Source organism: Onychostoma macrolepis, chromosome 23 (assembly GCF_012432095.1).
Source record: "Onychostoma macrolepis isolate SWU-2019 chromosome 23, ASM1243209v1, whole genome shotgun sequence".
Lineage (NCBI taxonomy): Eukaryota > Metazoa > Chordata > Actinopteri > Cypriniformes > Cyprinidae > Onychostoma > Onychostoma macrolepis.
Window position 1 is genome coordinate 23,733,509 of NC_081177.1, and position 135,774 is coordinate 23,869,282.

At 37.1% G+C, this 135,774-nt stretch overlaps 6 protein-coding genes across 14 annotated transcripts; 4 read left to right on the top strand and 2 right to left on the bottom strand.

The window, feature by feature from the left end:
* Positions 1-13,436: 13,436 nt before the first annotated feature.
* On the bottom strand, positions 13,437-37,347 carry si:ch211-117c9.5 (sodium- and chloride-dependent creatine transporter 1). Of its 6 annotated transcripts, none has more exons than XM_058762733.1 (15): positions 33,488-34,293; positions 33,267-33,321; positions 29,261-29,530; positions 26,073-26,204; positions 25,592-25,871; positions 24,983-25,115; positions 22,074-22,208; positions 21,541-21,644; positions 18,549-18,673; positions 18,246-18,358; positions 16,430-16,570; positions 16,235-16,337; positions 14,620-14,720; positions 14,366-14,536; positions 13,437-14,062 (listed from the first exon to the last, which is right to left on the bottom strand). In XM_058762733.1, the coding sequence occupies exons 3-15, from the start codon at positions 29,409-29,411 to the stop codon at positions 13,931-13,933; spliced, it is 1,821 nt and encodes a 606-aa protein (XP_058618716.1). In that variant the 5' UTR covers positions 29,412-29,530; positions 33,267-33,321; positions 33,488-34,293; the 3' UTR covers positions 13,437-13,930. The 6 variants fall into 6 exon arrangements, with proteins under 6 accessions (XP_058618716.1, XP_058618717.1, XP_058618714.1 ...); XM_058762734.1 differs by having other exon boundaries at positions 33,257-33,321; XM_058762731.1 differs by lacking the exons at positions 33,267-33,321; positions 33,488-34,293 and adding an exon at positions 37,195-37,347.
* Positions 37,348-38,044: 697 nt separating this feature from the next.
* p4htma (prolyl 4-hydroxylase, transmembrane a) lies at positions 38,045-60,460 on the bottom strand. Its single transcript, XM_058762737.1, has 9 exons — positions 59,692-60,460; positions 58,774-58,855; positions 46,104-46,282; positions 45,140-45,230; positions 44,149-44,314; positions 40,401-40,586; positions 40,225-40,315; positions 39,942-40,047; positions 38,045-38,683 (listed from the first exon to the last, which is right to left on the bottom strand). Exons 1-9 carry the CDS (start codon positions 60,037-60,039, stop codon positions 38,487-38,489), a joined length of 1,446 nt encoding a protein of 481 aa, XP_058618720.1. The 5' UTR covers positions 60,040-60,460; the 3' UTR covers positions 38,045-38,486.
* Positions 46,198-58,897, top strand: LOC131531728 (secreted frizzled-related protein 5). 3 transcript variants are annotated; one of them, XM_058762739.1, is made up of 6 exons: positions 46,217-46,307; positions 52,786-53,336; positions 57,763-57,941; positions 58,039-58,128; positions 58,222-58,537; positions 58,763-58,897. In XM_058762739.1, exons 2-6 carry the CDS (start codon positions 53,041-53,043, stop codon positions 58,764-58,766), a joined length of 885 nt encoding a protein of 294 aa, XP_058618722.1. In that variant the 5' UTR covers positions 46,217-46,307; positions 52,786-53,040; the 3' UTR covers positions 58,767-58,897. The 3 variants fall into 3 exon arrangements, with proteins under 3 accessions (XP_058618723.1, XP_058618721.1, XP_058618722.1); XM_058762740.1 differs by lacking the exon at positions 58,763-58,897 and having other exon boundaries at positions 46,198-46,307; positions 58,222-58,541; XM_058762738.1 differs by having other exon boundaries at positions 46,213-46,307; positions 58,039-58,537.
* Positions 60,461-61,616: 1,156 nt separating the features above from the next.
* ptges3b (prostaglandin E synthase 3b (cytosolic)) lies at positions 61,617-66,972 on the top strand. The gene is made up of 8 exons (XM_058764573.1): positions 61,617-61,766; positions 63,838-63,951; positions 64,079-64,148; positions 64,254-64,352; positions 64,927-65,016; positions 65,153-65,209; positions 65,945-65,969; positions 66,534-66,972. Coding segments are annotated over exons 1-8 (477 nt in total). The 5' UTR covers positions 61,617-61,764; the 3' UTR covers positions 66,554-66,972.
* A 3,910-nt stretch (positions 66,973-70,882) lies between these two features.
* On the top strand, positions 70,883-108,892 carry baz2a (bromodomain adjacent to zinc finger domain, 2A). Of its 2 annotated transcripts, none has more exons than XM_058762968.1 (30): positions 70,883-71,240; positions 74,003-74,132; positions 74,598-75,413; positions 77,895-79,565; positions 80,526-80,738; positions 80,897-81,283; positions 81,399-81,459; positions 81,833-81,941; positions 82,063-82,170; positions 82,274-82,496; positions 82,646-82,707; positions 82,798-82,863; positions 83,727-84,110; positions 87,488-87,742; positions 88,760-88,974; positions 89,075-89,149; positions 90,295-90,466; positions 93,555-93,617; positions 94,262-94,406; positions 95,649-96,289; positions 96,611-96,818; positions 98,986-99,141; positions 99,229-99,389; positions 99,562-99,627; positions 102,258-102,544; positions 102,907-103,042; positions 104,953-105,099; positions 105,252-105,472; positions 105,708-105,851; positions 107,069-108,892. In XM_058762968.1, the coding sequence occupies exons 2-30, from the start codon at positions 74,003-74,005 to the stop codon at positions 107,226-107,228; spliced, it is 7,482 nt and encodes a 2,493-aa protein (XP_058618951.1). In that variant the 5' UTR covers positions 70,883-71,240; the 3' UTR covers positions 107,229-108,892. The 2 variants fall into 2 exon arrangements, with proteins under 2 accessions (XP_058618951.1, XP_058618952.1); XM_058762969.1 differs by having other exon boundaries at positions 70,883-71,130.
* A 17,372-nt stretch (positions 108,893-126,264) lies between these two features.
* Positions 126,265-134,456, top strand: LOC131532503 (aquaporin-4). Its single transcript, XM_058764199.1, has 6 exons — positions 126,265-126,279; positions 127,265-127,459; positions 127,935-128,096; positions 130,534-130,698; positions 132,473-132,553; positions 134,241-134,456. The coding sequence occupies exons 1-6, from the start codon at positions 126,265-126,267 to the stop codon at positions 134,454-134,456; spliced, it is 834 nt and encodes a 277-aa protein (XP_058620182.1).
* The last annotated feature ends 1,318 nt before the right edge of the window (positions 134,457-135,774 follow it).

Sequence of the window (135,774 nt, forward strand, 5' to 3'; positions counted from 1 at the left end):
AAAAGGCCCAGCAGAGGTTGCACTTGCTTCTGCAGCTGAGGAAGTTCAACCTGCCACAGAAGCTGCTGAAACAGTTCTACTCAGCCGTCACTGAATCCGTCCTCTGCACGTCAATAACTGTCTGGTTCAGCTCAGCTGCCAAATCTGACCTCAGAAGACTACAGAGGGTAGTCCGGACTGCTGAGCGAATCATTGGTACAACCCTCCCTACTCTCCAAGAACTGTACTCATCCAGAGTGAGCAAAAGGGCAAAATCACTCTGCACCCCTCACATCCAGCGCACTCCCTCATGAACTGCTGCCGTCTGGTCAACGCTACAGAGCTCTGAGCTCCAGAACGACCAGCACAGGAACAGTTTCTTCCCTCAGGCTATCCATCTCATGAACACCTGACAATAAACATGAAACACACAACACTATTATACATTTATTTATTTAACATACATATTACATTTCAAATTTGCACCTAACATACCTGTACATACATAATTGTCTATTTTGTATATTGTGTTTGTGCTATTTTGCACTGTGTCTATTTTGTATATTTGCATATTATTCTTTTTATTATCTGTGTCTTGTCCTGTCGCTGTCATTCTGTCGCACTGTGGAGCTTCTGTCACCAAAACAAATTCCTCGTATGTGCAAACATACCTGGCAATAAAGCTCATTCTGATTCTTCTTCTGAAGATGAAAGCCCACAAGAGTGTGGTAAGTTAACTTTAATTTTCAACTTTTTTATCTCTTTATACGTTTTATTCTGTGATGATGCTTGCAAATATATAAAGCTACATTAATTTTATAAGAATATGTGAGCAAATGCTCAGTTTCCTCCCGCAGATGAGGATTCTTCTCAGGGTCCATCGCAAAAAGTCATCTATCCATGAGTCGGTCTGAGAGAGATCAGTCCAGATCTGAATTTACACTGGTGAGACTGAATATACACAGACTCTCTCAATCAGATCCTTACTGTTTCCCTCACATTCATGTGAACTGCTGCTCTTTTCCAGGAAATGCCCTGCGTTACCAGGTTGTGACCTGCAGGTGTCAGTCTGTCCTCGATCTTGACTGACAGGCCTAAGAGCTGCCTTTGTTTCCAAGAGGAATGGCATCAGGATGATAGAAGTGTTATACTGCAAATAATACTACTCTTAACAGTCTGATCTACACATTTTGCCTGTTACTCGTTCAATTACTACACGAGAGCCTTTTGGAGTATTTATTTAATCTTCTCAATAGATTAATATCAAATTTAAGATAAATTAATAACTTGTAAATGAAGCCGCCAGTAAGATATTTTATAAATTAATGTGGTACACTTAGGAAAATTATAAATGTGATATAATTGAATGCTTCGAAAATGATATTTGAGCTCCATCTGCTGTTCATGTCTGGTGTTACAACAACGAGTGAAACTAATGAAATGAAATCTACTTTGTATTGCTTTTTTCAAATACAGGTGTAAATATCAATCGACTCATATTCGTTAATGGCAATTAAAATAATAGCCTACCTGTCTTACGTCTTAATTTTACAAAAAAGTAAAAAAGTAAGCATATGGCTTAAAAATGCAAGACGTCGAGACATACTGAGATTAAAGTTTCATACCGAACCCTTATAGCCTATCAAAATGATTAAAAGTCATTGACTGACTGAAGAGAAAGATCTCGTGCATCAATCATGAAAACGTTGGACAGCGCCCGAGGTTCGATCTCCGGTCGCACGGTTTCCCGGCGGCCATGAAATGTTGATTTTTGAAGTAACCACTGAGCCACACCAACGCGGAAGTTACATGAGCAAAACCACCCTTTAGCTGATAATGGGTAACAGTATGACAAGTTTATCGCCTACAAATAAAACCGTGATGCTTTTTCATGAATTATTTTAGGATAAAAACAAACTTTCAAGTCAACAGATTCTTAAAAGCACCAAATGCGGAACAGCGCTGTTCGTTTTAAACGCACCAATAGACCAAAATAAAACTGTTTTTAAAACATCAAGTAAAACCTCATAAAAACAACAATAAAATCTGAAATGTATTTTGGCTGTCTGCGCTCCCGCTTGTGTGACCTAACCTCTCATCAGAAAAGGATTTACCGCATCACCACCTCACCTCGGGTGTGCATTAATATTTAATTCTTCTTCTTATTATTATTTTTTAATATTATTTCCATATGCTGTACATGGTTGCATATTTTACATTTTATTCTGATGTTTTTGTTGCGGCGCTGGGTTGCATGTTAAAGATAGAAAGTTTAGTTCTTGGGCTGTATTATGCCATGAGTGCAGGTTTATGTATTACTCAGACTGTCTTATTTTTCACTATCAGAGTTGCTGCAGTCATGGATGCCAGAATCCTGAAACTGAACTAAACTGTTCAGACATCATTCCACAAAAATGAAAATACATATGAGGGTCAGGATCCTTTCACCAAACTATAAACATAACAAGTGAGACTGACACCTTCATCTTGACAGCACTGAAATGGTTCTCTATTTTATTTGTATAGTAGCCTATACGTTACAGTAGGCTGCTGTAGAAAATACTGATACAGGTTTGATACTGTGTGAATACAGTAGGTGAGGACTGGAGGGGAAAAGACCACAAACTGATCCAGTCGATGTCATACCAGTTTCACCGCAGATTAGCGTCATGCAAAGGAGGGTTTTGGAAAAATGAATCGTTGAGCGAATCGTTTGGGAGTCTTTGAGCAAAGGTAAAAATAAATGCATATTATAAGACAATGAAAGTATTTTTTGACCTTGCATGCATGTCAACCTGTTGTTGGGGACTCCTAAAACCAAAATATGAACCTTTCATAACCCATAATAGGGGCACTTTAATGGAGTTCAATGGCTATTGACTATTGACACAAATTACACACTTTTGTATGCTGACAACACGAGTCGTTTGTATTGTAGGCCTACATCCCTTCAGCTTCCATAGTGAAATATCATTATAGCCTAGTATTTTAGACAACAACGTCCACATAAACAAGAATAAAATCGCACTAACTCAACAAACGATCAGATTTATATTTACTCGCAAGATGAGCACAGTGAATAAACAGTTTTTTCCCATCAGCGCACATCTCTGTTCTCATCAACCAATCAACATTGTGCTATGTTTGAATATTAATAAGGAGCGTTTTTTAAATGAGGAGATTTTGCTGCATTCTAAATTCCTCTGTGACTTCATGCGCCAAACTCCTGTATCTGTTAAACTTTCGCACTTACTGTGAGTTTCTCCTCTCTACCAAACACACACTCCACACAGAGTATTAAGAACAAATGATTAAATTAGATTATTAAGAAGAAAGACCCCCCGCTGCCAATTACAGAAAATGATCAGCCGCCCGATACAGTTGGATTCCACGCCCGAGGAGGACCGTCTACTAGAAGCCAGCAACTCAGAGATGTCGGAGGTTGGAATTCATTTGTTACTCTGTGCTATGTTTGGCCTTTTGTCTTTTCTGTTTTTCTCAAGTTTTGTTGAGGTGGCTGGGGCTCCAGATTTGTAAGTGGGAGTGTCACCAAACCTTGAGGAAAGATGCAATCTGTTTGTTCTCTCAAACTGTCTTTTCAGATCCAGAAATTATCTGGTTGCTCATAGCCATACAACCTCCACAGAAAAGGATTTAATCGCTGTTAACGCCATGAGTGACCGATGGGACTCTGGATTCAGATTGCCGCCGCTATATAATATACCGTCTTGGCGGCATAAGCTCAGAATCTTCTGACTGAACTAACAGCGCAACAGACCTGAGCCATGAACATGGCAGCCTACGCCATGTCTTGTTCCTGTCTCTCAGGGAACTGAGGTTATGACAGCAACCGGAGACGTTCCCTCTTAAGAATGGTTCACTCAACATGGCGTCAGAAGCTGACAATTAGTGACTGTATAGAACAATGCCGTGGGAACAGTGAAGAAAAAAGTTCAGCCTTGGCAGAGCTAACATGAACAGTTCTTGCAAAGACACGTAGAATAATCCCCAACCAATCATATACAACCTTACGACATGCCCCAAGGGGATTGGATGTAGATTCCCGCTTAGGGATCCAATCTGGTCACTCAGAATCCATGTCCAATAGCAGGCCTTCTTGTTAAAGGAGATCCTGCGCCCCCTCCCTAAGAAAGGCTAGGACATTATCAGTCACCTCAAGATGTATGCATATAAGTATGTAACATGACAGTACAACGCAGCATGTGAGTGGCGAAGCCAGGCACAATAATAATAGCAGTATACACCCCTGGCGAGCGGCCGCAGCCGGCGCCAGTATAAAACATGAGAAGTCATAAGTGAACCAGTGCACACAGCGAAGACGGAGGCAAATCGCCAGTTTGTGTTTGCCAATCCCAGGCTGTAACACAGCAAGACGGCACAGGCACAATAGCACTGCATATCACAAGGCTCGCATCGCTGGTACTGAGGGGGCACCATAGTCTGGATACGGCGATAGCCCCGCCCCCGGATTCCACCTATACGACCTTGACGAAACCACCCGCACAGTCAAGCGGCTTGCGGTTGCAGGCAGGACCATGGGTCATACCGTCACCGACAGGACCTGAGAGGCTAAAGACCACACGTCCAAATTGTAGAATCAGGTGAAGGTATTCTGCGAAGACCATCCAGCCGCCATAAATATGTCTTTGATAGAAACACCTTTAGTCCATGCCCACGAGGAGGCAACCGCCCTCGTTGAATGGGCTCTGACACCAATAGGACATTCCATTCCCCGGCTAGAATAGGCCAAGGCAATTGCGTCGACCACCCAATGTGATAGCCGTTGTTTGGAGACAGGCCGCCCTTTGGTGCTGCCTCCGAAGCATACAAACAGTTGCTCAGACTACCGAAACTGAGCTGTGCGGTCAATGTACACTCGCAAAGCAAACTGGACATAGCACTTGATGAGGGGAGGCACCCGATGAGGCCGCCGCCTCTGGAGTGAAAGCAGAAAGCGCTACCACCTGAGCTCTGAATGGTGTTGAGAGCGTTTTAGGCACATAGCCTAATCTTGGCTTGAGCGTGACGTTACAATCACCTTGTCCAAACTGCATGCAGTCAGCAATCACAGAGAGTGCTTGTAAATCCGCCACACGCTTAACTAAAGCAAGGGCGAGCAGTAGTGCGTTTTAACCGAGAACTCTCTCAAACCGACAGACTGAAGCGGAGGGCAATGCGTTTTCTACTCTGACGCGAACAAATCCACCTCCGCCTTCCCGATTCGTTCCCAGATCAGGCTCACTGTCCCAGGGTTCAGTCTCCATTGTCTGTGAGGAATCCCGTTCCTCAATAGCATATCCGCGCCGCTGTTCAGGCAGCCGAACATGCGCTGCCCGAATGGAGAGCAGATGGTGATCGGCCCACAGCAAAAGGCGTGCAGCCTGTTCGTAAAAGGTCCCTTGAGTGTGCCCCGCCGTGGCGGTTTATGTACGACACCACTGACATGTTGTCTGTGCGAATCAACACGTGATGCCCCGGGACTTGCGAGAGGAAACTCAGAAGAGCCAAAAATACCGCTCTCAGCTCGAGGCGATTTATGTGCCACGTTCTCTCCGACTCCGTCCAGTAGCCCGAGGCCGGTACACCGTCACAATGAGCTCCCCAGCCTGTCGTCAACGCTTCTGTCGTGACCACTTTCCGCTGAGTGACCGGGCGCCGCGTTGTTACAGGTCGGGGTTCCGCCATGGTTTCAGTGCGTTCAAACCTTCCGAGTGACCACAACGCGGGCACGGCTCATTTTCCAAGCCCTTCTTGTGTTTTCAGCCAAATCTGGAGGGGGCGCATATAGAGTAGACCGAAGTGGCACACCGTTGCGGCCGCCGCCATCTGTCCCAAGAGCCTCTGATATTCCTTCAGTGCCATGGGATGGTAAACGTGCATGGTTCGTGATGATCTGTTTCAGGGTTGTCATCTTGAATGGTTGATGGGTCTCAGGCCTAAAATCGAACAGAGCCCACCATCTTTCTTTGGAACGACAAAGTAGCGGCTGTAGAACCCGCTCTCTCTCTTGCTCAGCGGGACCACTTCTATTGCGCGTTTCGCAAGGAGATTGAGAACTTCTTGTCTCAGCTCTCTGTGAGCCGGAACTGTCAACATAACCACGCCGTTTAACCGGGGTGGTCTGCGCCGAAACTGAAGCGTGTAGCCGTTCTCTATTATGTTCTGCAACCAATCTGAAATGCCCGGAATGGACTGCCATGCACTCGCAAAATGACACAGAGGACGGCGCGACTCGCCCTCAGTATTCTGAGCAACGCTGCCGTATACCGGGGTCCTGCTTAGATGGCCGGTTGGAAGCAGCCCTGCACGGCAGGAAGTGACTCATTGCCTTGGAGTGTTTCTACGCTTTGGAGAAAGAGGCCGGAGGGAGATAAAGGAGCGTTGAGCAGTGCCTTCCTGTCCGCGTCCTTCAGCTCGGTGAGTGTCAGCCATAGATGTCGGTGGAGCACCACCGTGTAGCCCATGCTCCGTCCAATCACCTGAGCCGTTTTCTTTGTGGCTTTTAGTGCAAAATCTGTCGCCGCGCGTAGGTCTTTTAAAGCCTTGGGATCCGCTCCACCTTCGTCCAAGGCTTTCAGGAACTGAGCCTGAAAAACTTGGAGCACTGCCATTGTGTGAAGTGCCGAGATCGCTTCTCCCGAGGCAGTGTATGCCTTGTCCTCGATGTAAGCGGTCAGACGGCAGTGTCTCGATGGCAGCATAGCACCCGCCTTCAGAGAGGCAGAGGAGGGGCAGAGGTGTGCAGCGATGGATTCCTGGATGGGTGGAATGCGCGTATATCCCTGGGCTTCTGCCCTGTCGCCTGTCGGTGAAAAATCTCTGACCCACCAGCATGAGTGCGAGCCGATTGGGGCACAGCCCACGCCTTAGCGACCTCGTCGTGCAAGTCAGGGAGGAATGGGGCTTGCTTCCTTGGAGCAGCAGCTCGGTGGAAGGAACCACGAATCCAGCTTGCTCTTAGCTGGTTCGTTAGGGGATTCCCACTCCAGATAGAGATTGCTCACAGCCCTGGTGAGAATCCAGATGAGCTCGTCCTGGAACGCGACATGTCCCTCCACTTCAGAGCGCTCCTCTGGAGTGTGGGCCCAGTTCTTCCTGCTGCGCTATGCCTTTCTGTGCGGTCGCCCACGTGTGGCTGCAGTCCCACCAGCAGCTCGCTGGCGGTAGTGGGACGTTGCCGAGGGAAATCACAGAGGGCGATGACGTTTTTAAAATTTGAATAAAATGAAAACTAAAAGAATTTCAAATCACATGAGCCAATATTTATTCACAATAGAACAGATAACATAACAAATGTTTAAACTGAGATATTTGACAATTTTATGCACAAAATGAGCTCATTTCAAATTTGATGCCTACTACAGGTCTCAAAATAGTTGGGATGGGGGAATGTTTACCATGGTGTAGCATCTCCTCTTTTCAAAACAGTTTGAAGATATCTGGGCATCGAGGTTATGAGTTTCTGGAGTTTTGGTGTTGGAATTTGGTCCCATTCTTTCCTGATATTGTTTTCCAGCTGCTGAAGAGTTCGTGGTCATCTTTGACGTATTTTTCGTTTAATGATGCACCAAATGTTCTCTATAGGTGAAAGATCTGGACTGCAGGCAGGCCAATTCAGCACCTGGACTCTTCTACTACGAATCCATGCTGTTAAAATAGCTGCAGTATGTGGTTTTGTATTGTCCTGCTGAAATACACAAGTCCTTCCCTGAAATAGACGTCGTCTGGAGGGGAGCATATGTTGCTCTAAAACCTTTATATAACTTTCGGCATTCATAGTGCCTTCCAAAACATGCAAGCTGCCCATACCGTATGCACTTATGCACTTATGCACCCCCATACCATCAGAGATGCTGGCTTTTGAACTGAACACTGATAACACACTGGAAGGTCTCCCTCCTCTTTAGCCCGGAGGACACAGCATCCATGATTTCCAACAAGAATGTCAAATTTGGACTCGTCTTACCATAGAACACTTTTTCACTTTGAAACGGTCCATTTTAAATGAGCCTTGGCCCACAGGACACGATAGCACTTCTGAACCATGTTCACATATGGCTTCCTTTTTGCATGATACAGCTTTAATTGGCATCTGCAGATGGAACGGCGGATTGTGTTTACCAACAGTGGTTTCTGGAAGTATTCCTGGGCCCATTTAGTAATGTCAATGACAGAATCACACCGATGAGTGATGCAGTGTCGTCTGAGGGCCCGAAGACCACGGGCATCCAACATTGGTCTTCGGCCTGGTCTCTTACGGACAGAGATTTATCCAGTTTCTCTGAATCTTTTGATGATGTTATGCACTGTAGATGATGAAATTTGCAAAGCCTTTGCGATTTGACATTGAGGAACGTTGTTTTTAAAGTATTCCACAATCTTTTTACGCACTCTTTCACAGACTGGAGAGCCTCTGCCCATCTTTACTTCTGTAGTAGACAGCACATTCCAGGGCCCAGTTTATGGCGGGGCCCCCTCTCTGACCACAATAGTGGACAAAGGTTTGCTGCATTTTGATTGGATCTTGGTGGACTAACATAAGCAAACTGTCCAACGCCATCAGGTAAAGATGCCAGGACAACAGCCAGACACCTCTTAGAGGGCAAGAAGAAGACCTTTGGTAAAAAGCCCGGGAAGGACAGGACTTCTTATTGGTCAAATGCAGTTTCTGCCCTTCACCCACCAACTGACTGATTCCTAAGGTTTTGGACTGTGACTGCCATAAAAATTCCTTAGGACCTCTGGATGCAGCAGCAGTGGCTGAAACAAAGAGAGATCACAAAGTTCCAACCAAATCCATTCATAACTATGTTCTCAAACCTTAAACTGATGCAAACTACAACACACACATCCTACTTATTTAGAGAAATAAGTATTCTTAGTGACAGCGACGTGTAGTGCAACATCTTACACAAACTCAGCTGTTGATGGACAAATGAATGCATGCATGACAGTTCAATCTTCTTCCATCATGTCTGGACTTAATGTGTTCGTAACATTGCCAAAGGTATTCTGGTTGTGGTTTGCTAAGTGAATGATGCATTGGTAAAACTTTTGTGACACTTTTTTAACTTTGGGTTTGGACTATGCAAATAAGTTCCACAGGAGGAAAGAAGGGTGGGCCACACCGTGTCCCCCCACTCTGATGGAAACAGCCAATCACAGCATGGAAATGGAGAAGCGCCAGATTGCAATCTCCTCCTCATCGAAAAGAGATAAAGGTACCTTCCCAAAATACACTCCAAGTTCTGAGTCTTCGAGTTCTGAGTCTGAGTCCTTTTACCAGGAAGACAGCAACAGATCAACCAGTTCTGAGTCTTCGGCCTGTTACAGGGAAGGCAGCAACAGATCAACCAGATCTGAGTCTCCGCCCTGCAAGGGTGAGACACTAACAGATCAACCAAGTTCTGAGTCTCTAGCCCAAAGAGGCAGAAGACACACAGACATCTGTAACAAGGTTAAGCTCCAGCGAGCCAACCTTCACTCCAAGGTACCTTGGCTTGCGTGTTCCAGGCTAAGGACCTTCTGCACCTACTCCAGGGCCACATCTGCGTGTTCCAGATTCTAGGACCCTTTGGTGCTCCAGGAGATCAGCATCCTCCAGCGCTTCGTGTTCAAGGCTGTCGAAACGGATTCCTGCTCCTTTCCTCACTGCATTGTTACCAGCACAACCAGTGGATGAAGTCACCGCCACCGGACTGCTAACTCGACCACAGAGAACGTAACTATCACTTATCCAAACCTCTTCCAGAGACCTTGGCATTGTTGTATATTATCAGTATATGATTTTTCTAATTTACATTAGATATTATATAGCCGATTGCAGTTTATAGCAAATCTTTCATGTATTTGTTTGATGCATAATAAGGTTCTTCACCTTATTTCTTTCAGAGTAGCAACAGTTTATCTTTCCAGATAACGTAGCTCTGACATTGCAACACCCAACATAATCACTTGCATTTTATGCATCTTATGCACTTTATTCCTATTTCATTTATGGTATTCGTTTAGTAGTTGTTGATTACTCTTGTCTATTTTTTGTTAATAAATTCTATTTTATTACACTTGTGTCTTCCTTGTGTTGATGATACAGAAAGACGTTCTATAAGTTAGAGATCCCACCAATCTTTCTTATGTGATGTACTAATAACCACACCTTAAGTGACACGTGATCCAAATATCATAACGTCATTGGTGATGCGAGTACCCATCACTACACCATTTCGCCTCCCTAGGTTGGCGAAAGCAAAAATCACTACACTTCTGAGAGACTCTGCCTCTCTAAGACATCCCTCTTATAGCTAATCATGTTACAGACCTGATGTCAATTAACTTAAATAGTTGCTAGATGTTCTCCCAACTAAATCTTTTGAAAATTTCAAAATTGTAGCAGGCATCAAATTTGAAATGAGCTCATTTAGTGGATAAAAGTGTAAAATTTCTCTGTTTAAACATTTGTTATCTTATCTATGTTCTATTGTGAATAAAATATTGGCTCATGTGATTTGCAAGTCTTTTAGTTTTCATTTCATTCAAATTTAAAAAACGTCCCAACATTTCTGGAATTCGGGTTGTAGAATGGGGAAAAGGGACAAGAAATAGAAAATCTGAAGAAATTAAACACAGGGCATAAATTTAATAAACCCAGTGCTTGCATCTGGCAAACTGAGAGGCTCAGGAGTGACATTTGGCTGCACCTAATGATTATTAAGATATATATTGATTAATATGTCATGTCTTATTATCCCTTGTTAATCAGATAAAAATTAAAAAAAAATTTTTTACAAAAAGTTATGAAATCCTGCCCATCCACACAAACACATTAATTTATCTGGATTTAATAATGATAACATTTTATACCACATTTCAACAGATGATTTACATTGAATGCTTTCATAAAAATATAACTGCTTGTGTTACATTTTAAATGTGTAGAATTTAAAACCTACAATTAATGTCCAATATAATGCATAATAAACATAGCAAAATGTATATTTCAATCAGAATTATTGCACTCTGTAGTGCACCGTTTGTTTGAGGCACATGCCAGTGCTCCTTCAGTGAAGCCTGTGAAATTTAACGGAGCCTCGCTTGCTGTCAGGATGAGCCTTTATTATGCAAAATGGAGGTACTTGCAGAATATAGAACAATTACAGCTAAGCATATAACTGTAAGATGAAATGTTTCAAACACTTTAAACAGCCCATCTGTCACAACACCTGGCAGCCTCATGAAAGTATTTATAGTTTTCATGTGACATCACACTCTTATAGAAAAGCCCATCTGGAGCACATAATGTACTAAGACAGTGATACTACAAGACCAAACTCAGTATAGACAGTTTGAGGATGCATACGATATACAGGCAAACAAATGAGCCCAGAATTAAGTGCTATAAGAGGACCAAATTCAGTGAAATCACATAAAACAAGCACTACAAAGTAATAAAACAACACAAAGTATAGATATAATTAATATTTAATAATGTTTACATGTAATAGATTAAACCTTTTTCAGTTTGTTTGTAAAAGGAGTCTGAGGTTGTGCTGTGCTCTCGTTGCATTTACACTGTTCTGACCAGCAGATGTCGCCAGCTTGTTGTTTTATAAATTATTTGAAATTAAATAATATAAATAAATATCATTTAAATTATAAATTTAATGTAAATATATTTGTGTTAAGTCAATGCATTTACAGACCATTGCATTAGTGGTATAATGTGTTTGGAGAGACATTAACAGTGGGTTAGTGTGTGTATGTGTTTGTTATATTACACTTTTAAGTGATGCATTCTGCTACAACAGGAACAAAGTGAAATATGATAATACTGTATATTGGATTTTAGTGCGAATTAATATGCAGTACAAATGAATAAACAGCAGGTTTGAAATGTCTGACATTGTTTGCTCATTCAGCAGTTAAACTGTGTAACTCTTAAACTGTTAAAGTTCATTTCGAAACAGTACAATTAATAAACATAACAACACTGACCTCACAAAGAAGATCAGAAAGGTTTTGTGGCGACTCTGTTGACTGACTTGTTAAACCCTCATTAAACCCACTTGTTAAAAAAGTTTACTGCACTAATCACATTCCAGACCTCATGAAATTCCAGCATTGCAACCCAGCAATAAACTCTCTGAATTTTTTCTCAGAATTGCGAGAGTTTATTTATCATACTTCTGTTTTTGTTGGATGGCACAGTGTTGTGAGGACAAATCACCATAAAGAGTTTATGGAGAGAATGCTATCAATGTGTCTCTTTTCACTGACACGGTCACTCTGAAAACCATAAGAAAGGGACAGGAAGAGTTAAGAAAGGACAGAAGGAGAGTGAGAGAATGAAACTGCAGCTGCTGGAAGGGGAAGTACAGATGAGAAGCTTCAATGAAACTGACCTTGAAACAATATCACACTGATATGTTACTATGACACACGCTCAGACCTTGTTACTGTGTTTCCCTCTCATTCATGTGAACTGTTGCTCTGTTACAGGACCTGCGTTACCAGGTTGTGTGACCAGCAGGTCTCATTCTGTCCTTCACGGGCCGTCCTTTCTGCTGCTGTGCCCAATAATGACCCTGATTCCACCACAAAATCACTGCCGTTAGTAGGTACTTACTGTATATATATATATAGCTAAGAAAATGTCTAGTCATTTTGAAAAATGTGTGTGAACTGGTTTAGCAAGTGAGAACTCAAGTGTCAAAGAATTTTACTGAAATTATTAAAACATGAATCAAGAACACTAATCCCAACATAAATAATTAAAAATGAATTAGGAAGATCCTGATTACAGCTAATTTTCATTGACTATTGTCTTTTTTTACTTTTACTTTTATTTAGCACGGATGCATTAAATTGATCAGAAGTAACTATAAAGATATGTAAAATGTTACAAAATATTTCTATTTTAAATAAATGCTGAACTTTTGAACTATTTAAAAAATATATCACGGTTTCCACAAAAATATTAAGCAGCACAGCTGTTCTCTACATTGATAATTAGAAATGTTTCTTGAGCATCATATTAGAATGATTTCTGAAGGATCATGTGACACTGAAGACTGCTGAAAATTCAGCTTTACATCACAGGAAGAAAAAAAATATTTTTTTTTAACATATATTCAAATAGAAAGCAGTTATTTTTCAATTGTAATAATGATTCACAATATTACTGTTTTTACTGTATTTGTATATCAAATAAACACAGCCTTGCTGAGCTTGACTTCTTTACGAAACATTAAAAAATCTCAACACCCCCAAACCTGGAACAGTAGTGTATATAACTCTTTTCATGTTTACACTGCAAATATATCACTACATTTCTTCATATATTTTAAATATTTAAAATTTTGTATCTAAAAACATTCTAAGAACATTTTTTTTTTTAAATTATTTGATAATTTGCATAATGGTTTTACCAAACCAAATAAATGCACACAATATGATTTTGGTCTAAATTTTTTTCATTTATTTTTTATTAATTAGCCCACTCTCTGCTCCAAAACACTGCTGTATGATCTCAGTGCAACGTAACAAACACAAACACAAACACAAACACAAACACATAATACTGAACAACATCAGCACACTGGCAGATAACGGTCAGTCAAGCACAAGCTCGCATGATTATCTTGTGCGCCTGAGGCCTTCTTCTGAAATATAATTACACTGAGAGAAGATCAGCATTATTACTGCATGACAGTTGATATGTGCAGGCTCTAGTGTGGCTGAAGTGGGATGACACTGTGTATGTTAATGGCATATGGGTGCTCTGCAGTGTAGTATGGACTTGACTTGAATGATTCTCTAGCATCATGACAGAGCGAACACTACTGTGTGTGTGTGTGTGTGTGTGTGCGTGTGCGTGAGTGTGTGTAGGGCAGTGCTGTCTGTATCCGATCATTTGCTAGTGCTGGCCAGGATATTAAATGACACTTTCATATAACAGTGTGTTTTTATTCTCTTCTGCCTTTGGTAGAAGTCTGGCTTCATTCTCAGGTGGAAGGAACTCGAGGTGATGTCGACCCCAGATAGGTGTCGTCAGATGCTGCCAACGCTGAACAGAGAAACACAGAGTCACACAAACTGAACACCGCTGCATCAGACAACAGATTCATACAACTACTGCTGAGTAACTAGAAGTCATTTGGCATCAAATAAGTTATCAGTAAATAAAACAAATTATACTAAAAAAAAGAGTTTTGTTACTTAAAACTAAATAAACATTAACTGAAATAAAAGTATACTACTTTACGTACTAAAACTACTTCAGATCATGAGTAGCTTTTAGTCTGATATGCTCCAGAGTAGTTTTTTGCATGATAAGCAAAGTAGCAACACACACACACGACAGTCGTACCTCCATGAGAGAGCCTTTGCAGTGCAGCAGTTTGTAGAGGACGGTGACAGGAATGCAAAGCATTGATGAGAGAGCGAGAAACCAGCCCAGCACCTCACCCCACCACGGGTACACATACACCGCATTATACACTAATCGCTTGTAGTTGACCACATGAAAAAAGAAAACACCCTGCCAAACACACAAACACCCTTTTAATACCCTCTCAAGAACATGAAACCCCATGCTGATCCATTACTGCATGAAAAACCCACCATACACACTACCGGAGTGACATAAGACCAGCACCACTTCATATACGGCAGAGGACGATAGCCAATCATACAGGCCACATTGTCCATGAAGCGATCAGCACCTTCAGAGAGAGTCAGAGACTGAGAGTGAGGTGTTTTTATGGGTTAACACAAAGACTCTGTATGTGTATCTGCATGTTCGCCATGATTTTCCCAGGTACGAGACGTTCCTGAATCAATACACTTGTTGGAATGGGAGAACATTCATATAAAACAGGGCTTCTCAAACTTTGTAGCAGCCGAACCCCTTCAATGCAAATATTTACTTCAAATATGCGTGAAATTTTAAGTTAGTATTTCAGTAATTTAACATACATTTGCATATTCCCAGCAAGGTTGTTATAGTCAACTTAAAATAAAACCATAAAAAATGTTACTTGAATTAAAATAAATGTTAATTGAAATAAAATAATTTTTTTAATGTAGTTGCCAAAGCAGCATCTATCATTTTCATTTAGTTTCATTTGATGTACTAAATTAACTAAAACATAAAGAAATGTAATAAAAAATTATGTAGACATATAATATATATATATATATATTATAATAATATAAATATTTATGGAATGGGGTCGTGGCATATGGGTAAACATGAATTATTTTAGGGTTTGGTATGTTTTTTAGTAAAAGTTTTATTTTGGTTGATTGTTTTGATTTTAAAATGGTACATATATATATATATATATATATATATATATATGGAGAGAGCGAGAGAGAGCTGCACAATTTGTCCAAATTTTTTTTATTGTGATTATGTTGTCATATATTGTAATTGCAATTTGAACTGTGATATGACAATTCATTTCATATGAAAATGTCTCATATTGCTACTGCTGAAACACCAGACACAAAGAACAAAGACTCTACAGCTAATGGAAATAATTAATTTTAAGGGTGTTAATACCTGGGTTCAGTCTTTACAAGAAACAACTATATACAAATATTTATGTCTTAAATTATTAACTTTCAAACATTCAAACCAGGACAAATGCAGTAAATTTAATCTTTTAAATTTTTAATTGAAATTTAAATAAAAAAAAGTTAATCTTGCACACATTGCATTCCTAAATGTTAAGCTCTGAAACTGGACATGTGTAAATGAACACAGTGCCGCATTTCACTCTGAAACACTGAGCACAACTGATTATATAATTCTTTAATGAAATCGCAGCCTGTGATTTAATAGGAGACAGCACCATTTCAGTTCTATTTATCGAATGATTGTGCAGCCCCATTAGCTTCAATCAAATGTTACATTTGCAGTTCCCTCATAAACCCCCGTTTTGGAAACACTGCTAATTTTAGGGTCGGGTTTGGGGTTTCCTGGCTAGTTTAACCAAGCAAGACTTCTTCAGTTAACCAGCATCTTCAGCTTCACTGTTCCAAAGCTAAACCACCATAAACCAGTCTGGACCATCAAGGAAATTCCAACTGGTCTTTAAAGCAGGATTGAATTTTTGTTAGAATTACGTTTGCTAGGAATGTTGTTGCAGGACCAACAAAATATGTTGATTCAGGAACAGGTCCTACTTGGCAAAATCACAGTCCCGGTGTTTGCATGGCAACAGATTTTTACCATACACCCAGGCAACCACCACACACTCCCAGAAGGCTTGCCAGAGCAGAGTAATCCCACTCGCGGAGTAATAATCAAACAGCTGAAACACATACATCCCTCCCTGTACAGAGAGAGAACGTAACCAAAAACACAATCAGGAAACTGATATGAACTCTATTGTATGATATACCTCACCGTCAGCCTCAGACGTACCTGTGTTACCATGGAAAGATCAATAGTAAAACAGGTAAAGCAGCATATTGCCACAATAACTTCACGACGCTGAGAGCCGAGGAATGACTTTGGGGGCAGCATGTCCATTATTCCAGTAATAAAGCCTTCAACACCAACAAACTGAGAGAGAAAAAGGAATCTATCTGAGAAATATGTGGGCAACAAGGACATCTGAATGTGTCTGACCTTGTCAAACATTGTTGCTAATCTAAGAGTGCTACGGCTAATCCAAGGCATTGTGTGAACATTAAGGCGCCGTTCACACAGGATGTGTTCTTGCATTCCTGTGCTATTTTTTAATTTGCTTTACGTACACATGCGTCACACTGACAGAGATTACATAGCCGGACGTTGGTGGGCTGCTGTACTGTTGCTGGCTAATATATCTTCCTACTTGACTTTAACATGCAAAATTTCTGCATTTCATCACTGCATGTAAGGTTACACTTGAGAAAAAGAAGTGTGCTTAATTGTACTGAATGTGCACTTGTAATGTATTTCAAATCTTAAAGGTACATTAAAAAAAATGACTTGCAGATAATATAAGATTAATGAATTAAAAGGCTACTTAAGTGTCCTTAAACAGAGTTCACTTTCATGACTATCTATGTTTCCATCCACCCATTTTTATGCGCATTTTGGAATAGCACATTTAAAAAAAATGCTGGATGGACACGCCAAGATGCGCATAAATTCTAAAAATACACATAAAAAAAATACACATAAAAAAACTAAACTTTTTATCCGATAAGAAAAAATAAACTACGATGAAAACAAATTTATTTACTGAATTAATTCAATTAATTAAATAGGCATCAAAAAAGACATCATATATGAAAATTACTATATGTAATTGTTAGTGCTGTCAAACTATCCAAAATAAAAGTTTTTGTTTACATAATATATGTGTGTGTACTGTGTATATTATTATGTATACATAAATACACACACATACAGTATATACTTTGAAAATATTTACATGTTTACACATTCATATTCTTATATTTTATATTATATATAAATATATTTAATATATAAACGACATATACAAGTGTTTGTATTTATATATTTACACTCAAGTGTACTACAAGTTATTCTTTAAACAGAAAGAAGTTATTTTAAAAAAAAAAAATCTAAATACACACATACACATTTAAATAGTAATTTAGACAGCAAATTTTATAGTATATATAGTTTATATTTTATTTATAAGTATATTTATATTTTATTTATAAATACTTGTCAGTACATTCAGCAAAACCATATTTCAAACAGAATTAATTATGAAATTAGATATAAAGATGTACTTAAGTCCTACTTAAGTGGGTCAAAAAAGCAATCTAATTGCATTTAATATAAATTTACACTATAATATATTTTCATTTAATTGCAATTAACATGCAAGTAAGTGTCTGAAAACACTCCTTATATTATTTTAAAATATTTTTTAAAGTCTATTATTTACATAAGTACTCTATTTAAATGTAATGCTAAAGTGTACTTAAGTTGTAAGTTAAAGCTGCTTTGCTGAAGTTCAAATTAAAAATAGATTAAAAAAAAGAAACCTTTTGTTTGATTTCTATGTGCTCCACCTTGCTGTTTTTGAGCCCAAGAACGCACCCTGTGTGAAGTAGTTTAAGATACAGTTCAGACAATGAGTTTTTCAGATAACTTTCTATCAGACCATTCCATATAAAATGGATTGTAACAATTTAATCAGTTTGATCACTCGCTTACTGAAAATAGCAGTAGGACTTTTCAAATCTTTGTCATAATTGAGTGGGTGGAGCCTCACCTGACTGTCCAATCCCAACACCAGAAGCATGAGAAAGAACAGCACCGCCCACAGCGGCGCTAAAGGCATGAGCGACACTGCTTTAGGATAGGCAATAAATGCTAAACCAGGACCTGAGAAAAACAAGACCCACATGTTTATGTACCACGGCATGGTATGGTATTCCAAGGTGTTTAAAGAATACAATGGCACTATTATAGTACCATGTCCAAAAATCTACTGTAGTAGTATGGTATGTTTTGTTCAGGCAGTCAAGGAGAATGAAGGAACGGAGAGTGTGATGAGGACAGAGGTATATCTCACCACTTTCTGCCACATTGCTGATGTCGACGCCTTGTTCGGACGCCATGAATCCCAAAACTGAGAAAACCACAAATCCTGCAAAGAAGCTTGTGCCGCTGTTTATGAGAGCCAGAACGAATGCATCCCTGCAGTGGGAGAGAGAGAAATCATCGTGGGATTAGCATGTAGCAGAACACACAGTGCACAGGGTTAAACTGGGTGAATGTTGAACTCATGCGACCTCTGATCTCTGATCTGATCACATGCATGCAAACACACACGCACTACACTGGCCCACAGGGATGCTGAGGATTATGAAGCCATACAGAAAAAACACTGAAAAAACATTTTGGCCGGGAGGCCTTTGTTTCGTTACTGTGTTTATTTACAGACAAAACAACAACACAATAACACACATGCAGTGAGGTCCAAAAGTCTGAAACGTTGTTAGACTGATCATATAATTTGCAGTGAAAAATTCATATCATTTATAGTGAAAATTACTATGTTATATACTACATTATTTTTTATTTAAAACAGTTTTTCTTTGATGAACAGAAAGTTCAATGAAAAACATTTATTTTTTGTAACATTATAAATGACTTTACATCACTTTTGATCAGTTTAATGTATACCTGCTGAATAAAAGTATTAATTTATTACTGTTTTCAACACTAATAATAATAATAAATGTTTCTTGAGCAGCAAATCAGCATATTAGACTGATTTCTGAAGGATCATGTGACACTAAAGACTGGAGTAATGATGCTGAAAATTCAGCTTTGATTACAATAAATTACATTTTAAAATATATTCAAATAGAAAACAGCTATTTTAAACTGTTATAATATATTTATAGATATTTTGCTGAGTGTGTTATTGTGCTGGTATCTTAAGGACTACCGTGGACAGCTGACTCCTAATGTTTTTTATATTCTTCATATTCTGTGTGGTGGTCAGTTCACACTGATAGAAATTAATATTTTCCAATAAGTTTAAACAGATTTTTACATTTTATGGGCATTTTTTACCTTTATAAAGCTATTTTTCTAAAAGTGTGCATTATCTTTTGAGTCAAAGTCTTACATTTAATCAGTGATTGAGAATAATAAGACATTTGGGCTGTTACCAAGCACATGAAAATTCATCTTTGCAATGCAGGGGAAACGCAGAAGCAGCATCTGAAGAGGCATTCAGATGTATTTACACACTACTGTTTAGTGCAGAACATGAAAGAATTTTACCTGCAATTACAAATGCATAAATAATGTTTTGATATAATAAACATAAAACGTTGAATACTGTTATTTTAAATTATTTAAATAATAAAAATAAACTTTAAAGGGGACCTATTACGCCCCCTTCATACAAGATGTAAAATAAGTCTCTGATGTCGTATATGTGAAGTTTTAGCTCAAAATACCCCACAAAAATTGTTTTATAGCTTGTAAAAATTGCCACTTTTAGAGTATGAGTCAAAACTACCACATTACTATTTAAGATAATTCTGATAGCACTTGAAGGCAGCATCAGTGAAAATAGGCAGAGACAATGGTAGCTTTAGCAATTAAAAGTGCCAAGTGGCAATTTGGAAAACAAACGCATGATACTTACTTTGTCTGGAGCTGATGTTTACGCACAAAGCGTTGGTATTGATTCCTAAACATTTTGGGGACGTTACCGATTTTTTCCGGGATATTTCCTTCGAAAATGAAATTTAACCACAGTGTCCTCGGCTCAGATGAGGGGAGATTATGGCGACTCCTATGTTCATTAGTGCATCCCAAAACACAACACTTGTAAAGCCTCGTTGGCGCTGACATTGTATATATCTCCAGTAATGGCGGACTGCAGCTTCTCATTCAGGGCTGTGTTTATGCTAATAGGGCAGAGAGTGTCACAAATGGGCGGGACTTTTTCCCCTCGGTGACGTGAACAGAGGGAGAATCTGAAACAGCTCATTTTGGTTTTATAAAAAAATTAGTTGGTGGATTTTTAACATTATAGGCTGGTTGTTTTCACACACTGCAGCCACACAACTGTGTTCAAACATCTTATAAAAGTGATTTTTGCGTAATAGGTCCCCTTTAAATATGAAATTAAAACCGCCAGCAGGTGGCAGCAAGTCACTGCTAATAAGTGAGTCATTGTGATTGAACCGAATCATTTAAACGGGTGATTCATTCAGGAACGAAACACTGTCATGTTCCTCAGAGATGCAAAACAGCGTTGTGGCTGTGTTTGGAATTATTTTTGTTGTCGAAATAGAGCAAAAACAGGCAATATGGTGTCTAAAATGTAAGTTTCTTAATTAACTTCTTGTTTTTTGAAAATCAATATTACGTTTGTATTCATGGTAATTTTTGGAGAAAGAAACGGCACTCTTTGTAAATGATATAAATATTTACATTTTCTGTCCCCATATCTTGAATTTTGTGATCATTGTAAATGTATTTTAATAGACTGAATCATGCAGTGAAAGAACACACTCTAAAAATGAGCAAACGCACTAGTCTAGACCTAGACTAGACGTAGGGGTGTTTTGAATGGTTTTTGCAAAATACTCGATAATGTCAAATTGCACATCGTTAAAACAACAATTACGATAATTATATTATCACAGACGATATATATCGCACACCCCTACCTGTACCTACTATATACACAAAAAAATTATAATTAATTAAATAATAGTAATAATATAATAATAATAATAATAATAATAATAATAATTAAATAATTATTGCTTTACTAATTTAAAAAAAATCATATTATATAATGGAATAAATATTATGTTACATTAAATATTAGAAATGTTTAAATAAAGTACTTTTGTTAAAAATGTTGACATAAACATGTCTCAGATTCATTTACAGTCCTCACGTCCATCTATACATTATGCAAATCAATTGAAATTCACACTAATCTACTCTTACACAGTATAATGATCACAAATTTGAAATATAACATTATGCAATTATCCCTGTGTGTGTGTGTGTGATATTTTGCTCACTGGTAACAGTTGTTGTTGAATCGGTTGTAGCTCCCAAGAGCTGTCAGGGCCCCCAGACCGATAGCATAAGAAAAGAAGATCTGTGTGGCAGCATCAATCCATACCTGCCATCATAATCATCATGACAACAAGAATTATAAAACCATGTCACTTGTCTCTAGTTTTTGCTTTAAAAATACAGTGCACGAGTCAATCTTTGTTTACTGTTGGATCTTAGTGCTGTTTACTCTTGAAAGCACTTGCATATTTTACTTGACCAGCCAGAAATATAAAGTCTGTAGCATGTTTTGAGATAAATTATGAAATAAATAAATAATTAAATAAGTACAAATTTTTGTTGTCCCATTGTTTTCGTCAGATTTGATTCACAATTTATTTGGGCCAAAATAATTCTTAAAAAAAAAACATTATTACTGTTTTGATAATACTTAACATTATATTTTTATTTATGAAATGTTTAATTGCTGAGACATGGTTTGCAACATAGAATCTCGTACCCACATATATCTAAACACGTGCAGCCATGCTCTCACCTGTGCCTCTGAGAGTTTGCTCCAGTTTGGTTTCAGGTAGTAAATAATGCCATTAATAGCTCCTGGCAGTGAGACGCCATGAACAAACAAGACCACCAGGACCAGATATGGGAACACAGCTGTGAAATATACAACCTGCACACACACATATAGACACAATACTGTACTGCTCATATTTTTCCACCTAAATGTAAAACCACTGTAGCTCCTGAAATGAGTATTACAGTCTGAATCATCATAGATTTATATTTATTATCACAGTTCGAAATCGTTTCTCTGACAGTCAAGCACTAGAACTAAACCCAGCGCACACACACATCCGCGGGGAGAGCTAATAATCAGCTTACATGGCCAGTGCTCTGGCTTTTGATCTATTTTCTCAACAAACATTCATAATGGTTCGGCTGATGTGTGCACAGTAAGTGTATGTAAGGGATAATGTAGAGCCAGCCATCATTACCGTAAAATAAACCCTAGCAGGATGATCAGGAGGACACTGACGTGAAGCAGATAATGAGCATCTGACTGTACATTATCCCACTTATTACACAGCTACTTATCAAATATACAGTGGGTACGGAAAGTATTCAGACCCCCTTAAATTTTTCACTCTTTGTTATATTGCAGCCATTTGCTAAAATCATTTAAGTTCATTTTTTTCCCTCATTAATGTACACACAGCACCCCATATTGACAGAAAAACACAGAATTGTTGACATTTTTGCAGATTTATTAAAAAAGAAAAACTGAAATATCACATGGTCCTAAGTATTCAGACCCTTTGCTCAGTATTTAGTAGAAGCACCCTTTTGATCTAATACAGCCATGAGTCTTTTTGGGAAAGATGCAACAAGTTTTTCACACCTGGATTTGGGGATCCTCTGCCATTCCTCCTTGCAGATCCTCTCCAGTTCTGTCAGGTTGGATGGTAAACGTTGGTGGACAGCCATTTTTAGGTCTCTCGAGAGATGCTCAATTGGGTTTAAGTCAGGGCTTTGGCTGGGCCATTCAAGAACAGTCACAGAGTTGTTGTGAAGCCACTCCTTCGTTATTTTAGCTGTGTGCTTAGGGTCATTGTCTTGTTGGAAGGTAAACCTTCGGCCCAGTCTGAGGTCCTGAGCACTCTGGAGAAGGTTTTCGTCCAGGATATCCCTGTACTTGGCCACATTCATCTTTCCCCTCGATTGCAACCAGTCGTCCTGTCCCTGCAGCTGAAAAACACCCCTACAGCATGATGCTGCCAACACCATGCTTCACTGTTGGGACTGTATTGGACAGGTGATGAGCAGCGCCTGGTTTTCTCCACACATGCCGCTTAGAATTAAGGCCAAAAAGTTCTATCTTGGTCTCATCAGACCAGAGAATCTTATTTCTCACCATCTTGGAGTCCTTCAGGTGTTTTTTAGCAAACTCCATGCGGGCTTTCATGTGTCTTGCACTGAGGAGAGGCTTCCGTCGGGCCACTCTGCCATAAAGCCCCGACTGGTGGAGGGCTGCAGTGATGGTTGACTTTCTACAACTTTCTCCCATCTCCCGACTGCATCTCTGGAGCTCAGCCACAGTGATCTTTGGGTTCTTCTTTACCTCTCTCACCAAGGCTCTTCTCCCCGATAGCTCAGTTTGGCCGGACGGCCAGCTCTAGGAAGGGTTCTGGTCGTCCCAAACGTCTTCCATTTAAGGATTATGGAGGCCACTGTGCTCTTAGGAACCTTAAGAGCAGCATAAATGTTTTTGTAGCCTTGGCCAGATCTGTGCCTTGCCACAATTCTGTCTCTGAGCTCTTCAGGCAGTTCGTTTGACCTCATGATTCTCATTTGCTCTGACATGCACTGTGAGCTGTAAGGTCTTATATAGACAGGTGTGTGGCTTTCCTAATCAAGTCCAATCAGTATAATCAAACACAGCTGGACTCAAATGAAGGTGTAGAACCATCTCAAGGATGATCAGAAGAAATGGACAGCACCGGAGTTAAATATATGAGTGTCACAGCAAAGGGTCTGAATACTTAGGACCATGTGATATTTCAGTTTTTCCTTTTTAATAAATCTGCAAAAATGTCAACAATTCTGTGTTTTTCTGTCAATATGGGTGCTGTGTGTACATTAATGAGGAAAAAAATGAACTTAAATGATTTTAGCAAATGGCTGCAATATAACAAAGAGTGAAAAATTGAAGGGGGTCTGAATAATTTCCATACCCACTGTATATGTAAAATATTGATTTGAGTACTTGTTGATTAGCTTAAAACTTCCAATAGCAACAGCCCATTACAGAGTTATAACGTCCATTACAACATACAAAGCAATCAACAAACGAAACGCTGCAATAATGTTACAATATTTATTTATATTATTAAATTATATATATATATATATATATATATATATATATATATATACACTGTATATACTATACTATGATATATATATAATATATATACTGTCCAACCTAAAATTTTGGGGTCAGTACAAGTTTTTGTTTTTGAAAGAAGTCTCTTATGCTCAACAAAGCTGCATTTATTTGATCAAAAATGCAGTAAAAACAGTAATATTATTACAATTGAAAATAACTGTTTTCTATGTTAATATATTGCAAAATGTAATATATTCCAGTGATGCCAAGCTGAATTTTCAGCATCATTACTCCAGTCTTCAGTGTCACATGATCCTTCAGAAATCATTCTGATTTGCTGCTCAAGAAACATTTCTTCATATTTTTGTGGAAACCGCAAGTCATTTGTTCAAGTTTCTTTGATAAAGTTCAAAAGAACAGCACTGATTTCAAATGCAAATTGATCGCAACATTATGAACTGTAATTTTTGATCACTTTAATGCATCCTTGCTGAATAAAAGTATTCATTTCTTTTAAAAATTTTCAGCCACCATCTTTCACAAACATATATTTGTACCTTTCCAGCGGACTTAACACCCTTCCAGATGCAGAAGTAGACAATGACCCACGTAGCAAGCAGACACAAGACCATGTAACCGTTGATGTCACCCACTTCATCCAAACCACCAGACAGACGTAGGACTTTACGCCTGATCAAGAAAGAAACATTTCGTCAAAACTTAGCCATTCCCAAAATAAAGCGAAAAGGTCTGAACGACCATGCTATAATACAAATGTAATCACAGCTAAAGTACACTGATAGACACAAAACAGCAACTGACAATGTAGCAAGGCCTTCTTGCTTTCTACAAACAGTTAATACATAAACAGATAATACATACAAATGGTTAATACACAAACGGTTGACGGTAGCCATTGACTTCTATAGTATTTTTTTCTATACTATTGAAGTCAATGGCTACCGTCAACTGAGGTACTCTTTAAAATATCTTATTTTGTGCTCAACAGAAGAAGCTCTTTCAGGTTTGGAGCAAGTAAATGACAGAATTTAAATTTTTGGATGAAGTATCCTTTTAAGAGCTTCAATAGCTCATCTGATGCCACAACATTTTCTCATTAAAATAAATACAAATCTGGGATTGGAAAACATTTCAAAGACACTTACTCCCAGAATTCCATAACAGATGATCGCAAACCCGTGTGCTCCAGACAGCTGGCGCTGGTGTTGGGGGAGGAGACGTTGGGAAGGGAAGGGGACAGTGACTGATTGAAACACGCACGGCTGAAGTTAGTGGTACAGTTGACCGTGTTCCACTCGTGTCCACACGTGGCCCACGGCAGAGGGGAAGTGAAGGAGTGAGCCAGAAAATACAGGCCCCAAACCAGAACCATGATGTAGTAGGTGTTGCAGAAGAACACGATCACCATTGATGCCAATCCAAGCCCTGGAGGAAAGAAAGATACTGCCCTTCTTCACATGCTATGCATCATGCTGGATATTAAAAGCCAGACAGATCAATATTCTGTTTTGCCATTAAAAATGAAAGATAATTGCTGGCAGGATGAGATATGGATCTGTTTAGCTAGAGGTTGGCAAGGGTTGGGATGTAAAATACAAAATTTTTAGGCTGTTAATAATACTCCACCTTTAAAAAGAGGCGCGATGTTCCATGTGGCGACCCCACCCTGTTTCATGAATTGACCCAATGCGATCTCCAGGAAGAACACTGGAACACCTCCAACAAACACCATCAGGATATAGGGGATCAGAAACACACCTGCAACACACAGGAAATGACAAGACTTAGGCAGACTTTTAAAATGCTCATTACAAAAATAGTATACTTAAGCTTGAACTGAATGTAATGCTTTCGGATACTTAATTGCATGTTAATTGCAATTAAATGAAATGTATTATAGGTTATTTTTTTCAATACGCTTCAAGGGATAGTTCACCCAAATAAAATTACCCTATAAGTTACTCACCCTCAAGCCATCCTAGGTGTATATGACTTTCAGACAAATATAACTAGAGTTATATTAAAAAATGTCCTGGCTCTTCCAAGCTTTTATAATGGCAGTGAATGGGGGTCCAGATTTTGAAGCCCAAAAATGTGCATCCATCCATCATAAAAAAGTGCTCCACATGGCTTTGGGGGTTAATAGAGGCCTTCTGAAGGAAATCAATATGTTTGTGTAAGAAAAATATCCATATTTAAAGCTTTATAAATCATAATCACCAGCAGCCATATCACCCTGTAGCCCAAGACTGGTTGCCCACTGAAGCTAAGCAGGGTTGAGCCTGGTCAGTACCTGGATGGGAGACTCCTGAGAAAACTACGCTGCTACTGGAAGAGGTGTTAGTGATAGAAGTGATGGAAGAGGTGCTAGCAGGGGGTGCTCACCCTGTGGTCTATGTGGGTCCTAACACCCCAGTATAGTGATGGGGACACTATATTGTCAACAAGCACCATCCTTCTGGATGAGACGTTAAACCGAGGTCCTGACTCTCTGTGGTCATTAAAAATCCCAGGATGTCTTTCGAAAAAAGTAGAGGTGTTACCCTGGCATTCTGGCCAAATTTGCCCATTGGCCTCTGACCCTCATGGCCTCCTAATCATCCCCATACACTGATTGGCTTCATCACTTGTCTCCTCGCCACCAATAAGCTGGTGTGTGGTGGGCGTTCTGGCGCACTATGGCTGCCGTCGTATCATCCAGGTATATGCTGCACACTGGTGGTGGTTGAGGAGATTCCCCCCCTTCTATGTTAAGTGCTTTGAGTGCCCAGAAAAGCGCTATATAAATGTAACAAATTATTATTATTATTATCATTATAATCTCTAGCTTCCGCTAACTGTCATACCGCATTCACGAGAGAGTGGGGTCCAGTGGATGACGTAGGATGTAGGTGTAGCGTAAGCTCCGGTCTCGAGAACCAAGTTTTGTTTACAGCAACAGAAAACCAGTCTCCTCTCGGCTTATATCGAAATCCTCCGATATTTTTCTTTACAAATCCTCGTTTTGTACTTCTAATTCCTGGTGTTTTGTTTTGCTTATGCTACGCCTATGTCCTACGTCATCCGCTGGACGCCACTCTCTCGTGAACGTGTGTACGACAGTTAGTGGAAGCTAGAAATTACGGTTTATAAAGTTTTAAACATGGATATTTTTCTTACACAAGCACATCGCTTCGCTTCAGAAGGCCTTTATTAACCCCCTGAAGCCATGTGGAGCACTTTTTATGATGGATGGATGCGCTTTATTTTGCTTCAAAATCTCAACCCCCATTCACTGCCATTATAAAGCTTGGAAGAGCCAGGACATTTTTTAATATTACTTCGATTGTATTCGTCTGAAAGAAGAAAGTCATATACACCTAGGGTGATTTGAAGGTGAGTAAATCATGGGGTAATTTTCATTTTTGGGGCATACTATCCCTTTAAGTAAACTCTTAAAATGTAGTCTTTGTGCATGTAAAAGAGAGAGCAAGATAGATTAGATCTCCATTGCAAATCATGTTGTTTACAGACAGATAACAAATCCAATGTTTAGTATCAGCTCTATAGACACAACTGACCCTGTTCTTGAGATCAGGCATCTGATGACACTGATGCTGAATTATTGACAGGCTTCAGCTGGCAGTAAAGGGGAAACAAAAAAAGCTTATAACTCTGAGCAACATACATCACCACCTACATGCATCAGAAGAGCTGCGCAGATGGTTAATGTTACGAGAGAAGGAGAGGAGAACAAAGAACAGAGTGTCACTTCTTCAACCTTTGATAAACTCAGGCCATGAACAGTAGACAGCCATTGTCCTTCCTCTTTCTTCCTGTCTGTCGGGCCCACTTTTATTTTTCTCAGCGCTTTGACCTTCTAGTTTATCTCTACTGGCAGATACCTCATTACACTTCAGATGATTTAGTATATTAGTGTTAAAGGAACAGTTCAGCCAAAAAGGGAAACCTGCTGAAAATTCACTCACCCTCAGGCCATTCAAGATGTAGATGAATTTGTTTCTTCGTCAGGACAGATTTTGAGAAATGTAGCATTGCATCATTTGCTCAACAGTGGATCCTCTGCAGTGAATGGGTGCCGTCAGAATGAGAGTCCAAATAGCTGATAACAACATCACAATAATCCACAAGTAATCCACACCACTCCAATCCATCAGTTAACAAAACTTAAAATGCATTATTAAGATGTTTGTAACATTCTGTCCATAATATTGCTTTCTCCAGTGAAAAAGTTTTTTCTGAATCAGAAATATGCATAGAGAAATATATAGATCAAGCAAAAACAGTCCAAAACAGATCTAAACAAATACATTGGTGGATTTTGATGTGAGAGGACAAGGGATGGACTTTTTCACTGGAGGAAGCTATCATGAAGTTATTTTGGATTATGGACTATTTTGGACAAAAGCAATGGTTTGAAGTTAAAATGTCTTGATGGATTACAAATAAGACAAACACTTAACAAGACAGTAATTAATGGACTGGGATCGTGTGTATTATTGTGATGTTGTTATCAGCTGTTTGGACTCTCATTCTGACGGCACCCATTCACTGCAGAGGATCCACTGGTGAGCAAATGATGCTATGCTGCATTTCTCAAAATCTGTCCTGACGAAGAAACAAACTCATCTACATCTTGAATGGCTTGAGGGTCAGCAACATATTATTTTTTAAATTGAGGGTCACTAATTGGTCAATAATTGAGTATAGAAAGGAAAATCTCACATTTTCAATTTGGTCTCAAGACATTTAGACCCACTATGTATCTGTTTGGTTAAATATAATATATTTGTGCCTGACTGTATATATCTCACCTCCTCCATTCTTATAACAGAGGTAAGGAAATCTCCAGACGTTTCCAAGGCCAACAGCAAATCCAACACAGGACATGATAAAGTCCATCTGTCTGCTCCATGTTTGTCGCTCTGAATGCCCCAGGTCTGTGTTGGGGTCACCGGTCTCCATCAAACCCGTGCAAACACTGGGCTCAGCAACCTCCGTACTGGACCCCTCAGTCTCTGACACCAAAGGACGGGCGACTTCTGCTTCCTCCTGAGATTCATCCTCACACGTGCCGCCATCATCTGAGAGAGAGAGACGAACACGACTTTGTGAATGCTTGACCCTTCTTTTGCTTTAATAACAGCAGAATTTTAACTGATATGAACTCCAGTAGTCTGTAGAAAAGTGTAAAAATCTAATATCAAAAATGTGCATATTTGATTTAAATAGTTCATGTGTGTGTGTGTGTATATATATATATATATATATATATATATATACAGAGCTGGGTAGTAACTGATTACATGTAATCTGGATTACGTAATCAGATTCCAAAAAGTAAGTACTTGTAATCAGAGTAAGTTACATTTTAAAATACCCGTAATCAGACTACAGTTACTTTTTTAACCATGTATTATTAATTATAACTAATTAAAATGCACATATTCACGTCATTTCTTAGTTACATGTAATGCAGGCATTACAAAACTTTTTGTCATCTAAACCTTATTCACCAAATATATTTGCTTTAAGTACCCCTTAGATTTTAAAATAAATATTTCAATAATTAAGTAACACATTTGCATGCTCATGGTTTCTTTGATGTTGATTAATGATCACATGGCATGCAGGTAAATAAAAATATTTCACCTTTTTTTAGTAAGTGTTTTATTTAAAACAAAGACTATAGAAATACAAAGACGGTTCTCTCCTATGAATGGGAGAAACTGCAACGCGCAATATAGAAACCTGACTAGACCAGCCAATGCATATGCACAGTCAAAAGCACGTCATGACTCCGAATGCGCATTGCCTGGTCTAGCCTGAAAAATAAGCTTTTTAAACGCTATTTGAGCATAAGAAACAACATTCATGGGGCAATAAATATTCATGGGACAAAAGATTTTTGTTGCTGATTTGACATACGGTGCCCTCCAAAAGTATTGGAACAGTGAAGACAAAATTGCTCTGCTGGCTGTGGAGTCAAGACATTTACAAATATGATTAAAAGATGAATATGAGACAAAACTACAGAATGTCACATTTTATTATTGGGTGATTCAACACATAGATGTTTTACCAGCTAAGAAGTTCAGCACTTTTAGAGTTTCATCCCTCGATCTGATGTGAGCATAAGTATTGGAACAGTTGCCTCACAGGTCTTTCTGAGTGACCAGCTGTGTCCTGTTGCATTAATTCTTCAGATATTAAAAACAGGGAATGTGTCGTATCAGTTATATCTGTTACTTCTGCATTCTGAATCTTGCATTCGATGATGACACACACAAACCAGGATGAAGATGAGGGAGCTGACTTTGAGAGAAAAGCAGGCAATTTGGATGCTAAAAGAAAAGAGGAAATCAATTAGAGCTCTAGCAAAAACAAAGAGCATGGAGAAATCAAGAGTTTGGAAACCACCAGCGACACCAGCAACCAACAATGACCTGATCGGCTGAGAAAACAACAGTAGTTGATGACAGAGAAATCATAAAAGCTGTGAAAATGAACCCTAATAGATGTGTCTGTAAAATCACCAACAACTTCCAGAAAGCTGGGATGATGCTCTGACAATCTACTGTCCTCAGGAGACTTTGACACAGAATTACAGAGGCTACACAGCAAGAAACAAACCTCTGACCAGCTCCAAAAATAGAAAGGCAAGATTAGAGTTTGCAAAAAAGCACAAAGGTGAGCCAGAAGAGTTTTGGAACTGTGTTTATGGACCGATGAGACAAGGATGAACCTTGTGAAGTGACGGGAAAGCAAAAATGTGGAGAAAAAAAGGGAACTGCAATGATCCCAAGCATACAGCCTCATCTGTAAAGCATTGTGGAGGTGGTGTCATGGCATGGGCATGCATGGCTGTCTCTGGAACAGGCCCTCTCAACTTTACTGATGACTTAATGTATGATGACAGTAGCAGAATGAATTTGGAAGAGTACAAAACCATCTTGCCTACCAATATTCAAGAAAATGCCACCAGACTCATTGGGAAGTGCTTCATGTTGCATCAGGACAATGACCCAAAACACCCTGCCAGTTCAGTCAAGGAGTTCATCAGGGCAAAGAAATGGAAAGTCTTAGATTGCCCAAATCAATCTCCAGATTTAAATCCGATTGAACATGAATTTCAGCAGCTGGAGAGGAGACTAAAGGCAGAAACTCCCCAAAACAAGCAACAGTTGGAATTGGCTGCATTAAAGGCTGGGAAAAGTATTTCAAAGGATGAGAGCAAGAGTCTGGAGATGTTTATGGGTCACAGACTCACTGCTGTGATTGTGCGCAAGGGATCTGCAACAAAATAATAGCTTTTAATCTTTTATACCTGCCTTATGTTCAACTGTCCCAATACTTATGCTCACATCAATGAGTGGGATGAACTCTAAAAGTGCTGTTCTTTTTATTTGGTAAAACATGTATGTGTTGAAACAGCTAATAATAAAATGTGACATTCTGTAGTTTTGTCTCATATTCATCTTTTAATCATATTTGCAAATGTCTTGACTCCACAGCCAACAGAACAATTTTGTCTTCACTGTTCCAATACTTTTGGAGGGCACTGTATGTAATTTAATTGTGAGTTCAGCGAGCAGTTTTTGAGATTTCAGAATTCCCCCATTCATTAAACATTGTACGAGCTGCCGGAGGTGTTGCAAATATGGCCGACAAGTGAAGAGACTTTCCTCGAAAGGGAGTTCAAATTAAAAAAAAAAAATTTAAAAAGAAAAAAAAAAGAAAAGAAAGGGAGTTTGTTTTAAAATGATTTATTTTCATTTAAATTTTTTTATGATTTAATTAATAGTCAGCTTTTCATTAAACTCACAACCCCCCTGCAGTTCCTTTACGAACCCTAGTTTGGGAAACCTTGATGTAATATAATGTTTAATGCACTTCATGTTGTTAATTACAATGAATGGAACAAGTTTTCTTACTCTTTGCATTTTTTACATCATTATGGTACAAGATAATGCTATTTAAATCAATGTGATAAACGAGTTAAATCAAAAGTAATCTAAAAGTAATCTGATTATATTACCTAAATGTGTAATGTAACGGATTACATTACTGACTACAATTTGTGTCATGTAATCTGGAATCAGAAACGGATTACAATTTGTAAGTAATCTGCCCAGCTCTGTATATATATATATATATATGTGTGTGTGTGTGTGTGTGTGTGTGTGTGTGCGTGTGTGTGACCCTGGACCACAAAACCAGTCATAAGTCGCTGGGGTATATTTGTAGCAATAGCGAACAACACACTGTATGGGCCAAAATTATCAATTTTTCTTTTATACAAAAAATCATTAGGATATAAAGATCATGTTTGTAAATATCCTACTGTAAATTTATAAGAACTTAATTTGGACAACTTTAAACCCGATTTTCTCAATATTTAGATTCACCCCCAGATTCCAGATTTTCAAATAGTTGTATCTCAGCCAAATATTGTCCGATCCCAACAAACCATACATCAATGGGAAGCGTATTTATTCAGCTTTCAGATGATGTAAATCAAAATGGACCCTTTTGACTGGTTTTGTATTTCAGGGTCACACACACACACACACACACACACACACACACACATATATATATATATATATATATATATATATATTGCACCCATCCAGCATGATGATTTGATTGATTGTTGTGTTCCTATAACATCATTGGCAGTTTTATGTATGTCAGAGATGCAGCTGGATCCAGATTGGAGCGGATTGAGGGACTGTGTGTGTGTGTGTGTGTGTGTGTGTGTGTGTGTGTGTGTGTAAGGAAGAAAGTGAAGGAGAGACATTTGATACAGGTAAATACATGGAGAGACCAGATCTGGATCCTGTTCAGATAACTCGACAGTTTTTAGAGCAGTCTGTGTAATGGAAAGATACATTACGCAAACACCAATCTGATTCAATCAATTTATAGATTACATTTTATATCAGGTCTATGTAAATACACAGTAATTAAGGTGTTATTCATGTTATCATCAATAGGAATGTAAACAAACAAGCATATAGTTATAAACTCATTCTTACTGGAGAAATGCTCTTCTGGCGACATGCCGCGCGCTGGCCAGCAGGAGCGCCGCGCGCCCGAGAATTTACAAATAACGGTTCTTCACGTTTTATTATTTTTTAATTCGCGTTGTTCAGTACTTTTCCGTGGGGTTGCTGTCTGATTGTTTGTGTGAAATTGATCCTCAGCAGAACGTTGACAAGATTGATCTCCAAATTATAATAATTGACGTGCGTCGCTGGCAGACAATGAATAAAAGGGTCTCAAAAGCAGTCGACAAAGCACTTGAAGGTAAGCCTGAAGAATCGCATGGATGTTGGTTAAACGCGAATGATAGTAAGTCTTAAAGAATCCGTCGGTTTGGTGAAGTAATATAACGGAAAAGCAGGTGTGAGGTTGCGCCTGTCTCGTTGGATATTACACTGATCTAAGCATCAGCGCTCAGCTGCAGCGTCCCGGTTGTGACGCTCGGCGCTGCGCTGTGATTGGCTGACCAATGTACGGCCGTCTGTGATTGGCTGATGTCCGAGGTTGTCACACACAAACGCGTACCTGACCAAAGCCGCGTACTGAAACAAACTATGCATGCATCTGCACTCCCTAAACGTACATAGCGATGCACTATTCATGTGTTAACACGTCGAGTTCACACTGCATGATTTTCAGAGTCATCGGATCACCGTTGTTTTCACACTGCACGACTATCTGGGGTAGCGTTCAGTCGCTGCGGTGTTCACACATTGCATGATGGATCGGCGACAGGAGGTTACACACAGCATGACTTTACAACAGGAAGAATCGCCGACAGCTCTGTCTGCTCCGCAAACTACGTTTCTCAACCTAACGCACGCGAGAAGTGATAAAGAAATAACGCAAGATCACGCTGCTATTGCGGTGTCTCCTCCCCGATGAAACAGTAACAAAGATGACTTCCTTGTTAACAACATAAAGTGCCTATAGAAAGTCTTCATACCCCTTTTTGTTATGTTGCGTTATTATGTCGTCCCCCTCCCCCACCCCACCCCACTCACCATAATGGCAAAGCAAAAAACGGATATATCACAACTTTGCAAATGTATTAAAAATAAAACACTGAAAAAAATACCCTTAACTCAAAACTTAGTTAAAGCACTTTGGTAACAATTACAGCCTCATGTGTTTTTGAGTATGATGCAACAAGCGTTGCAGATCTGCATTCTTCTCTTTAGATAATCTCAAGCTCTGTCAGGTTGGCTGGAGACCATCGGTGGACAGCCATTTATAGGTTTCTCCAAAGCTGTCTGATTGCCTCCAAGTCCCTGTTCTGGCTGAGCCACTCGAGGACATTCACAGAGTCGTCCCTAAGCCTCTCCTGCATTGTCTTGGCTGTGTGCGTAGGGTGATTGTCAAGTTAGAAGGTGAACTTTCAGCCCAGTCTGAGGTTCTGAGCGCTCTGAACCAGGTTTTCATTAAGGATTTCTCTGTATTTGGCTGCATTCAGCTTTCTGTCTTCTCTGATCACTTCCCCAGTCCCTGCTGCTGAAAAACACCCCCACTGCGTGATTCTGCCTCCACCACGCTTCACCGCTGGGATGGTATTATGCAGGTGATAAGCGGTGTTTTCCCTCAGATATGAGGAATTCAGGTTCATCAGGCCAGATAATCTTTTTTTTTTTTCATAGTCTGAGAGTTATTTGGGTGTATTTTTGTAAATTCCAATCAGAGTTTCATGTATCTTTACTGAGGAGAAGCTTGAGATTGGTCACTTTGTCATCAAGCCTAGATTGGTGGAGTGTCGCAGTGATTTCTCCCATCTCCATATAAGATCATGGAGCTCAACCAGAGTGACCATCAGTGTCTTGATCACCTCTCTAACCAGGACCCTCCTCCTTCGATTGCTTAGTTTGGCCAGGAGGCTAGATCTAGGAAGAGTCCTGATTGTTTCAAACCTCATCCATTAAGGATTATGGAGGCCAAATGCTCCTGTGAACCTTCAACACAGCAGAATTTGTTTGTAGTCTTCCCCAGATCTGTCTCATCACAATCCTGTTTCTCAGCTCTGCAGGCCATTTCTTTGACCTCATGGCTTGCTCTGACATCCATTTCAGCTGTTAAACTTTATATAGACAGGTGTGTGCCTTTCCAAATCATGTCCAATCAAATGAATTTGTCACAGGTTAACTCCAGTCAGAGTACAGAAACATCTCAAAGAAGATCCAGTGAAACTGGAATGCTCCTGATCTAAATTTCAAGTGTCAAAGCAAAGGGTATGAAGACTTGTGCAATGTCATTTTTTCAGTGTTTTCAGGAAAAAAGTAATTTAAAGCATAATAACAAAATGTGAAAAAAATTAAGGGGTATGAAGACTTTCTATAGACACTGTACTTCTGCTGGGAAACATGTATATACACAAATCTAACTTCTTGAAAGTGAAACCAACGTTTTGTGCATTTTATGATGAGTTTATTTCTTATACAAAAGCTCTCAAAGTGATGAAAAAGAAAAATGCAATAAATCTTTTTCCCTTTATAGAAGAATATGATTTAACCATAGCCCCCTTTTATGTTTAATTACATTTTTTATTATTATATCTCTCTATCAAATATTTCTTGGGCGTCAGCGATTTCGTAAAATCTGTCGTGAGTGAAAATCAGGGCGAATATCGTGCAGTGTGAACTCAGCATAAGAAGATGTGTTTGAGAGTTTCAGAGATAATTGCTAATCAGAGTAAAATCTAAACAGAAATGCGTCGAGTGAGCCACTCATGATCAGTGCTGGGTTAATTTGAGTGCACTGGGTTGATTATTAGCTTGAGGACCTGGTGAAAAGGAAGAATAAATGTGGTTTGGCAAAAGGAACCTGACTTGAACTGATGTTCCCTGGATCTAAGTTTTCTGTTGAACTTATGGGCGATTACCTTTAGACTTTCAGCATGTTGTGCAACTTTATTTATTTGAATCTGTTTGTAAAATTTGACTCTATATTTTAAGTGGGTGCATATGAGTGGATCCACACAATTTGAAGTTTGTGAAAATTATGTAATATTTAAAATTATTAAAAAAATTCAAATATTTTAAGTAATTTGAAAGTACGTTTTAGTAATTAAGTAAAGTATTGAAGTAACTTTTTTATTTTAAAGTATTTTTTAAAGTTATTTTTAATTGCTTTAGTTTTTTATTTTTTAATTATAAATTACAATTTTAATTAAGTATTTTTTATTTTGAAGTCATTTTTAATATTTAAAGTAATTTTACTCAATAATCATTTATTAATGTTTTTTTTTTTCCGTTTTTTTTTTTAAACCTTTTTTGCCATAATACACTCAGGGTTCAGTTTGATACCAAAACACATTTTAAGAGGTCTCCATTCTAACTTCTCCAGTAGTTACAATGGACCTAAATAACCTCTTTAGACTTATTGTACCCTACTATACTATTAAAGTAGTTTGCATCATACTTCAGGGGATAGAAAAGGTCTTTTGCCTTTGCCAAGCCCAAAGGTACTCACAAACCAGTATCAAATTTATACAGTACATAATAGATACAAGCAGCTGTGAGAAACTATTCGTGTTTAGTGAGTCACCAAAAGCCCCAAAATTCCAGACTCTGTATTAAGCCTCAAGATCCAGAGGGTATTAAAGGATCTTTTGCAATAACAGCTTACATGCTGTTCTATTGAGTGCAAATCAGCAGCTACAGCACAGAAGAGTGTGAGTGTGAGTGTGAGTGTGTGTGTGTGTGTACAGTACCTTCAGGTAGCACATTTGAACGTTTTTTTCTTTTGAAAATGGCATGTGTCATCTAAAGTGGCAACATTCTGAGAATATAGTTCTCTGTAATGAAAACAAATGGAAGGTTACTATGAAAGGTTTATCAAATTGTTAGAACAGAAATTGTTGGAATCTCTCGTGGATACTTAAGTAATTTTCTATAATTGCGCCTCATGAGTTTGAAATTCTCTCAATTATCACTGCCAGTTCTAAACCATTAAAGTTTAAAATTCGAAACTTAGTTTCAAAGCTGTTTTATGGAGTTTTATGTACTAAAAGTGTTTTTGGAAAGATGTTTTTTCAGCTGAACAATCGGTTTGTTGTTAAACAACAGTACAGCCCATTGAACACACTGTATTTTGAATCCCTCACAGCCTGGATTTCATATCTGTTAAAAATTAAACATGGTGCTAGCTAGATTTATTGACTCGTTAGTTAGGCAGTGATTTTCAATCCTGTTCCTCTGGACCCACTGTCTCCCTTATCTGACACACTCATTTGAGTTCATGGAGCTCTTTCCTAATGAGCTGATGATCTGAATCAGGTGTTTAAATTAGGGAGACATGAAAAATGTGCAGAGCTGTGGGTCCCCAGGAACAAGTTTGAAAACCACTGAGTTAGAGACCTTAAGTGAAAACAATGCCCTCTTGTGGGGAACACCTGCACTTATATATCGGTGAAATCTGTAATGTGTGATTGCTGAGGTTTAATTCCTACAGAAAGTTGACCAGTGAAATCAAAAACACCACCCATTCACTCTTCTATAAGTATGAACTTATTTAATAATTAATTTAACTTACATATCTGACAATTTCTTTGCTTGAAATAGCGCATTAAAATGGAAAAAGACAACCTGTGTGTAACCAAACCTGAGATAAGACACACATTATGTGACATATATATATATATATATATATGTGTGTACACACCACACATTTGAGAAATATGAATAAATAATTAAATAAATAGCAATATGACAAATAAATAATAATTTCAATAAATATGCCACATTGAATAAAACTCTTTCATAAATAGGGAATAAATAATTTGTGCAACACCAGCAAACTATATATAAGTGAACGTTTAGCTATTATTGAAAGCAATTTCCCTGTTGAACTCATGAATATTAAATGATATGTCACCGGAGCAGGGGCTGACAGCTATATAAAGGTAAAAGCTCATGTATCTCTTACTGCACCAGCTTTTACTTTCCTAAACAAGGCTTCACATTAGCAGAAACTGATTCTAGATCAGCTGTCTGATCGTCTGGTTCAGAGGTCTTGGTGAAGGTCTCCATGCTCGGGCTTTTTGCTTTGCCCGTCTGGATGCCATGAGACCAGGCGCTGGAAGCGCTCCTGCCGCTGCTGGTCAGGGTCGATGTTCACCCACACACTTCCTGTCCATTTGAAGCCCCGAGTGACTAAGCAGTCACCGTGCAGAGAGAATTCATCCAGCTCTCCAACCCAACCTGACGGAAATACGCGAAGAACAACAATGGTGAGTTCATTAATATTCATTATGCATACACTACAATCAGAACTGGGAAGTAACTGATTACATGTAATCTGGATTACGTAATCAGATTCCAAAAATTAAGTACTTTGCATATTATTTTCACAATAGCAATAAATTATTCATAATTTATTGAATCTCCCCAATTACTCTTTTTCATATTTTAAATGCTCTCTAAAATAGCCTACTGCTCATATACACAAAGTCTTCCAGTTTGGTGGACATTTACACAGAGATCAGTCATTAGTCAGGTGGCTACACAGCATTTGACCAATGGATTTACAAAAATCATTTCAGGTTTAAGAAGTGTTTCAACATTGCATCAACTACTGATGGACACATTCATTTTTATTTGAATTATCACACAACTGGTTATTTTACTATGTATTACCGGTACTTTAGAAGGCGTTTGTCTTTCAAACACATTCAAATGCACAAAAATTCACCAACTTTTTTTGTTAACTGATCCTCTTTCACCCCCTAAGTACCCTGATATTTTCAAATACATGTTTTAATAATTAATTATCACATTTGCATGTTCCTGTTTCTCTGACATTGATTATGATCACATGAGATGCAGGGAAAAAAAAAATTTTTTAGTAAGTGTTTTATTTTGATTGATTTTAAAATGATTTATTTTAATTTAACATTTTTTATGATTTTCATTAAACTCATAAACCCCCTGCAGTTTCTTCTAGGCTTGCTGCGATACCTCATTTGCCCACCGCGGCACCATCCCCCATCGTCGTTTTGATTTTTAGTAATAAAAATAATTTCGTTCAAGCAATTGACACCAAATTGCCGCTAATTTGAAAATGCGCAAGGTGCTTTTAAAAGATATTTAAAAGCGAAGGAAATTGAGGAAAAGAGGGACGTAATGTAATGTTTATCGCACTCCGTGTTGCTAATAACAACGAATAGAATATATTTTCTTACTCGTTTATATTTTTAGATTAATATGGTGCAAGATTATCCTATTTAAATCAATGTGATAAACGAGTTAGGTCAAAAGTAATCTAAAAGTAGTCGGATTATACTACCTAAAATGTGTAATGTAATGGATTACATTACTAACTACAATTTGTGTCATGTGATCTGGAATCAGTAACGGATTACAATTTGTAAGTAGTCTACCAAGCTCTGATAAAAATAATAATAAAAAATATATAGTCACAAATACAGGAAATGGAGGCATATGAAAAAGAGAAACTCACCATTGCCATCTGAGAGGTGGTTATACCACAGCAGAGCGGTTCCAGCTACAGGTTTGACCTTCAGATTACCTTTATCACAGTACTGCTGAGAGAGATCACCTAAGACCTTAAACACACACACACACACACACACACACACACACACACACACAAGTGAAGCTGCAATAACGTCAAGTGCCTAAGATAGCTATCACAATTCAAAACCTTCTTCCTGTTGCTGCCTGGTTACCATGGCAACAGAGTTCACCTCCCCCTGTTACCATAGAAACAGGAAATGGCTCACCTCCTCCTCGTATGTCCTGTTGTCAGCCACAGGAAAGCTGGTCTCTCCACCTCCATCCACAGAGTTCAGAAGCAGCAAGACCGTCAGATACCTGTGTATCAGGTCAGATACCGCCTTTTTATTACGGCGTAACATTCAACCAAACAGATTTCAAATGTCTTATACGGTAGATGTACCTGCATGCGACCTGCTTGGAGGCGGAGTTATTAGCTGCCAGGTGTGTGTGGGCGCAGCTGCTGTCGTGATTGGTGAGGCTGCTGTCGTGGTGGGCGTGGCTGTAGCCACCCTGCTCATAACGGACGACTTCCATTGGCTCGCTGAGATCGACCAATGAGGACGGCAGTCGCGTTAAACGGGTCACTCTGGAGAAAAAATAAATAAATAGTTTGTCTATGCTTTTATCTGCATGTCTTAAACTAGCTCTACTTCGTACAATGTCTAGTACACAAATAAGTAGCAGATTTTTACCCCAAAGCAATGTTATTTCAAGAAAAATCTTCCTGCGGTGACCACAGATTAAAGAGACAGTTCACCCAAAAATGAAAATACTGTCATCAATTACGCACCCTCCAATCCTGTATGGGTGTCTTTCTGCTACAGAACACAAAACTCCTTTTACTTCTCCCTCTCTTTTCGGTTTTGTTTCAACTGGTTTTGTCAGTGAAAGTCAATAAGGAAGGCAAAAACAACCAAAAAAAAATTTTTCAATTGTTTTTGTCTGTGCATGCCAAAACAAAATAAAACAAACTGAAATAAATAAATAAATAAATGAACACAAACAAAGCAAAATGTTCCAACTTCTTTGTCCATACAAAGAAAGTCAATGTGGAGTCCAAAACAAAACAAATGTTTCAACTGTTTTTGTCTGTGCAGTCCAAAACAAAACAAAATGGGGAAAAAAAATTAACACAAACAAAACAAAATGTTCCAACTTCTGTCCATACAATGAATGTCAATGAGAAGTCCAAAACAAAGAACAAAAGAAAATGGTTCAACTGTTTTGCTTATAAAAACAAAGTCAATAAGGAAGGCAACCCAAAGTTATCATCTATACAGCAATGATTATTAATGAAAACTATAACAGTAATATGTATTTATATATAGTATATATATATATATATATATATATATATATATACACACACACATATACAGAGCTGGGTAGATTACTTACAAATTTTAATCCGTTACTGATTCCAGATTACATGACAAAATTGTAGTCAGTAATGTAATCCGTTACATTACACATTTTAGGTAATATAATCAGATTACTTTTAGATTACTTTTGATTTAACTCGTTTATCACATTGATTTAAATAGCATTATCTTGTACCATAATGATGTAAAAAATGCAAAGAGTAAGAAAACTTTCATTGTAATTAACAACGTGAGTGCACTGAACATATTACATCAAGGTTTCCCAAACTAGGGTTCGTAAAGGAACTGCAGGGGGGTTGTGAGTTTAATGAAAAGCTGACAATTAATTAAATCATAAAAAATGAAAATGAAAATAAATCATTTTAAAACAAACTCCCTTTCGAGGAAAGTCTCTTCACTTGGCGGCCATATTTGCAACGTCCCGGGAAGCTCGTACAAGACCGATCTTAATGAATGGGGGAATCCTGAAATCTCAAAAACTGCTCGCTGAACTCACAATTAAATTACATATGTCAAATCAGCAACAGAAATATGAAATTAATTGCCCCATGAAAGTTGTTTCTTATGCTCAAATAGCGTTTAAAATGCTTAATCTTCAGGCTAGACCAGGCAATGCGCATGCGGAGTCATGACGTGCTTACTGTGCATGTGCATTGGCTGGTCTAGTCAGGGCTACGTTCAGCCCCGTCAAAACATTGCAAAACGTTTTTTAAACGGAAATGTTGGTGCGTTGAACACCTTGTTCTGATGACGCAAGAGTTGCAACTATCTCAGCTGAGAAGGCCATTCTTTGTGTTCTTTCATCAGGCTCTTTTCGGAGCCTGATGAAATCGGTATAAATACGTGTTTAATACTGCAAAATACACTCGATGTTACAGTCACTGCCCTTGCCGTCTATTCTTATGTAAAGCACTTAATTACCATTGTGTATGAAATTTGGTATGTAAATAAACTTGCCTTGCAATGAAGCTAAAAATATAAACAACTACATCATCATGTTGCTATGCTATATTGTTACTATAAAACTCTTACAACAAACATGTCTTCTAATATCTTCAACTGTTGCTGCAGCGGACACATTTGTAAATGACTTTACTTGGACCCATTGTGCGAGCTGTCTCTTTAATACGGCGTGGTTTATATACATGTTGCTGCTGATGAGAAAACATATCTCAAACCCCCGTTGCACACTGTTTCCAGGAAACATGTCGTTCATCCCAGAAACCATAGCAAAACGTTGCGCATGTTTGAGCTTGAACGTGCCCCAGGTTTCTATGGAAAATTTGGCTCTTTCATTTAGAAGGTGGGACTATTTCTCCATATTGCGCGTTGCAGTTTCTCTCATTCATGAGTATAGGAGAGAACCGTCTTTGTATTTCTATAGTCTTTGTTTTAAATAAAACACTTACTAAAAAACATGAAATATGTTTGTTTACCTGCATGCCATGTGATCATTAATCAACATCAAAGAAACCATGAGCATGCAAATGTGTTACTTAATTATTGAAATATTTATTTTAAAATCTAAGGGGTACTTAAAGCAAATATATTTGGTGAATAAGGTTTAGATGAAAAAATAGTTTTGTAATGCCTGCATTACATGTAACTAAGAAATAACGTGAATATGTGCATTTTAATTAGTTATAATTAATAATACATGGTTAAAAAAACCTACAGAGTAATAATTCAAATAAAAATGAATGTGTTCATCAGTAGTTGATGCAATGTTGAAACCCTTCTTGAACCTGAAATTATTTTTGTAAATCCAGAGGTCCAATGCTGTCGCCACCTGACTAATGACTGATCTTTGAGTGAATGTCCACAAAACTGGACTATATATACATATAAAATATGTATATAATCAGTAGGCTATTTTAGAAAGGAAAATTTAAAAAATGAAAAAGAGAAATTATGGAGAATCAATGAATTATGAATAATGTATTGCTATAGTGTGGATAATATGTAATCATGTAATCTATAAAAAAGTAACTGTAGTCTGATTACGAGTATTTTAAAATGTAACTTACTCTAATTTGAAGTACTTAATTTTTGTAATCCGATTATGTAATCCAGATTACATGTAATCAGTTACTACCCAGCTCTCTCTCTCTCTCTCTCTCTATATAATATGTATATGTATTGCATGAACAATAAGCAACTGATAAATTTATCCACCCCAAAGTAAAGTATTAACAAATTTTGATGCAATAAATATAGGGTATGATTTAAAAATGAGCATCCCTCTAAAACAGAGAAAATATCTTTCACAAATCACAAACATCTACATGCTTTTCTCTTTTAAAGTGTTTATAGTGTATATAATGTGTTGTATTTGTAGGGGTTATTACAGCACAATTCTTTAACACCCAGTCTACAATCCTCTACGCCTATTCACACAGAGCGTTCTGATGAGGGGGGTTAAAAACAGGACAGAAAAAAGCCTATTACTTCTAAATTATGTTTTTTGATGTAAAAATCTTGATAACATTATAAGTGGACCTCAGGTAACAATACCAACTAAAAAACAAAGGCAGTTCATGACCCCTTTAAAGTCAATAAGGAGTCCAACACAAAACAAATTGTTCCACAGCTGTACAGGATTAGAATGATATGAAGGTGAGTAAACAATGTCAGTATTTTAATTTCAGTGTAAACTATCTCTTTAAGTGCCTTGCTGAAGTGCATGATTGTGCCGGATCGAACCAGGAACCTTTTGATTAGCAGCCCTGAGCTTTAAGCACTACTCCGCCCATCAGAAAGCCTTACCTATTTCTGATGCTCTTCAGCAGGTGGTGTGTGCCCTCTCCGAGGTAAAGTCGAGTGTGTGTGCTTCTCTGCCTGACCTTGGCATGTCCGTCCAAACCTTGGTCAGCGGCGCTGTACTGCAACACTCCACAACCGACACGCTTAAACTCCTGCAGAGACAAAACTCCTGCAAACACACACCTCTCGAAATCAGCTATAGCTTCCATGCATCATTAAGAAAGTTAATCTATTTGACCATTTAAAGCAGAAAGTCATGAAGAAAATGTGAGTGGTGCAATGCCAGTATATTGTGAGAGATATATGGTTGCTGAATATTTTTAACACATTTCTATGTGGTTGCTAGCATGTTCTAATAAGTGGTTTCCTTCAGGTCCAGGTCAACTGAGCCCATTTGCAAGTCTCTATGATATTCTGGTCTCTATATGTGGCTTGGATTCCTCCTTCATTGTAAGTCTTTGGGATTTGTCAACAAGTCGCGTGATTTGAGGAATCATTCACATATGTAGCACAAATCACAAATGAAGTTACATCCAAAGGTTTACTATTTAGGTTCAGGGATGCGCTTAAATCCTCTACCTTAGGTATGTGCAACAGTAATAGAGATGCTCACCTCAAAAACACCACAAGTAAAACATAACTGTTGATGGCAGTGTTACAATGAGCAAGGCGAGAAAAACAAGAATAGCATTTCTCTATTTTTCTGCTTTATTCACGGGTCAGTGAGTCTTCACTCTTTCCCCTCCGGAACCGAACCACAGCGGGACGCTCTCCAGACAATAGAGCAGGGGGACCGGAAGAGGGGACACTACCTCAGCAAGACTGTATGCGACCGGATGTGTGTGTGTGTAACCCCATATTAATGAGACTTTAATGAGTGACGATAGGATCCATCCGGAAGCTGCTAGAAAACACTGCATGTTGTGTCATTGTGTCAGACACACCACTCTCTCTCTTTCTCTCTCACACACACACACACACACACTTCACTTACCAGAAGGGTTGGTCTCAAGCCCGGTGTGGATTTTCCGTAAATTGTATGAGCTCAGCCAAGATCCATCAGTTGAATGGGACAGACTCAAAATCTGCAACAGAACAGATGCTTTTAATTCTGAGAATATTCATTTTATTACTGTTTTACTCAGTATTCCCAAGAACAGAATTCTGTCAACATTTCCTCACTCTCTTATTGTTCTGTATTGTAAATGTATTATTTTCTTTCGTGGAACAAAAATGAGTGATTAAGCTTTCAAAGAAGCACTGAAGAAGATATACAATGTATTTATATACACCGAATGTAGGGGTGTGCTATAGTGACAAAAAATAATATCTCTGTATTTTTAGAGATTTTGTCGATAACTATAGTTAAACAATATTTTGCTGAGTGTGTTTATGTGCTGGCAATTTGGCTGGTTTAGGCCTGTTACAGATAAAGTAATAGGACACAAAAAACCGCCAGTAGGTGGCGGCAAGTCCCTCTTTATGAATGATTCATTGAATCATTCATAAATAGGATTAAGTAGGATAGGATTTTTGTTCAGACCAATGCGAAAATCGTATTGTTGTAAATCTTAACCGGTCGATGGAAAATAGGCTACCTTGTTATCAGAAGTGTTGAGATTTTTAGAATGCACATTAGCTTATGTAGAACTGTTTATGGAGCAGATAAAAATTAATTTTCCATTCTGACTTAATCCTATTTATTAAAAAAATAAATAAATAAAGGCTGAAATGTTATCATTTTATTTGAAAAAATGGTCAAAACTTGATTTGAACATGTAGTACGTTTTATTTCACTGTTTATGCAAACAAAAAGTGCATAGTGCTGCTAATTTTATTTGTTGGCTTTTGTCATAAAACTTGGTAAAATGATTTCATTGTGTATATCAGTTCTTAATATTTCCAGCACATTTTAACAATGCAGTGTATAACAGTGTATGTCAGTTGCTCTGACACACCTCCTCTCTCTGCAGAAGGCCATCTTGGTTGAGGTCGAGCAGGCTGAAGAGCTCGTCTTGAGTGAGCTGCTCCTCCTGGCTGTCCGGTGACATGAGGAGAGAGCTGTGGGTCAGGCCCTTCAGCTGGGCCAGCTGCATCACCACGCTGCTCTCCTCCACACTCAGGAATCCTGGGATCTCTGAAACACACGTCAACACGCCAATGTCAGTCTGCATACTGCATATACACCTTCAGTAGTGGTCAGAATTGTCGGCACCCTTGGTAAATATGATCGAAGAAGGCTGTGAAAATTAATCTGCATTGTTAATCTTTTTGATCTTTTATTTAAAAAATTCACAAAAATCTAACCTTTCATTGGATAATAAGAATTTAAAATGGGGGGAAATATCATTATGAAATAAATGTTTTTCTCAAATACACGTTGGACACAATTATTGGCACCCCTAGAAATTATTTTCTTATGAGTAAAATATCTCTGAAGTATATTCCCATTCATATTCACAATTTTGAGAACTCCGGGGTGATTATGAACATGAAATTATCCAGCCATGGCTTCATGAAAAATTCTCCTCGCTCATCCAAAAACAAACTCCAGCATATTCAAGATGGGTTTGGTGAAGACAGGGATAAAAAGTACCCCATGTGTTCAATGAAATATACTGCTGTATTTTTGAAGTTGTGGGCCTATATTTCTGCTGGAGGTCCTGGACATCTTGTTTAGACACATGGCATCATGGATTCTATCAAATACCAACAGATAAAAAAATCAATAAGTGACTGACTCTGTTAGAAATCTTATATTGGGCCATGTTTGGATCTTCCAACCGTACAATAATCCAAACACAAACCTCAAAAACAACACAGAAATGGGTCACTGAGCACAAAACCAAGCTTCTGCTGGCCATTCCAGTCCTCTGACCTGAACCCTGTAGAAAATGAGTGGTGAACTGAAGAGAAGAAGCACCAACATGGAGCTGGGAATCTAAAGGGTCTGGAGTGATTCTGGATGAAGGAATGGTCTCTGATCTCTTGTCAGGTGTCTCTAACCTCATCAGGCATTATAGGAGAACATTTAGAGCTGTTAAACTGGCAAATGGAGGTTTCAAAAAGTATTGAATAAAAGGGTGCCGTTAATTGTGGCCAATGTGTATTAGAGAAAAACATTTATTTCATAATGATATTTCCCCCCAATTAAAATTCTTATTATCCAATGAAAGGTTAGATCTTTCATTTTTTTTAAATAAAAGATCAAAAGGATTAACAATGCAGATTAATTTCCACATCCTTCTTTGATCATATTTACCAAGGGTGCCAATATTTTTGGCCATGACTGTATATATCCTATACTGCATAATACAATGGCATGCGAAAGTTTGTGAACCCCTTGCAGAATCTGTGAAAATGTGAATACTTTCAACAAAATAAGAGATCATACAAAATGCATATTTTTTTTTTTTTTTTTTTAGTACTGTCCTGAGTAAGATATTTGACATAAAAGATGTTTACATATAGTCCACAAGACAAAAACAAATTGCTGAAATTAATAAAATAACACCCTTCAAAAGTGGGAACCCTTGGTTCTTAATACTGTGTGTGGTTCCTTGGATGATCCACGACTGTTTTTTTGTTTTGTGATGGTTGTTCATGAGTCCCTTGTTTGTTCTGAACAGTCAAACTGAGCACAAATCCTCCATGTCCTGCAGATTCTTCAGTTTTCCAGCATCTTTTGCACATTTGAACCCTTTCCAGCAGTGACTGTTTGATTTTGAGATCCATATTTTCACACTCAAACACAACCATTAAAAAAGGTTCAAACATTCACTGATGCTCCTGAAGGAAACACGATGCATTAAGGGGTGAAAACCTTTTGAATTTGAAGATCAAGGTAAATTGTACTTAATTTGTCTTCCCGGGAAACATGCAAGTATCTTCTGTTGCTTCCGAAGGGCAGTGCTAAATGGAAGAAATTATATTTCAACAAAATAAGAAAAATTTGGACCTCTTCATTGTGTTCAAAAGTTTTCACCCCCCAGCTCTTAATGCATCGTGTTTCCTTCTGGAGCATCAGTGAATGTTTGAACCTTTTTTAATAGTTGTGTTTGAGTCCCTCAATTGCCCTCAGTGTGAAATACACACTACTGTTCCATAACTTGAGATCAGAAAGATTTTTTTTTTAATTAATACTTTTAAGGCAAACTAACATGGCAAATGTTCCTCCATGATGCTAGTATGGTAAGGTGAATGCCAGAGCATTGCTATGTGATTGCTAGGGTGTTGCTTACAGTCTTCTCTGTTCTGGGTATCAGCTGAAGATCCCAGCACACGTCCTAACAATGTGTTAAGAGAGTCTTAAAGGCTGGCATGATTTCAGACTATCTGTGTTTGATCTATTGTAGCAGTAAGTGTCTGTGGGAGGCAGACAGAGAGAACGTCAATGAGGGGAGAACATTATGAGATTAGACTCCAGGATTAAAGGATCACACTCACACTATGCAGGCTAATCAACAGACACTGCAAATAGGTGTTAATGTAATCAATTCTCATTTGGTGAGAACCATCATTCCCAGGTGAACGTGAAGATACAGAAGTTGGTAGTAAAAAACAGTCTAGTTGCATAAACACACCTACTATCTTAAGACGGTTTACCTTAAGAACTAGTTTGACCAGCTAGTGGTTAGCCAAGGGCAATCGTCTTACTTTTCGGATTCAAATTAGACTAATTTTCTCTTTTATGTAACTGACTTGAGTAATGACTAGCCTTACAGAAAAACAATTAGATGACTAAATTCTATGACTAGTTTAATCAGTTTATGCAACAGGCCACAGACATTTGGGCTAAATCTCACTATCTTAAAGATTTGAAAGTTGTATGCTTAAATGTTTGAATTTGTTTTGTAGAGAAATGTAAATGTAAGCATATGAATATATTTACAAAGCAAGTATATTAATACAGGAAAATGTTTTTGGTGATAATAAGCAAATAAATAAAAAATAACATATTTATTTGTAAATACTCTTTGTAAATAAATAAATGATTTTCCCCATAAATATCATTTGCAAATAAGTGTTTTTATAAATATTATTTTATAAAACATAAATACACAAATATTTTTTTATAAATATTAATATGCAATTAAAAGGGTTTATATAAATATTGTTTGCAATAAATAGTTTTAATATAGTTTGCAAATAAATAACTAAATATTTTTACAACTATTATTTGTAAAAATAAATATTTTATAAATATTAATATGGAATTAAATAAATATTTCTATTAGATATTTGCAAATAAACTGATGATTTTATAAATATTATTTGAAGATAAATACATATTTTATATATATTATTTACAAACAAACGAACATATACAGTGGTGTGAAAAAGTGTTGGCCACCCTTTGCAGCAGCAACTGCAAGCGTTTGCGATAACTGGCAATGAGTCTTTCACATCGCTGTGGAGGAATTTTGGCCCACTCTTCTTTGCAGAATTGTTTTAATTCAGCCACATTGGAGGGTTTTCGAGCATGAATGGACTGTTTAAGGTCATGCCACAGCATTTCAAAAGGATTCAGGTCAGGACTTTGATTTGGCCACTCCAAAACCTTAATTTTGTTTTTCTTGAGACATTCAGAGGTGGACTTGCTGGTGTGTTTGGAATCATTGTCCTGCTGCTTAACTCAAGTGCTCTTGAGCTTGAGGTCACAAACTGATGGCCGGACATTCTCCTTCAGGATTTTCTGATAGAGAGCAGAATTCATGGTTTCATCAATTATGGCAAGTCATCCAGGTCCTGAAGCTGCAAAGCAGCCCCAGACCATCACACCACCACCACCATGTTTGACTGCTGGTATGATGTTCTTTTTATGAAATGCTGTGTTGGTTTTACGCCAGATGTAACGGGACAACACCTTCCAAAAAGTTTTGTCGCATCAGTCCACAGAATATTTGCCCAAAAGTCTTGGGGATAATCAAGATATTTTTTGGCAAATGTGAGACAAGCCTTTGTGTTCTTTTTGGTCAGCAATGGCTTTTGCCTTGGAACTCTCCCATGGATGCTGTTTTTGCCCAGTCTCTTTCTTATTGTTGAATCATGAACACTGACCTGAATTGAGGCAAGTGAGGCCTGCAGTTCTTTAGATGTTGTTCTGGGTTCTTTTGTGACGTCCTGGATGAGTTGTCTTTGTGCTCTTGGAGTAATTTTGGTAGGCCGGTCACTCCTGGGAAGGTTCACCACTGTTCCAAGTTTTCTACATTTGTGGATAATGGCTCTGACCGTGGTTCGCTGGAGTCCCAAAGCCTTAGAAATGGCTTTATAACCCTTTCCAGACTGATACATGTAAACTATTTTGTTTCTCATCTGTTCTTGAATTTCTTTAGATTGCGGCATGATGTGTTGCTCTTTAAACATGCTTCACTTCGTCAGACAGGTTCTGTTTAAGTGATTTCTTGATTCAACAGGTCTGGCAGTAATCAGGCCTGGGTTTGGCTAGTGAAATTTAACCCAGCTTTCTAAAATAATGTGGTTAATCACAGTTCTTTCATGATTTAATTGGAGGGGGCAATTCATTTTTCACGTAGGGCCAGGTAGGTTTGGACAGCTTTTTTCCCTTAATAAATGAAATGATCATTTAAAAACTGCATTTTGTATTTACTTGCATTATCTTTGTGTAATATTAAAATTTGTTTGATGATCTGAATCTTTTAAGTGTGACAAATATGAAAAAAATGTAAAAATCAGGAAGGGGTCCAACACTTTTTCACACCACTGTATGTTCTTCGTTTTGGTTTACTATACAATACTTCAAAAATAATTTTGAAAATAATAATAATAATAATAAAGAATGAGTGGGTGTATCCAAATGTTTGACTAGTACTGTATATATTAAGACTGGTTTAATCTGGGTAATGGACACATTTTTAAATGGCTAAGATTAGAGCAGAGGCCATTAAGTTGGCAAATATAATAAATTGCGCCCATCCCCCTCTTTGAGACTCATGGTATTGCCTGACCCATTGAGAGTGTTAATGAGACTGTGCCATTAATGTGTTCCGGAGGGGGCCATTGTTTCTCTGGGATGGGTGAGAGTGCTCAGTGATTTAGATCGCTGTATATAGGTTTCAGCATTAACTACCACTGTTATTGTTCAGCATCATTCAAATGCAGACAACGCATAAACATATACACGCACAGATACATGCGCTCTTCATAAAGCTCTTCCGCATGGTTTGTCGGCGAGAGATGCGGTCTCTCTAATTCATTAGATGGGATGAGGGGAAAGAAAGGGTCCTGGGAATGAAGTGGACAGGAAGTGAGGGCCATTTTTGGGGTAGACATTGTGTAGTGCTCCCAGCAGGGGAAGAAAAACTCCTGAGCATCACACACGCACAGACGCCGCTCCAGCCCTCTCACACTTACACACTTCCTTTCACACACCTCTGTCACAGCCAGGCCTTCTTAGAGCTTTACACTTTCACTGGCTGACCGTTCCCAAAAACAACTTCTCATACAGTGAACACAAAAAACATATCCAAATACATTTACCTACACACAGAAAAATAAGGGTTTAAAATGGTACCTTTTTGGGTACAACAGCTTGTCCCTGGAGCAGTACCCTTAAAAGGACATATTTGTACCTTTTTTACCCTAATAGGTACATATTAGTACCTTAGAGTAGTAATACATACCCTTAAGGTACTAATATGGACCTATTAGGGATAAAAAAAAAAAGGTACAAATATGTCCTTTTAAGGGTACTGGCTCCAGGGACAAGCTGTTGTACCCAAAAAGGTGCAATTTTAAACCCTTATTTTTCTGTGTATCCATCTAATCATCTACTTATTTATCCAACCATTTATCTATGCAACATTTATCTATCCAACATCCATCCGTCAGTCTGTATATCTATCCATTTACCTACACAACCATCTTTCGCAATCTATCTATCTGTTAGTTTATCTATCCATTAATTTACCTAACATCTATGAATCCATCTATTTAGAAATGTATCTATCAATTTATATAGCTACCATTTATCTAGAAATGTATCTATAATTTTTTCTCTCACAATTTATCTGCCCATTTATCTATCATCTATCTAGAAATGTATCTATCCATTTATATATCTACCATCTATTTGTCTAACCACCCCTCTTGCAATTTATCTATCTCACAATCAATCTATCTTGCAATTTATCTATCCATTTATCATCTATATCTATCTATATTGAAAAGTATCTATCAGTTTATATATCTACTATCTATCAAACATCTATCTTGTTTTGAAATTGATCTATCCATTTATATATCTAACCATCTATCTATCAATCTATATCTATCTATCTTGCAATTTATATCTATCTGTCTGTCTGTCTGCGTGTTTGTCTGTGTGTGCGCGCGTTTTTGTGACAAATGAGGACATAAATTTCAAAACGCTTATAAATCACACAGAATGGAGTGTATTGAAAATCTGAAAAGCACAAAGTCTCCTGTAAGGGGTAGGTTAGGTGTAGGGTTGGTGTAGGACAACAGCACATACAGTTTGTACAGTATAAAAACCATTACACCTATGGGATGTCCCCACTTTTCACAAAAACAAACGTGTGTGTGTGTGTGTGTGTGAGAACACCTCCTCTGGCTCGTGGGTAATCTGTTGTGCTATATTATCATAATCACACTCCTCAGGAAAGAAGAGAGGAAAAGGAAGTGTGTGGTAAAGTGGAGCTCACTGTTCATCATCTCCAGCTGAGAAACGGAAGAATCAGCACCCCACACACAGTCACACATACACACCCTCCCTAACCAATCCACTCCCACGTCCTACAAAGTCCCGCCCTCTCCCAGATGGGCCTCAGGCAGTGGTGTATAAATACACCTATTACTGATTTACCCTGACACTACCTTACGCTGATCTTCCAGCTCTCTGACGCTCTCTGGACTATGATGCTGACAGTGTCTGCTCTACTGCTGCTCCTGCTTGGCCCTGGCATCGGTGCCGTGCCCAGCGGACTCTGGGAACACCAGGGATCCTCTCGTTGCGTGCCCATCCCAAGCAACATGGCCCTGTGCCAGGGTCTGGGCTACAACAACATGCGGATGCCCAACTTGCTGGGACACGAATCTCCAGCTGAAGCGGTGCAGCAGAGCACCAGCTGGCTGCCGCTCCTCGCCCGAGAGTGCCACCCGCATGCCCGCATCTTCCTGTGCTCGCTCTTCGCTCCTGTGTGCCTTGAGAGGTAAGACTTCCTTATAATAGACTGACTCTCAGGGATCAGTTGTGGCTTGTGTTTAGCATTACATAGCATTTAAATCAGTTAAATGATGTCTTTATCATGCAAATGTGTACTAATGTGTATGTTAAGTGGAAGTGGAATCATCTCCAATGAAATGACAATATAGCAAGACAATACCCTTGCTTAAGCAAGAATGTGTTTTAAAATGATTAATCCTCTTGTTGTGTTTTGGTCATTGTGATACATGGATAAATTTATTTTTCTAGTTGGTAATTAATGTTATCGCATTGGACTAAAACTTACTGACTTGGCTCACACATGGTCTAACAACATCAAAACAAAAACCAAGATTAATAAAATAAAAATAAATATCCAATAAAAATAATAATTTATAATTACAATTAAATATAATAATTTATTTATTTATTTTTTAAGAGTTTTTACCTGCTTTACCACACTTGTGTTTCTGGTCAGAAATGACTGTCCTACAAAACAATTGCTTATAAATCTCTCTATTATGCTTTATCTTTTTTTGTCAACTTGTTTTCTTTCAATAATTTTTCATGTTTTGTATTTATTTTTTGAAATCGATTGATCAGAGGCCTCACTAATCTGAGTTTACGCACCTCAGTATTTGACTGAATATTGCCGGAATAATGCACAAATACAGCTTTTTTCCTGTTTTTCACTCAATCTGAGGTGCATAAGCTCAGATCAGTGAGTGTTATAACCAATAATTTTCAAAAATAATTACAAAACCTGTGTTGACTAAAAGAAAACAAGTTGACAAAAAAAAAAAATGAATCCAACATTTAGTCACAATATAGCAAAATGTGAGATTTACATCCTATTTTTAAAAGGCCATTTTTGATCAGAAAAAAAAAAAAAAAAAAGATTTTCCGCAACTAACAAGGGTAAAATCAGTTCAATTTAATTTCAAAATATAAAATATATGTCTTTTAAAACGTGATCTACTGGCAAACAAACAAACATATACATATAGACACACACGGCCAAAAATATCGGCACCCTTGGTAAATATGATCAAAGGAGGCTGTGAAAATTAATCCGCATTGTTAATCCTTTTGATCTTTCATTTTAAAAATTCACAAAAATCTAACCTTTCATTGGAGAATAAGAATTTAAAATGGGGGGAAATATTATGAAATAAATGTTTTTCTCTAATACACATTGGTCACAATTAACGGCATCCTTTTATTCAATACTTTTTGAAACCTCCATTTGCCAGTTTAACAGCTCTAAATGTTCTCCTATAATGCCTGATGAGGTTAGAGGACACCTGACAAGGGATCAGAGACCATTCCTTCATCCAGAATCACTCCAGACCCTTTAGATTCCCAGCTCCATGTTGGTGCTTCTTCTCTTCAGTTCACCACTCATTTTCTACAGGGTTCAGGTCAGAGGACTGGAATGGCCAGCAGAAGCTTGGTTTTGTGCTCAGTGACCCATTTTTGTGTTGTTTTTGAGGTTTGTGTTTGGATTATTGTACGGTTGGAAGATCCAAACATGGCCCATTATTGATTTTTTATCTGTTGATATTTGATAGAATCCATGATGCCATGTGTCTAAACAAGATGTCCAGGACCTCCAGCAGAAATATAGGCCCACAACATCAAAAATACAGCAGTATATTTCATTGAACACATGGGGTACTTTTTATCCCTGTCTTCACCAAACCCATCTTGAATATGCTGGAGTTTGTTTTTGGATGAGCGAGGAGAATTTTTCTTGAAATGTGGAGATGTTGGAGCTGTTTGATATTTTTTTTAACCCCGAGACTCAACTATTTTCTGCAATTCTCCAGCTGTGGTCCTTGGCCTTGAGTCTTTGGCCACTCAAACTCTCCTTCTCACCGTGCATTAGGACGATATAGACACAAGTCCTCTTCCAGGCAGTTTTGTAACATTTTATGTTGATTGGAAATTCTTAATTATTGCCCTGATGGTGGAAATGGGAATTTTCACTGCTCTATCTCTTTTCTTAAAGCCACTTCACTAATTTGTGAAGCTCAATTATCTTTTGCTGCACATCAGAAATATATTCTTTGGTTTTTCCCATTGTGATGGATGATTAAGGGAATTTGGGCTTTGTTTTCCCTCCTATTTATATTTCTGTGAAACAGGAAGCCATGGCTGGATAATTTCATGTTCATAATCACCCTGCACTGCTCCAAATTGTGAATATGAATTTGAATATACTTCAGAGATATTTTACTCATAAGAATTTCTAGGGGTGCCAATAATTGTGTCCAACGTGTATTTGAGAAAAACATTTATTTCATAATGATATTTCCCCCCATTTTAAAATTTCTTATCATCCAATGAAAGGTTAGATTTTTGTGAATTTTTTAAATAAAAGATCAAAAGGATTAACAATGCAGATTAATTTTCACAGCCTTCTTTGATCATATTTACCAAGGGTGCCGATATTTTTGGCCATGACTGTATACTGATATATATATATATATAGGAGGGAAAACAAAGCCCAAATTCCTTAATCATCCATCACAATGTTATATAACATTGTGGTGGATGATTAAGAATTTGGGCTTTGTTTTCCTCCTATTTATATTTCTGTGAAACAGGAAGCCATGGCTGGATAATTTCATGTTCATAATCTCCTGCAGTGCTCCAAATTGTGAATATGAATGGGAATATATTTCAGAGATATTTTACTCATAAGAATTTCTAGGGGTGCCAATAAGACATTATATATATATATATATATATATATATATATTAGTGCTGTCAATCGTTTAAAAAATGTAATCGCGTTAATTATAGTCACGGACTGTGATTAATCATGATTAATCACAAATTTAAAATACTAGGATTAACCTGTAAATGTGTTGAAATAAAGAAATGCATGACAAACTAGTTTAAGGAAAAATAACCTTTCACACCTCCAGGTATGAGACATAATCCTTTATTATTCTTTTATCATTATTCTTTTGTTTTTATTCAGCCATTATCAGCCTTTATACTGATTTACCAAGCCACATTGCTTCAATCCCAGTATACATTTACCCAGCTATTATCAAAAGTATTTCTAAATAAATACAACAAAACATTTTCTTGTGGCCTTATGTGAAGTAACGTTATTATGACAAAATGCATTATGAAGAAGAATTGGACCTGTTCTGCAGCTGCATTAGAGCTAACATTAGCATCATGCTACATAAGACAATTTATGAGATTAATAGTACACTTTTACTCAGAACTTCCTTTTACGATCACGTGTGGAATTCGGTTGTTTACGGTCATTAAAATATGCTATTTATAGCCTTTTATATCGCTGCACAAATTACCATTCCAAATGTACACATTCTCTCAAGAAAATCACATTCAAATATCCTATCGTAATCGTGTGTTTATTATCTTATATAATCTATATTGGCTGTTGTCATGTTTATTTCTGCTGTGTAAAAGCCTTAACATGTGCTCTGCTGAAACTCACGTTGTTTGATGTTACAACCGCCTCTCCGTTCTTAAGTTGCCAGAGATACATTCCAAGAATAATACACATTAGTAAAAGGATATATTTTAATTTTTATGTGTCTATATACACTTTGGGCGGCCGCAGTACATTATAAAAGTAGCCCAAAAAAAATGCAACCCACGGCTCTGTAATTTTTCCCGCGACTGTATTTTCAAAATAGCCCACTTGTGTCGTTACCCTGGCAACACTGGTGCTGTCCCCTCATCACACAATGATAGATAACCTCCCGCGCTGCGATGACGGCAAGAAGTTGCGGTCAAACCTTATCAAATGATTAATTCGCGTAAAAAAAAAATATTAACGCGTTAAAATTTTCTGATTAATCGCATTCGTTAACGTTGACACCCCTAATATATATATATATATATATATATATACATATGCATACCTGCTAAAACAAAATAAAACAATAGAAGCCCAATAGAAACCATCACAGAAATTCCAATGGTTTCCATTAAAATACCATTATAAACCATTAGCTTTTTCCAGTAAAATATTATTATTTTTTACAAAATTATTTTTTGTAGTGTTTTTTGGGCAGTTTTCCAGTAGGATTTAACATCCCACCAATAGAAGCCATCACATACCAGTAGACACCATTATAGTTTCCATTAAAACCAATACAATTCCCATTATAACCATTAAAATCATTACATTTTCTATTGTGTTTTGGGCAGGGTTCTATTGTTTTTTTCAGCAGGGTATATACATACATATATATATATATATATATATTATACACACATACATACAATTTTACTGCAATTGGCCAACAGTGAATATATTTGTCAGGCTGTGGGCTAAGAAACCTCTCATCTTTATGCTACTTTTCTGCATCAAATCATAACAAAGCTCTTAACAGTGAGTGAATTGTAATGTTTCTCTCATGGCTTCGCCTCTGGCCTTTCAGGATCATTTCACCATGCAGGAGTCTGTGTGTGTCGGTGCGGGACAGCTGCGCCCCCATCATGAACTGCTACGGTTACCCCTGGCCTAGAATACTACAGTGCGACCAGTTTCCCAAAGATCACCTAATGTGCATTTCCTCAGTTGCGCATATGCAAAACGGCACCAGCAATGACGGTCGAGGTGAACAGAGATCTTTCTTTTTTTAACATACATATTTTTTCAAAGCAATGCAGACAGAAACAATGCTGGTGAAACTGATTTTTGTGATTGGTTTCAGTGGTGCCGCGTGCGAGCTGCACAGACTGTGAGCTGGAGGAGGCCACGTCAACCAAAGACCTGCTCGACCTCTTCTGTAAAAGTGACTTTGGTAAGAAACTCTACTTTTTGCTAATTCGCAACAACCATAAATTGTTAATGCTGAAACTCCATGCTCATGTCTTTCTTTCTCTCTCTCCGCTAGCGGTTAAAGTGCGTCTATCCAAGCTGAACTCCAGTAGTTCTGTCCTGACGATGTTCTCCTTGGGCCCTCGGCTGGAGGTCCTAAAGCACGGCCCACTGCTGGGAGGGGAAATGAGAAGCCGTCTGACACTGTGGCTGGAGCGGGACGCCACCTGTGTGGGCAACCTGACCCGCAACCATCCTGACGGGGGGACGTTCCTGCTGACAGGCACTGTGACGGGCAAGAGACTGCTGGTCACGAAAGCGTTTAGCTGGGGAAAACGCCAGCGGCACCTCAACCAAGCAGCGCGCAAGTGGAAAAGCCATCGGTGTAGAGGGTAGAGTTTCAGAAAACGTACCTCAGAGTGTTCATAATGGTGTAAATAATAGAAGAGCCTTGTACTATATTTTTAAATCTTAAGATATTAAACTTTTTCAAAAGTTTTTTCTTAAACGAGAGTCTATGTGTCCATTTTCTGTCATAAATTTCAGGGTCACTTTTACATCTGTAATTAATGACTTGAACCCAAAACACAGAGTTATATAAAAATGTATCTCTACAGATGAAACTCACCAAACAGCAGTGGCTTCAAGCTGAGGGTGCGCATGTTATGGGTCCGGTCAGGAACCAGAGAAACTCTTTGCACATGTCCAACCTGAGCAGAAAAGATATAACATCCCCTGGATTACACACACAGACACAGAGCAGCATTACTCCATGAAAAGAGTGCCTTAAGTGATGGAATAAAGCTAGCATCAACTTTAATGTCATTAAATGCATTTTTTAAACTTATCAACACATTTTTAACACAATTTATAAACGTGATTATTTCAATTCTAGGTAGTAATACATTGCCTTTGTTATTTAGACTTGTGTTGTAATGGAATTAAATGTTGCCTTAGGCTTATTTCAGTTCACTTAGTAGCTGTGTTGTAGTACTAAAATTTATAAAACAAAATCTGAAATAAAGTCAAAGCTACATTGATATAGCTTTAGAGTTTTAGCAATAATAGACTGTAAACCTGATATTGTTTGACCATAAAAGTTTCTCGCCTATTAAATAGCCACAGAAGCTAGAATTGTCAAAAGCAAACTAAGATGAAAACTGAAAATATAATATAAAATATAAATGCTAATTCAAAATCTTAATAAATACTAAAACAGCAATGCCCCCAGTGGGACGCATATAATAAAAATGCGAACATTTTCTGTCTGAAAAAAAAAAAAAAAAGCTTAAAATTGCAAAAAATTTAATTTAATGTTTTATTGAATTCTTTGTCTCCAGCCTTATTGTTTTAAAGTTTTGAATAAAACCTTTTTCTACATTTAAAATGAAATGAGAGCGGAAGCAAAAATAAACATAATTTTTAAAAATGAAAAAAAAATAATAATAACACCCTACTTTCTCATATATTTTTTTTAATGAAAAGGAAAATCAGAATAAGACAGAAACATATGATATCAGATAACAGTGAATAACAGAGCATGTACCCTGATGCCCTCCAGGCGCGGCAGATGGAAGGAGAGCTCGGGGCTCAGGTTTGCTGAGGATGGGGTTTGGTGGTGCTCAGTAGGCATGGGTCGAGGGGCACTAGCACTCTTCTCCAGGGGTACATCCTGCTCCCCAGACCCCGTGTTATAGTGCACATAAAGCAGCAAAGCTATGATGTTTATTATATAGAGGTGGAAGAAGGCCATGACCACCACGAAGTAAGCCCTGGAGCAGACGCTGCTCTTCTGGATGTGGATTCGCTCGCGGCCGCCTCGGTGTCGCAGTGGAGGGAGGAAATGATGGGACTCCCCCTCGAGCCCAGACAGACAGTCCTCATACTCATCCATCTCCTAAATCACTGCCCCGCCAAGCATTGCCCTGATCTAACCTCTCATTCACAGCCAGCGGAGGTTACCTGCTTTGACAGCTGCTCACAGACATCACAGCCCCGAGCTAACACACGCCTACATAGCGGTTCAGATGCAGGTATTGGCCACTCGTTTATTAAAACGGTCACCGTGTGCGGAGATAAGGATCTGTGCAGGAATGTCTTCAGATTTAGGAAGATGTCAGCTGCTTCACAGCGCTCGTATAATCCAGTGGGCGATCAAATCTGACCAGTCATACACATAACAGATTAATTATACCAATAAAAGCGGGGAAAACGCACGATTCCTTTATAAACGAAGAAGGAAAATAAGAACAGCGTTTATATTCGTCTGTCATTTGCCCTACAAGCGACGCGAAGCAACCGACGCTAAGCTACAAATACCGAGTCTTAGGGTCATTTCAAAATAAAAGCTGGGCGGTTTGTCTTAGTTTTTTTTTTTGTTGTTGTTGACAAAATAGCTAGATTTTGCGTCATTTTTATTATATATAAATACTGATAATTACCTACTGTAACTGTTTGTTAAAATACTGATGAGAGTATTATATATATATATATATATATATATATATATATATATATATAAATGTGATGACCCTATATATATATAAATATAAGTGCTGTCAAACGATTAATCGCATTCAAAATAAAAGTTTTTGTTTGCATAATGTGTGTGTTCTGTGTATATTTATGATGTATATATAAACACACACACATACAATATATATTTTGAAAATATTTGCACGTATATATTCATATTAATTTAATTTATATTATAAATAAATATATTTAATATATAAAAATAACACATTTTTCTGAAATATATACATGCATGTGTGTGTATTTATATATACATTAAAACTATACACTGTACGCATACATATATTATGCAAACAAAAACCCTTATTTTGGATGATTAATCGCATCCAAAATAAGGATTTTTATTTACATAATATATGTATGTGTACTGTATTGTAAACTTTTATTTTGAATGCGATTAATCGTTTGACAGCACTAATATATATATATTTAATTTTATGTAATAAAATTACATAGTTATATGTAATTTTTTCAAGAAAATACTATTTTAAACCATTTTAATTCAGTGTGTTACTTCCCATTTATTTGTAAATATTTGTGGAATTCTTTATCTATTTCTGAGTGAAAATGATTTTATAGTAAATCCAACACCATTTTCTTTTTTCAGTGTAAGAAACAAGTGCATGCATACATAATGCATGTTTGTATGCTGCATACAAGTGCAAAAACATAAATAAGCAAAAGGTAAATATTAGAAAAATAAACAAACGAATAAATAAGCTAAATTAAATTAAATTAAATCATAAATGTGATTTTTGTGAATGTGAAAAATAATGAAAGCCAATACATTTATAAATAAACAAATCACTGACAAGCCGAAGAAAGCAAGCACATACAAAATGAGATTATATTACTTTATTAATAGACAAACATGTTGAGGAAGCGTGAAGCAAAGTGAAGTAGTCATTATTTGCATTATTTTGCATTAAGGGTTCAAACGGAAGATCTAGAAAAGTCCAGCGACTAGAGGGGCGTGGTTTGAGGCTCCGCCCACCGCGCGCGACAGTCTCTCCAGAACACAGTCAAACCCCGGGAGAACATACCAGAAACCCTGATCAGACACACACAAACAGCCGCCAAAGTCATGTAAGTCTGCGCTTTCTGTGGAAAATATCTGTTCTGATGTATGCGAAATAGAGATTGTTAGTGAAACAACACTGAATCATTGTGTAGCCTGTGAAGCTTATCGCTAGCCAGCATTAGCTACTTCTGCACGACTCATCCACTCCTAGTCGTTAAATTATCCGGTAACGTAGTGGAAATATCGGCAGATTTATTAAACACTTGATCTAAGAGCATTACGTTCAGAAATCTGTATTATTTGTTGAAATGTGTGTAATGTAAAAGTAAGTTAGCTCGTTACAGCTAGCCTGTATCAGCTCACCGGTGTTAGCATGTTAACTTACCTCCTTTGCCACTCAGGTCTGTTCACAAACGCGCAAATCTTTGTACAATTGTGTTTTTTAGGATCGACAAACTCGCTCAAAGCGTTGTTAATGTGAGGGAGTTTATAGGTTTCTTTTTTATGGTTGAATGAATCTCGAGAATGAGCGCGCCTCCTGCACGTGCTTCAGGGCCAGAATGAATGAATGAATAAGTTACTATAACACACACATCCCTTTAAGAAGACGGAGATTGTCTAATCCTCTCATTAAAAGTCTGTGTTTTAAAAAAAAAAAAAAGGGTGTTGTTTTTTATTTTTATGGCAGACGTTCCTAGGTCTCAGATTGTTATATCAAGAAGTCATGTGATCATTGATTAAAAAAAGAAGGCTGTGCCCTGATGGTATTTCACATGTTAATTAATTTGGACAGTGTGAGGATTAAATTTATTACGAGGATGGGATTTAATAAATGTATTCATTAAAATTCCCCTGTTGTTAAGTGTTTGCTGGTTTCAGAGTGAAATGGTGAGTCACTCAGTACAGCATGGGGAATTTGATACACCATCTTTTAGTAAAGGAGCAGGAACAGAGGCAGCAGGTTGAAGTTGTGGCCCATGCCACCTGCTCTTTACACACTTTCTTATTTGTTGAGTAAATTGAGTTTTCTTTGCCTCACCTACTTACTAGTAGTGTTTGTGGGGAACGTGTTTGACACCTAATATTTAAATTAGCGGTTGACATAGGGATTTTATTGGACAATGCTGATACTACAGAGCAAGGTGAACAGTGCAGTTTTTAATGATAAATATTTTGCCAAGAATATTAATGGTAACTGCGTGTAACAGATTAATGGAAAGATTAGGCCTAAATATTTGTAATCTGTAATGGTTTTAAAGTCTCTTATGCTCACCAAAGACATTTATTAGATCAAAAATGCAATTAAAACGCTATTCTGCAAGACAAAATGTCTACCAAATTATTTTCTGATAACTTTATAGAAAGAAATATTTATACAAAAATGTCAGTTTATGTCAGTGCCGTTCAAATTTTGCAAGTCAGTCAGTCTCTCACCAAGCATGCATTTATTTGATGATAAAATATGGGGAAAAAACAGTAAAATTGTGAAATTATTATAATTTGAAATAACTATTTTCTATTTTAAAATATTTAAAAATTTAATTTATTGCTGTGATTACACATGATCCTTCAGAAATCAGTCTAATATTCTGATTTGCTGCTCAAGAAACATTTATTATCAATGATGAAAACAGCGGAGCCGCTTTTTTTTTGTGGAAATCATGATAGATTTTATTCTTCAGGATTCTTTGGTGAATTGAAAGTTCAAAAGCACAGCATTTGTTTGAAATATATATATTTTTAACATTTATATATGTCTTTGCTGTCACTTTCGATCAATTTAATGTGTTATTGCTGAATAAAATGATTAATTCTTATAAAAAAAAAAGCTTACCCCAAATGTTTGAATATATCATTCAGCAAATAAGAGATGCTCAAAATTGCAACTTAAATTAGCACAATATTTGCTTAGATATATGGGAAAACGGTGTCTTTGACAATAAATGGGGAAAGGCATGTTTGTCTGTTGACATTATATATTTTATAACCTTAAACGATCAAATATCAGCTGATTGGTCAACATAATATTCTATCCAGTATTTCAATGGTCCTATTTCAATTATTATATCCAAATATAAAACTGTAAATTATCCTATGCTTTTTAGCTTTAATTCAAATACAAATTTCCCTTATCAGGCATCCAGCAGCTGCTAAGTGGTACGACAGACGGGACTTTGTCTTCATTGAGTTTTTGGTGGAGGACAGCAAGGATGTGAATGTAAATTTTGAAAAGTCCAAATTTGGTTTCAGGTATGTTACTGTAACTTTAATCATCTTTGTAAAACACAAAAGGCTTTTTATTGTCGTTGCCTTAGATTGTATGCTGTAGTATGAGTGTTTTGTGGCTTAGCTAATGCTGTCTTCTGCTCTCTTTCAGCTGTCTCAGTGGAGCTGATAACATGAAGTACTCAAATGAAATTGACCTTTTTGAATCCATCGATCAAGATGTGAGTTTAGCACACGGTTGAGAGATCTCGTTTCAGATTACCCCCAGTGGGATGCATATCTCAGGATGAGCACACTTTGTGTAATGTTTTACTTTCTATTCTCAGGGATCCAAACACAGGCGTACAGACCGGTCGATCTTGTGCTGTTTACGGAAAGTGATGTCAGGGAAATCCTGGCCCAGGTTAACGAAAGACAAAGCAAAGGCAAGTTTTGTTCCTTATTTATTGTCACTGCACTATTTACAACTATCACTGTCCTTATTTGATTTAAGGACTATGTCAGATATCTTGACAATTCTTCTACTTTGTATTTTGTTTACCCCAAAACTGAAAATATGCCTCTAGATAAGTACATTAATCCAAATGCGTCTAAATATGCAAGTGCAATTTTGTGCATTGTTGTTGCAAAATGTGTTCGTAATGAAATTCAAGTACACACTGCATTCTCAGTGCTGCCACAAGAGGCGCTATATATTGTAAATTGTGTCTTCCATGGCCGGCTTTCTGAAGAGAATCTTGTTGAGCAAGTCTAATAGTAGCACACGTGTGTTTGCATATTTTTCTGGTTTTTAAAATGAAATGGTTAACGTAGCAGTAGTTCGTTGCATCGTAAGTTGTTTGGCAATGTATCTAGTTAGCTGTTAGTTTTTCCGTATAACCAGTTGTATAAAATAATTCTCAGCTTGTCGTATCAGCCAGTGCGTCTGTACTTGCATTGTTGACTGATCGAACTTGATATACGTGTATTTTGTTTGTCTCACTTGAATTTTGTTTACAGCTCAACTGGCTTAGCGTTGACTTCAACAACTGGAAAGACTGGGAGGATGATTCGGATGAAGATTTGTCCAACTATGATCGCTTTTCAGAGGTTAGTACTTTTTAGTTTAAAAAACAACTATAATTCACCCTAGGCAGTATTGGCAGTATTGCCTATTATTATGGGAATTTTGTGAAGAATAAGTCTGTAATTAATGTGGTGCACTGACTTGCTTTGTTGGTTTTAGATGATGGGCAACATGGGAGGAGAAGATGATTTACCTGACCTAGATGGAGCAGATGATGTAAGATTTAAGTTTCTTCATATGTATAATAAAGTTTAGTTTAACGGGATAGTTCATCCAAATCTTTCACTCAGCCTCATGTCATTTCCAAGGTGGTCCAATGTTTTTTTTTGACTTTCATATTATGTTATTTTGAAAAATGAATTTGTCCATACTATGAAAGTCAGTGTGGTCCAAAACAACATTGTATGGACAAAAACATTCTTTAGAATATCATCTTTTCTGTTCCACCGAGAAAAAGAAAAAAAAAAAATCTTACAGGTTTGGAATGACATGACGGTGAGAGAACTTCACTTTTTTAAGTTTCAGCTGAAACTAATGACGTGTAAAGCCACTTATTTTTAATTAACTAGTTGTTTATTAGTCATCACTTTGAGGAATCCCAGTATAATTAGGTTCATTTAGGGTGGGTCACGTCAATCAGATTCGTTTCTTATAAGGGGTGTAGTGTAACAGAATGGAACAGAACACAGAGGTCTCAACATGCTTTTGACAGGAGATGTTTTTAACTTGAAAGGGGAAACAAGTATTTACTGTGCTGACATCAGGCTAAAACAGCTGCATCTCTAAATTGATCCTCTTCAAAGCACAGTAAATAGTAAAACTAAAACAAAAAGTATTTAGATAAACAAAACCGTATCACTAATTGACTATAGTCACCCATTCCTGCCTTAAAACATGTAATGTCATTTTCCTGCTATTTAATGACTCGCTGTTGATTTTAATTTTTTTCAGGAATCAGCTGATAGCGATGATGAAAGTAAGTTTTTTTCCTCTTTTTTTTTTTTTTTTCTCTACCTTGTATGTTCAGAGCCATATGTTTTTTTTTTTTTGTTATATTTTTTGGCTTTTATGCCTTTATTAGATAGGACAGTAGTACAGAGCAGACAGGAAAGCAGTGGGAGGGGAGAGGGGCGGGATCGGCAAAGGACCTCAAGACGGGAATCGAACTCGGGTCGCCGTGAGCACAGTTGTGCTATATGTCGGCGCGCTAACCACGAGGCTATTGGCGCCGACAGAGGATAGTTCAACCCAAAAATGTCTTTACATCCTTTACTTACTTTTAATATAAATGATGACAGAATTTCCATTTTTGGGTGAACTGTCCCTTTAAGTGTTTTTGTATTATCTTGACTCGTTATGCTGGAAAAATATTGAAAATGATTTACTGACCTTGATTTTCAAGTTATAATGTCCTGGAAAGCTCCAAAAAGAAACAAAGCACTATTGAAAGCTTAAACTCTGGTCCTCATTCATTTTAAAAAAAGAGAGTAAAATTATGACAGATTATTATACTTGTTAACATGTTGGTGTTTTTCTCCAGAAATGCCAGATCTGGAATGAGTGACTGGCATGTTGCGGACAGACAGAGGAGGAGAGGGAGATGACATAATGAAAAGAGGAAGCTGTCACGTAAATGCTACTTGATCTGAAAGAGAGCAAAGCTGGATTCAGTGAAACCTGTTGAGTTCATAAGCATCACCTCTGTCTCAGTGGCTGCACTCCAGAAGATCGTCATAAACCTCTGTTGGGAGTTATTATGCATATTGTTGTACAGAGCTTTGTTGTCCCTCTCCTTATGACCAGTCCTGGCTTTTGTTTTTTTCTGTTTTGTTTTAATCTGTACTAAAAACATGTATACTTAAACTGTTTGGAAAAACTGCACTGTATTCGTATTTTTTCAACCGAAAAGCAATAGATGTAATGGAAAGTTTCTTTTTTTATTGTAAGGCGTTGAAATTAAAATGAAAAGTGAAACTTTGCAGAGGTGGAGAGAGTTTGTGTCTTGCAAATCTTGCGATTAAAGCCTAAGAATGATTATGGATTTTGGAAACTGTAAGTTCCAGTTATTAGACATAAGACCCACTGCCCTAATATACACTTCTTTTCATATGTCTCTTGAGGTGGTACCAGATTTGTTGGATGTTGATATTTTCTGACTCTCTCCAAAATCCGTTTCCCCAAAGTCTATATTAGCACTGTATTTGGTATTGGACCATTAATGTCTTTCATATTGTGACTGCAGTATGATATATGATGTCTTAAAATGTAAAAGATGGGAAAACAGAAAGGTATTGTATGTTTCCAATCAAATCTAAAACAAAAAGACCAAATAAGTTTGCACTATCAAAATTAGGTGCTAGACAGGGCTATGTTTGTGCATGTTGCTGGTTAACTCCTATCAATGTTTTCAAAAGAAAAAAGCTTTCGATTTTGTCTACATATTTCTAATAAACTACTCAATGCTTACCTTTTCATTTTCTCTGCTGAACAGTTAAATTGACAGTTCACCCAATAATGAAAATGGCCAGCATTTACCATAGTTTCAATCCAAACTTGAGGAACACACACACACACACACACAAAAAAGGTAAAAAATTTGGGGGTTTTTATACCATGGAAGTCAAGGGGGTCCACTGTTGTTTTTCAAAATATATTTAGCGTTTCATAGAAAAAAAGTACATTATACAGGTTTGAAATGATTTGAGGGTGATAGATGATGAAGTTCAATTTTAAGTGAACTGTCAAAGATGTAAATGAGTTTGTTTCTTCATTGGAACAGATTTGGAGAAATGTAGCATTACATCACTTGCTCACCAACGGATCCACTGCAGTGAATGGGTGCCGTCAGAATGAGAGTCATAAAAACATCACAGTAATCCACAACAGGACTCCAGTGCAGTGGAAAGCTGTCTTTGCAATAAACAAATCCATCACTGATGGACTGGAGTCCTGTTGTGGATTATCGTGATGTTTTATGACTCCCATTCTGACGGCACCCATTCACTGCAGAGGATCGATGTAATGACACATTTCCCCAAATCTGTTCACATGGACAAACAAATTCATCTTGGATGGCCTGAGAGTGAGTAAATTTTCAGGTTTTTCATTTTGAGGTGAAATATTCCTTTAACAGATACAACTTTAGCAGTAACTGAGCAGTAACTAAGATTAATAAATACTTCAGGAGTATTTTTCATGTTAACAAATGGAACCTCATTCTAAAGGCTCCTCCCTCAGGCAACCTGGCTTCAGTAACTTGTTCAAGGGAATAATGGTGATGGGATATCTGCGCAAGCATGAGGTACAATTGTTGTTTTTGCCTGCCAAATCCGTATCTCCAGAGGCGTATTTAATAAGCATCCACAACTCGCGCTTTCATACATCATTTCGCCTCGAGGTCAAGAAGGAGGTGCTAAAATAATAATGGGTTCATAACGACGCGCGCCATGCGGATACCGCTCACTTCACACCAACCCTTAGCAGGGTGTAGTCTATCTCTCATTTTCTGCCATGTTAATTAAGTATAAATGCGGTAAATGCCTATGTGCCACTTAAAAAGGGGATATTTTGGATAAATGCAGTCGTGTACATATCATGTACCTATTGTTGGATGAATGGCATGGCCTCTACCTATCAGAGGCGGACCATCACTTCCTACAGCCGCATTGTGGCTGCGCATCCATTCCTCTCCAGTGACTTCAGACTGAGCATCGCCGCGCTGGGCCCTAAAGCCTGACTACTTTCTGTTCCGCTCCATACGCACGTGAAGTCTTCCCCTCAGCAGCAACAAATCTGGGTATTGAAAAGGGAATCAATAATGACAACTTGTTCATAATTTTATGTTACTAAAGGAGTTTGTTTGTTGCAACCGGCCCTGCTTTTTCATTCACCGGACCACAAATGTGACCCTGGACCACAAAACCAGTCATGAGGGTCATTTTTATGATTTATGAAAGCTGAATAAATTAGCTTTCCATTGATGTATGGTTTGTTAGGATAGGGCAATATGTGGCCGAGATATTTGAAAATCTGGAATCTGAGTGTGCAAAAAATAAAAATGGAGAAAATCGCCTTTAAGGTTGTCCAAATGAAGTCCTTAGCAATGCATATTACTAATCAAAAATGAAGTTTTTATATATTTTATAATATTTTCATGGAACATGATTTTATTCTAATGATTTTTGGCATAAAAGAAAAATCCAGAATTTTGACCCATACAATGTATTTTTGGCTATTTCTACAAATATACCCCAGCGACTTAAGACTGGTTTGTGGTCCAGGGTCACATATTTACATGATGGAGCAATTAGCTGCAGACAAATGGTTCCTTTTTAAGTTTTTGGTTTTTACCACTGTTAGAGCTGCTGTATAAGTGATTTTTTTGGAGTGCCACATGTGTAAAATGTGCATAAAACTGACCACACACTTGTGTCTTGTGTGACAGCCTTAGGACATGTGAGCAGCAGAAATGACGCCCTGTCCCAAATGAAACCTAAAATGTTACATGGGACACCCGTCTTACGGAGTTGTACAGTCATGATGCTCATCAGAATTTCCTTCAGAATATGATTTGAGACAGGGCCAGAATCTGACTTGGCCCCTGTGTATTGGCCAATCAGAGGCAATATAATATATTATATAAATTTACTAGCAATTTCATAGTGAAAATTCTTACTATTATTATTTGTTTTTTAGCATGTTGAATTTTTAGCATCATTACTCCAGTCTTCAGTGTCACATGATCCTTTAGAAATCTTTCTAATATGCTAATTTGCTGCTGAAGAAACATTTCTTATTTTAGGAAAGGAAAGTGACGTGTGGACAAATACACTCAAAAACCCATACTCGGAATTTGTGCTCTGCATTTAACCCATCCAAGTGCACACACACAGCAGTGAGTAGTTGCAATTAAGGTTCATTAAGCAATTAAGAGTAACTTGCAATTAATTGAACTTAAGAGTGTTTTTTGACCCATTTAGGATATCTTTATAATTTTTATAAATCTTTGCAATTTCATAATTAAATTTAAGTACGTCTTTGTAATTTCATAATTACTTTTATTGTGTGTGGAAATATGGTTAAAGTGTATGGCTGAATGTACTGACAAACATTTATAATAAAATATACTTTAATATAATTTCTATTGAAACTTCTATGTCATGTAGGCCTGTTTAAATATATTTATAATTACACATTTGTAGCAGAAGTTTCAATTTGGTATTTAAAACATCCATCCATCCATCCATTCTCCAAACTGCTTACGTTCTGTAGGGTCGCTGGTCTTTTAAAATACATTAACATTAAATGTAAATTCAAATAACACTACAGTTAAAATAAAAATCAAGTAGCCTGCTTCTCTGAAGCATGACAAAAGTTATCTAAAACAATGATCTGAAATGTAAACCTTTCAATTTGGCATTATTACAAATGACACTTTTTAAAAGTGTATTTAAGTCATGAAAATTAACTCTCTTTATGTTCACTTAAGTGGCGTAACCCTGGACCACAAAACCAGTCTTAAGTAGTAGCAAAAGCCAAAAATACATTGTACGGGTAAAAATGATAAATTTTTCTTTTATGCCAAAAATTAAGTAAAGATCATGTTTTGTAAATGTCTTACCATAAATATATCAAAACCTAATTTTTGATTGGTAATATGCATTGCTAAAAACTTGATTTGGACAACTTTAAAGGCGAGTTTCTCAATATTTTTGCACCCTCAGATTCCAAATATTTAAATAGTTGTATCTCATCCAAATATCGTCCTATCCTAACAAACCATACATCAATGGAAAGCTTATTGAACCTTATTTATTTATGCCTGGTTTTGTGCCTTCGGTAATATTACATGATCTGATTTAAGTACACTACAAGTGCACATTGATGACAGTCGTATTCACAGGGGTGTTGTGGTCTACGCACAGCTGTTTTCTGTGAGAGACTGGTTCGTGTCAGAGGGCACCGGTCTCCTCTTCTCTGCCGCGGTCTGCAGCGCATCCAGCCGGCGTTAAGACCCAGAGGCGCGCGGTCCTTCAGCCGTCATTCACTTCCTCTTTCGGCTCGCTCTCTTTCTCTCCTCTGTGATCATGGCTGCGCTCAAACATTACCAGCCATGTTTGCAAATCTGAAACCCAAAGGTTAGCGATTTACCCGTTTATTATTTACATCGCTTACACCCTCTTCATCCACATTGGTCCTTTGCCGGGGGGCACACTCTCTGTCTCCTGTGCGGTCGGCAGATATCAAGGTTGGGCAGTTTTATTATCATTATACGGGGAAACTTTTGAGAGTGTGTTGTGTGGGTGATGATGCTGCCTCATTTTCTCTTAGCGTATATCTGGAAAATAACCCGAATTAATCAACGAAAGATGACCTTCTGAGACGAGTCGATAAACGTCTGTTTTTAACATCGCATTTGTAGAGGCGAGCTTTAAAAACATAATAAGCTAACCCCCAGAGTGTCTTACAGCTCACAAACCCTCTAGTATTTATATAATCAGCCCGTTTTATCTGTACGTTTAGCGTCTTTAATTATTTAAATAACGCACAAACCCGTGGTTATGTAAATAAGACCTGGTGTTTACGTTTACACCACTTTCGTCGATGATTAAACCCTGTTAATTTAATTTCGAGCCCAATTTCATTCATTCTCCAAAATATTGAATTAACATTAATGCTAATCTGCGAATATTGTCTCAAAGCTCATAAACGGTCGCGATGCGGGAACGCAGGCCTCATTTTGTCACGGCTTCGCCGCTGATATATCAACCGAGCACTTTAATCAAACTTCATATCAAAATATCATTTTATAAGGGTCTGTATATCCCTATGTTTTCATTATGTACATCTCTAAAACGTCTTCCTATTATCTTTATATGTGGCCATATGTGTTAATACACATTTAGTCTTTTATCTTAAAGCGGTGTTTTTTTGTTTTCGTTTTTGTGTCGGTTGTTTGGCCGTATCTCGTTTCTTTTTCTTGGTTTTATGGGTTAATTTATGATCGCACAAGAGTGAAATAATATCAGAGAGAACGAAGAAACCGAGTTAGAGAAGATATGAGCTGGTTTACCCTGAGTTGTGGTCTTTTAGTGTTGGAGAAGTTTTATCAAATGTGGATATATATATATATATATTTATGTATGTGTGTGATGATCCAGAAGCAGCGCATGGTCATGTGCAGCGGCTAGCCTCCATGCTAACCGATTCCCACAGCTCCCTCTTTTCTTTATTCACATTTCCCGTATAATATGTTATTAAACATCACTCTGTCTTCGCATGTGTTGATTTTTAGTGGCGTTATGTCGGCCGCACGGCCTTTCTGAATGAAATCGTACAGTTTTGAGTTTGATGTTTACTGTTAGCCGTGTGGCTAATGATGGACACGCATAAAATAATTAGCGCCGCCGGATTTGATCTAAATGCATAAATCTACATTAGGTCCTTTTAATTAATTTTATAAAAAATATCCAGGACTGGCTTGTTATTGTGTTTCGGGTGTAATTGTTGAGTTTGAGGCTGGCGTTCAGCATGAGATCTGAGTGTGAGATGTGTGTTATTTAACGCGATTGCTCGGGCATCTCATCGGCTTTATCTGCGACATTTTATGTTGATGTGAAGAGCAATATTTGTGATGTCCGCCACAGCAGTGTTCACTGGCTGCGTCTCGAAACCTCGCACACCGGCTACCTGCACAGCATTTTTGGCCGTCATTGCTGCGTTCCGAACGTTCGGTGTGTCCACAAAGATGCAGAAAATCCAATTAGAACGTTATGTACGCGCCAGTAATGCTGATAAATGCCGTATAGTGAGGCAGATCGCTAGGTTTTGAAACGCAGCCACTGTCTTTAGCACTGTTGTTCATAAACGTTAAACGCTCTGTACTTGGGTTGGGTGAGAGTTTGAGTCTGCAGGTTTTAGTACAGAAAGATGAGAAGGATCTGCCTATTGTTGAAAATAGTAATTGTGGAATTAGTTGAAATGTGAGTCAGGTTATTTGGAATAATTTATATTTTTTTTTCCATGACTCTGTGGGTTTAACTTTTTTTATTTTACACTAATATTTACGCCACAAAAATGGCTTGTCCACTGATCCACTTTTTTTTTCTTTCTTTTTCTTTTTTGTGTGTGGTAAAGCTGTGTTTTTAATGGTTTGACAGCTTAATGCCAGACACCAAGGTAAACAAAAGCACAACCTATTGAGTTGTTCAAACTGTAAAAGCGTGGACCTAGCAACACCAAGGTTATAGGTTCGATTCCCAGGGAATAACTGAACTGATGCGAGTTGTTTCGTAATATTGTCTGCCAAATATATATATATATATATATATATATATATATATATATATATATATATATATAGCGACATTCTGTTCCTCAAAGCCTCATTTTCATCCGTGTCAAAATTACATGTACTGTTTGTTGTGACTAATGTTTATAATGACATTAAAGTTTTAAAGTGGGTTTCTTGAATATATCCCACACCCTGTCTGTCACTGTTGGATAAATGTAAAGTCCTGCCCTAAACTTACTGGAAGAGTTGAGCCAGTATTGCTGTATCAGATTGTTAGAGAATCACAGAATTTGCCAGAAATCACATACTCTAGTAGGCACTACAGTTGACGAGGAATGTTGCAACTGATTAAAAAAAGTATGTTGTAGTATGAATGTAATCCAGGCGTACTCCTTTTGTCATGTGACCTACGGCATCAGTTGCATTGCTTCACTGCAATTCATAATCCTCTCCTATGGCCTTTGTGGGATAGTAAAGTGTGCTTCGGATGCGTATCATTTGGGTCACAACAATACTGCTTTTACATACTGTTTAGTAGGCATATTTAGATGCAAGGATAGTGTTTATACTTTTCAGGGAAGTCAGATGACAGTTGTCATATTTACAGTTGTCTGTTCATGAGAACGTGGCATAAGTGAAAGTATCTTAATACTAAAAATATGCCTCATATCATTCAATTGTGTTTTTTTTTTTGTTTTGTTTTTTTCTTCCGCCAGATGGAAGCAAATAACCATTTCAACTACGGGCCTCACTCTTCTGTGTCAGCTAACTCAGGACTGAAGCATTCCTCAGGAGATTCTCTCTATACTAACGGGTCCTCCATGAGCTTCCCCCAGCAAGGGAAAAGTGAGTCTCTGTCTTGTATTTGCATTTTATGTTATTTTTTATCCATACATGTAGTCTATAAATCCATAAACGTGGTGGATTTTAAGCCCTTAAAGGGATAGTTCACCCACAAATGAAAATTCTCACCCTCATGTCGTTCCAAACCTGTAAGACCTCCGTTCATCTTCGGAACACAAATTATAATTTATAATATTTGTAATAGTTTTATAAAGGTATTTTTGATGACATCCGAGAGCTCTCTGACCCTCCATAGACAGTAATGCAACTGACACGTTCAAGGCCCAGAAAGGTAGTAAGGACATCATTAAAATTATTAGTTAAAGTGTTGCTTTGTTTTCTGAAGATGAACGAAGGTCTAACGGGTTTGGAACGACATGAGGGTGAGTAATTAATGACAGAATTTTCATTTGTGGGTGAGCTATCCCTTTAATGCTCTGTTTTTAACTGATGCTGTTCGTCACACAGATCTGAATGGCGAAATGAATGTGAACGGCATCACTACTGCAGGTGGGAGCAGCCAGTCAGGCACCCACCCTCCCTCTTCCTCTTATCCTCATATGACCAACCATCACCTCCCAGGTGGCATGGGGTTCGAGTATCTGTGGGGCCAGTCTCAGTACAACCCGGCGATGGGGCCTGTCCCGCCCCACGGGTTGCACCAGAAACCGGGCTCCCAGGGTGGGATACAACCACAGCAGCCTCAGCACCACTTCCAGGGCCATGGACCGTACCAAGTCAACGGCAGTATGGGACCGTCCCGGCAACCTCCAGGCGCTGGGCTGCAGTTTTGGGGAAGTGGAAATCCTGGGCAGCAGCAGCCGCAGGGGGGATCTTCGATACCCATGGGATATAACTCTCACGGCATGTTTGGAACGTATCCCAGCCAGGGGATCCCAGCGTCCCAGCTTCACCAGCAGCCTCCGGCCTTGCAGCGCCAGTCTGCAACAGCGCATCATCTCCAACACCATTCACACCACCACCCACCTCAACACCAGCAACAACAACAACAGCAGCAGCAGCATTATGGTGTGATGCCTAATGGAATGCCGTATTACCAGCATCCATCGCACCAGTCCCAACCGCAGGCCCAAACTCAGTCTCAAGTGCAGACTCAGATGATACCACCTGCTGCGCAGAGCTTTACGCCTCCGCGAGGAAGCCCTCAGCACCATCACGTGGCCAGTGGAGGAGGCAGAAGCAGTCCACATCACGTTCCGGTCCCAATGAGGTCCCCTTCTGCTGTGCCTGATAGCGGTTCGCCTAAGAGCAGAGAGATGCAAGGTGAGCTACTGCCACAAACAGGCCTCAGAGTGTTGGAAACAGGGTTGTTATGGTTTAGAATTTTTATGTAGTTTTTAATTTGTAATTTCAGTTTTATTTTTAATTAGTGCTGTCAAACGATTAATCGCATTCAAAATAAAAGTTTTTGTTTACATAATATATGTATGTGTACTGTTTATTTATTATGTGTATATATAAATAAACACACATTATGTGTTTTGAAAATATTTACATGTGTATATACATTTGTTTATATTGTTATAGTTTATATTATATATAAATATTTAATATACAAACATAACATATTTTTCTTAAATATATTCATGCATGTTTGTATTTATATATGCATAATAAATATACACCGTACACACTCATATATTATGTAAACAAAAACTTTTTTGGATGCGATTAATCGTTTGACAGCACTATTTTTAATACTCTAATTTGTAAGTTTTAATTTATTATTATTATTTATATATTTAATTATTTTGCATTAGTTAGTATTGTAGGGCTGCCAAAGTTAAAGTGTTAAATATTTGACAACATCAGATTTCTCATTTTCTCAATCTAGTGTTATTATTGTTAGGGCCGCACAATTAATCGAAATTCTAATCGTGATTACAATTATGGTTTCCACAATTACGTAATCATTCAAAGGTGCAATTAAAAAATGATAAAGTCCACTTACATTATTTGGTGTGCTTAAGATGTGTTTTGTTGACATTTAAGGCTTAATGCTATAGAAAAGCGATTAAAAGTTTTTCAGTAAGAGTGTTTTTAGCTTGTTTATTTTCATATAAAGAAATGGCATGCAGTTGCTTCAAACAATGGTATAAAGCTACTCAAAAATCATTGTGTAAATTGTAATAATCGTAATTAATAATTGCAATTATCATTTAAAGGGAATAATCGACAATTGTGTTTTATGTCACAATCGTGCAGCCCTAATTGCTATTGAGTAGCATTTTCATGCTTAATAGAATTGGGTTGTAAAGTTGTAAAAAAACGAATGAATTTGATATTATTTTAGCTAGTTTTAGAATCTCGAAACTGTGTTTTAATTTGAAATTTTCCCATTAAAAAGGTATGTACACTATGTTCAAAGGATTCAATTCAAAGGATTCAAAACATTTATTGTCATATGCACAGTGAGGAAAAGCAAGTTTCCCTGTACAATAAAATTCTTTCTTTGCAGTCCACACTGAATGCCAAGACAAGTGCAAATTATGTAAAAAAAAAAACAGACATGTAACTTCCCTCTAGCGGTTAATGAATAAAACACTGTTTTGGTTGTGCTTTGGCTTCTACTGTAGTGTTTAAGGCTAAGGCAAAAACACAGTTTGAATGGTGGATTTATCATGTACTCACTTATTTAATTTTTGTTAATTAAACAAAAAAAAAATTACATTGTTTATCAGTTTTTTTTTTTTGTTAACTATAAAACAGTGGTTTTAAATGGTGGCATTCCTGCCCAGTTCTGACTTTTTTCCCCCTCTTAAATTAAGCCTTAGTAAAGATCTATGCATACTAGTACATTGTCTTAAATTAATAAACCATTTTGGTATGTTGCACACATGACCAGCTGCATAGTTAGTTTGTTTTATGAGATCTATAGCATTTCAAAACAAGATTGTCTCACTTGTTTGCAGATAGCTTTGTGGAAACAATATATAATCTTTGGCATTCATACTGCAAGTAATACGATTACAAGAATGGCAGCGTGTTTTATCATGCATGTTCTGATTTCCTGTATTTAGGTGGTGCTGTGCACTTCCTGAATGACTTTTAATATCACCAACGATAGTATTCTGTCCTCTGACAAAAGTAACTTTAGCCCAGTCAGACGTGTTTTCTCCAATGGTAGTTGACTTTTTGGATTAGGAAGTGATTCAAATAGTCTGTAAACAGGTGATATCTTGCCCCAGTTCTCTGTTCCACCCACATTCTCCCTCATTCATCAGACAGTGGAAAACTGCACGCAGTCTAGATGCAATAAAACAATCAACAATACTGTGCTTTTCATTGAAGATCAAAATGCATTGTCTGTGTCTTAATTTTTTTGCTCTGCTTTGACCTTATTCACACTGTATTTAAATTGCTCAGAGGAGCAGGAGACAACAACCATCAGAGGCTTGATTGTAGATTCCACATTGATGCATATGTTGATTTTTGGCCTGTACACTCATTCATTATACACAGCTTATATTTCATTACATAGTGAGTGTAAAGGAGTGAATTCAGTGCACATGCTATTGCACAACCCAAGTCGAGTTTGAACTCTAGTTGCATGCACATTAACAGTATAGTGCACTATATTCCAAGCCACATTTCTGACCTAAAAATCCAATTTTAGTTGCATTTCAAACCATGTACAAATGAAAGTGGATTTTTGCTACCAGTCTGAACAGTTTTATGTTCTTACATGTCTTACTAACAGCTGTTGTGTGTTTTTTTTTTTTTTTTTTTTTCCGTGGTCTGTAGTTCCTATGAATGAGTCCTTCAAAGAAACGGATAAAGGCTTCAATGGAGTGGAGAGAAGCTCTGTACCCCAACGTTTGCCCAAAACTGAGAGTTTTCCTGGCAAGCCCCCTGGCCCCGTTTCCACCATCGACTATAACCAGGGTGCGCAGCATCCAGTCGTGGACCTGGAGAAACCTGTAAAACAATGTCAGGAGATGGGAGCTGTCACAAGAGAGCTTAGTTCTTCCCCCATTTCTGGACCTCCTCCACTACTAGCTAGTCCGCCTCGGAAAATGGTCTCTGGGCAGGATTCACATTCTCCTTCATCTTCATCTTCAGGGTTTGCTTTATCTCCAGCTTCAGGTGTCGGCGCAAATGCGTCCATTTCTCCACCCTCTCCTCTCACGCCACCTCTTCAGACGGTCCAAGGCCAAAGACCTGGATTCTCTGGACCTTCATCAGCTGAAGGAACACCTGCAGGATTTGGTACACCTCCTTCAATGTCTTCTCCTAAGAGCTCCAGAGCTCTACCTGTTGTTTCTCACAACCAGCCTGTGGTGTTTTCTTCAAAGACCTTGATGCATCCTCCAACGGTGCCTGCTGCGCAGCCTCTGGCGGAGGCCCAGGGGTCAAAAAGTCCACAGGTCTCTCCAACACCTCTATCTTTAGCTGCATCTCCATCTGTTGTCTCCGCTCCTCCTGCGTTGGCACCACTTAAAGGACCCCAAGAGGCATCACCTCTAACAGGCCAGAGTCCTAAACATCCTGCTGCTTCCTCAACTCCAACATCTGTTGCCGATAACGTCTCTCTCCCCACAGTCTCTGCACTTCTGCCCGTGGTCGCTGGTTCTCCTCAAGTTGCCGCTTTGGCTTCATCTGCACCACCTCCTGTTGTTAGCTATACTTCTCAGGCATCTTCAGCAAGTTTAAATGTTTCTGCTGCTCCAAATTTATCTCGTTCCCTCATTGGTTCTGCAGCTCAACATTCAGATATGATGGCAAATGTAGATGTTCCTTCTCACGGTCCAGGGCAGATGAGTTCTCATGGTGTATTACGGCACAACTTTGGGGAATCGCACTCTAGTCTGATTCATGGTAAATATGAGGCCTGTGGTTCCCAGAGTAAAGTTGGAGTCATAATGGGCACATCCAACAATGAGGCTCAAGCTGAGGCGCATAAGGTGCAAATTCACGGTCGAAACCTTGAACCAGCTTTCATTGTTCCAAAGGAACCTGAAAGAGACACTATGGCCCTTGGCAGAAAGGACTCTAATAGTAGCAGAGATCAGGCTGCCCCGAGGAAAGGAGAAAGTGAGACTTTAAATGATTCTTTTAGCACTGACACGTCACTGGACTATCCGTCCTTGGCTGAGTCAAACTACCTTGAAAGCTCAAGAGCTGAGGATGGGAGTTCAATGATGGACACTTTTGATAATTCTTATAGTCTTTCCCAGACTGGAGACCAATCAAAGTTTACAGAAGGATCCATGATTGATGACTCCAGGGTCTTGCAGGACACTTCTTGTGAAGAAGAAAACTTGAACAGCTCCATGACCTCTACCAGTTCCACCGAGGAGGCATCGCTCAAAGATAACACGTCTCTACTGGACGACTCCTCTTTAAACGACACCTCACAAAACAGCTCCTCCCTGCTTTCTGCGTCGATTAATGCCTCTGCACACTCTATCAAAGGTGAGGTTTTCAATGCACTAATAATGGATTAATAAACAAATGAATCGATGTTCATTTGCTGAAGACTACATTTAACAGTGATATTAAATTATTAGTGTTTATTGATTAATTTTAACCCTTCAAGCCCCTTCGTTTTTGGGTCACTCTTGGTATCTTGCTGGTCTAAATTGACCAAAGCCTTGTTTTTTTTTTTTTTAGGAAAATCGATGTGATATTTTGGTTCAATAAGATTTTTTCTTTTTGTATTTTATAATACCAATTAATATTTATGCAATAATTATGATCCATTTTTACCAACTAAAAATATATAAATGTTTTTCAAATTAAAAAAAATAAATAAATTAATGCAGTATTTTAGGTTAAAATAGAGACTAGCTGTGCACTTTTTCTGCATCATGGTTGCAAATCTTTTTCTGTATTTTTCCCATTTCCCAATCATTTCCTATGGTGGTCATTTTTTTACTGTGAAGACCACAAGCTTGACACTTTACATTTTTTTTTAACGTCCATTTAGCCTTTTCGAATCATGCCCTCAAATTTTGTGTCCACATACCAAATGCCATTTAAAGTTACCAAGTTTCGTACCGTTCCGATGAAGCTATGATTTTTAACATTTCAAAATGTAAAACTTATTCGGTCAAAAGTGACCTGAAGAGGCCCAGAGAGAGCCTTCGATGACAGTAATGGTGATGTACCAAATGCATATCCAATATCGACCGATTAGATTTAAATAAATAAATCACAGATATTGGCCGGTAACCAATATGGTCCCGAAGGTATTATACATCCCTATATTTGTCTTGGGCTGTTTAATATATTGGTATAATAAATATAATATGTGTAATTTTAGCGCTTATTCAGTTGTATTTGAACACTAAAGTTTCAGATGGTGATCTGAATGCTTGGCAGATGTACTGTTGACATCTTTTGTTTAAACAAAACGCATTTTATTCCCCACAGGTGATCATATTCTTGGCAAAGAGAGTGGACCTGATACTTCAGGAGGTGACCGAAGATCTGCGCTCTCTGTAATGACGGTTAAAGCGCTGCAAGCGGTTGTAAGCGGTTCTGTTGAAGGCACGACCACGCATATGTCTGAAACTCTTATCGCCATGCCAACAAAAAAGCCACGGAAGCCTAAAACCCCAAAGACGACAGTTGCTACCGCTGAAAGTAAATTCATTGCTTCATTTTACTGTCATGCTTACATAGCTAATTGTTTACAGATTTTTATTTTTTTAATTTTTTTTTTTAAAGATAGTCATTGTCTTTAATGAATCGGATGGACAAAATTAAGTTAATGCTGTCTTAAATTTCTTAATTGTTTCCAGTTGGCTCTCCTGATTCCAAGATCAAGAAGCGAAAGTTAACACCTGACGGCCCAAAACAAGAAAAGGTTAGGAGGAGAAAGAAAACAGACGATAATTCACCGACTGCAGTGAAGAAGAGGAAAATCTCTAAAGAGGCAAAAGAACAGGAGGGCGTCCCAACTGATACCTCAACTCCTTCAAATGCTCAGCCTCACCTGTTAATTGATCCAATGACCTTCGTCCGTGACTTAAGCCTGACCAATAGCGACAGCTCCACAGTCCGGCCCAAGAAGATCTGGAAGCGCAAGATGAAAGAAGGCGTGAACGAGGCAAAGCCTCCCAAACCAGCCAAAGAGTTCTCCGAAGGAAAACCTGAAGAAGATGACGATGATAACAGCTCCGCAGCAGGTACCTACATGTTTGAAATTTGCTCTTTGTTCTTAAATAGTGTTCAGTCTCTTATATATGCATACTTCTGGCACTTAAGGTTAAAGTAGATTAAACTGTTGTTTGTGTGTCACAGGTGATACCCCAAGGCGTCGGATTGCAACTGAAGAGCAAGTCCAATTTCCTTTGCAGCATGGGTGAGCAGGCCTTTATCTAAAGTATCCATAGCCAGGTCTTGATGCTTCACTTGTCCCAAGGAGCCCATGTGCTCCTAATTTGAAAAAAGAACTTTAGTGGTGCAATGAAGATTGATTACTTAATGAAGTAAAACATTTATAATTTAGTTAATATTTAATTATTATTCAATTTATTTGAATACAAAAAGTGCACTAGATTGTAAGCTTTTCAGCTTCAAACTGTGTTTATTAAATAATTATGGAATAATTTACATTGTAAACATTGAATGTGAACATTTACATTGTAATCCAGCATTTTCAAACAGCTTGAAATGTCATGGATATTCACTGGTATGGCAGTCCTGTTTCACGTGCTGTGTTTCCCATGTGCTAGCTGGAGGCGAGAGATTCGAGTCCGGAGGCTCGAGGACCGCCTGAAAGGAGAGACGTGGTACTATAGCCCCTGCGGCCGGAGGATGAAGCAGTTCCCCGAGGTCATCAAGGTGAGATCTGTTATACCTGCACACCAAATGATTACCCACAATACCACTGTAACCTAATCTGCATGCGTGATAAAAAAGGCTTGTCTTCATCCAGTTGCTTTTGTCTCCCTTCATTCTCTAGTATCTGAAGAGGCATCAGGATGCTCTCCAGGGTGTTTCGAGAGAGCACTTCAGCTTCAGTCCACGTATGCCAGTGGGTGATTTCTACGAGGAGCGGGAGACCCCTGAGGTGTGTATGAACTAGATTGGTGCTACAGACAAACATGTGGCTTGTGGATTCAGGACAGCTACACTTTTTGCAAGGCATGTCATTGCTTTTTAATTTGTTACAGGGTATGAAATGGTTCCTCCTCGCCAATGAGGAAGTGCCCTCCATGATTATGGCTATAACAGGCAGACGCGGTCGACCACCAAATCCAGACAAAGAGCCTCGTTCCCGTGGCCGCCGAGCCAGAGGAGCCCAAGGTAGACGGCCAGGCCGACCTCCCAAGCCCAAGATGGAGGATCTGCTCAGCAAAGTGGACGCCAGGCTGCTGAAGAGACTGGAGGCAAAGGGTGAGTCTGAATATTCAGATCAGGTGGTTTATTAAAAATGTACTTGTTGCAGAAGTACCACCTTTTTATTTTTCGTCATTTTGTAGTTCTAGCTTTTTATGTGACATATAATGAGCATCTTAACTCAGTTCGTGTTCATTGTTTTACAGAGGATCTCACAGAGGAAGAAAAAGAAAAACTGATTAAGATCAAGAAGAAAATGAAGAGAAAGGTGAGCTGACTTTATTACAAAATAGGTGAGTTATTTATTACAAAAAGTGTGTTTTGGGGACCAGCTGATCATCTGATTTTTGTCATGCAGGCAAGAATGAAAAGAAAGGAGGATGCAAAGATTAAAAAGATCCGGCAGGAGAAACGGAAAGCCAAAGTAAGAAACTCCATGTATTCAAATATGTTTAGAACTTAATAACAGGGTTCATGATGATGAAAAATCAGAAAAATTATGCATTTTTATTCAATCTTGAAGTTAGAAAAAAGTTGAATAATGATAATATATCTATGTAGCACCTGTTAAATATTTCCTACGTACTGTTTGTAATCATTTATACATTTTAGTAATGTTTTTTTAATTAAAGTTACTTTGTTTATTAGTTTAAAGTTTTCTTTAATGCTTTTTTTAATTAAAAATGTTTTTTTTTTTTAATATGACAAAAGGTGTAAAAAAAAACAAAAAACTAAAACAGCTAAAAGATGCAAGCTGCAATCCTATTTCTTATTTTAATGTTCTTTTGACAACTGTCTTTTTTATTTAACAACCAGAGTTCTAATGATACATTTTAACTGTATATCTTACATATAGACTTGGAAAGGTCATGGCATTTAATAAATATTAGAAACAAATGTTATATTTTACTGGCTAGAAAAGGCTATTTGTAAGTAAAAATTAATTTTAAAAAACCCTGTAGTTACAAGCTTTAAATGTCATGTAAATTCATGTTATAAAAAGTGTAAACCATGGCAAACATTCAGTTACTGGAATGATGATTTCATTTTAATTATTTTATGTAATTACTTTTAATATTTTGCCACTCCTGGTTTCTGTAAATGAATAGCATATCAGAAGAAAAGGCCTTTTTAATATTGTCTTTGTCAAAGTGGATACTTGAAGTAAAAAGTTGAGATAAGTGGAAAAGTCATCAAAATGGTCTGAAGGTGTAAGATATGCACATAATTGTAGCTAATAGCTGTAAATCCCAGTGTTCTGAGCTCTTTTCTGATGTGTTTGTGCAGCTGGAAAAAGCCAAAGAGCAGGAACAGGCTGATGAAGACCAGTCTCAGACTCAGACTCAGGCATCTGAAAGCCCTTTCTCAGCCACAGAGGGGCCCAAGAAGCCCGGCCGCAGGAAGAAGGTCACAGCACCACCTGCAGCAGAGGTGTTGGATCTGGAGAAGGCCAGTCCCATCAAGAAAGTGGCCCGGGCACGCAGCAAAGCCAAGGCTCTGGCCAAAGCCCAGGCTCAAGCAGAGGCCGAAGCGCAGGCTGCGCTGGCAGCAAAGAGGCAGGCAGAGAGGAGGGCGCAGGCTCAGAGACGAATGGAGGAGAGGAAGAGACAGCAGATGATCTTAGAGGAGATGAAGAAGCCTGCAGAGGACATGTGTCTCCCCGACCACACGGTGAGCCTGATGTGCTGAGGGATTCACATGTACTACACAAGTAGGGCTGTCACAAATCCTTGTATCGAGTACTCGATTTGTAAAAAATAGCATTTTGCCCATGTCGAGTAACCGGCAAAATACCAGAAGTGGCGCATTCCATGGACGAAAATCTATGAAATGCATTATTAGACCATTTTCCAAGGCTGCACGATATGTTAAACCTATTTAAAAATCATGACATAGCAAAATGCTATTGTGAATTCTCAAACGCTATGATTCAGTTAAATAAATATATGCGATGCAGGTTTAATAGATGCACTTCTATTATTTACGTGCGGGTACGTGCATCTCAGAGCAGCTCCGTTCGCAGTAAATGCTGCTCCACACAAACTGTTATCATTTGTATGTGTGGAGCATCTCAAACTCCCATCTCTGCATATTGTTGTGAGTTTGGGTTTATTATAATCTGGGAACGCAACGTGCACCATTTCATTAGATTTACAAGGTAATTCATTTATAAACCTACACAAACACAGGATAATACATATTTCTCATAATGCTAACTGTTCATCGAGAGTTTTAAATAAAAGCTGAAACCCTCATAAGTTTACATGTGATGCCCACATATTTGAAAATTACAGTGGCTGTAGCATTTCTGATTACTCGATTACCAAAATAATCAATAGTAACAGCCCTATACACAAGTTTAGTCACTTGGCACTTAAAGGTGCCATAGAATGCATTGATACAATATTTTAAAATGTTCTCTGATATCTACATAGAAGGTATGTGGCTTAGGTAAGGGCAAAAAATCTCCAGAAACTGTTTTATATGTGCATTTACAACTCTAGGATTTCTCCCTAGAATGAAATGGTTTGTTATTGGCTTATTTGGAAGGGTCATGAATAATAATAATGTTGAGCTCTGCTCTGATTGGCTGTTTCACAGTGCTGCTCATTTCAGTAGCTCACAGGAAGGAAACGCAGGGAAAATATATATTTCAATTAATGGTGCAACGGATCACAAAACTCACGGTTCGGATCATACTACGGATTTTGAGTCACGGATCGGATCATTTTTCGGATCAGCAAAAAAAAAAAAAAAAGTTTGCTTTTCATTTATTACTAAAAGCTTACTTTAAGTACTTCTATACCCCAGCAGAAACTACTAGCTTAACTACTAAAGTCAGTAATACAACAAGAACAATTGCACAAATTCCAAGCATAGATGTACAGCCAAAATTATAGGCTATATAAAGACAGTAACAGTAGTATTCAGGTGCAGAAATGTAATAACACAATGTTTACTGCATAAGTTAAATATAGATTCATCTTTGTTAAAGTTGTGGTGTTGTTTGAGGCTGCTGTCTCTTTAAGACTAAATGCACGGACCTAAATACTGACACGCATTCGGTTTTTTCTTAGTCAGCTGTATACGTTAACTTAAGACATGGACATAACCTACTGTGTTTACCAGAATACTTGCCAAAATGAGTATTTTCACTTAACTTTGTGTGTATGTATCCATCTGTCTGAATCGTGCCACTCTCTCTCTCTCTCTCTCTCTCTCTCGCGCTTCGGGTGAGCGCAGAAAATGGCGCGCGAGTCCCGATTCGATTTCTCCATATGAATGGTATGAAATTGCTTGAATGTGTAAATTGGTAAACATGTGCAAATGATAACTTTCAGTCTATACTGGTTGAATTTAACAGTTAATCTGCGAATCACATGTGTGCCGAACCGTGGGGACTGGTCCGTACGGATCATCTAAGATCCGTTGCACCCCTAATTTCAATACTTTCTCTCGCAGTTATATTGTCGGATAATTATACTGTATATAAAATGCGGGCATCAGGGAGCCGCAATTGATATGTGGGGCACTGAAACTGCTTTCAAATGCACGATTGCTTTTTACTTTCATTTTCGAGATTCGCCATCGCACGAACTCTGTTTATACTATGGAGCGGCAGTACTTACCACACATTTTACAAGATCAGATGCTTGTCAGTGGTGCTCAGGATCTGTAAATCATTCGCCATCATCCTCAGTCATCTCTCCTTACTCTATTTATGTGGTAAGTGAAATCTTATGTACTGTAATGTAACAGGCTACCCTAGCAAGGAGCTAACCATGTCCCTTTAGTGGCTCGCGTTATTTTATTAGAACACGTTATTTGCTTTCCGTGCCTTTCTGAATACAGACACCAACCCATCCCTGCACTACACATCCCCCTGGAACATAACATTTATTTCCATTATCTGCCATTTTCGCTGTTGTCCTCGCTTGTTTCTTCACAATACCTGCAGAACTTCTGATGGTTTGGCTGGCGGCTGGCCTAGAACATGGGCGGGTTTATGCAAATGTTGGGGGCGTAACTATTAGTGATCCCGACTGTAACGTCTTTTTTCAGTGGCGTTTTTTATTCACGAGATTTACATAAAAAGGAGGAAACAATGGCGTTTGAGGCTCACGGTATGTCATTTCCATGTACAGAACTGTTATTATTCAACTATGCCAAGGTAAATACAGTTTTCCATTCTATGGCACTTGTAAGTTTATTTTGGAAGCCACTTTGATACTTTCTGTGAATTTCTTGGGTTCATTTTTCCAGTTTGAAGTATCAAATCACCAACACAGCGTTATTCACCCAAGCAATGCCTGCCGTTTTTTAACACAGTGTCATAACCAGAGTAGCATGATACATTTACAGGATCATGTGATTTGTCTTTCCACAATAAAAGATTAGTGTGTGCCTACAGCTGAACACATAAAAAAAATATATATTTTCAAAGTATACTACATTTATTGGTGCACCAACTTAATAAAGAACTTTACAGCCATTAGTGAAACAGAACAAATAAAGATAGTACTAGGAGAGGGACAGACAGCAGCACTGGCTGCGAGATACATGTGGACGTGCCACAGCCCGAGAGACAGCTGGTGAATGTACATAATGTGTGTAATATGTGTATTATATCTGACCTTGGTGCGTTTCCCTACTGTCTACCACAGTGACCCTCAGCCTTGTGTGTTTATATGTTAAACACTGTGGTATGAAATGTTCACACAATAAGTTCTTATTTGTTACACTGTTTATTTAAGTTTATATTGTTATAATGTTTTTATTCTATTATTTTGATCTCATTGTTATTATATTTAAAGCTTTGGCAATATTGTATTTTTTACAGTCATGCCAATAAAGCAATATTGAATTGAATAGAATTGAATTGAATAATACATACTGTTGATAATACTTTCATTTGAGGGACTTGCACTAGTCTACTACTGTTTTTTTTTCTGAGTGTGTCACTGAATGTTAGATCATTAAAGTGTGCTGTCATATCTGGGATGGTTTATTCCATTACTCATCAAGTTGTCGTCTCTCTCCCTCTGTAGCCCCTCCCACAATTGACACGGATACCAGGACTGGTGCTTTCGGGTTTGGCCTTCTCCAATTGTTTAAGGGTGGTTGAGTTCCTGCATGGTTACGGAAAGATTCTGGGGCTCCAGGTGCCCAAGGATATTCCCAGCCTGAGCACCCTGCAGGAAGGGCTCCTCGGCATGGAGAAGAGCCAAGGCGAGCTCCTCGATCTGCTCATTAAACTGGTGGAGGCCGCACTGCACGATCCTGGACTGCCCTCACATTACCAGGTTTGTCTTTTGAGTGATATCAGTTAGGGCTGGGACAATAAATCAATCATGATGCATTTGGAAAATCTCAGATCCGATGCAGAATCATTTCTCGATTCGCAATGCATTGATTTATTGTCCCAGCCCTAAAATCAGTGTATTAAGTTGTTTTCTATTTATAACGGTGTCAAAAAAGTCTAAATCACATCTGTTGCTGTCTAAAACAACTTTGAACTTGGACAAAAATTACTTAAAACTAAAATAACTAAACATTAAAGGGATAGTTCATCCAAAAGTTTATCTGCTTACCCCCAGGGCATCCAAGATGTATGTAGGTGACTTTGTTTCTTCGGTAGAACACAAATTAAGATTTTTAACTCAAACCGTTGCAGCCTGTCAGTCATATAATGGCAGTCAATGGGACTCACGGCTTTAAGAGAGAAAAAAAACACACACAGACAAAACCAAATTAAACCCTGCGGCTCATGACGATACATTGAGGTCTAAAGACATTAAACAATCGGTCTGTGCAAGAAACTGAACAGTATTTATATAATTTTTTTTTTACCTTTGATCCGCCGCCCGGTCCAACTGTCCTGAGTGCGTTCACAACATCCGGCACGTGACGCGTCATCATCTTCTTGCTTTACGGCGGATCGCAGACTTAGAAGTGCATTACCGCCACCTATCTCTCAAATGGATCATTGACACTCCTAATTGAGATTGTAGATGGTGTCAATGATCCATTTGTGAGATACAGAAACAAAGTCACCTACATCTTGGATGCCCTGGGGGTAAGCAGATTAACATCAAATTTTCATTTTTGGGTGAGCTATCCCTTTAATGGAAAACAGCCTTAAAAACCAAGAAGAAACCACATCCACAGCACATTAAACTTAAATATTTTGAAGTCTTATATATATGTTAACATTGAATATTCAGTGGGAAATAATGTAGGATGGGTTTCACCCTAAATTTAAGGCACGTGATTGGTCAGGGAGTTAATGAAGGTTGGTTTGTTTCTCTTTCCTCTCTCAGTCTGTGAAGATCCTGGGAGAGAAGCTGGTGGATCTGGAGCTGAGCCACAACACTGTATCTGAGGTGCTGCGGATCTTTCTGGAAGCCCATGGCTTTGAGTTGGAGGTGTGTAACAGTCTCCATACAAAGGGCTTCCAGACCCTCAAACCCGACGTCAAAGCCTCCATACTGGCCTTCCTGGTGGAGGAACTCAACGCCAGCAACATAATCACCAGGTCTGCAGGAATTCAAATCATGTTATCATATTTTAAAAGAGTTTTGTAGATCTGCTTATGTAAACATCATTTTCATTTTCCAACCGTTCTGTTTCTGCAGGGAGATTGATAACACGCTAGAGAATATGGCAACCTACAGGAAAAACAAGTGGATTATAGAAGGCAAACTACGCAAGTAAGACCCCTGCTTCTTATCCTGGCTGCTTATGGTGTGAACCAGTCTGTTTGATATCAAAATTTGGGCAACACTTTAGGTACTAGTTCTCATTATTAACTACCTGATAATTAGCATGCATAGGCTATTACTAGCATAAGCTGTTTATTAGTACTTATAAAGCACATATAAATGTCTTATTCTGCATGACCATATTTTAGATGACCCCGTACCTTAACTTAACAGCTATCTTACTAAACAATTAATAAGCAGCAATTAGGAGTTTGTTAAAGCAAAAGTCTTACTTAATAGTTAGTTAACAGTGAGAATTGGCTATGAAAGTGGTTTTCTGAAATCTGGTGAGATTGTGAAATTTATTTAAGCTTCATATGAAATGCATGATGAAAATGTGTAATTTATCACAAACAAGTTACTGTAACTCAAACTGTCCAACCATCTGGCTTTAAAATGCAGAGTACTGTTGGGAAATCACTAGCTGTCAAATTATGTTTTTTTGGATTACTGATGCCAATATCTTAGAGAACAGGGTGGCTGCTGGCCTATATTATAAATAAAGAAATTGTTGAATAAAAAGAAAACACTAACACCAAAAGTGCACTCAGCAAACTGGCAAGTCTTTGTGCATTGGGACTCATATTTTATTCAAATAAAGACAAGGTAACACTCATTTTACTTCTTGCACATAGTGAATATGACATAAATACAATATAGCGGCAAACTTGATATAGCGCAGCAGCATAGTTTGATATGAAAGATTTAAAATTTGTCAAATTTAGCTGTGAGATTCTCTGAAGTGTGCAGTTGTAGACAACGTATATTAGATACTGACATAAAAATAAAAGTCCTTTAGACATATTGACTTGACTGAAAAAAAATTATTGGCTGATGCTGGAAATAAAAAATGCCGACCGTGGCAACATATTGGATGACCACTAGTATTCACTCAAAGATAATGGCTTGCATTTCTCTCTGAATCGCTATCTAGTTACTCACATTGATGACGCAAACGTACTGTGGTTCAAACAAATATATCTAAATATAATCCTGCATGTGGGAGGAGGGTGAAATTGAACTCAGGTTTGGACCAGGTGTGAAGCAAGTCTTCTGTCATTGGCTGTCATTCTCAAAAATGTGTGTCTGAGCAGACTGAAGGCTGCACTGATGCGTAAGACGGGCCGTCCGGAGGAGGAGCTGTGCTTCGAGGAGCGTCGGCGCAGTGCTCGTGTGGGAGTGGCCGAGGAGGAAAGCATCGAGGAGAGCTGCGTGCTGGAGAGAGGGAGCCGCCGCAAAGCCAAAGAGGAACCCAAACACACGGAGGTACAGGACCTCTGCCAAACCAGAGCTGCCCTTATGGATTGCTGTGGAGCAGAACATATCAGTAGTTTAAAGCTATATTCACAGCCACATAGTCAAGCTGTGCTTGTGCTAAATTTGCTTCATAAAAGAGACACTGTGTACTAGGGCTGCACGATACAGCGTTCCAGCATCGATATCGCTGATTATAATGGGTTCTATTGTATTTTGTTCGCTCGCATCCGGTGTAGACATGTGTGAGAGCCACGCAGATGCATGTGAACACTGAATTCCGTTCATCTCCACGTCTATTTGTGTCTGAAATGACACATACACACCAAACTGTGTCAAAATGCATGTCTCTGCAAGTATCCTTGCAAACACGGTTGCTTATGGCTTAGGTGAAGGTAAACAATTGAGAAAGAAAATTGCTAGTATATTGGTTCACAGCAGTTTAATGTTCCTGAGGCTTTCTGTGTCATGAATGTTAATCAAACAACAAAACACATAGAGAAAAAATCACTTTTGTAGCTTTACAGGTTTAGCCTATTAGATTTAATGTTTACAGTGAAGACTTTGCAATGTTATTTTACATTTGATTCTTCAATTTCTGTAGCCTAGACTTACCTGAAGAATATAAAGCACTGTTTATTTCATTTGTATCATTTTTCTATTGAATTTATCTCTGTTTGTAATTTGCTTATTTTCTATGCTGATTTATTCACCTACAAAATCACCCCAATCATTGATTGATTTATTTATTGTTCAGGTCATCTGGTGATTTATGTATTTTTTATTTTTTTTATTTTTTTTTTTTCATATCGCAATATATATCGCAGGGAAAAAAAATATTGCAGTGTGCAATTTTTCCTATATCGTGCAGCCCTACTGTGTACTTACAGCAGCTACTCTGAAGATGTGAAATGATGTAAATAATCAAGAACAGCCATCTACTACACGTTTCCTGAGTGAAAGCTGTCAGTTCAGGGAAACGGCATGTGTCTCGACTTCCTTTGACCTCAAATGTGACTATCAAAAATGAGCCACTTCAGTTTCGGAGATTAATTGAGGGTTTCCCAAACTGGGATTTATGAGGGAACTGCAGGGGGCTTATAATTAATTAAATCATAAACAATGTAAAAATTCATATATATATATAAATTCTGAATAAAACAGAAAAAATAAGTTTATCTGAATGTCATGGTACCATTAACTAGGGATGCAGCGATTAACCGGTTTTACGATTAACCGCGCTTTAAAACGTCACGGTTAATTAATCGTAAAGGCTCTGCTACACCGAGTGTTTCTGTTGCACGGAATGGAACTGTTGAAACTTGCGCAAAACGAAAACAAAGTTACACTAGCGGTGCACCATCTTAAAATGCCGTGCTTATCAGAGACATGGAGGCTACTAGATTAACCAGGGCTCGCAAAATCGCTAGCCCGATGTCCCGGGGCTATTGTGTTTTCCAGTCGGGCTACCAAAATGTATCACTGCCTGCCCGACGGCTCCTTAAATACAGATCTCCATGGTCCTTAACTCTGAAAGTGAGTTGTATCAAAATTAAGGCCATAAAAAGTTTTAAATACGTTAAATGGTGTAAGAAATGTCCTAATTATAATTTTAAGAGTTGGGGACTGAAAGACATGAGTCGCGATACGGCAGGATTAAACTTCAAAAGGCAATGATGTCATTGAATAAATATGAGCGCTGCGTTTCAAGTCAAAACATGGCGCGGATGTCTTTATGTGAATGTATCTGAAGGAACCGACTGTCCTCAGAAACGTGTCATTGGCATTTTAATTTAATTTTACCTATAATTCCTGATAAAGCAGCATTTATGAGCGGAGCTGCTTTGTGTACAGCGTTTCCAGGAAACCGCAATATTTCAGCGCTCTAAAGCGCCACCTCGTGGCAGAGAATGAATACAACGCTGTTGTATAAGATTTTTGTTTTGTGAAAACCTGTATCTGAACTGTAAATCATGTAATTTTATGGCTCAAAACTGTGTTACCATAGACATTGTCCAACCCCGCTCATTCTGTGTTCATTTTACTTGTGCAGCTCTTAAAATGGGTCATAAATTGCCTTAAATATATTTTTAAAAATTCTGCAGATACCCTGTAAATAGTGAAATAAAATTCCTTCCTTCATATTTGAAAATATTTTTGATTGACATTTAAACTCCTATCTGATTTTCTATATTAAAAAAATAAAATATAAAATAATAATTTTTTAATTTGGGCTAGTTAAATTAATTTTCGGGCTACCAAAATCTGAAGAGTACCTGCCCGAAGGGCTACCAGGATCCTTTATTTCCACCAGAGAAATGACTGAAGTCGATAGTGTCCTCCTAAATGTTTGTGTGGGCAGCTCGATCTCGATCTCGATCTCACAAACCAAAATAATAGATATTTTCTCAGGCCATATGTAAAATCAGATGAATAAAGGTTATTAAAATGAATAAGTATGGATCACAGTTGATTACAATAATAGTTTAGTTTATTCCCCTCATTAGTAGCAGTGCCCTCTGTGGGATAAAGTTAATATTAGTCTTATATTTTATCATCATTTTATATTTAGATTTATCATCCCTGTTATAGTATTATTCATAAGTCAATTTATTCTTTCCAAGTTCTGTTAAATACATTTGTGATCTATTTCCATTCGTTATTTTCAAAAGGGAAATACTGACATGGATGTTTACAGAGCAGAGGTCACGTTTTTTAATTCCAATAGGAGAGATGTACTTTTTTTGTGCTGTATTATTGGTTACGGTGTTATTTCTGTTTCAAAAGGTAGCAATCAATAACACTTTAATATCTAAAGAGTGTTTCTGATTTTATGTTGTGAAATGAATACATGCATAATAATCGTAATAATCGTGTAACCGTGATTATTCCTCAGACTATAATCGTACCAACAAAATCTATAATCGTTGCATCCCTACCATTAACCAACACTAGAGACATGTGAACATGAAAAAGTGTTGCTAAATAATAAATGTCTGGTTGGTTACTTCAAGAATTTAAAAAAGTTTGTTCAAAGGGGTTCCCTGGTTGAACTGTTTTGTTACCTGTGTGTTATTATTTTGTTTTTGTTTTCTCACAGATTGAGAGTCCTAATACCTGCAGTGTTGCTGAGCTGGAGCGTCAGATTGATAAACTGACCAAGGTAAAATATCTATATTTAATAAATGATGTAGCTATGGATCCACCAAAATCTCAGCTGATAGAAAGGACATTTTTGAGATTCAGAATTTTTTTTTAAATAAAATCTGATTAACATTGACACAGGTATAATAACACTGTTTATTATATACAGTTCGTCTATACTTGTTTGAAAATTATTTAGAGCATATATGTTATTGTGAAGTTACACCAGTTGAAGGAAGTTGATGTATTCACTAAAATATATTAATATTAGAGCTGATTAGAATAGAATTGATAGTAACTCCAAAAGAGCTGATTTAAGATGAGGATTTTTGGGTTTAGTTCCAGTGAGTCCTGAAGTTTATATTTTAGTTATGAATTTGATTTCATTGCACCACTAGTCAAAAGTTTACACACACCTAATTATTGTTCATTTAAATGTCCACTGATTTTTCCATTGTCCAGATAGTTAAAACTATGTATTTTTGTAAACCAATGAATAAATTTTTTGGCTGCTGGAATGATTAGCATTTAATCTTTTTTTTTTTTTTTTTTTCTTTCTTAGAATCATGCGAAACCAACTTCATTTATTTCAAAACTTTGTTACTCAAAATAAAGAGCAGCCAACAGCCTTTACTTTTAACAATGTTTTCTTCTGTCTCACAGCGGCAAGTGTTTTTCCGCAAGAAGCTGCAGCAGTCGTCTCATTCCATGCGGGCGGTGTCTCTGGGGCAGGATCGGTACCGTCGCAGGTACTTGCTGCTTCCTTATATGGGATGTGTCCTCGTGGAGGGAGCCGAGGATATCCTGGGTGAGTGGAAACTCCCAGCATGCAGTTAGTCTGGTATCTCGCACACGTTGAGATTTAGGCATTTAGTCATGATTCTTTTCTCACAATGATTCTCAGAATTATTATTTTTTTATATTTGGTCCTGGTTATTATAAAATCATATCCAGGACAAAGCATTAAAGAGAAGTGCCATTCAGACATTTGCGAGCATTGTGAATCTGATTTTGATTGCCTGAATCATAACCAGATTTGTGCCTAATGATTCCCTCGTTTCATTATTTATTTATTTTTTTCTTGGTATTCTTGTTGCTAGAGCTGCACTATTTGGGAAATGGAAAAAAATCCAATTAGTAAAAAAATCTAATAGTAAATCTAAAAAAAGAAATCCAGTTTTTCTGTACTTGTTTGTATGGCTGCACAATTTGGCCGTTTTTGTGATTTTTATATATTAATATGGCTATAAAATAATTAACAACAACAATAATACAACAAAATTTTTGTGTTAGTAGTAATAATAATAATTACTATTATTATTAATAGTAGTATTACCAAATTGACTACATAAATTAAGAAACATTGCTATGGTAATATTTCACTGTAAAATTAAACAAAAATAAGAAAAATAGTATAGTAATTTTTATACAACAGTATTAATATATATATTGTATTATATTGTGTGTATATATAGACTTAATTGTGCAGCCCTACTTGTTACCAATCTTAATGTTTAAATTAAAATGCAATTTAAGAAAAAATGTTGAGCTGCACAAATTTTGTGAAATAATAATAATAATAATAATAATATTAATCGTAATAATAATAATATTAGTTGTCATAGTCAAGTCATCTTTATTTATATAGCGCTTTTAACAATACAGATTGTGTCAAAGCACTTAACAGTATCAAATTGGAGGATAGAGAGTCAGTAATGTATAATGAGAAGATTAAACACTCAATTTTCAGTTAAAGGCATTTCATTATTGAATTCACAGATGTCATTGTCTAGCTCAGTTTAGTTTAAATAGTATCTGTGCAACCAAATCGACGATAATTGCTAGAAATTAATGTCATAGTACTAAATAAAAATCTAAAAAATAAAACACAAGAAATATGACTTGTAATATTTACTGTAAAATAAAAAAATTATGACTGTAAAAGTAAAATATTTGTAAATTACAATACTTTATGGCTTTCTGATTTTCATCATGTGCAGCCCTACTTGTTACCTATATTAATGACCAGTTACTCCTTCCTTGTGTTCAGCCTCAGATGAAGTGACAGTCAGCGATGAACCTGTGACTTATGTGAAGGTCATAACTCCAGTGAAGACAGAGGTTAAAGCTGAGCCTCCCCTCTCTCCGGCTTTCGCCGCATCTCTCCCCTCTTCTCCTCGAGCGCCCCAGCTTTCCCCCACAGAGGCGGACCCTCTACCCGGCGAGGCCTCTCTGATGAGCAGCCCTCGAGGACGGGGACGCCCACGCAAGATCAAACCTGAAGTGGAGCTCCACCTGCGAACCGCCAAGAACCGGCGCCGCCGCCGTAGCAGCAGATCAGCAGCTGAGGATTCGGCTCTCAGCTCTCCTGTGCAGGATCCCGCTCAGCCCGCTTTCCAGACGCCTCTCGAGCAGCCGCAGGACACAGAGGCCGAAAGCGGCGCGCCGATCGCAGCCTCTGGAGCCGGTCAGGGCGAGGATAACAGCCAGCCGGAGGACAGCATGAGGGAGCAGGCAGAGAAACGAGGCCAGTGGTTCAATCTCCTGCCTAAGGAGCCGTGCGACGAGACGTCGATCTCCCAGCCGTGCGAGAACACACCTGCGCCTGCTTCATCCCCCACTGAAGACACTCCAGCACCCCTCGATAGTGACCCGCTCGCTCCTCCTCCACCACAGCCTCCGACAGCACAGGTTCACCCTTTAATAACATGTGACCTTGGAAATATTGAGAAAATCGCCTTTAAAGTTGTCCAAATGAAGTTCTTAGCAATGCATATTACTAATCAAAAATTAAATTTTGGTATTTACGGTAGGAAATTTACAAAATATCTTTACTTAATATCCTAATGATTTTTGGCATAAAAGAAAAATTGATAATTTTGACCCATACAATGTATTGTTGGCTATTGCTACAAATATACTCCAGGGTCACACATCAGAAAGTTTTATTTAATATTCTGAATGCCGAATTTTTATCCTTCTGATCGCTTCCCTCTTTGTCCTTAACCGCAGATGCAGACGGAAGCTGCTCCTCCTCCTCTTCCTCCTCCTAAGGTGTGCTCCACTCCGGCTCCCAGGGCCGGTAGGAGACGCAGGAGAAGCAGCGGGCCGTCCCGGGCTCGCGCCAGCGCGAAGAGGCGTGGCAGACCTCCCTCCAATCTCTTCCAAGAGGTTGAACTGAAGTACTTCACTCAGCTGGTGGTGAAGCCTATTCCGTTAGGTGAGTGCTGTGATGATACAGGACTCATGCTGGGCTTGAGTTAAGCTGTGGTCACACTATGGGAAATTGTTTAGAATGCTGCAACGGTCGTGATATGATGTCACGCTGTGCAGCGTCTTTTAAAAACTTCAATTCAACACAAATTATAATACATCTAAAACGTAAAATGTAAAATATACAATCTGCCACTTTCCCGCAGCGCTGGAGTTTTAAACGTATGTTCTTTTAATTCAGTCACGAGGTCATGCTGTGACGTATCGATCTGCCGTTGGTCACACGGCTTTCACGTGATGCGAATTCACAGGTCAGAGTTCACCAAGCTTGAACTTTGGAACACACAAAATGTGAAACTTTTCACACGGGCTTGCGTTTCCGGTCTGACGCATTCGCATGCGTATGAATGGTGCAGTGTGACCACTCCTTTAGGATGAAATGTGTTTTTGGCCATCTTGCGTTCTTAGAATACTTAGTTTTTCTAAGCCTTGCCAACTTTACCATTTAGTTTTCTCTGATATCCTGAGCCTAGGAATTATTTGGATGGATGTTTATCATGTAACCAAGGCAACCTTATCGAACCCAGAGTTTCCTAAACTGTGGTTTGTGAACCGTTGGGAGTTTGTGAGAGAAGCTGATAATTATTTTAAATTAATCTTGTTAATTAAAAAATAAAACGCTTGAATATTATATTTGTTTACTTGCTTGTCATTTGACTCTTAACAAACATCAGAGAACCATGAACATATGAATGTGTTATTAAATTATTAAAATATAATTAGGCTACTTCAAATCCCAAGGGTGCTTAAAGTAAATATTTCATGTCAAAGGTGTTTTGCTGACAAAAACAACAACATTTGGGAATCCATAACCTAATATTGGTAGATATTAAAATATTATTTATCAAAAAAATTAAATGATAAAACTTATTATTGTAAGTTAAAACTAAAACTATTGAAAACATTTATTTGGAAAGAAAATATGCATCTATATTAGGGATGTGCATCTCATAACTGAGGCTGATGCGATATGCATCTCGATGCATGGCCAACAATATGATAAGCATACTTATCGTACTCATACTTATTATGCTTATTAAGCATAATAAGCATACATATGAAGCAGCTACAGATGTGATGTGATTCACCCCTATTATGATGCAGTGTGATCAGATTTCGATTTAATAATTAAAGAAAAAAGATGCAATTGGAAATAAATATGATGCTATGCAATTCAATATAGTACAGATAGTTCTTTTATTTCTTTGTAATTATTTGGTGGAAGATGCAGCTCTACCTCTGCCGTGTTAATCTATATTCTGTTTGACTCTCAGGACACGCCTTGGTCTACATAGTTTTGGGATACATCATATTCATGTAGCAGCAGTGGTGATGAGAGAAACAGTTCAAAAATTCTAAATCAATGTACATTATAAAATATTGATTATTGGTCACTTTCTAGATAATAAAAGTATAGCTACTTATCTACTGATAATTATATATAAATAAATCTGTTTTTACCAATGCAGATATGTTAGAAACGATGCATCATGACTTAGAAATTGGGGGGAAAATGTTTAACCAAAAATGTCAAAAGCGCATAAAAAGCACACAATTACAAAACATATAAAAAAAAGTATAGTATAAAACCAACACTAAAACAATGCTGAATAATAATATTTAAATTCTATATCATTTAAAAAAATAAAAAAGTCCTAATTTTTGTAAAAATTAAATAAATAAAAATAATAATAAATCATAGAATAATTATATTCCAAATGACTACCAGTTTGATATGTTCTTTTCTATTCAAATTACTGAACTGATTTATTTCTTCAAAATCCTTTATAACCTTGAGTTGATAAGATAAACTTCATTTAACTGTCTGTTTAGGAGCCAACATAATGGCTTTATAATTCCTATATTCATAATCTTCAGTAATATGAAGAGCTTTATCTTCATGCTAAGTTTAGTGTTTTATCTGTGGTGCTCAACTGGTACAATGCAGAGAAATGTGAAAATATATATTATGTGATATTCATTACTTCATTTGCATTTATAAATATTGTTTACGCACCAAGAAAAATGTTAATTGTGCATCTTGAATGACATCCTAAAGCTCTTGGTATCCAGCAGGACAGCGTTCATTGGCTTAATGTCTTTCTGTCTTACAGAAATGGTGAAGGGCTGGTGGTGGGTCAAAGAACCGGAGGAGCTGACAGCCATTCTGAGCGCCCTCCACCCTCGAGGCATTCGTGAGAAAGTGCTCCACAAGCACCTCACCAAACACATGGAGTATATGTCTGAGGTCTGCACGCGGCCCGTCACCGGTGAGGAGCAGCAGCAAATACAGAGTGACTGCAGGCTTTGCTTAGTGCAGCATGTTTAGTGCGTTGTTTTCCATCGTTTCCTCCCAGATCCCATCTTCCAGATGACGGTGGAGGACGGCCATGCCCTGCTGGAGGCGTCTAAACAGGCGTGGAGTGAGCAGGAGAGAGCCTTGCAGTTAGACATCGCTGTTCTCCAGTGTGTGGAAGATCTGGAGCAGAGGGTGGTTGGTGCAGACCTTCAGCTCAAGGTAAAGAAAACCCGTTAAGCAGATTCAAAAGCCACTTTTTCTATTTTTTGAAGTAATCGCAGTACTGTAAGGCCTTGCTCCATTTGTGACCACAGGGTGGCATTGTTTATGCTGCATGTACTGCACACAAGCACGCTCACTTTATCACCATGTCCACAATCTTTCTCTCCAGGTGGCCATTCTCAATGCGGAGAGTGAAAGTGAGGCTAGTCAGGAATCATCAAGCTCTCAATTTCAGGTAGTGAAAACCACACACTCAAGTGCTCTGTTTTGAGACTACTAATCCTAATAAGTAGAGGAAACTGCTCTGTGAGTTACTCCTAATGAATGTGACACAACCTAATGAATTGCTCAGAGTGCTTAAATTAAATGTATGACTTTGTGATTTATTTTTGTCAGAATGTGTCTTAATTAGACTCTCTCTATCTCTCTCTCTCTCTCTCTCTCTCTCTCTCTCTCTCTGTATATATATATTTTTAATATTGTACACATTATTTTGATACGCCTATATTCATTAGCTACAGTAATGTTTTTTACAGATTTTTCAGAGCAAAAACACACCGTATAAACAGAGTTTCAGTAAATTGTGGTTTATTCACGACTATGTTTGACATCACTTCCTGATTGCATTTCCTTTGGGTTTTCTCTCTTCGCTATACAGACAATAAATTATTTCTAATATAATATTAAATACATAATAATAAAAATGTATTGAAATGCATTCAATAAATTATTCATCATGAGAAAAGGTTAGGGATGTAACGATTGAAAATCGATTCAAATATGTGACGATTCAAATCGGTTGAGATGCTAAACAAATCGTTATTCAATTAGGGGCAGGAGTTTATATGAATGTATGTCTGAGGGGAGCTTACTGTCTTTAAAAAAATAAAATAAAACGTGAATCGAATCGTGAGTTAAGTGAATCGTTACATCCCTGGAAAAGGTATATCTTAAAATGAGATAATAATGAAAAATTATTTATGCAAATTGTTAATATTTATTCTAACTAATAAATAGTTATAGTAATTAACATTTTAAACTTGTGTTAATATATTTTATTTCATTATCACTGATTATTTAAACTCTTTAAAAGGGAATATTAAGGTAAAGGTGTATTATTTAATTATTACAGTTATAAAATTATTAACTTTGATTATTCAAATTAAGGTGTGTGTATATATATATATATATATATATACTGATTTCAATTAAACAATAGTTTTAATTTACATATACTTATAGAGAGAATTTATAAGCGTGCGTGTGTATAAATTCTCTCACTGTTTACATATGTGTTATATATATATATATATATATATATATATATATATATATATATATGGTTAATATAAAAATATATATATTAGTGCTGGGCAAGGATTAATTTTTAATCGCATGATTTTCTGTGATTAATCACATTATGCATTATTCAATAATGAATTCAAAAGTAGTGTATTGTGCACTTTCATTTAAAAGTACTGCTATATGGACAATAGTGCAGTAACATTTGGTTTGCAAACAAATAAGGTGCTTTTTTTACAGCAGTATTCCTTTTACATAGTAGCACTTAAAATATTTCTTGTAAATCTCGACTTATAACATTAATGTAATCAAATTTAATATAAAACCAAAGCTATTTGCCACTGCCAGGGCATTAACGTTTTTATAGAAAATATTTTATAGTTTGTTATAGAAAAACAAGTTATGCTTAGAGTCCAGAGCCTCGATCATGACATTATAACAGGCAACTTCTGAGTAGAGACCTGCACGATCGCGGGACCCAACGCAATCGAATGCGGCGCGGGACAACACTTGATGGGCGAGTGCGGGTAGAGACTCGTGTGTGCGGGATGCGGGACAATAAGGGTGTACTCGCGAACTAGGCAATCTTAACCATGCCCGAGCGCGTTTGACCCCGAAGCCCGGTTTGTTTGACTAGTGTGATCAACACTAGTCACAATTTTTTCAGTTTAAAGCATTAAAATTATTTAACGCTGTTAACGCATGGGTGGAGCTAGGGTTGGCCACCCCATAACTGCTACTCATAACTGCTACTTCTGTCTCTTTTTGCTTGACAAGAAGTGCATTTATTCAGTCGCAGAACGTCTTTACGACCACATCAAACCGGATACGTTTCAGATGAGCTCCACTTCACTTCAGCGGCAGGCGCGAGTCAAACGAGCGCGGAAACGGTACTGTGCTCATAGCGCCAGCTCTTCAATTGCATGCACAAAGGCGCCGGCACGCGCTGTAGCATGTATCATTAACTTTTATAGCTTTAAGGATTCCTCTGTATTCTGTGTAGAATTTAATGTTTGATAACGTTATTCAATAGCTGTATATTTCTGCTGAGGGGCACAGGTAAAATGGGTTTATGTGAAGATTAAAAGTTATTTTTAAAGTCCAATAAATGTTAAAATTGATAGCTCTTAATTATTATGTAATGTTGAATGGCTATAGTTAATGGTTAAATATTAGGGGGGGAATTTTTTCATCAAATCAGTATTAATTGGTATCAGTGATACTGGCCTTCATTCATAAAAAAGATGCCATTAAACAAATATTAAAAATATATTGTCTTTGTTGATTGTACATTTTAATTTGAAGATTGAATGGGAAATTACTGCAATAAAAGTATATTTAAAAACTTTAATTTTAGGTGGGATTAATCGCGATTAATTTCAGAAAAAAAAAAATTTAATCGATTGACAGCACTAATATATACATATACATACAGTATATCAGAGAGAGAGAGAGAATATATGTATTATGTTTTTTTTTTAAATGTAATTGTTTTTGGTTTACCCTAGGTTTTGACATCAAAATTGTTGTAATCTTCACATTGGACTTTTGTCCTGGTTTCAGATGTATACCCCTCCCGAGGCGGACTCCACCCGGGATGACCTGCAGTATTACGAGCATGAGGTTGACCCCAAGGATGACTGGATAGTCAAGACTAAGAAAGAATGGTCCGACCTCCTGCGAGTTCCCAGCAACCCCCTGGACCTGGCCGTCCTCCGCTTGACTAATCTGGAGCGGAACATTGAACGGCGTTATCTGAAGGAGCCGCTGTGGACTCTGTCCGAGGTGGTGCGCTTGGCCCCTCTCACCCCTCCTCCCGGCGGGGAAGAGGTCCCACTAGATGCTGTTAGGTGGGTCAGAGTTAAGGTCTTAGAAAAATGATGCTTTAGAGATCATTTTTTTACTTTATTACCCAAATTAATCATTTTTTAGCCTATATCAAAACAAATAATTGTTCCAAATTTTACAGTACATTATATGCACTCTAGTTCAAAAACCTATCCTGGGGACCCCCAGCCACCACACATTTTGTATGTCTCTCTCATAGGCCACACCCTTTTCAAGTCTTGCAGACTCTACTGAGCTGATGAGTTGAATCAGGTGTGTTAAATGAGGGAGACATACAAAATATGCTGTGGTTGGGGGTCCCCAGGACAGGTTTGAGAACCACTGCTCTAGAGCATATCAGTCATGTGTTTGCTTGTCTCTGTAGCTTGGAAAGTGAGATCACACCCAGGTTGAGGATGTGGCGGCAGGCCCTGGACCGCTGCCGCAGTGCGTCTCAGCTCTCGCTCTGTTTGCTGCAGCTGGAGAAAGCCATCGCCTGGGAAAGATCCGTCATCAAAGTGGTGAGAGCACACACGCGTTCACTCCGCTTCAGAGCCTGTACCATTATTATATAGTACACATAGGGCTGGACGATATGGCCAAAATTTATATCACAATATATTTCATAATTTCGGTCGAGATTATATAATTCCGATATCAATATGAACAATATTTAAAAACAAACAAAAAAAAAAAAACACTGCCAAGAACGCCCACAAACTTCTGTTCCTACAAACTTCTGAAAAGTCTATGAAACCTCCTCCTATAAAACTATATAATATTTTAGAAATAGAAACGGTACAAATAAATGTTCACTTTTTATTTGTATTTAGCCTTCATACAAACAACAAATGTGAAATCACCATCAAATAAACATGACTCACAGACTCGCCTTATTGATTTAAATCTTTAAATTTAAACTATAACACAGGCTGAGTATTCTTATACATTGAAACAAAAGTGCTTCAGCCAGGATAAAGAAAATTAAAAGTGCTCATAGTTGCTGCAGAAAACAGAAAAAGCAACAACAAAAACGCATGTTCCTGGAGAAGGGCTTATTGAAAATGCAAACTGATTCTCTGCCAGCTGGAGGCGCTTTTGGAGCGGCAGAACCAGCGGTTTCCCGTGTAATGGCTATACACAAAGCAGCGCTGCGCTCATAAATGCTACTTTATCAGATAAAATGAAAATGACATGGAAACTTTTCTGAAGACAGTTGGTTCCCCAAAGATACATTCATATAAAACACCCGCGCCGCATTTTGATTTTGAAACGTGCAGTGCTCATGTTTATTCAACGAAGTCAAACTGTCCTAAAGCCTTTTGGAAAATCTATTTGTGGCAGTCAGTGGTTTATTTGTGGCGGCCACAATATCGGCAATGTATGGGAAACACTGGTAATGTATATTGAAATATCGGAAATGTGTTTAAAAATCATATCACCATTATTGAGAAAAATTATATCGCGATATATATTGAATTATTGTCCAGCCCTAATTACACAATTTTGTTTATATACATACCTGACAGATATCACTAAAATAGGTCTTGAGAAATCACATCTTCTGTAGTATGGTGGATGTTGGTGAAATGGCTATTGCATATGCAGTGTTGTTCTCTAACCATACATGTTTATTTCAGTGTGTGTTGAATGTGTTTTGTAAGGCTCTATGAATTATTAAATTTTTTCCTAAATTCTTTATTCTTTTTTTTTCTCCTATTGTAATTTTTCTGGATTCCATTTTTCCCCCGTTTTAATGGTTAAATAAAATTTTAGTAATCAAAAACCATGTCTATTAAAATCATGAAACTTTCACAATTTAAGAATAATTTATTAAAAGTTGAACAATGACTTTTTTAGGGCTCTTTTAAAATTGTATTTTTACCAAATTCTGTTTCCATTTTCCATTTTTTTTTTTTTTTTTTTTACTTTGTTTTCCAGAAATTATATATTTAAATTATTCTGGTAATCAAATGAGGACATAAAACAAATAAATGTATCTTTTAATCAAATTAAACAAACCCTTTCATTATTTGGCAAATGAAGTGCTGGACAACAGAGGTTTACTGTTAGAATGAAAACATTGATGAAAAATTTTGATTATTTTTAAAACAAGTTTTAATAATTGTATTTATTATTATTATTATTATTATTATTATTATAGCATTATGATGTACATTTATAATAATAATGTATTTCTGTTACAATTTCTTCAAGTGAAACCGAACTTTTATTTTGACAGGTTGCCGTGAAGACCTTTTAAGTTTGATTAGTTTTTCTCAAATTAAATAATAAAATGCTCCTGAAGGGACTCTCAGAGCAGCTCATACGTTGAGACAGACACTGAAAATTTGACAAATTCCATGACGTTATGTATTATCAAAACCATTGTGCTCTAGTTTTGTATAAACTGGTGTTGGTGTGTCCACAGACGTGTCAGGTGTGCCGTAAGGGTGATGACGATGAGTACCTGCTCTTGTGTGACGGCTGTGATCGCGGCTGTCACATGTTCTGCCTGAGGCCAAAGGTCCTGCAGGTGCCAGAAGGCGACTGGTTCTGTCCCACCTGCGTTGCCAAGGTAAAGTGACCAAGAAGTTTCAAAATTTACAGACAAAAAGTTTAACTATCCAGCTTCTGTTTTTGCCCCATCTCAGTCATGTTATAATGTTTGAATTGTATATTTTTATTTGCCTATGTTTATAAGAAAAACTAAGAAACAGAATTTTGCAGGAAAACGGTGAATCTCCGAGATCACAGCGCTCATCTCGGAAGAGATCAAAGGTGCTGAAAAGGCGTCTTGCAGAGGATAGTTCAGACGAGGATGATGGGTACAGACGAGGCATGACCACACGACAAAAAGACGCTTCAGCTTCCTCGAGTGGGACGAGCATCTCGCCCTCCAAACGCAGACGGATGGCCACACGAAACCAGCCTGACCTCACCTACTGCGAGTGAGTCTGCAGGCCTGTGAAAAACAGTACTTTCAAAATACTAGGAGCTTTTATTAAGAACTAATAGCTTTTATTATTATTAAATGTATAATTATTTTTAAGTGGCACTTCATATGTTAGTGGGTTGCCTGGATGAAAAATAAACAGAAGTGAGATATAAACATCTGTTCTCATGATTTGAGTCTAAATGAATTCACTACGTGGAATAATTAGCGAGCTGTTTGATGTGCTGTAGGATCATTCTGATGGAAATGGAGGCTCACTCAGATGCCTGGCCTTTCCTGGAGCCGGTCAATCCCCGCCTGGTGCCTGGCTACCGACGCATCATTAAAAACCCCATGGACTTCCTCACTATGAGGGAAAGACTTCTGCAGGGAGGGTAAGAGACAGGCTGATCTCAATATTACAGCTGTGTTGAGTCATGAACTGTACCCAGAAATAGTGTTTAGTATAGTTTAGATTTTAATATTTAATTTAATAAATTTGAGTAAGTTTTTTTTAATTTTATTCATATTTTTAAATGTAACATTTTTAATGTTATTTTATTTTTATTAGAATTTGTTCATATAATTATAATTTATTTGATAATATTCATATTTTTTTCACAAGCATTTATAAACTTATAAAACATCTCAATTATATTAAAGAACTTATAAGTTCAATTTGGATTTGCCAATTCTGTAACTGTAACAAGGAAAAAACTACATTAAAAAAAAAGAAAATATATATATATATATGGAGGGATGGATGGATAGATATAAATTATATTGAACAGAGGTTTACAGAATAAAAATTGTGGCTCTCTTTAAATATACATTTTAATTATAATTAAAAAATTATAAGGATACAGCCTATGCAAAATCTCTGCTAATGTAAACTATATAGGGAGCCCAATTACTTGCACATTACTATAATATTAAAGGTTACAATTAACAGATTCTAAACTATTAAATTCAGTTACTATTTATTATTAGATATAATAAACACTAAAGGAAAAATGTATGCAAACATGTAAATTGTGCAAAAGGCAGTTTCTACATAAAAAAACTTTGTAAATCCAGTAATGTAGTAATTTCTGCTTAATTTCTTGTTGAAATATAATCATTTACACAATAGCGAATGTGTACATTGCACCCCATATATATATATATATATATATATATATATATATATATATATATATATATATATATATATATATATATATATATATATATATATATATATATATATATATATATATATATATATAATTATTTAAATTAAATTAAATTTTACTACTGATAGAAGTAATAATTTATTAAATATTTTAGTAATTAACATTTAAACTCTTGTAAAGATATAATTAATAGATTTATACTTGTATAAACTCTTACGTTTTTAACTGAAAAATTTATTACGTTTGATTTTTAAAAATTTATGCTTCATCTTATGTGGGTTTTTAGTTGTGTTACCGATTGTTATGTTTTAACCTGAAAAATGTTTCAAAAGAAAATAAACTTTAAAAGAATTTGTTGCACTTTATCTGTATTTGACATAGCGTCTGGGTGATCAGGCTTTGCGGTGGAGTGAATAACCTGCGTCTGTGTGTCTCAGGTACTGCAGCTGTGAGGAGTTTGCTGCCGACGCTCAGCTGATCTTCAACAACTGCGAGCTTTTCAACGAGGACACGTCGGAGGTGGGCAAAGCCGGACACTCCATGCGGCGCTTCTTCGAGAGCCGCTGGGCGGAGTTTTACGAGAACAAGGATAAATAGAGACGCTGCCCTCTGCTGCATGGGAGGAAGCACTCAAACGCCACGCCCCTTTGATGCTCATTACTACTAAAAACTCTGTCTGGAGAACCAGTCCTCTGTATGCATACACGTGTAGATATGTATAGATTTGTTCTGTTGCTTTTACAAGTATCTGTTTGTCCCCCTCACCCGCCTTGATAAGGTTAAAGCATTTCTTTATCACCTGGTATTACAGCGTATAAACGTCTCCTCTTTATTCGGCTTCGTCCGTCACTCCTTCGGAGTAGAAGTACTTCTTCAGGACTTGATCGGGTCACACTTGATGTCACGTGTCGCAGACACAACTCTATCAGGACGTTCTCACTCTTTCGACCGTTTTACTCGAAGCCTTCTGCTCCATAATGTATAGGTCGTGGACCACCTGTGTCCCCTTGATTGAAAATGTAACGTGCTTTCGAGACTAGAAGCAATTTCCTCAGTATATTTTTATTATATGCTATATATACACTTAAAGACAGAAAAAAAGAAAAAAAAAGTCGGGATTATTTAATAGCAATAGACTGTAGTGAATCTGTACAGACCACGTCGTAGAGAGATGTATAGGTGACTCATGAAATGGCCAGTAAACATACTATATCACGTGTAACTCATCACGTCTTTTGCTTGTAGAGTATTGGTCTTATAAACTGGAGGATTGCCATCTTTTACTAGGGTATTTTTTTCTGTCACACCCCCCAAACCCAGAAAGAAATCAGTGTTTGTTCATAAGGAAATCTGACGTAATGCCAACAGCAAACTTGATGCAACGAAAGGCTGGTTTTAACTTTCTTGTTTTTAAGCTCCGCTAGCTAGATAGCCGTTTTCAAAGCTTTTGCTTGGTGTATGACTATTGTCTGTGGGGAAAAAAAAAAAAAACTTTAGACTGTATTGATATTGGTTTATATGGAAAGGATATATACGTACTTATGGCAGTATGGTTTTGTTTAGCGACACTTATTTTTCATCGGAACAATATCTTCGCGTCTCTTCAGAGTACGATTGATCTGGTTTGCTCTTGGTTTTCATGAACATGGCAGTTTGTTGGGTTTCTGAAACCGCCACATCCTGAGATGTTTAGACTGTTTTATGTGTTTTAAAGATGTGTGTGTGTATTTGAACCTGGACCAACTCCCTTAAAAAGGACTTTTTTTTTTATTTTTACACTCGTCTTTTGACATTAACCATGCTTTCTCAAATGAAAATGCCTTGCATCATTACTGATGCATAAGAATCCCCCCCTTACAACCTCGCATTCACAATTTTTCTTAGTGCACTGAGTAGAGGAGCGCAGTAGAGCACACTATTCATGTTCATTTGCCATGTTTTCATACACTGAACTCAATCAAGTAGGCAGTGCGTCATTCTGTCTGTGTTCCTCATCATACAAAAGGGACATATTTGCTTCTCTTTTTTTACAGACGGTAAAACCTGAAGACAGTACTAGAAAATTCAACCAAATGTGGTGTCTAGTGAATTTTTAATAATGTACAGTTTTTGTGACTTTAAATTTGTTCCTTTCTATATTTTTAGGACCAATATATCGTTTTTAAGAGGCGACATTAAATGACCATGTTGTTTCAAGGTAATGTAACACACGTGCATCTGTAGAATGTACTGTAAGCGGAAATAAAACCACATCTAGTAGACGACAACTTGTCTCTTTAATGTGTTTATAAACTGTATTATGTCTGATAATGAAGTTTTGGATGCAGGGGTGCTTGTCATGCTTGACGCACAGCAGCCATATATATATATATATATATATATATATATATATAACATAAGCCTATATCAATAAATAAAACATAAGCCTATATCAGTTATATAATATATGTTTTATTTATTTTTCCCTATTTATTCTAAATTATTCCCAAACGTGTTAAACTAGGCTATAACATGAAGTATCTCGATTCTCAAATATGTGTAAGTAGATGCATTTCGCACCTTTATATATTATGTTAGTTGATCTATAATGGGCGATGTCTATGTGTAATCTAATAACTTCGCATAAAACCCCATTTTTTTACGTAAGAGTTTTAATACGACTGACTTTGTATTCAATGTGAATTTAATAGAAACATTGTAATTTACTAATTATAACTCTTTCATTGTACAGAAAGCAAAGAACTTTTTTTTTTTTTTTTTTTTTTTTTTTAAAGCACTCTCAAAAACTCTCATTATAATCACTGAAGCTGTTTACACTGTGAAATAAATATCCTACATCGTGTGTACATCTGCACTTTGTTGTTTCTGATGAGAGGGAGAACAAAACATTTCAGCGGTGACTCATCTGAACGCCTCTGATTGGTCATTGCATTCATAAGCTCAACAGAATCAACAGAGTGTGATTGGTTATAATGTGTAGCTGTAGAAACACATCCATCTCTGGCTGAGCACCAGCCAAAGCACGAATGCTGTGCCGCACTACACGTTCTAATAACCTCAGTGTGATTGAATGAAATATAAAAAATATTATTTGGCTATTTTTTGTCTTTTGGAAGCTGCATTCAAAATCCACTTGGCTCAAAAATCTGAGGGGTGTATGCCCCCTTTCCTTTTTTTTAAAGCAGTATATAATTTCCATATAATTTTTGCGGGTAATTTTGCTGATGATTTGTCGATAAATAATATTATATGCTATAATTAATGCATAATTACACACATCATGAATTAAATGTAAGGGATAATAATGTACATCCAGCCGGTTGTTAGGCTAAACCATGACAGGGTGCCCTGAAGGGGTTTATTCTGGCTGGATGTACATTATCCATTATAATATGTCACAAATTATAATTAAATAATTTTACACAAAATATTGATTTGAGTTGAAAATATTGGTTTTCATAGTGGACTGAGGGTTTGCTGTAACTGCAGTAATTTGCATGTGAATTGGGTGGATTGTAACCTTTATGTCATATCTCACTATACACACTTCATTTAGCGTTGTTTTGTTTCTTTAGTTTGTTTCCAGCAGTTCAGGAAACAATGGTGATTCTGCTCTTCTCATGAAACTGCAGCTCTTTTCTGAAATGTGTCTAATGATGTTTCATTTTCAAGTAAATTTGGTACTCTTAGGTATGTTGCAGGACTGGATATGTGATTTTTATTTCAGGTCTGGTACAGCCGTTTCGATGTCAAACCTGCTGAACCTGATTTACATTTAAATCAAACATGTAGCTGAAAAACACATGAGAACAGGACGATTATTGTGAGAGGTCAAGATGTTTTAAAATTATTTCTTCTTTAACTATATAATGTATAGCTTTGCTTGTCTGTCCGCCTGACCCAAAGTAAAGCAAAGTTTCCCACTTGTAATTTTGAAAGGGGTTTATGGGCTATGATACCTGAAAATCCAGGATCCGTTCTTAACCCAGGATTGAACGGTGTGAAAAATGTTCATGTGTGAAAAACCCTTATTGAGTACAATGGCATTTCCCATGGTACTCTATTAAGTGCTTTGGATTACTGTAGTTGACATGATAGATGAACATGGTTATCATTCAGTACTGTGATATATATCTATATATATTATAGTACTATAGTATTACCATAATCACTGTACCATGGTTTCAGTTTCAGAGTTACTCCAAACCAGTCATGGACACACGTATTCATCTGGGCACTGAATCAAATATGTGCTGACTGAACAATAGTTCCTGTCATCTTACATTTGGCTTGTGCAATCACAGAGTTATAAGAGCGTGAGGAGGTTAACAAGAGACTTTTAAACAGGTTCTTCACAATCTTCACACACCAGCACTGACTTGAAATGGAACCTGAAATGGAACTTGAAATACTCGGTCACAATGGAAAAGCTTTCAGAAACATCTATGATGACCTAAACGTTAGAAGATGGGGGAAAACAAGCAGAAAAACAAAAAGAGATGAACAGCTGAACCAATATCAGGATGTTCTCTTAAAAGGGTTTTTCCCAGTTTTTCCAGCTGATTGGAGAAAGCTAAGATATCTGCTCTTCAGACCCACTTCATATCCCAGCAGGTGGATGAGATTAATCAGACAAGAATATGAAAACCTCACTGTTCAGTGGACACAAGTACCAAATGAACAGTCGTTCCGAGATGTGATTAATATCAGCGGTAATTGGGAAGATTTGATGACATTTTGTATGCATTTTCGAAGAAATCGGAGACGGATTTATGTTGAAGATGTAATCCCATGTCTAAATGGAGAACTACAAAGACTGTTTCAACAATTCAATAATTAAAGAAGAGCTGCCTAAAACATGAGGTACAACATTCAATACAATTACATTCCTTCATTGCAAATATTGTACAATGTCATAAATCAATCATAGTCATTTCAGACAAATGTGAGATGAGTGTTTGGTTGGTTGGTTTATTTGTATGTCACTTCCATATTAAAAATGTATTTAAAAGTTGTTCTAACTAACCCCAGTAAAACTTTGGTCATGAATTAACAAAATGTAGGAAATGTATTTTAACACAGTGTAATAACAAATAATGAAAACGGTGCCAAGCAACTCGCCTCACCCAAACAGAGCTTTATCTAAATAGATATTAACAAAACATGAAGTTAGGAAGTTATTATGATCCATATACTTTCTTAGTTGAAATTAAATGTGCAACTCACATCATGTACCTTTAAGAAGACTAAAACAAGTCAAAAAGTTCTTCACTTTTCATTCAAATCTATAGGCTAATTGAATGAAATCGTTCGGTTTGGATTCATATATTGCTATTATGACATATCTTCCATTAAGATATGGCCATTTAAATATGCAAATAAAGTCATTTATACATTCTGTAAAAATTTACCTTTTTGCCCCAGTAGTGGTAGTAGTAGTAATTTTACATTTTGTTCTATGAGAAGTAAATGAGCAAATGTTTCTATTTATTTCCTATAATAACATATTGGCTGATGTATCATCATCCTGCTCATGCTAAATTTCTATCTAAATATGTTAAAATTTTAAAAGTAAATGCACATTGTTCTTTAGGGGAGCATCTCCCATCTTACCCTATACTATAGTGTGCATGTGTGAGTTTTAATTGATCGTATCATAACAGCTGTTCTGGGGCCCGTTTCAGTAAGGAGGCTTAACCAACTCTGAGTTGAGAAACTCTGACTTTCCTTCATTTCTGGGTTAACATACTCAGAGTTCTCACTTAACTTCCTTTCTGAAACAGGCCTCTGTTCTTGAGAGCATGAATATATACAGTAATAGCGCTTTATTTGTTTAATCTCTTCCACACAGAGACCATGATTTCACAAGACCACGAGGACCTCAAGATCTGCAACTTTTGACCAAATTTAAAACAGACCAAATATGAATTGCTTGTATTACTTGTATTTCTTTTCTCTGTCATATTCAATCCAGGCTGTGACTTAGCACAAAATTTATTAAAGTCTTGATTATAAAAAAGAAAATCTAATGGACATTTTCATTGTTAACACACATTAACCTTTTGTGTCACTGTATGGGGTAAGTTGTCACATATGAAGCTGCCATTAAAGTGCCCCTGCCCCTATTATGGGTTATGAAAGGTTAATATTTTGGTTTTGGGAGTCCCAACAGCAGGTTGACATGCATGCAAGTTCAAAAAAACACTTTCATTTTCTTATAATATGCATTTATTTTTTACCTTACTTGCTCAACGACTCCCAAACAATTTGCTCAATGATTCATTTTTCCAAACCCCTCCTTTGCCTGAAGCTAATCTGTGGTGATTGGTCTCATTTTCATTTCATCTCGCCTGTGATGCCTGATAAAGCAGCGTTTGTGAGTGCAGTGCTGCTTTGTGTACAGCCTTACCGGGGAAACCGCTATTTTTATTGCTCCAATAGCGGAACCTAGTGGCAAAGAATGAATTTACATTTTCATTCAGACCAACGCGAAAATCAAGGCTGCATCGGAAAACTTAGGCAGCTGACTTGTTGCCTCACTGCCCTATCAGGCAATGACTTGCAGGCAGCGTTTGCGCACGAAGGCACCTCACAAAACTAATCTACAGCAAAATATAGAGAACTTTGGTGATAAGTGAATATTTCATTATTACTGCAATATTAATTTCTCGCTAGAAATGACATCAAAAGTGGAAAACGTTGATCAAAAACATACATTTACACACAAACTGACCACCAACGCAACTTTCAGATGCCATCTTTATTTTTTAACTGTCACAGAATGGATCGCACAGGATTGTGGGATATCAAAGGCAGCGAAGGATACATCTATGCTGCCTTCAAAAATCGGCCAGATGAAGGCATCTCAGCAGACAGGAACTGAAGCAGCTTGTAATACAGATTGTAAAAGCAGCTTTACGGTATCAAATAGGAAAATAGTGTGTCAATAATTTGAAAGGACAATAGTAAACACTAAATTTTTTCAGTTAAAGTCAGTTCATCATTGATTTCAGCGATGTCACCGTCCAGCTCAGTTCAGTTTAAATAGTATCTGTGCAATCAAGTCAATGATATCGCTGGAAATTAAGTGTCCCCAAATAAACAAGCCAGAGGCGACAGAGGCAAGGAACCAAAACTCCATCGGTGACAGAATGGAGAAAAAAAACCTTGGGAGAAACCAGGCTCAGTCGGGGGGACAGTTCTCCTCTGACCAGACGAAACCCGCAGTTCAATTCCAACCGCAGCAAAGTCAGATTGTGCAGAGGACTCATCGGTTCCTGTAGTCTTGTCCCGATGGCCGTCTAGGTGACAGGGTCTTCACTGGGGATCTGTCTCTGGGGCTCATCTAGGTGTCCTGATCTCCGCTGACGTTCAGGGCTGTAGAGGTCGTCTCTAGGTGCTGATCCACCATCTGATCTGGATACGGACTGGATCTGGGTGGCTACGGTGATCTCGGAATAAGAAAGAAACAGACTAATATTAGCGTAGATGCCATTCTTCTAATGATGTAACAAGTACATCGGATGTTTTGGGAAGTGTTCCCGGTTCCGGTTGACCTAATTAATGCAGCCTAACAATCCTTTAACGGATTTGAATTATAGAAATGGAATATATAGAAACGTATTATGTGTAAGCCACGTTAAAGAGATGGGTCTTTAATCTAGATTTAAACTGACAGAGTGTGTCTGCCTCCCGAACAGTGTTGGGTAGATTGTTCCAGAGTTTGGGCGCTAAATAGGAAAAGGATCTGCCGCCTGCTGTTGATTTTGATATTCGTATTATCAAATTGCCAGAGTTTTGAGAACGCAGTGGACGTGGAGGACTATAATGTGATAAGAGCTCGCTCAAGTACTGTGGTGCCAAACCATTCAGGGCCATATAGGTAATTAGCAAGATCTTAAAATGTATACGATGTTTAACAGGGAACCAGTGCAGTGTTGACAGAAGCGGGCTAATGTGGTCATACTTCCTGGTTCTAAGAACTCTAGCTGCTGAATTTTGAACCATCTGGAGTTTGTTTATTAAGCGTGCAGAACAACCACCCAATAAAGCATTACAATAATCTAACCTTGAGGTCATAAACGCATGAATTAACATTTCTACATTTGACATTAAGAGCATAGGTCGATATATTTTTGACATTGAATTCGGACGTGCCTTGATGCCTTCCTACCTTGGAATGCGTCCTCCGAAGGCAGCATTTTTCAGTTTTCGGATGCAGACCAAGTTTTCCCAGGTCTGTGTGCGCATCAAGTGGGTGGTTGACGTCAACATGAAACAGCTTGGGATTCGTTTTAAAAACGACTCGTTTCAATGATTCAGAGTCGACTCCTTCTTTTGAGAGACAATATTTATACACCGTGCACTTTCAGATTTAAAATGCAAACTGTGCTTTGCTTCTACTGTCAATCATGTTGGCGTTTTGAATCAGCATCATTAGCGTTTCAATAGTGAATGTGAGCTATGCTCTGATTTTAAATCGTAATTTTGTCAGCTCCTGAAAGGGGGTCATACCATATATATACTGTATATATATATATTTTTTAGAGAACATGCTGAAGTGTTTTCAAACATATGCAAGACCATTTCCACCACTGGTAATTGCGTTTTATATAATCTAACAATTTCAGACTTTTTTCTCTGAATTGCATGATTAAAAACTCAAAATTCTGACTTTTTCTCAGAATTGAGATTGCAGCAAAAGGAAGTTAAGAATAAATTACATTTTCTGCATATTAGATTGTGTTTTATTAACGTGCACACCTACCCCAACCCTAAACCTACCCCTTATAATAATGCAAAAACAGTAATTATTATTGTACAGTGTGAGAAAAATTACGCTATATTGATGTACACATGCCCAGTAGATTTTGCTGTTCTCTTCTATCCTTAACCACGAAAACGGACTTCCATACAAAACCTTCTGAGTGAATGATTCAATGACTCATTCATGGGTGTTTCTGAAACTACGAGCACTTTTAAGCCCCAGCAGTGAAATTTTACATTTATGTTAAAATTTGTCATATGATGCTTTATAAATATATTCACAGTGTCATTACACACCTTGACAAAAATAAAATAAAATAAAAAATTAATTAATGATTAATGTGATTTAATATAAAATTATGAAGCGTTTATAGGTCCAAACACCATTTTTGTTCATGTCCCACAACTCAGTTCATGTCCCACAACTCAATTCATGTCCTCACAATGTTAAGATACATAAAATAAGCTAATTGAATTACAATTTGACATTATTTCAAATGGAATTGTTTAATATACATATTAATTTATAGCATCTTAATTATTTTTGTATTACTTACTGATAATTTTTTTTTCTGATCATTTTTCTGATTTTTATGAAGTGTGTCACTTTTGAGTCCTTACCGCAACAATGAAAAAGGGCTTTTATTATCACATTTTATCAAAGACAAATAAGTCTAATTTCTATGGAAACAGAAATTAGCATGTGAGCACATTGCTGACAAATTGGGCCACCTCACCACCTCCTTCACAAGATCCCAAAAATATAAGGGAAATTTCATCTTTTCTGTGTCAGTATTTATTGTGTGTCCTTACCATACAGCTTAGTAATTCTGTACTTAATTCATGTATATTAAGATGCTAAGACTCAAAACTAATGTAGTAGACCTTACTAGCTGCCAATTAGCTGCAATATTAGCAAAAATGTCATTTCCGCAACATGTCTTTACCACAGCAAATTTAGGTGTTGCGGTAAAGACCTTGTGTTGCGGTAGAGACAAGTTCAAGGTTTACTGTATATTAAATTACAAATATTCAGTCTGTTGTAAATTATATTTAAACATGACATTTTGGAACCTTAGATGAGACCAAATTCATCAACAATAAGATCAAAGAAATGCAGAGAGGAAATGAGAAAAGACCCAGAGAGGTATGCAGAGTATCTTCAGAAGGAAAAAGAATGTTACAAAAAGAGGTAAAAATTTGAAAAGAAGGCAGTAGAGGATAAATAAAAGAAACCAGAGGGCAAAACACAAAGTACTGCAAACCTCAAATCAGTTTGTTGCAACAAACACATCAACTTTAGGAGATAATATTTTTTAAACATCAAAAACAGTTAAACAGTTCTTTCATGCAAAACTACTACTATCTTTTACACATGCAATGCCTTCTGTTTTCTGTTTATTTTACTGTTGTTCTGTACAGCCTGTTTTTGATTTCATGGCACTTTAACATTGTGTCCTTACCTACACAAGATGTCTACCACAGCTCTGCTTTAGGCCTATTTTTTTTTTTTTTTTTCCATATATATATATTTTTTTTTTATATCAGTATTTACAAAACTGCACAAAATTTGAAAGCTATTGAAATATTACATTTTCATAGAAATTGAAAAATAAAAATGTAACCTATATAATGAACATTATTGTAATGTTGCGGTAAGGACATTTTGTAAGAAGAAGAGTTGAAAAACATGAAAAATAAACATGTTCCAGATTAAAATCTTAATGACTCCATGCAATTTTTTTGACCTTTATATAAATATTACAGACTCCGATGGTTAAAATTAAAATTCACAGGGGTTGATTTTTCTAAATTTTGGAGACTCAAAAGTGCCCGTAGTTGCAGAAACATACACTTACATCTGGAATGAATTACCCTGTATGCCTTGTACATAGTTTCGTTTTTTTTTAACATAGTTTTTAACATTACATTAGTTTTTTAATGGTTACTAAGTTCTAATTCAAACGTGGTACTTAATTATAGCTTTTGGAAATTTAATGCATTACCTATTCCTATTACCTATGCAGACGCAGCTTAGTGTTTTGAATGAATGTCAATGGATATAAAACTCCTTTTGTGAGGAAACAGCTTATTGCTTACTGACCGACATTCTGTCTGCTAGTGCTAATCTTCAATGTGTGCCATTAAATAGTTATTCTAGAGTGATCTATATTTGGAGTTTACAAAGAAAAAGTTTCCATACCATTAGCGTCATGAAAACAAACCAGTTTTTAACAATGGTGCCTGGCAGAGTGGGAATGTTCTGTGTTATGTGGAGCAGAGAGGCTGCTGTGTTGTGCTCTTCATGGCCGCGAGCAGCAGGTGGTCGGAGCGCGTCTGCACGCTTTGTGTCGCGCAGCTCCCCGGAGCGCTGGGTGTCTGCAGCACATGGTGCAGCTCAGGCTGCTGTCTGTCCCAGCTGAGCCTGCTCTCTTTACATATCTGGAACTACTCATTTTGTTAGGTTTAGAGTCTTACAGTATTTGTTTCAATTGATAAAAATCTTCTTTCTGTACAGTTTCTAAATATCATGAGATCATGTCTTTGTTATCAATATACCATCCATAAAAGCACTGTCTCGGGCCTTGTTGAATTTTAGTGATGACCCTGAAAAATATACATAATAGCAATTTTGAGTATTGACGTTTTACTCTACAAAGACAATAGTCCAAGTACTTAAAAATGACTTGCTTCAGGGTCTGATTTTTGGCAGTATACTGTAGTCACTGTTTTAATTAGCAAATCCTAGAGACCTAGAGACTTCAGATCCTGCAGTTTTCTATCCTTTCAACCCTATAACATTTTACATATTTTCGCGTTTGAGTTTGTTTCTTAAGCACATTTCTGATGCAACTGGAAGCTTGTTTCTACCATAAAATAAAAAGGTGACTTTTTACAGTTCTGACTTTTTTCTTGCAATTGTGACTTTGATTTTTTTTTAAAAAGTCAGAATTGTGAGATTAAAAAATTGCAGTTACATTTACTTTTTAACTAACATAAACTAGTGCAAAAGTGTTGAACAAAATAAAATGACAACATCCAAAAATGAAACAAAAAATAAAATTTAACAATGCATAGAGTTCCCTATAATGTATTTAGATGCATAAGCCACACTTGAATGTATGAATATCATTGGAAGTGGCATTTATTTGGCACAAGGATAACACAAGCACCATTTTAAAGCAATTAATTATTTAATAAATGTATTATTTAATTATATATAAAAAACATAGATTTTAAAGTAAATTTAGTAAAAATCTATCAATTTAATGTATTAATTAACATATTAATATATAAAATTAAATAATAATAAATAATTAAGACTAAACATTTGATATCTGACAAAATGAAGTATTGTGACAATTTCTGGTTGTCAAACATTAGTGTTTCATAGTTAATGAGGTTCTCCATTCCTGTGTGAACTTGAGGAGAACTGACTTTATGCATCCACTAAAATCATGTGGACACCAGCTGGTTAAACGTTATAGGACAAATGGCTTAGAAACATGAAGTCAGCTCTGAGAAAAGCTACAGCATTCAGTGTTTTGTTGTTTAATGAAATGAAATGGATTTGTGGCTTAAGACTGTATGGCTCAGGTTTCCAAACACTTGAAATCTCTTTATCTTGCTCTAGTTGTCTTGCTGTAACTTCACTCATACTAACCCTGTTTTAGCCTCCTCTATCCTGCTCTTTTCTAGTAACCCTTAGCTGGCAGTTTGGTGCTGTGTGATGTACTTGTGTGCGGTTCCGGCTTCTCTCTCTGTGTGTGTGTGTGTGTGTGTATATGTGTGTATACTGTTGGTGTCAGCATTCTGTGTGTGGAAAAAAGTTGCGCAGGCGGGTTTCTACACTGTCAAATCGACCTCCCCTCGCTGGCCTATGCCAGGTTTAGGTTTACAAAAGAGGGGATCACAGCTCCACAAACCAGCAGCGTGAAGTGGATTACAGACTGGACGCACACACTCCCTGCTCCCCTGACCTCTCCAAGGCAATGTTGACCTTGATCTAGTCTGAGAAGTTGAACTTCCACTCTGACCTGCAATCAGCCGCTACGCCAACCATATTCAGCTATAGAGCGCTGCCCCAGAGGTGTGTTGAGATGAATGTTGAGAGACTATTTCATCATTATTTGCATATTTTCTTCATAACTGATCATTGACCTCAGGAGAATCTCATGAAAACTTGCCAAGAACTTGTCAATGCCCACGTTATATGTCACCCCAAATTAAAATGGAAAATTTGAAATTGTTTTAATTAGAAAAAAGAAAATTAAAAAGAAAAAGAAAATTAAGCACATTCCCTCCAACTCATTCTCTTTTAATGAACAATAATATATTACATTTTAAAGTGTTTGTGCGTAATGGTAGTATTATCATAGCAGTATTGTTATTGTTAACTAAAACTAAAATTATAAAAAATAAAAAATAAAATAAAAAAACGTTTTCAGTAATTACAATAGAAAAAAAGTTGAAATACTAAAATGACTTAAACTGAAATAAAAATAAATGAAAGCTATATAGAAATAAAAAAAATACAGTGGACAAAAGCACATTACAAAATTACTAGAAATGTTACTATCTACTAAAAATTTCTATCTACCATAAACTAAAATTAAAATGGAAACTGAAACTATAAAGATAAAAGCTAATTCAAAATATTACTTCTCTATTATTTTTTTGTTGATAAATTCAGATCTCTGGACAATTAGTTTCTTGTTAACACTTTGTTTTAGTTTAATTTATTTTAACAAATTACAAGGTTTTATTTCATATGTACGACGGCGTTTTAGTGCCTCGTTAAAAAAAAAAAAAAAAAAAGTCTAAGATTACGAGATTAAAGTCGAAATATTACGAGAATAAAGTCGAAACACTACGAGAATAAAGTCGAAATGTTTCGAGATTAAAGTCGAAATGTTTTGAGAATAAAGATTATATAGTTGTAATATTTTGAGATAGGCTATTCTAGCCTTTTGCTCATGCAAATGGCCCGGATTGTGAGCACCGGGAGATATTCCAAATCTCAGTTTTCAAAATCTGTCAGTTTTATAGCAAAATACAAACAATATGTAGGCTATATTGCAATAATGTGTTTGTCAAGCGGCATGTGAGTCAATCATCTTTCCGATTACAATAATGAACGACGAGACATTTTCATGTGAGGTTATGTGAGCAATGAAAGTTTGGGACGTTTTTGCGGAGCAGGTGGTGGAATTTTCACAATAATGTAATTAATTTATTCACATAAATACAGCGATCTGTCACGCCACATTAAATATCTTGAAAATCACATTATTGTAAGACACAATTTGTGTTTCGTTATAAAACTGATTTTGAAAGCTGAGACTTTGTTTTATATTAAAAGCACAAAGCTTAAGCTATTGCTCTTGGGTGGCTGGCACACTACAAATAATGAATGCAATGTTTTAATATAAAACAAAGTCTCAGCTTTCAAAATCAGTTTTATAACGAAACACAAATTGTGTCTTACAATAATGTGATTTTCAAGATATTTAATGTGGCGTGACAGATCGCTGTATTTATGTGAATAAATTAATTACATTATTGTGAAAATTCCACCACCTGCTCCGCAAAAACGCCCCAAACCTTCATTCCTCACATAGCCTGTTTAATTAAACAGCGATAAAAAGTGGACTCAAATTTGTTAACATACGTTATATTGTTGTCTTTTCTGCTGTAAACGTTAAGTGCCTATTCACAAACTGTTTTATTCATGGTATACTGTAAATGAGGACATAATATTTAACGTCTTCCATTCATTATTTGTAGCGCGCCAGCCAACCAGTAATCACAACAATTTTGTGCTTTGTTGCTTTTACACACAGCTCAGCTTTCAAATTCTGCCAGTTTTATAACGAAATACAAATTATAAATGTGTTTTTGCTCTTTATTTCAAGTTTATAGCAAGATATAAATTGAAGGAACATCATAAGGCATAAAAAAAGTTTAGCCTAATTTATAATGAAAATGTCTCGTCGTTCGTTATTGTAATCGGAAAGATGATTGACAAACACATTATTGCAATATAGCCTACATATTGTTTGTATTTCGCTATAAAGCTGACAGATTTTGAAAAATCTCCCGGTGCTCACAATCCTCGAAACATTTCGACTTTATTCTCGTAGTGTTTCAACTTTAATCTCGTAATATTAGACTTTTTTTTTTTTTTAACGAGGCACTAAAACGCCGTCGTACATATGTAAAATGTGCACAATAAATAAATAAATGAGTTAATTCTCAGAGAAACTGTCATACTGTTCACAGCTTCTAAACATTATTTCATCATGTGAGCCATCTGTTGTTAAAATCTGTCAGACATACACTGATCAGCCACAACATTAAAACCACTCGACAGGTGAAGAGAATAACAGTGATTATATCATTACAATGACACCTGTCAAGGGGTGGGATATTTTAGACAGCAAGTGAACAGTCAGTTCTTAAATTTCATGAGTAGGAAGCAAGAAAAATAGGCAAGTGAAAAGATCTGAGTGACTTTGAGGAGGGATAAATAGTGACAGCTAAACAGCTGGGACAGAGGATCTCTAAAATACAAAGTCTTGTGTGGTTTCTTGATATGCAGTGATTAATACCAACCAAGGAAGGAGATCCGGTGAACCAGTTATCAGGGTCATGGGTGCCCAAGGTGAAAGTGTCTACGATGGGCGTGTGAGAAGAACTGGATCATGGAGCAATGGAAGAAGGTCACCTGGTCTGATGAATCACGTTTTCTTTTAGATCAGGTGGATGTCTATGTGCATCATGTACCTGGGGAAGAGATGGCAGCAGGATGCACTATGGGAAGAAGGCAGGCCGGCGGAGGCAATTTCACGCTCTAGAGACAATGATCTTGTGGGAAACCTTGGGTCCTGCATTAATGTGGATGTTACTTTGATGTTGCACAGCTCACTCTTCACAGCACTGATGTTTCCTGATGGCAGTGGGCTCTTTGAGCAGGATAATGTACCTTGCCACACTGCAGAAAGTGTTAAAGAATGGTTTGAGGACAAAAAGTTCAAGGTGTTGCCTTGGTCTCCAAATTCCCCAGATCTCAATCCAACTGAGTATCTATGCTGACACAACAAATCTGATCCATGGAGGCCCCAGACCTTAAAGGATCTGCTGCTAATGTCTTGGTGACTAGTTCAGAAGTCCATGCCTCGACACATCAGAGCTGTTTTGGCAGCACATGATATTAGGCAGGTGATTTTAATCAGTGTATTCCATTAATACGACATAGAATGTTTTCTGTTTTCATGTAACACATTGCTACAGAACAAAATGTACGTTATACATACAAATTTGCATATACTTTTTATATATACTTCAGTATTGAACTTTTCCGGTAAACTTACCATTGAAATCTGAAACTAAAAAGCTCAGCATGATGCACAAGGCCATTCAGACAAAACTGACAGTCAGTGTCAACAAAAAGTAAACAACAAAAATGACATTTGTATGTAACAAACTACCATGGTAAAAAAAAATGTCTAAACATTTTGATTAGTCTGGCTCACACAATGACCAAAAAAAAAAAAGGAATTTACTGACACAATAACTAGGTTTTAAAGCATGAATTAAATGTTTGCATTATTGCATTTTGCAGACATGCTATAAAGTTGTGATGTCCCATAAGTGCACTTACAGTTGGGAGAATGTTAAGAAAATTTAGCCAAAGCAACTGAGAAAAATTGTAATACATAACATAGTTAGTGCTGTCAAATCGATTAATCGCATCCAGAAAAAAAGTTTGACATAATATATGTGTGTGTACTGTTTATATTTATATATGTGTGTATATATAAATACACACACATACATGTATATATATTTAATAAATATGTGCAATATACAGCGCCTTGCGAAAGTATTCATACCCCTTCATTTTTTTTTTTTTACGTTTTGTTGCTGTCTTATATTAAACTGCTTTAAATTGCATTTTTTCCCACATCAATCTACACACCATACACCATGATTGTAAAGCAAAAAACAGGTTTTTAATTTTTTTATTAAAAATAAAAAAACTAAAATGATTCCATTGCATAAGTATTCATACCCTCATCTGGGACAGTTAAAAATTTAGCTCAGGAGCATTCATATTGCTTGTAGATGTTACTACACTTCAAGTGAAGTTAGCCTGTGGCAAATTCAATTGAATGGGTATGATTTGGAAAGTCACACACGTCTTAATAAAAGATCTAACAGCTGAAAATGCATATCAGAGCAAAAACCAAGCCCTGAAGTCCAAAGAACTGCCTGTAGAGCTCAGAAACAGGTTTGGGTCAAGCCACACATCTGGGGAAGAGTTCAGAAATAATTCTGCTTCATTGTAGGTTCACAGAATCATGCAGTCTCCGGTACCCTCAATGGAAGAAGTTTGAAACAACCAGGACTCTTCCTAGAGCTGGACTTCTGGCCAAACTGAACAACTGATGGAGGAGGGCTTTGGTTAGTGTGGTGACAGAGAACCTGATGGTCACTCTAGTTGAGCTCCATGGTCATATATGGTGATGAGAGAAACCTACAGAAGGACAAACATCACTGCAACACTCCACCGATCTGGGCTTTATGTCGGTGTGCCTAAACTCAATCCTCACTTCAGTTAAGACACATGAAAACACACTTGGAATTTGCAAAAAAGCACCTAAAGGACCCTCAGACTCTTAGAAACTAGATTCTTTGGTTTGATGAACCTCAATTCCAAGCATCATGTTTGAAGGAAACCAGCTCTGCTCATGACCTGCAGAGTACCATCCCAAAAGTAAAGTGTGCTGGTAGCAGCCTCATGCTGTGGGGCTGTTTTTCAGTGGCAGGAACTGAGGGACTCGTCAGAGTGGAAAAAAAGCTCAGTGCACCAAAATATTGCGATAGCCTTAATGAAAACCCAGTCCAGAGCGTTCAGAACCTCAGACTGCGCAGAAGGTTCACCTTCCAACAGGACATTGACCCTAAACACAGTAAGAGTGGCTTATAGACAACTCTGTGAATGTCCTTGAGTGGCCCAATCACAGCCTGGGCTTGAACCCAATCAAATATTTCTGAAGAAACCTGAGAATGAGCGTCTGCCCCCATCCAACCTGACAGATATTGAGAGGTGAAGAGTGAGGTGAAGAATGGCAGATAATTGCCAAATTCTGAGGTGCAAAGCTTGTCGCATCAAACCCAAAAATACTTGAGACTGTAAAGGTGCTTTGGCTAAATATTTAGTTCATGGTATGAATACTTATGCAATGTACTTATTTCAGTGTTTTATTTTTAATAAATTTACAAAGTTGTGACAATTCTGTTTTTGCTTTGTCAGTATGGTGTATGGCATATAGATTGATGTGGAAAAAAAGTAATTTAAAACAGTTTAACATAAATTGTGAAAAAAATGAAGGGGTATGAATACTTTCGCAAGGCACTGTATGTTTATATTTATGTATAATATAAATAATATATGAATAAAAAATCGGATGCATTACAATAATGAGATTTTGGTGGAAAATATCTTAAAAATTAGGCTTCAATATTTTATGCAAGATGATGTAATTTATTTTCTTTTTGATTTTAATATGACTAAATAATCTCATCATATATTCCAGAATCGTGTCTGTTTAGTTATGTATTTGCTCATTGCTGACCCAGAGAGCATTTTTCTGTCCAATGGTCTTAACTTTACAATTTCCGTATTGCATTAGTTTCAAATATTTCTCATGGGGATTTCATCATTTTTTACTTTTAGTCTGAGTTAAACCTCTTTTTTGGCTCATTTTATCTGTAAAAGGAAACATGACTACACTGTAAAAAGTGATAAGCTGACTTAACTTAAAAAAAATAGAGGAAACCTGTTGCCTTAAAATTTTTAAGTAAATGATAATTGAAAAAAATAAGTTAATTGAATTAAGTTCACTTAACTTTTTTTTTTTTTTTAATTATTATGTACTTAATAATTTTAAGGCAACGGGCTTCCTCAATTTTTTTAAGTTAAGTCAACTTTCACTTTTTACAGTGTAATAATTCTGCACACCTGAATACATGACGTTTGTCATTTCCAGCCTTCTTGGACAATATATCACTTATAAATGATTAAATACAAAATGAATAGTAGTTATTAAGATTGATGTGGTTTGGAATTGGTAAAATGTGCTTGGAAATAAATATGATCAGAATATCAATGTGCCTAATAATTATGCACGCACTGTAAGTTAATAGAAAATAAAACACATTTGAGTGAAGCTCTATCAGCCTCATCTGATCTGATGAATTAAATTAAACTGAACTAAAACCCCTCTCAGTCTAAAGGCCAACAGAAGGTCCTTATTGCATATTTAGCTCATCTGGAACAGGCCACTTTAAAGAGCTGTCTAGCATCATAATAGGTGTCATGGCAACTGAATCGGGCTGTCGCCATGGCGATGATCACAGTACTTCACAAGCAGGATGATGAAAGGAGAGAAACGGTGCGGGTTTGCATTGGTTTATAATTGAAGGATGTTGGCGTTGAAACCCAACGGTGGCAGATAATGATAAACTCAGTGCATCTTATTGGCCTCACAGTTTAACTTGCTCTCAATCAAGCAGTGAGCGACCTGTTGCATCTAGCGACTGCTGCCAAGGGTTGTTGTTGTTATAGTGAATTAAAGCTTCATGTGTCCAATTGATGTTCATGATCATGCTGTGGTGAGGTTTGTCAGCGTGTAGCGGGACGGAGGGAGGCGGTGATCCCTTTGTGCCGGGCCTCCTGTAGTGTCCTCCGCTGGAATTAATTAGGCTCTCTCTGACAGAAGACGCCCTTCAGTCCAGCCCATGTCCTCAAACACACGCAACATCAGCACAGACACACGGACTATAAAACATCACACCTGGAATGGCCATAAAGGAGGTAAGGACAAATTTCAGAGTGACTGATTGGCAAAGTTTTAGAGATTCAGTTTCATTTGCATTCAATTTGCCGTGGATTCAGTTTGTGTGAATGATCAGGTTTTACAGTGAACTTATGAAGAAATGTCAGCTAAGAAGTTTGGGTGATTTAAGTTTGATGTTTTTCCCGCATTTTACCAAAATGAATAAATGGATTTCATGGTGACGTTACATCTGGATTTCAAAAAGGTATATATGTATTTAATTATTTATTTATTTAATGTGCTAAATGCAACAGTGAGACAATGAAAACATTAAGATTATAACATATTATAAACATTAAAATGATAAAAAAATAAGTTAATGTTTATAATGTGTTATAATCTTAATGTTTTCATTGTCTCACTGTATAGTTTTGAATGAAAAGCTATTAATTTCAACTATTAATTTGAAATAATTACAAACAGTTATATATATAATGGTTATATTAAGCCATTATGTATCCTAAACAATTAATTATAATATATTTATAAATACAGTCATTTATGTTATGATTTTCTTTAAAGCTGATTTGAAACAATATGTATTGTGAAAAGTGCTATACAAATTAATTTGACTTGACGACTTTTTTTATTTAGTGTCTCATTTTATTCATTAGTTTTCATTAGTGTCTGCAGTATGCTGTTTAGCTTCTTAAATGTAGTGAAACATGTTTTAACAGTTTTCTATCTCTAATAATTGTGGTTTGGATTTAGAAATAGTTTGCATTGAGATATTGTCATTGTATCTTTAATTTGAACTAAAAAAGTTTACATTCAAAAAATATTTGCCTTATCACACGAGAAGTCATGTTGTTTTATGGTTACAAAAATACGATATAAATACATAAATATGGGTATTTATTCATACAAATATTGTTTACCGGCTATTGATATAAAGCAGTGAATTAATCACAGGTTTAATGTCAGTTATTAATGCCGTTGATCTCTTCTGTCGACTCACACCAGGAGCTGAGGAGCCGTCAGTTCTGGCAGGGGATTCTGGCAGAGACTCTTGGTTCCCTGGTCTTTGTATCTGCTGTGCTGGGCTCTTTAGTGCCGGGGCCGGATGGGGCCTCCCCGGGGCCCATTTACCCAGCACTGGCTGCTGGTATGGCGACCGTGGTTCTGGGATATTGCTTTGGTGAAATCAGTGGGGCTCAGGTAAAGAAATGTGATTTTTAAATTATTTTCTTGTAACTCAACTGGTAAATCATAGTGTACACAATCAACGTCATGGGTTCATTTCCAAGAAACACAAAACTGTATAATAATACCTTCAATGCACTGTATGTTGCTTTGGATAAAAGCAAAAATAATAAATACAAATGTTGTTCAGAATTGATTAAAGAATTAATGAAAGTGCAAAGGAATGAATAAGTACAAATATGTATACCTTATTTTAAGGTGTCCTTGTTACAGTGTAATCATACATTTAAGTACTGAGTAATATTAATTAACTACATACTATGTGGTTAGGGTTAGGATTGGGTTTGGCTTAGGGTTACTTGCATGCAATTATGCATAATTTATTGTTATTATAATAGTAAGTGCATGTAACGTGTAACAAGGACACATTAAAATAAAGTGCTTCCAAAGTTAGTTTAGAGTGTAATTAATAGTGTGTTATTGGTGTTAGGTGAATCCTGCGGTGACTGTGGCTCTCTTGGCCACGCGTAAGGTGGATGTGTTGAGGGCTGTGGTGTATCTGATCGCTCAGTGTTTGGGTGGGATCCTCGCGGCTGGCTTCATGTACCTCTCGCTGCCCCTGAAGTCCGTGGCGCAGAACTACATCAACAAGGTTCAGAGGTTTTCACCACACAGGACATGTTCTGATTCACATTGGTCCTGGAACTACATTCATATGCACCTGTCAGATTTTAGAGTCGGGCTTTTTATCAACCTGAAATTTAAGGCTGGTTAATCCTATCATATTTCATGCACACATTTCTAAGGCCTCTAAAAAACTTGTTGCACACAATCTACTGCATCCCTTCCTTTAAAATGTGAGTATCAAATATGATATATCAGGCGTCATCATTGTATTGCATTGCATTATATGTTTTGCCCCTACAATAAAAACTACAGAGCTTTGATCATAAAACTAGACATTTAAATATCATCTCAATAAGACATGTTATTAGAAGATATAGAGTGACAACTAATATAAATATGGATTTTATGTAAGTAGTGTTATACTGTTACAAATATCTCACTGCTTTACGTTACAAGCGATCAGAATTTCATCTTATATTTGGTTATATAAATATTAGCATCTGCACCAAACTGCATAATTTCATTCATTATGGACCTCTGAATAAAATATAGGTGTTATTTTCCTCCTCAAGTATGAGCTTGATATTCTCACTGTATGATCCATAAAAGCCTGATCAAATATGATACAAAACATAAAACATATATGCAGTTAATAAACAACAACAACTATTCACACATTTGTTGACTGTTATTATATATATGTAGAGTGTATATATATATATATATATATATATATATATATATATATAGTAGTGCTGTCAAACGATTAATTGCAATTAATTGAATCCAAAACAACAGTTTTGTTTACATAATATATGTGTGTATTGTGTATATTTACTATGTATATATAACACACACATACAGTATATATTTTTAAAATATTGACATGTATATATTTATATTCATATAATTTATATTATATATAAATATATTTAATATATAAACATAGCATATTTTTCAGAAATATATACTTGCATGTGTGTGTATTTATACATATAATAAATATACACAACACACACATATATTATGTAAACAAAGACTTTTATTTTGGATGCGATTAATCATTTGACAGCACTAATATATACAGTGGGTCCGGAAAGTATTCAGACCCCCTTAAATTTTTCACTCTTTGTTATATTGCAGCCATTTGCTAAAATCATTTAAGTTCATTTTTTTTCCTCATTAATGTACACACAGCACCCATATTGACAGAAAAACACAGAATTGTTGACATTTTTGCAGATTTATTAAAAAAGAAAAACTGAAATATCACATGGTCCTAAGTATTCAGACCCTTTGCTGTGACACTCATATATTTAACTCAGGTGCTGTCCATTTCTTCTGATCATCCTTGAGATGGTTCTACACCTTCATTTGAGTCCATCTGTGTTTGATTATACTGATTGGACTTGATTAGGAAAGCCACACACCTGTCTATATAAGACCTTACAGCTCACAGTGCATGTCAGAGCAAATGAGAATCATGAGGTCAAAGGAACTGCCTGAAGAGTTCAGAGACAGAATTGTGGCACGGCACAGATTCTCTGGTCTGATGAGACCAAGATAGAACTTTTTGGCCTTAATTCTAAGCGGTATGTGTGGAGAAAACCAGGCACTGCTCATCACCTGTCCAATACAGTCCCAACAGTGAAGCATGGTGGTGGCAGCATCATGCTGTGGGGGTGTTTTTCAGCTGCAGGGGCAGGACGACTGGTTGTTTAACAGTTTACCTTCCAACAAGACAATGACCCTAAGCACACAGCTAAAATAACGAAGGAGTGGCTTCACAACTCAGTGACTGTTCTTGAATGGCCCAGCCAGAGCCCTGACTTAAACCCAATTGAGCATCTCTGTAGAGACCTAAAAATGGCTGTCCACCAACGTTTACCATCCAACCTGACAGAACTGGAGAGGATCTGCAAGGAGGAATGGCAGAGGATCCCCAAATCCAGGTGTGAAAAACTTGTTGCATCTTTCCCAAAAAGACTCATGGCTGTATTAGATCAAAAGGGTGCTTCTACTAAATACTGAGCAAAGGGTCTGAATACTTAGGACCATGTGATATTTCAGTTTTCTTTTTAATAAATCTGCAAAATGTCAACAATTCTGTGTTTTTCTGTCAATATGGGTGCTGTGTGTACATTAATGAGGAAAAAAATGAACTTAAATGATTTTAGCAAATGGCTGCAATATAACAAAGAGTGAAAAATTTAAGGGGGTCTGAATACTTTCCGTATATATATATATATATATATATATACACGTATATTTAACGAATTGATACAGGTTTGTGTTGAGAATTATGCTCCTTAGAGCTCTTTGCACTTATTTTCCAATCCATATAGATACAGAGATGACACTCAATGTTAACATCAATCAATCAATCAATCAATCAATCAAACAAACAAACAAAAAAACTATTTATTACAAATAAAAATTGCTTCTCATTTCCTTCTCTGAAGGTCCCAGTGGACATGAACGCAGGTCAAGCTCTCGGGATGGAGATTCTTGCCACGTTTCTCCTGGGTTTCACTGTATTTTCTGTGGAAGATCAGCGCAGGAGAGAAATAAATGAACCAGGGAATTTAGCCATTGGGTTTGCTGTGACCACTGCCATCTTTATTGCTGTAAGTGTGTGCTCTGGATGTGTGTCAGTATGACCTGCTGTATCGATTTGGGACTAATGGGAATGTAAGCCTGCTGATTTTTTTTTTTATTTGTCCATGTTTAGTGTACACTGCTATATCGTCATTTTACTATTAGTGGCAGCCTATATACCTAAAGTACCGAAAGTTTATTTTAATACAGAAATTAATACTTTTATTCAGCAAGGATACATTAAATTGTTCAACAATGACAGTAAAGATATATTGTCCAAAATATTTATATTTCAAATAAATTAACTTTTGAACTTTAGATTCATCAAAAAATCCTAAATAAAACAATGCATCAAGGTTTACACAAAAATTACACAAACTGTTATCATTGTTGATAATGATTAGAAATGTTTCTTGAGCATCAAATCAGCATATTAGAATGATTTCTGAAGGATCATGTGACACTGAAGACTGGAGTAATGATGCTGAAAATTCAGCTTTGCATCACAGGAATTAATTACATTTTTAACATACTGTATATTCAAATAGAAAACAGTTCTTTTACATTTTCATACTATTTTACAATAGTACTGTATTGTTGATAAAATACAAACCGAATTCCGGGAATGTTGGGACACTTTTTAAATTTGAATAAAATGAAAACTAAACGAATTTCAAATCACATGAGCCAATATTTTATTCACAATAGAACATAGATAAAATAACAATTGTTTAAACTGAGAAATTGTATAATTTTATGCACAAAATGAGCTCATTTCAAATTTGATGCCTGCTACAGGTTTCAAAATAGTCCTCCTCTTCTTTTCAAAACAGTTTGAAGACGTCTGGGCATCGAGGTTATGAGTTTCTGGAGTTTTGATGTTGGAATTTGGTCCCATTCTTTCCTGATATAGGTTTCCAGCTGCTGAAGAGTTTGTGGTCATCTTTGACGTATTTTTCGTTTAATGATGGGCCAAATGTTCTCTATAGGTGGACTGGAGGCAGACCAATTCAGCACCTGGACTCTTCTACTACAAAGCCATGCTGTTGTAATAGCTGCAGTATGTGGTTTTGCATTGCCCTGCTGAAATACACATCGTCTGGAGGGGAGCATATGTTGCTCTAAAACCATTATATACCTTTCAGCATTCATAGTCCCTTCCAAAACATGCAAGCTGCCCATACCATATGCACTTATGCACCCCCATACCATCAGAGATGCTGGCTTTTGAACTGAACGCTGATGACACGCTGGAAGGTCTCCCTCCTCTTTAGCCCGGAGGACATGGCGTCCGTGATGGTTTTTCAGCCCTTTGTTGCCCCCGTGCCAACTTTTTTGAGACCTGTAGCAGGCATCAAATTTGAAATGAGCTCATTTACTGGATAAAAGTGTAAAATCTCTCAGTTTAAACATGTGTTAAGATCTCTATCTTCTATTATGAATAAAGTCTTTTAGTTTTCATTTCATTCAAATTTAAAAATGTCCCAACATTTCCGGAATTCGGGTTGTAAAAGCAGCCTTAGTGAGCAGAAGAGACTTCTTTCAAAAGCATTAAAAATCTTACAGACCCCAAACCTTTGGACAGTGGCGTATGTGCCTCCCCTATAACTTTGGCATTGCTAGTGCTGTACACTACCAGTCACGCAACAGGACAGCTATTTTTAATTATTATATATAATATTTTTTTTTATAAATAATGATCCCTTCTGTCCTCCCTGCATGTATTATTGTAAATACACATATGTACATACTTACATACATACATATATTTATTTATTTTAACGTATGTGTGTGTGGATTTAGGGGAGGTTTTCTGGTGCCAGCCTGAACCCAGCTCGCTCTCTTGGTCCCGCTATAATACTTGGATATTGGGAACATCACTGGGTAAGCAAAGCAAAACTATTTTAAGCAGCTCTGTTGACTAATCAAATCTATAATACAAAACAAAACAATAATATTCTTGAAAAATTCCAATCAGGTTTTAAGTCTCAACACAGCACAGAAACTGCACTTTTAAAAGTTGTAAATGATATTTTACTAGAAACAGATAAAGGGAATGCCGTGGCTTTGGTGCTTCTAGACTTAAGCGCTGCATTCGATATGGTTGACCACAATATCTTGATTTCCAGGCTGGAGAGCTGTGTTGGGTTACAGGGAAAGGTATTGAAATGGTTTCAATCTTTTTTAACTAACAGAAGCTTTAGTGTTTCTATTGGCCAACATAGTTCGTCCTAACACCCACTTGCTTGTGGGGTGCCACAGGGCTCAATTCTTGCTCCAGTTTTATTCTCTATATTCATGCTGCCAATGGGTGCTATCTTTGAGAAATATGGAGTGTCCTTCCATCTTTATGCGGAGGATACTCAGCTGTACTTTCCCTTGCAGCATAAAAGTAAAGAATGCTTAGGACCTCTGTTAAATTGTCTAAACGAATTACAAATATGGTTAAAGCAGAATCTTTTAGTGTTAAACGAGAGCAAAACCGAAATCATTTTGTTTGGTTCAAAGTCATATGAAGACTATGCTCTTCAATTTGGTCATCTCTCTTCCTACTTTACACCTTGTGCTAAAAATCTTGGTGTTCTTTTTGATTGCAACCTGGGTTTTGAGAAACAAATTAGTGCAGTGATCAAATCAAGTTTCTTTCACTTACGGCGTTTATCAAAATCAAATCTTTACTTTCTGTAAAACAGTTTGAACAGATTATCCACTTGTTTGTTCTATCTCGTTTAGATTACTGTAACTCACTATACTATGGTATAAGTCAGTCTTCTATAATGCGTTTGCAGATGGTCCAAAATGCTGCTGCAAGATTGATTACAGGCAGACGAAGGTTCGACCACATCTCACCCATTCTTATTTCCCTAAACTGGTTACCAGTCAAATCTAGAATTACTTTTAAAATTTTAACTTTTGTTTTTAAATCTCTGCAAAACCAAGCTCCATCATATCTCTCAGAGGCAATCTCTAATTATAAACCAAATAGGTCCATAAGATCCAGTAATCTTGGCCTCCTCTCTGTTCCTAGATCTAGGTTCCATTGCAGAGGTGATCGAGCTTTCGCTGTTGCTGGTCCTAGTCTATGGAACAAATTACCAGCTTCTATCAGAGCTGCGCCCTCTTTGCCTGCATTTAAATGCTGGCTGAAAAAACATCTTCTGTCAATAGCTTTTGTCTAGCCATGTCAATTGTATTGTTATGCTGTGTTTTGATGTTCTGTTGTCTCTTATCTGTTTTATTTTATCTGTATTGTACAGCACTTTGGATCAACTGGTAGTTGTGTGAAAGTGCTTTATAAATAAATAAAGAAAGAAAGAATAAAAAAACAATAATTTTAGCTACTGGAGCAAATGGCAGCATGAAAACAATATACCTCCCATGGTCTCCCATGAACCTGTATAGGAATTTACCCTGCTGTAGTTTACTACTGCAATCAAAGGCCTAGAAATCTGAAAATAATTAATTGCATTGGTTGAATACAAATATTTAAATAAATATAGATGTGCAGAATTATTTTATGTTTTTACCAGTATTTAAAATGCTATGCATATATGCTTTCTGTTGTTTTCAGGTCTACTGGATCGGTCCAATCTTAGGTGCATTGCTGGCTGGAGTGTCTCATGAGTTCATTTTTGCCCCCAGTGCATCCAGACAGAAGCTGGTGGCTTGTTTGACCTGTAAGGACATTGAGATTGTGGAGACGGCCAGCGTGTCTCGATCGTCCCTGTCCACTGTCACACAGAGCGCCATGAGAAACAAACAAAACAACAAACTGGAGCACAGCTAAGCTCACACTCAGTTCTTTCAGAATGCAGGTTTTTACATTTAGTCACAAACAACCAATCAATGAAACATGAACAGAACAGATCTTGTGTAGCTTCTTCATAACCATGCTAACATGAATTGAGAGATGCAACAAGAGATTTAAGAATTATTATTATTATTATTAATTTTGAAGGTGAACAGATTGTTAAATCTGTAGAGAGAGAAAAAAAATCAAAAAGTTTTTCAGTAAGGTTTTGAACATGTTGATAATTCAAAAACCTTGGAAATTTGCATATCAAATATGATACATTAGGCTTTAGAGTTAACTAGCACATTAATATCTAATATTCCATAAAAGCCTGTGAATATTCTAGAATGTTCTGTTGTGGATCAGAAGCAGTACTATACTGTTTAAGCTGTCTATGTAAGTAACACCTTTTGTAAAAAGCTTGCACAAGCATAGATATTAAAGTGCCAAACATATGCCTATGTGGCTTGAGCTTGCTATTATGGTTCAATAGTATTATGTTCTTTTTCCACTGTTAACCAAATAGCTGCAGGATTTCTGCTTAAATTTCATTTTATGCTATAGTTGAAAGTGTTTAACAGCATTTAAAGTGTATATGTCAGTGTGTTTGCTTATAGTGTCAATATATCTTTTGTTGAATTATTTATAGCAAGAAATATAACTGTGTTCTTTCTTTTTGGCAGATGTACAAGATTTATTTTAATTTGGAGCAAAAAGTTTGACTTTCATATTTATGAATAATGGATTCCTAAACTCTTACTTTACTTAAATCATATCAAACTATAATCTTCTGTAAATTATATCAAATAGGAATACAAGCATAGCCATACATATACAATAACCTGCTTTTCATTGCCATGCATAACACATCACATTTAGAATTGCTATGCTACAAATTACTCTGATCCACATTTCACCTTGTAATAGTAGCGGAATTTAATAAACTTTAATATTCAAGTTTTGTTTCTGTGTTCTTACAGAAAGCATGTTGAACATGCTAATGCACAATGTTCAATGCCAATATTCCCATATCACCCCTTTTATGCATATAAATTTGCACACGCATATTCAAGTTTACACATGGATATGCTGTGCTGCACATTCATGCTAGAATATACATGCATAAATCATACATAGCAGCTATTAATAACACGCACATGCATTTAAACAATGAAGAACATCCACACAGTGCCAGCCAGCATTTTGTTTTGTTCAGCATGCATGTGTATGAGTGTGAGTGTGTGTGTAAGTGAGGGAGTAAAACAGATGAGATCAGCGATCCTAATTCACCATCAGCTCCTCTAACAGAGGG

Coding starts and splice junctions, on each gene's coding strand:
- si:ch211-117c9.5 (XM_058762731.1), bottom strand. CDS start 37,246: ATGACACATGCCATTTTCAAAAGAAAAAAACGTTCAAATGTGCTACCT. Junction 16,571..18,245: donor TGTTGGGATTGGACAGTCAG/GTGAGGCTCCAC, acceptor TTTCTCTCTCAG/TTTGTTGGTGTTGAAGGCTT. Junction 14,721..16,234: donor GGTGGTTGCCTGGGTGTATG/GTAAAAATCTGT, acceptor CTCTCTCTGAAG/GTGCTGATCGCTTCATGGAC.
- LOC131531728 (XM_058762738.1), top strand. CDS start 53,041: ATGATGCTGACAGTGTCTGCTCTACTGCTGCTCCTGCTTGGCCCTGGC. Junction 53,337..57,762: donor GCTCCTGTGTGCCTTGAGAG/GTAAGACTTCCT, acceptor CTGGCCTTTCAG/GATCATTTCACCATGCAGGA. Junction 57,942..58,038: donor CACCAGCAATGACGGTCGAG/GTGAACAGAGAT, acceptor GATTGGTTTCAG/TGGTGCCGCGTGCGAGCTGC.
- p4htma (XM_058762737.1), bottom strand. CDS start 60,039: ATGGATGAGTATGAGGACTGTCTGTCTGGGCTCGAGGGGGAGTCCCAT. Junction 44,315..45,139: donor GCTTGAGACCAACCCTTCTG/GTAAGTGAAGTG, acceptor GTGTGTTTGCAG/GAGTTTTGTCTCTGCAGGAG. Junction 38,684..39,941: donor CCACCTCTCAGATGGCAATG/GTGAGTTTCTCT, acceptor TATTTCCGTCAG/GTTGGGTTGGAGAGCTGGAT.
- ptges3b (XM_058764573.1), top strand. Junction 64,149..64,253: donor TTGAATCCATCGATCAAGAT/GTGAGTTTAGCA, acceptor TTCTATTCTCAG/GGATCCAAACACAGGCGTAC. Junction 65,017..65,152: donor ACTATGATCGCTTTTCAGAG/GTTAGTACTTTT, acceptor TGTTGGTTTTAG/ATGATGGGCAACATGGGAGG.
- baz2a (XM_058762968.1), top strand. CDS start 74,003: ATGGAAGCAAATAACCATTTCAACTACGGGCCTCACTCTTCTGTGTCA. Junction 87,743..88,759: donor GACTGCCCTCACATTACCAG/GTTTGTCTTTTG, acceptor TTCCTCTCTCAG/TCTGTGAAGATCCTGGGAGA. Junction 102,545..102,906: donor GTCCCACTAGATGCTGTTAG/GTGGGTCAGAGT, acceptor TTGTCTCTGTAG/CTTGGAAAGTGAGATCACAC.
- LOC131532503 (XM_058764199.1), top strand. Junction 128,097..130,533: donor CGCAGAACTACATCAACAAG/GTTCAGAGGTTT, acceptor CCTTCTCTGAAG/GTCCCAGTGGACATGAACGC. Junction 132,554..134,240: donor GATATTGGGAACATCACTGG/GTAAGCAAAGCA, acceptor TGTTGTTTTCAG/GTCTACTGGATCGGTCCAAT.